General features: G+C 37.1%; 1 protein-coding gene across 1 annotated transcript; it reads right to left on the bottom strand.

Annotated features, from left to right (window-relative positions):
• Window positions 1–9,137: 9,137 nt before the first annotated feature.
• On the bottom strand, window positions 9,138–76,909 carry LOC131426636 (probable G-protein coupled receptor B0563.6). Its single transcript, XM_058589496.1, has 9 exons — window positions 75,847–76,909; window positions 44,980–45,567; window positions 44,757–44,910; window positions 16,189–16,338; window positions 15,872–16,116; window positions 15,615–15,807; window positions 15,459–15,553; window positions 15,243–15,395; window positions 9,138–10,284 (listed from the first exon to the last, which is right to left on the bottom strand). Exons 2-9 carry the CDS (start codon window positions 45,133–45,135, stop codon window positions 9,946–9,948), a joined length of 1,485 nt encoding a protein of 494 aa, XP_058445479.1. The 5' UTR covers window positions 45,136–45,567; window positions 75,847–76,909; the 3' UTR covers window positions 9,138–9,945.
• Window positions 76,910–144,179: the final 67,270 nt, after the last annotated feature.

The following is a 144,179-nucleotide window of genomic DNA, read 5'->3' on the forward strand; positions in this document are numbered from 1 at the left end:
TTTCAGAGAATGTTTCACTGTTTTTTTTTGTCGTGAATACGACTTACTTTACTATGGGGTGCCTTTTCAAAATTTACCCTCTGAGAGAGTGATAAGTTTTTGATCGTGAATATCTATTGTTGTATCTAATGAATCAACATAATTCTTGCGACATGCCATCGGAAATATGATCACAATTTTATAATAAAATTTTCAGTTCTGTGACATATTCTCAAATAGTTCAAAATTAAACTTTTCTGAAATGTTTGGTTTAAACGAGTATCAAAGAGGATAATTCATAATACGGCGCGTTTGCCTTTCTCGTATTTTTAAAGCTCATAGCTCAGTGATCTGTGGAAGGATTTATATAATCTAACTACCAATAGAATCGAAATTTTTCAATTTAAACGTGTATAGCAAAAGCATTGAAGTATTTCAATAGTACACTATTGAAAAACCTGTCTCATTTGCTCCATGTCAACACCAGCCAATCAGAACGCGTTCTAAGGAAGAGAACAAAATATCTGCTGCTGTACAACAAATCGTCCGGGAAAAATGTCCGAAAAGTGGTGAATATCGCAGTGAGTTCCTAAATTTGGTCCTTGTGAATGCTAGAAACGAATCCCTACAGCATACAGTTTCTTTCAATAAATTATGCAAATCCGAAATGAAATAATCGACAATTCTGTATGCGGCTATTTTTATAGTCGTTAGGACCGCCCATTAGTGAAAAAGCTACAAACGAAATCACATAAAAGGAAATCTCTTAACAAAAATTCAATCAGTTTGGATTGTATCGCCACTGCGAGCAGATGTGTTTTGTGTCGTCTACACAGCTAGTTTCGCTTTCGACAAGAGCGATTACGTCACAGCTGCCAGTCATTAGCATTGGAAAAAAAACAACGGTGGAGAGCATTGCACAAGATCAGCCGTTCTAATGGCTCTAAAAGATTTCTAAAGAACTATTAGGATTTGTTGTTTGCAAATCGCAGGTAAATATCCCCAGTTTACGGCAAATCAAGAACAGTTTGCTTAGATTTGTGCACTTTTCGCTGTGTGAAACTCACAGTAATCGAGATCAAGTGAAGCCTTCTTTGTTTTGCGAAAAATGTGAAAAAGGGGAATGCGTGCATAATTCATACAATTGATATTCGGAAGTGTTAAGGAACATGTCAGTTGTTTTCGTATTCACGACATCCAGTTATGTCTCTGACATTACCCACTCACCTTTTTCAACCTCATCTGTAATAAATATTTATAGTGGAAGACTGTCTAATTAAAATCAGCATCGAGTCGTGTTTCTGTTTTAGTGAATCAAAGGTGAGATAATTATATTTTCTAATACGAATAATTTGTGCAGCCTTTTACGATTGAAGGTTTTCGCTGCCACATATGTGCAACCTCATCAAGCTCATTTTCAATAAATTCACAAATTAAACACGAGTACAAATGAAGAACTGCCGTTCAAATGTTCGGAGATCCACCGTGAATAGTCTTGCGGCATCGTTCAAAGAAGCTTCCAGTGCAGAAGACTTAGAATTGCCTTAAGTTCAAGTTTCGTTCATTTCTGTTACAGTATGTAATCTATTCCTAAACGACTAATAAAAAGGTTATGTTGTTTTGAATCTACACGCATTTCTGTATAAAACGAATAATTCCTTGGGCAATTCAAATGAAACTGAGTAACATTTACTCATTCGAGCTAATTTTCCCTTTTCTAGCACTGAGTAATCTTTCCATCTTTACTCAAAAGTAAGTAAATATAACTTTACTCACTATAGAGTAGTTCCACTTCTAGCGAAAGTAAGTAAAATTCTACTCACTTTTGAGTAACATTGAGCGAGCGTGTTGGGAGTATCTGCGCCATCTCGTGGTGAAGAGCTCGCTCAAGCTAGCAAACGGTAGAGACCGCTTTGTTTGAAAGGTTTTAATCGATTTTTGTCGGTTCCTTTTCACTGGAGCGTTATTTCTATTCAGTATTTTTTTTTCTAACATTACGACCGGCATTAAACTTTTTGTATTTTAGTTTATAACGATTGCTTATGTTGTGATTTCGGAGGGGCCCTCAGATTAAATAAACAATCTTACTGGTTATTGCTTATGTATCTAATTTTCGTTGCCCCTTTGATAACTTTAGTGTTTTGGAAGCGAGAACGCAGATTTTTATGTCGTTTTCGCTTGAGAAAACTGAAACTGACCAAGGGTAATTTCATCAAACAAACACTTGTACCGAAACTGTTTTGGTTTCGCACTTAGCAATGGGGATCTGAGACAGTGTTGGACCGGAATTCAGTAACTAAAATTCAGCTACAAACTAGAATCCAGCCCCAGAGTTAAGTGCTAGATTCAGCTTCAGAAGTCTGTGTCTAACTAGAATCCTTATAGTTTCCTTATATTACATTTTGGTGGGGAAAGGGTTCCAATCAGCTTTTTACAGCCCTGTCCAAAATGTATTGCCCTCCCCGTTAATTTGTATCAGGCCGAATTAGCGCATGCGCGCCATATAAACGTTTCTTTCAATATGAGGAAATTATATTATTACCCAAAAGTTTCTATTATTTATTCATGTTGGTTTTCTTACCTTTGGTCATAGTTAATATTCTGTTTTACCTTAATTCCAGTGTTCTATTCAATTGTGTTTCGTAAATGTCTTTTGTTGTCCTTCTATTTTATTTCCATTCCGTACTTTTGCTTATGTTATTTTATTCCCTGAAATGTAAAAGTTAGTTGTATGCAATGGTCTTATTTGTCTTACCGATGTTCCATTTTGTATCTAAGATTTCCTAAGAGTGCACTATGGTTTGAAACGGGAAACCAGCGTGACAAAAACACTTTCACTATTAAATACCAGTTCCCTGTAGTTGGTGTCCTCACAAAGGTGTCTGTTACCAAATGGCGCTCCTCCTGATACGAAATATTACTAGGGTGGTCCCTATCTAGATTAAAATCTGAAATCCAACCTTCTCAATCTAGCTCAAAAATGATTTTATTGTACAGTAAAGTTGTAGGAAATTTTATTTTGAGTAACTTTGCTGAAAAAAGAACCTCTCCAGCCCCTCACTTGACCGAGCCACATCAACTGTCCCGGGTAAGAGTAGGGTGGCTCCCGAAAAATCGATTTCCCTGTTCTAACTTTCTTGTGAAACGTTCTATGGAAAAGCTGTCTTCAGTAGAGTTGCCGAAACAAATATTGCGCATAATCCTGCTGAGTAAAGCTCCTTCATATGAGCCACCAGTAAAAAGCTATGACTGTTCCTTCATCAAAAACCAGTCAACCCTCAAATATCAAAACTCACCAGATGCCAGATCGACAAAAATGTATCCCATGCAGCCACTGAAAGTTCACAACATAAGCAAACATTCAAGAGAAAATTGGGAGGGTGTCCCTCTTTTAACTCACCCAAATTAGTCCCAAAAACACCTTGAAAAATCTCAAAAACATTGCACAACTCTCAAACGCCTTAACGTATCAACACACCTCCTTCAGCAAAACAACAGTATCAAGCCAGCCCCACAAGTGTTCCATACATTGTCCATTCGAGAAATGAGACACACAAAAACTACAGACGAAAATAGATTTTTGCTGAACAATTCCAATTAATTTACTACCAAAATATCTGATTCAGTTGAGCTTAAGCAACAGAGACACTGTGTAATATGGTTATTCCGAAGTAGAGGCCATGATAAATATATCAACAGAAATTTTCATTATCTTGACAACCAAAGCTCAAACAAGCTGATGCAAGTTAGTGAAACGCAAATATTTTTATCCAAATCGTACCGAGACGCCTTTTTTCTCATCCACTTGTGTACCGAATAGCCTGTGACAACCGGAAAACCACGCACAATGAGTTTTGGTTCGAATAAATACAATCTACTCATTTTAACAAACTAATGATTTACTTGGGTTTCAGGAAGTGCTTTGTCTTACAAAAAGCTAACGGATTTAATGATTGCTGGCAGAATTAATAAGGCGATTTTACAGTATATCATTCAAGAATTGCGTATGAAAACCCCCACCAGGCGTGTTAGCAAACTGAACAAGACCGTGAAGGGAAGGGATACAAATATAAAAACTGCGTTTAGAGAACATTTGGGCCTACGTATCGGTGAGCCATTGCCATCAGGAGGTAATTCCAACGACAGAAACACGGCCCGGAAATTTTTCAAGAAGTGGATAGAAACAGCAGATATAACAGGCCTTGATGAATCACTGTTGGAAGGATTTCACGTTGTTCTCAGTGTAATCAATAGCTGATAAAATAAACGTCGGCGAATTCCAAAGTTACACTGAGAAAATACGAGCGTTGTATGTATCGTTGTATGGCTGGTATCCACTATCACCAACTGCTCATAAATTGTTGATACATGGACCCACGATAATTAGACACGCAATTTTACCTATTGGTATGCTTAGTGAAGAAGCTCAGGAGACTCGAAATAAAAGTATCCGGAACTTCAGAGAGCATTATGCTAAAAAATTCAGCAGAATCGCGAACATTGAAGATGTTTTTAAAAGGCTGCTGTTATCTTCAGACCCTATCTTGGCATTGTCGAACAAACAAAATAAGAGAAGTTCAGAAGATTTACCCGAACAAGCAAAATGTTTAGTTTTAGATAATAATTAGAATAATTCATTGCTTAATTTATTCAATACATACCAAACCATAATCAACTGTTGTCTTATGTTTTATTTTGAATGTTAGCGATACGATCATTACGATAACGGAATCAAAATCAATTGAATCAGTTATTTTGGCAATAAATTAACTACAATTGTTCAGCAAAAAATCTATTTTCGGCTGTAGTCCCTGTGTGTCTCACCTCTCGAATGGACAATGTATGGAACACTTGTAGGGCTAACCTGATACTACCATTTTGCTGAAGGAAGCATGTTGATACGTTAAGGCGTCTAAGAGTTATGCAATGTTTCTGAGTTTTCTCAAGGCATTCCCAAGACTAATCCAAATGAGTTAAAAGAAAAACACCCTCCCAACCCTCCCCTAAATGTCCACTTATACCATGAACCCTCAGCAGCTGCACAGGACACATTTCCATCGATCCGGCATCCAATGAACCTTGATACCTGAAGGTTGACCAGCTTTTGATGAAAAAACAATCACAACTCCCTACTGGCAGCTCACATGAAAAAGCCTCTCTCAGCAAAATTATGCGCAATATCCACTTCAACAACTCCTCCGAAGACAACCCTTCCATAGAACGTTTCACATAAAAGTTAGAACAAAAAAATCGATTTTTCGGGAGCCACCCTACTCTTACCCGGGACAACCGATGCAGCTCGGTCAAATGAAAAGCTAGAGAGGTTCCCTTTTAAGCAAATCATTTTTGAGCTCAATCAAGAAAGCCAGACCTCATACTTCAATCCAAACAAGGACCACCCCAGTAACACTCCACATCAAAAGGAGCGCCACCTGATAACAAACAACCCCTGTGAAGACACCAACCACAAAAAAAAACAATATTAAACAGCGAAAACATTTTTGTCACGCCAATTTCCCGTTTCAAACCACTGTGGAGTGTTAATTAAATTATTTTCCAATTTTTCAGCTCCACATTTATCACATTTGTTCCTGCTTTTCTTGAGTATCTTATTCTTTATTCCGAATTTCTTGGTTATGCTCAGTCATCCATTTCCGAAAAAAAAGGAGAGACAAAAAAGGATTAGTGTTTTTTTAATGACATCTTTGTACGGCCGGTCATGATGGTTTGACGGGAAAAAAAACTGAGAACATGCATTTTTATTTAAATTATATTGACCCTTGGGTCCCATAAGTATTGCTACAGCATGTTCACATTTAGTTGTCTTCAGTTGATCCTTGACAGTGGCAAGGCACAAATCTCCAAATATCAAGGGGAACGTGCCATTTGAGCCAATTTGTTCTGATTCCTGATTCCTGACCCACAATCGAAATGCATCACTTCCAATTTGGTACAACGCACTCAAAGGCACGGTAAAATGTATATTGTATATACACACAAAAACACATACATACACACACAGTCACACACATACACACATGCATACATACCCACATGTATTCCACACGCAAGCATTACAACATTGAGTTACTATTTCTACTCTGATAGATCCTAACTAAAACTAGTGTGCCAATAGTCATCTCATTAGTAGAGTCACCATGTTATTTTAGCGATCACTCGACTTTTAATAATTGATTTGTGATAAATACAAAGTCTTTGCATCGTCTCTAAGAAGCAATAACCCATAGCAGTAGTTCGGAAGAGGTTCAATACTGCTGTTTTAGCGAAGCAAAATGCTCCAAATTTCATGTTACTTCTGAAATTAATCTATCAAACAGAGATAACAGAGCTCACTATAACTAATGGTTCTCGTATATGAAATGACTAATGGATTTGAGATGAATGGAGGTACCGTTACCCAATTTCTATCTCTTCTAATGATCGATCGTTAGTCCTGAGCTGAAACGGTGGCCTTTATTACCATTCTTGCATGCACTTACTCTTACATTTCACTCACACATCATCTCACCCATCAGGTCCCAAACGATACATCCTCACAATACAAACTGGATGAACATCGTTTGACAGCTATCAGTGGTTAAGTCATTATTATTCCGTTCTATTTTACAATATTCTATCTTACACCACAGTAATCCATTGTACACAAACCACCAATAAACGTCAAATATGGACTCGATTCACCGTTCACCTGTTGTCATCGTGTGAAACCCAATTGGGATACGTTCACTCCACTTAACTTCTACTTCTATAACACTGGTTATAGGAACCGGTAGTATGAAAATAAAACATAAAAAGAGCTCAGTTAAGCCCTACCGGCCTCTCCAACCCCGGATGTTGGAGCGTAATGCAATCAACATTTCACTCACAATCGCAAGGTATCATAATATACGGTTTGATACAACGCATACATACATACATGTATAAATATATACAGGCACCAAGGCATACTGACGTACACACATATATACATATATATACACACATGTGTACATACATATACATATTTACAAATATGTATTTCACACACAAATATTGTAACATTGATTAAATAGTAAATTCTAATAGATAATAATTCTAATAGATAAATTCGAATAGATTTTGACTAAATTCATTGTGCCAATAGTCATTTCATTAATAGAGTCACCATATTATTCTACCGATTACTCGACTTTCAATAAATGAATTGTGATGAAATCAAATACAAAATCTTTGCTTCATCTCTGATAAGCAATACCGCATAAAAGTAGTTCAGAAAATGTACGATATCGCTGTTATAGCGACGCGAAATACTCCTAACCTCATCTCACTCTCGAAGTCAATCTATCGAACAGACACAACAGATCTCGCTCTAACCAATGGTTTTCATATATGAAATGACTAATGGATTTGAGATGAATGGAGGTGCCGTCACCCAATTTCGATCTCTTTTATTGGTCGATCGTTAGTCCTGAGCTGAAACGGTGGCCTTTATTACCGTTCTTGCATTCCACTTCACTTATACTTCACTCACATATCACCTCATCCATCAGATCCCACACGAGCACGACACAACCTCACAGAATAAACGTCAAAGATGAACTTAATTCACCATTCAACTATTCCGTTATCGTGTGAAACCAGAGTGGGGTACGTTCATTTCGCTTAATTTCCACTTCACATCGGTAATAAGGGCCGGTAGTATGAAAATGAAACATAAAAAAGAGCTCAGTTAAGCCCTACCGGCCTCTCCAACCCCGGATGTTGGAGCGTATTGCAATCAACATCTTATTCAAATCGTTTCATGCCTCACTCAATAAACTCAATAATTAAACTAAAAGTTATAACACATATTTATATTAAATTGTAACAATAATTAATCGTATCTGATGATGTTTGCAATACCGTCAAGCCCATCAACCACGGAGGGAAGTCTGTGTCTAACTAGAATCCTGATCTTAAATTCAGTTCCAAAACACAGGTTCAGTGCTCCGTTCAACAATCCAGAATTCAGTTCTGAAATTTAGTTTCTAAGTTCAGATCCAAAACTCCGTCCCAGAATATAGCATTAAATTGAGTTTCAGAATTCAGTTCTAACATTCGGCTTCAAATTTCGGTTCCAAAATTCCAGGGAAAACCCGTCCATTTCATTCGTATTTCCGTCATCCATTTATGTCTCTAATCGATGTCTGCAAACTGGGACTAGTTCATCATCGAAACTGTTGCATCATTTTTTTTTTTGCTATTGCAAACCATTGCCATTCTACTGAGGGAAAAAATAGTGAGACTTTGTTCACAATTTCAAAATTATTTATTCTTCCAAATCCTCGAAACAGTCGTTAAAGTCAGTTTCCGGAATAGCCTTCAATGCGCGAAGCGATTCACGTTTGATGTCTTCAATCGACTCAAAACGGTTGCCTCGAAGCGATCGTATGAGTTTGCTGAATAGCCTGAACAGAAGTCACACGGAGCTAAATCAAGCGATTACGGTGGTTACGGAACGATATTGGTTGAATTTTTGGCGAAATAAATCAAAGAATCAATGGAGCAATTCCAGAAATGCTTAGCAGATCATCAGACTCGACCTTCTCCGATTTGGATGAAACTTTGCACATGGCTTCTGTATGGTAAACCATATGTTTTGAACCGAAAAGAGGTCAATCCGACTCACGACTGATTTTTAACTCACTTTTCGCCGAGAGGGCTAAACTAGGGAAACGTGCCAATTGAGCCAATTATTTCTGATACGTCCGGTTTCGGAATTACAGGTTGATGAGTGAAAACACTGCAAATTCAAATATATGTCTGTATAGAAAGATGTAAAAATGATCAGATTTTTCAAAAAAAGTAAAATAATTCCTCCGGTTAACAGGTCTTGTAAGTTGAAGAGTACCCAAAAAAACCGGAACTGACTTGATTTTCTCAGAGATGGCTAAACCGATTCTCACAAATGTGGTCTCAAATGATCGAACTGTTAGAATTTATAGACTATCACCCCGATTCTGTATTTCGTTCGAATCGGATTGTTTCGGTCGAATACGAAATTAAGCATTCTGTAGCTCGATCAAGTTCGAGTTTTCTTCGGCAGTCGAACCTATATGCTGGAAAATCAACTGTTTTTTTTTTTCTTCAAATTTAGGATTCTTCGTCAATCAAACGCCTTTATCTATTTCGAGCAATATTTTTTTATTTGTGACGCTTCGAAGGACCACCAGTTAGTGATGGATTTGCGAGTTTCTTTTAGTACTTGTAAAGGCTAAACACTAGTCATTACATCATAGTAGTCTGTGAATGAAATTGGAGTTCAAAACCGGACAGATATTTACAATTGGTTATTTTCTACTTTAACGACTTTTCACCATCACCATCAATTAAGCGTTCTTCATCAAGTTTTACTCAAACAACTTCGATCCAGAATTTGATTCTCTACGTTTGGGTTTTTTTTTGTTTTCTTTCTTTTATTTGTTTTATTTTTTGCTGCGACAAAATCAAGAAATGGCACATTGAATACGCTTTTTATTTCGAGGCTAGTCCACCCATCTGCTTTGCTTCTTAGGCATGAATGTATATAAATATATGTATATGCAGAAGATAAAATTTGTCTTCTGGTTTTCTCTCTGCAACCCTCAAGCTGCTAATCATATATTTCATCGTATAACTAATACGAGCAGGTCATTCGTGTTTTCTCTGCTGGTATCGATTCCGCATCAAGTGCGAAAAATTATTTACATATCGATTATGTTTTTTTTCTGAGACTCTTAACCCGAGTTTGCTAGTCAAATCTGTCATTCGATTGTTGAAGTCACGTGCTTCAAGCTTTAAGCTTTTGACATTCCGCCTACTTGGATTGAATCAAACATCAACCGGCCGACTACCAGTGTTCCCAGCCCCAACAATGCTGGACAGACTGACGCTTCGGCTACGGTTAATTACCGACGAACTGGCCGCTGCACCGACGGCGGCGTAATATCAGATACTACTCGAGCGCCCACCGTTCGCAGTACAGAAGCCGGAAGTAATCGTAGTTGTGGTCGCCGTCGCCGTCGTCGTGGTCGTGGTCGTCATCGCGATTTGCGTCATCTGCAGATGCAGCGGTGTGGTCGATGCCGTAGTCGGGGTAACCGCCAACAGGTACTGGTGTTGCTGCTGTTGTTGGTTGTGACTGGGAGAATGATGCGGACTATTGTTGTTGGAGGTGGCCTGCAGGAGTGACCCGTTCACGGAAGTACCGTTGGCGAGTCGACGTTTACCGTGCGCATGATGGTGCCCGTTCAACATGGTGGCCGTCGAGTGATGCTTCAGAGGGAACTGATGGAAAAAGATAGCATTTTAGTGTGGTTGGTTATTATTTTTTTTCGTTCAACTGGATTGTTTATCTAATTTCTTTTTTTTATTTTACTATTTTACTTTTAATTGTTCTACTGTTCACTGTGCTATTAACTTTCTCCTTTGCTATTTTAATCTATTGCTGCTTTACTGTTTTTAACTACTTTTACTGTTTTTACTTTTTTATTCGTACTGTTTTCACTAGTTTTTCGTTTTAAATTATAGAGGTTTTAACCTAAAGGTCATTCGCCTTTTCGAGCCAGAAAAACTTCCTGACCCTAAATACCCATCACGCTATACCAGTCCCGAACTTCATAACTTTAATGTTTTACTGTTTTAACTGTTTTACTATTTTTACTGTTATCGCTGTTTTTACTGGTTGTACTGATTAAACTTACTCTTGTGTTGTTGGACTGTTTCTACTGTTTTACTATGTTTCTATTGATTTTACCGATTTTACTGTTCTTGCTGTTTACTGATTTTACTTTTAGTATTTTTACTGATTTCACTGTTCTTACTGTTTTTGCTCCATTACTGGTGTACTGATTTACTGTTTTATTATTTTACCTGCTTCAACTGTTACAAACTATATAACTGTTATAACTGATTTAACTGTTTTGTTTTTAACTGTTACAAATGTGATACTGTTAAACTAATATAAATGTTATACTGTTAATCTATTATAAATGTTATACTAGTAAACTGTTAGAAATTTTATACTGTATACTGTTATAGCTGTGACACAGTCAAAACTGTTATACTGTCATACTTGTTATACTGTCATATTTGTTATAACTGTTATATTGGTAAAATAAAATAGCTGTTATTCTGTTACAACTGTTTTACTGTAATAACTGTCATACTGGAAAATTGTTATACTGTTATACTGGTAAACTAATAGCTGTTATGGTTTTATAACTATTATACTGTCATAACTATAGTACTGTTATAATTGGTAAACTGTTACATCTGTTATACTCTTGTAACTGTTATACTGTTATAACTGATATACTGTCATGATTTCTAAATTGCTACAACTGATACATTTTTATAACTGTTACACTGTCATAACTGTTATAATGACACACTGTACTAATTGTTTTAATGATATAACTGTTATACTGCCATAACTGTTATACTGATAAACTGTTATACTATACTGTTATAACTGTTATACTGTCAGTAGTTATAATGTCATAACTATTATACTGTTATAACTGTTGCACTGGTAAACTGTATGAGTTGTTATACAGTTACAACTGTTATACTTTTATTCTGCTATAACTGTTACACTGGTTATAAGGTAAATTGTAACAGCTGTTGTACTGTCAAAACTGTTATACTGTCATGTTTGTTAAAATGTCATAACTAATATTGGTAAAATGTAATAGCTGTTATACTGTTACAACTGTTATATTGTTGCAATTGTTTCACTGGTGAATTGTTATAACTGTCATAACTGTAATAATTGTTTTAATGCTATAACTGTTATACTGTCATAACTGTTATTCTGTCATAACTGTTTTACTGATAAACTGTTATACTATGCTGTTATAGCTGTTATACTGTCAGTTGTTATAATGTCATAACTGTAATACTGTTATAACTGTTATACTAGTGAACTGTATGAGTTGTTATACTGTTACAACTGTTATACAGGGTGATTTTTTAAGAGCTTGAGAACTTTTTTAAACAATAAAACGCATAAAATTTGCAAAATCTCATCGGTTCTTTATTTTAAACGTTAGATTGGTACATGACATTTACTTTTTGAAGATAATTTCATTTAAATGTTGACCGCGGCTGCGTCTTAGGTGGTCCATTCGGAAAGTCCAATTTTGGGCAACTTTTTCGAGCATTTCGGCCGGAATAGCCCGAATTTCTTCGGAAATGTTGTCTTCCAAAGCTGGAATAGTTACTGGCTTATTTCTGTAGACTTTAGACTTGACGTAGCCCCACAAAAAATAGTCTAAAGGCGTCAAATCGCACGATCTTGGTGGCCAACTTACCGGTCCATTTCTTGAGATGAATTGTTCTCCGAAGTTTTCCCTCAAAATGGCCATAGAATCGCGAGCTGTGTGGCATGTAGCGCCATCTTGTTGAAACCACATGTCAACCAAGTTCAGTTCTTCCATTTTTGGCAACAAAAAATTTGTTAGCATCGAACGATAGCGATCGCCATTCACTGTAACGTTGCGTCCAACAGCATCTTTGAAAAAATACGGTCCAATGATTCCACCAGCGTACAAACCACACCAAACAGTGCATTTTTCGGGATGCATGGACAGTTCTTGAACGGCTTCTGGTTGCTCTTCACTCCAAATGCGGCAATTTTGCTTATTTACGTAGCCATTCAACCAGAATTATGTAGACCATAAATCGGGCGTAAAGCGCGAAACACATTTCGAACCGAACACTGATTTTGGTAATAAAATTCAATGATTTGCAAGCGTTGCTCGTTAGTAAGTCTATTCATGATGAAATGTCAGAGCATACTGAGCAAATAATAATGCATGAAAATCATAACCTCAAAAAATCTGAGCAAATACTAATGCATGAAAATCCTAACCTCAAAAAAATCACCTTTTACTTTTATTCTGCTATAACTGTTACACTGGCAAACTGTTATAACTGTTATACTGGCAAACTGTTGTAACTGTTATACGGTAAATTGTAACAGCTGTTATACTATCAAAACTGTTTTACTGTCATGTTTGTAATATTGGTAAAATGTAATAGCTGTTATACTGTTACAACTGTTATATCGTTTCACTGGTAAACTGTTATAACTGTCATACAGTTATACTGGCAAACAGTTATACTGTTATAACTGGAACAGTTGTTATATGGTTATAACTGTTATATTGTTATAAATTATTCTTCTATAACTGTTATATTGTCATAACTGTTTTACTAGTGAACTCTATAAGCTGTTATACTGGCAAAACTGTTATACTGTCACAACTTTTATACTGGTAAATTGTAATAGATGTTATACTGTTACAACTGTAATAATTCATATACTGTTATAACTGTTATTCTGCCATAACTGTTATACTGTTACAAGTGTTATACTGTTACAACTGTTATACGGTTACAGCTGTTATACTGTTACAACAGATATAACTGTTAAACTGTTACACTTTCATAACTGTTACATTGTCATAACTGTTACATTGTCATAACTGCTATACTGTCATAACTGTTAAACCTGTTATACTGGTTAACTCTAATAGCTGTTATGCTGGCTAAACTGTTATACTGTTATAACTGTTATAGTGGTAAGCTGTCATAACTGTTAAACTTTTATAACTGTTATACTGTTATAACTGTCGGACTGTTTACTGTTATAACTGTCATAACTGTTATAACTGTTTACTGATAAAATGTAATAGCTGTTATGATGTCATAACTGTTATGATGTCATAACTGTTATACTGTCATATCTGTTATACTGTTATAACTGTTATACTGTTTAAACTGTTAAATTGTTATAACTGTTGCAACTGTTATAATTGTTTTACTGGTAAACTTTTCTACTGTTAAACTAGTATAACTGTTATAAATGTTATAAATGTTAAGCTGTTATAACTGGTCTTTTAACCTGTTTCATCTTTTTACTTTACTGGCCGTTATTACCGTTCTCACTTCTACTTCCACTTACGCTTCACTTTCACTTCATAATAACAACAAGCTCATCTAGTAATTATTTTTTTCTCTGAAGCGACATCCGTGTTAAAAACCTACAATCACTTCACTCGGTTTTCACCGTGTAGTGATACCCGTAATAAGGGCCACTGTTACCTTTTTTGTGTTTGCTTTATTTGCTGTTTTTACTGTTTTATCTGTTTCACTGTTTTACCTTTTATACTGTTTTATATTTTTTATTGTTTTACCTTTTTCACTGTTTTACCTATTTTACTATTTTACCTTTTGATTGTTTTACTGTTTTTACTGGTTTACCTTTTTCAATATTTTTCCTTTTTTACTGTCTTTTTTTTAAAATGTTTTGCCTATTTTACTGTTTTACCTTTGTGTACTATTTTTTATCTTTTTTAATGTTTGAACTTTCGCACTGTTTTACTTTTTTATTACTTCACCTTATTTACTGTATTTACTGTTTTACCTTTTTACTGTTTTATATTTTTTACTGTTTCACATTTTTTATTGTGTTGCCGTTTTTGCTATTTTACATTTTTTTACTGTTTGACTTTTTTTTTATTATTTTGCTTTTTCTACTATTTTAAACTTTTTTCTGTTTTACCTATTTTAGGTTTTGCTTTTTCATTGTTTTACTAATTTGACTGTTTTACGCTTTTTTACTGCTTTACCGTTTTAACTGTTTCACTGTTTTACCTTTTCTACTACATTACCGTATTTACTGTTTCACCGTTTTTAACTGGTTGATTCTTTTTTTTAAACATTATTTGTGTTCTCCTAAATCTAAGTGCTTCAATTTTTGTATAACCCCTCTTTTTGGTGTTTTTGTGATTATTCTGATTTGTTGTTTGTTTAGTTTTTCTCCTCTGCTATCTATTCTGATTTTCAAAAAAAACTCCATTCTCCATTTTATTCCACTATATTTAACACACATACAGATACCAGTATTTCGGTGTGCTATTGGCAACATTCGTCAGTGTATCAGTTCTAAGTTTGAAGAAGTACTGGTATCTGTGTCTGTTACTTAGTCGTAGTGGTGAAATAGTAAAGATTTTTTTTAAATATGGTGTAATTAAATGGAATAATTTTTCTTTTCAAAATCGATATTCTGTTTTTGCTCTATTCTGTTGTTACTCTGCTTCTCTATTCTTCTGTTTTTCTATGCTTCGACCTTTATTTCTTTATTATCTTCTGTTCAGTTCATCGGCTGTTCTGGTCTTTCGTTCATTTCGATGTTCCGATGTTCCGTTTTGGCTCTTCTACACAATCATCAAGCTTACCTCAGTTCCTCGATTATAGAGCGGTTTTTCGAACCATGGCCACCGGATCGTGCGGAATAGAGTGTTCCGGAAATCTTCGCTGAACAGACAGTATATGTAGAAGGTGAGCGAATAATTGATCAATTCGAGCAGATTTGCTAACGCTCGAAATAGCTAAAATTGGAGATAGAAATATAATTAGCAAACATTTTCTTCGTTAGGGTTAGCTGCTAGCACCTGGAAGGAATAACTGGATAAATGTTCCGATGAAAGTGTCACGTGGAGAATCGCCATCGGAGAAACGCAGATCAGGAAAAGAAGCGAGGTGCTACCTGTTAAGCGGGGGATTAATAAATCAAACTTTGTCCGGTGCTATCAGCTATCAGCACTCACCTAGTAGCATCATAAGCCGACGTTCTTCGGCATACTTTCGCGGATCTTCGTCCTTGGTGTTGATCCGGGACAGCGTCATTCGTCGACGCTTATCACAGGTACGGCGATACACGATCATTATCCTTAAGTTAAAGCCGGCAATTAGCACCGTCGGGGCCAACTTGAAGACAATCTCTAATATCACCTTATAAATCTGCAAGAAAAAAAAAGAAAAGCTTTAAAACAAAGCCTCTATCTGCTAGCAGAGGTGTACTTACTGAATAAAATAACGAATCTAAAAATTTCATATTATCGCGCTTATGATACATTATTGTTCCATCGGATTGTAAGACACATTTAACGATCTCGCCGCGCAGAACCGACGGCAGATAGATGAGAAAGGTAAGCACCGCTATCAACCAGACGGTGATCCTCGGTGGACACATTCGTCGGATGTGGCCTGGATGGCACACGGACACATACCGTTCGATCGTCAGCACCAGCAGCATTATCACTCCGACACCTTCACATGAGCAGAGAAAATCTTAGTTGGCGTCGTCGCCGGTTATTGTTTATATCATCTAACACACGTTACCTAGGCAACCGTTGCCGAGAAACAGTTCCAGGTGAGCCGAATAGAACGCTTGGCCAAAGTTACGCCATCGGCCCGAGTCCCGGTGGATCAACATTCGCATACCGAACGGAACAGCAAAGATAATTGCTAGTAAAGCGGCCGCCGAGTAGCCTGTTGGAAAAGAAATAAAACCGAGAGAAAACGGTGTAATTGGATCATCGTTTATGTGCTCCTGGGATTGCTTTGCGGTGTGAATGCAGGCCGTATTGCAACTGCCGATTGAATGGAGGTCACATTCGAACGCCGTCATATTTATTCAACGAAGGATAATCAAATTGTCGATTTTGTTTTTGTTTTTATCTTTTTTTTTATCTAGTACATGTATTCTGCGCATTTCGACCGAAACCGATGTTGACTTTTGCATAAATCATGGATTAATGGCGAATATGATATAAAATTATTCCCCTTGCATACTAGGAGACAATGTGAGAGGCACAAACAATGATTGTTGATTCCAAAAGCGCGTTCCATTGTCGCGGCGGACGCCTCGCTAGGGGAGAGCATATTTATCAAAATAAACACCAACAAATTACCGCCAATGACATTTCATAACCATTTCATAATCTTTCGTCGTAGCAAGCCACGAAAACTATACGGCACGTATGAGCAGAGATGCCAGATAAGTTAGTTGCAAGTCATATTATTGGTTTTGAAATACAAAAAAAAGGAAAAGGCGATGAATTGGTGTAAACAATCTCATTTACGCGTCCAACAAAAAATGTTCAATCACAGAGTGGATGTGAAGAATCTTATATTACATTTAAATTTTTTTTATTCATTTATGCGGGGCACAGAAGAGTTAGTTTCTTTCAAACTATCAATTAAATATGGAAGGGTTTTGATGAACATTTCCGTTTCGAGAGATGCAATGTTATATGTGGCGTAACCGACAAATCCCAGTGTTTTTCAATGCAACAAAATTTCTCGAAGATAAAAGCATCAATTTCGGAAGACTTAGACGTTTGAAAGCTACTGTTAGGTTATTTGATAAGCTCAAGAAACACATTATCATCAATAATGAGATCTACTGTCTCTGTTCGTATGAACAATTTTCGGACTATTTTCCCTGCGATATTGCTTTTTAGAACTCGAGGTATCGATATTGTATCCGATTTTATCACAATTTGTAGATTGAAAGTCGAATGATTGACAAAATAATATTGCGACTCTACTAATGGAATGACTATTGGTACAATAGCCGTACTTGAGTTAGATTGTATAGAAGGATTTGGGGAATATTGCTTGTGATATGAAATTTTTCCCGATTTTTCCGGTGCGCGAGATAAAAATTCCCGATTTGTTTTAGAACAGGCTCCAATTGCCTAAGTTATGTACTTTTTTTTAAATATTTAACTCATTCAACCTGTAAGTAGAAATCTCAGGACCAAAAGAACAACGAGAGTATCTTGATTTAGAAATAGGATATACTTATTATGAGAATTGCCTTTCTTGCCTTTCGGAGGGCTGAGTGTCATATACCGTTCGAATCAGTTCGTCAAGATCAGAAAGTGTTGAGCACTTAATTTTCTCAGAGTTGGCTGAACCGATTTTCTTGTGGTCCCATACAAACTTCATTCGGATCCGACTTCCGGTTGTGAAGAGGTGAAGATCTGGCGAGTGAAAATATTAGCTCTGATCTTGATTAGAAACTGTTTCTTCGCTTCGAGAGCCTCCTTGTATCAATTATATGATTTTGAGTGCTGTTTTGTTAATTACGCTCCCGCAGCATTCAATATAGCATTATCAACAATACGCCGAGCCAGGATCAGGGTCTTTTCGCTGAAAGCCATTTCGCCGAAAGCCATTCCACAAAATCCGTCATTAGTCTTAATATCGTAATGGGAATTGATAAAAAAAGAGAAATAAAAAATGATTACGTTTACTCCCGTTTTGTTGACCTACAATCGTACTTCTGACATGATCCAGGGACTTGAATAATTTTTGTCGGTTTAATCATGATCCTCAGAACGGAATTCCCAAAATAACTTGTTGACATTATTAGTGTACCTATCAGCTAATTGTTTGCGGAATTTTCCGATAACTGAGTGCAGATGGAAAAAAACATCTAATGCGGCTTCCCCACATCGTTTTGTTCGTATGCTATCCGACAACTATCGCTACCGCTCGTTCGGACCTAACTGAAGCAAAGAAACCCAGCTTTGAGTAGACCGGGCAAACGAGGCGGTTAAGTGGTTGCGCCACATGTGGATATATTTTTATTTTATTTTATAGTAAACAGATTCAATAATGGTGAGTGCTTTTTGCATATATTTCTACCAATAATCATTCTCTTTTGAATAGGTTTTTCAAAGGTCTGGAATGTATGTAACTTCTTCCAGATCCCTCAAACTAGCAAATGTTCCGATAAGACGCAACTAATTTGTATTCATCGTCCAAAGAATTCGATTATTCTATTTCGATTGAGAAGAATAGAGAACTATCATTCTTCAATAAAGAACTCTCTAGTGAATTCCAATACTATTTTAGTCTAGTATAGTCCAGAGGAAAAAAGTATACCTTAGGTTACCAATGAATGAACAAGGAAGGATTAGACGGGTGAAGCTGCTGATGGTATTTCTTCTAAATCATGTCTCGATGTAGCTAGCGGTATTGCGGTATAATCTGGCATCTCGTTGTCGCTGGAAGCTTGTTGCTGTACACTTTCAACATACGCAGGTCAATCGACATGAATATAATCGACATGGGTCGCAAATTTGCATTGTAGTATTCACAATGTTAATTTCGTACTGCTTGAAAGCAAAGTGTTCAATCATACTATCTGGTACTTTACAACGCTTAGACGAACAAGGTTTTCCATTATCACGAAAAGGTCTACAACAATTATATTTTCCCATCATTAAATCACACTCACTGAATACTATAGTTTGTTGATGCTAGTTTTCACACAGACGCTTTGTATTTCAAAAATGTACTTTTATAGTTGGGTATTCGGTAATCTTTTATATAAAAGGTAAATTTTTATACCTAAAAGTAGGTATTTTTTTCAAAATGGCGATTACCCCCTCGTTGAACTTGCGATTTTTATAAATTAGCGATTTTTCGTCGATTTTGTTTTCAAAATATCTCGAAAACAGCAGCTCGCATCGTCTTGATGTCAGAGAATAATTTATTCAAAATTTCAATAATTTAACAAAATGGCGTATTCTCATGAAATTTTCTCGAATAATTCCTCGTGTATCTTGAAATGACTGCTTTTAGGAAGTAGCTTCGTATGAGCTTTTTCATTGAACGTAGCTTGGAGAATAATATTTCATTGCTCAGATACCAGATTCCTACAAAAAAATCGTTTTTCGAAAATTGTTAAAAAGTTTTTCCCAGAGAAACTTTTTTATTTATCATCTCTCCAACTTTTTAAAGCATTCATTAGTTTCCTTGTAACTTGACGTTTTTTTGTGACATAAAACTTTAAAAAAATCGTACGGTAAAATAACTGAGAATTTTGAAAAATAAATTTTATTTTCGATTTTTTCTGTGTATATTTTTTTAGAAAATTCGATTGATTACCAACAACATATTTTCTGTAGAAACTATAGATTTCTAGTTATAATTATTCAAATATATTAATTAAAATTCAGTCCTCAATAACAGGAAATCAAATACTCCTTGCAACCGGTGTGTAAGGTCAAAGTTGACAGCCTTTCTCAATTTTGTGAATCCTATTGGAATCATTACCAAGATAACAACACAAATATTGACATTACCCGGACAAATTGTGATGGAATTAGGGCTATCATTAGCCCACTTGAAAATATGAAGGCTTCTAAGAATGTTAACTGATATTACTTTAGCATGCAAACTTATCTGAAATTTACTAGAAATCCATTATCCATATTATCCTTTTTTCCATCAAGAGCAATCAATGTGCTGTTATTGATAAAAACTAAGAAAGCTAAGTCACGCTTCAGGAAGTTTTCAGAAGAAAGTTCCAGCTCAATTGAAAGCTGGCTGCAGTCGATTTTTGGTGACCTATAAAACGTTGTTGCAATACCGATTAGCAAGCCCGACAAATAAAAACAACTTTAAATCATCCAGGCCCTGCTTTCTCAGAGGGGATCACAGGTGTGGATTTGCCACATACTATATCACAAACTGATTCAATTACGCATTTAATCAATCCTGCTGACATTTCCCACAAGAGCAAAACCACTGACCGTAGAAACGCCCTAAACGAGAGAATAAGGAACGTATTCCCCTGCTTTGGCCTTGTCGTGTCATTTAACGGTGAACAACGAATTCCAGCTGCTGAACTCATTACTGTTTCATTGGGCATTTACTGGAGTCCCGTTTCCCTTAATTTTCCCTTCCCACAACAGTGGGTGGTAGATTAATCAAACAATCAAATCAACGGCACATTTCGTCAATTGGTGGTGCTGGCTACACTGGAATCGATTAGTGGCAAAGCATTCGAAATGCATCCCTCAATACGCAGTAGGCGCCGTCAATCTGGATGTCATGCAAAGAAAATTGTAGCGTAGTGAAAACGAGTTTGTTTAGTGGTACAGTTTTTTTTTGCTGTGTTTATTTCTCCATTGTTCCTTAAGTGACATTTCTCACAAAAATAAACTTACGAGAAAACAGCTGGCTGATTGATAGGTACTCCACTCAGAGGGAAGCATTTCCAAGTGAATCCCGATGGAACTGCTGTTTTCCCCCCGTAAACGACAGCATTTTTATCTCCTTCCATACCCAAGCTAACAACGCCAGTTCAGGGCCATCTTCTACGGTCTGGGGCCAGTAAAAGTTGATGGGCGGTGGAAATACCACGGGTGGCAAATACGCACCGCACATCACAAAGAAGCGTATCGCGTTAATGCTCAATTAGCGCTATTTGCTGCCTTTTGTACGCGCTTGCCGGAAGCGATCGGGACCATAATGATACAATTTATCTGTTTAAAATTCCCGGAATGGGTCTGGAAACTGGCACTAATTGTCCAACAAAATTAAGGGTGACAGAAAGCTTTTTTCCCTATGAAAGCAATAGAAACCAGCTAACATGAAGCACCTAATTCTGTCCCCACTTGGAATGGAGTTCCCCCCCCCAACAGGCGGACGCCGCACGCACTCACTCGCTCGCGAAATTAATGTAATTGCATTTCTCCAGAAACTCCATCGGGACACGATCATTGCTTCAGGACCTGAATACAGTGCCAATAACAGCTTCGGTGGCATTTACTGGATTTGCTCGTTCAGTCGTTAGGGCCACCAAATGGGAACGCATTAATTGCCAATGGAGGCAGCCTGTGTGTGTGTGTGTGTTTTTGTATGTCACATGAACTGAGCAACATCATCGTCGCCATCATCATCGCAGTTGGGCGGAAAAAGTGCGACAGAAGATAAGAAACAACAAAGCGTGCCATGGCGGTTGCTAAGCATGGCACCATTCGGCCCCTTGCGGAAAGAAGTGCGATTTGTTTTAAATTTTAATTTCTTTTGTTTGTGAATGACAAAACCAACGCACGAAGACCATTTGGAAGAATAACCGAAACGGACAACGGCAGGTTATCAGTAGTCGGTTTTTAGCTTCTGAATACTGGATCTGGATCCGGGAACTCAATTTTGGATTGGATACTGGAGCGTAATTATAAAATTGAATTCTAAATTTAGAGTCAGAATTTAGTTCCAGATTACAGATTCGACAATTAAAACTTTGACTCTGGAACTGAATTTTAATTCTGAAATATGGAACTGGTTTTTTGACTAGATTTTGGAACTGAATTTAGTCCCTCAATTTATGTTTCAGAATTCGAGTTCTGATTAGGAATTTCAACTTCAAAATTCAGGATATAATATGAATTTTAGATCTAGAATGTGGAACTAAATTTAAGATCTGAGCTCCGAGCCTGAATTTGATTCCTGGAGTCTGTTTCAAGATTGAACTCCTAAACTTAGCTTCAGAATTTAATAATAGTCATAACAGTTATAACAGTCAAAACAGTAATGACAGTTATAACAGTTTTAACAATTATTACAGTTATATCAGTTTTAACAATTATAACAGTTAAAACAGTTGTACAATTATAACAGTTAAAACAGTGAAAGCAATTAAAACAGTTTAAACAGTTATAACAATTAAAGAAACAGTTATAACAGTTATAACAGTTATAACAGTTATAATAGCTATAACAGTTAAAACAATTAAAACAGTTATAATAGTTATAACAGTTATAACAGTCAAAACAGTTATAACAGTTTTAACAATTATAACAGTTATAGCAATTTTAACAATTATAGCAGTTAAAACAGTTGTACAATTATAACAGTTAAAACAGTGAAAGCAATTAAAACAGTTTAAACAGTTATAACAATTAAAGAAACAGTTATAACAGTTAAAGCAGTTATAACTTAATTTCGTACTTGGAATTATATTTTGGAATTGGATTCAGTACCTTTGTTCAGGTTCGGGATTCAAGTTCAGAACTCAGTTCTAGAACTAAAAATGAGGATTTTAAAAATGAGTTCAGTTACAAAATTCTAGAACTGAATCCTGAACCACGTTTCTAAATACTGGTCCAGAATTTGGGCTCTGATGTATTTGGAGTACAAATTACTCCAATTCAAGAAAAAAACCTACTCAACTTTCAATCAACAAATTGTGAAAAAATCTTTAAGAAGCAATATCAGAGAAAAAGTTGAAGCATCGCAAAAACCCGAGACGAATGCTTATATTTTCATCTAACCATTAGAGTCAGTCTACCGAACAGAGAAAGCAAATCTGTGCCGTTATCCTGTTTGAAACTTCTACGAAAATCATTGAGGTTTTTGGTACCTCGTTTGTGCTAAAGTGAGCATGACTGATTTGATTGTTTTACCATAATTTGATTACAAGTAGGTTTAGAATTTTCCCTACACAAAAATCTCAGAATTGCGGAAGCAAATAATGTCTTCATGGTAATAACCAAATCATATATATATAACAGGGCTGAAAAGTCACCACTTGTGGCTGAACACCCAATTTAAAATCTTAATAATTTAATTTTAACTCATATTCCAATAAATAGTTATTTAAAAAAAAAAAAAAAAAAAAAAAAACCATAATTTGAAATTGAAATTTTTACACTAATCACCCTGTAATTCCGGAACCGCAAGTCGGATTAAAATGAAACTCAGAACTTTTGAATGGGACCGCAAGATCTTTTATTTGAATCTAAGTTCGAAAAAATCGGTTCAGGCATAATCGAGAAGAGTTGGTGCAAAAAGAAGTCCCAGTGTTATACACCATTCGACTCAGTTCGATGAGATGGGAAAACATCTGAGTGTGTGATATTTTTACCACTAAATTTCCTCAGAGAACCGATTTTAACCATTTTTAGCTCGTTTGAAAGCTACCATCGGGGCTATTGATCGAGTTCGAAGATCAAATGGCTGTCTCTCAGGGTTGCCACATTTAAATCTGCATTTCTTATATGGAGGATCAAAAACCTGTATTGAAAATCTGTTTATAAAAGTGATAAGAAATCGAAGCACAAAGGAATGAAAATGTCTTAAGTACCCAAATTTAAAGAGACCAAAACTTTTCTTGGTCTGAATTTTACGAGATGATGTTGTAGTTGGAAAAACGTTGAATGTTGTTTGTGCGTTTGAGCCTCTCGAAATGATGATTTGACGAAAAACTTTTAAAATCCAAATAGTCTGATTGTTTTCACTTTCGTTTATCAGGTATAATGCAATCTTTCTATTTGACTACCTTACGTTACGACCAAGGCCATCATCTTTCCATCTTATCAAAAGTAATCCTTGATATTCTCTTTTATGTAAGTTTTAACCATCTTTTTAGAATTGAATTAACACATAATCAGGATAATGGTTTTATTTCGAGAAAAAACAGTACCAATTAAGCTTGCTTCATTTAGAATTGGAACAAACTTTTGCTCATAATGTGGCGCTCCTGGTGGACGGATTTGGAAGTTCTTGGCACCCACGTGTCGGGAATTTTGTCCGCTTCACGTATGATTTTTGACATTCCGCAAATCGACTGTACTTTGTAAACAATCAACATGGTAGCCGAAAGAAGGGAAAATTGTGCACAGTTATTTGGAAAATCCATTGTGGTCTGCATCTAGGCTAGCTAAACAGCTGAAATTGCCCAGAAATATCGTATGGTGCGTTATCAAACGGTATAAGGAAACACTGACGACGATTCGGAAGCCTCAAGCCAATCGTCGGAGTGGAACTGTCGACCGGAAACTGTGTGGTAAGATTTTGAAGATGATTAAGAGGAATCCTAATCAGTCGGACCGTGATTTGGCCAGAAAATTCGGTGCTGCCCAAAGTACCGTGAGGAGAAGGAATCAAGTCGTATCGAACTAGCAAACAGCCAAATCGAACCATAAAACAGAATAGTGTGGTCAAAATTCATGCTCGGAAACTATATGACCAGGTGCTGACCAAGTTCGACGGGTGTCTTCTGATGGACCATGAAACCTATGTCAAGGCTGACTTTGGGCAAATCACAGGTCAAAAATTTTACTTGGCAGCGGCTCGGGGGGATGTTTCAGCTAAATTTAAATTTATTTTTGCCGACAAATTTGCAAGAAAAATTATGATTTTGCAGGGCATTTGCAGCTGTGGCAAAAAAACGAAAGTTTTCGTTACAAATAAGACAATCGCCCTTATTCTGAATAACGTCGTATTGATTTTACGTTCGTATTTCATTTGTATTCCTAATAACGCTAGCAAAACCAAAGGTTGCTAGGATTCGATCGAACCACATTCGATCGAAAAATCAATACGTCGTTATTCAGAATAAGGGTGAATGACATCGGAACTTTACCAAAAAGAGTGTCTCCAAAAACGAATTTTTCCGTTCATTCGATCCCACGACCATCCCGTAATGTTTTGGCCAGATTTGGTAAGCTGTCATTACAGCAAAGTCGTTCAAGAATGGTATGAAGAGAATGGAGTCCAGTTTGTTCCGAAAAAACTTAACCCACCCAACTGCCCCCAGTTCCGCCCCATTGAGAAAGACTGGGCAATCATGAAGAGGAGACTCAAGGCAAAGGGAAAGGTTGTCAAAGACATCAATCAGATGACGACCTGGTGGAATAAGATAACTAAAACGATGGACGAAGAAGGTGTGCGCCGCCTAATGAGCCGTGTTACAGGAAAAATTCGAGAATTCTTTCGAAACCGTGACGAATAATTTCATCCGTATTTTTTTTTTAAAGTATGAAGAAAACGCTTCATTTGTATAAAAAAAGATCTTGAATTTAATAATAAATAACTGAAATACAGGCAACCTATCATTAGGTTATTTGATAAGCTTACAATACTAATGACCGAGGATAGAATCTTACAAATCTTTTATTGAGACTATTTAAATGGCAAGAGAAAGGCATTAGCAAACCTTTAGGTGCATTGAGAAGGGGTTTTTTTTTATTTTAAGCTAAGAATGCTAAAATCAATCGAACTTCAGTTGTAAAGTTAAGGTTTATAGTCTTCCTTTTCAGTTAAATAATTTTGAATCATTTCGATCAAATAAATAGGATCTGGAAATCAGACTTTTTTGGTTATTAAATCTTTGTGCCAAACCATTTGTCGAATGCTTTTTCTATGTCTAGAAGAGCGGCTCCAAAAGATTCGTTTGCTTTTATCAGGCTCTTTACTCTAACAAGCTGATGAGTAGTTGAATGTTCGAGACGAAATCCAAGCTGCTTCGGTAAAAAAAATAAAGAATTCTCAAGATATTTTCTTCAAAAAGTTTTCTCAAAGAAGAAAGTAAGCTTAATGGTCGACAACTGGATGTTTCTGCTAGGTTTTTATCGGAATAACATTTGCGTTTTTCCATTTCTCGAAAGTCGAAGAGAATGATCGATGTCAAATTCACATGTTGTTCGTTCTAGAAGATTTCGCTAGTAAAGGATTTTAGGATCAATATAGCCTTGATAAAATATTCAAAAATAACAATTAGATATGAGAGAAGTGAAGCAAACTCAACTCGCAAATTTATCATTTCCATGAAACGTCAGATACAGTTCAACAGACAAGAATCAACGATTTCGCTTCCGGTCATCGCACGGGAATTGCTGTTGCCTATATTGGACCCGACACAAAAACAAAAAAAGTCCGAAACCGGGAATCCGAAGCCTCTGTGGCATTCATCAAACAAAGCTCCAACCAATCGCAGTATGCTGTGCCGTCTGCCGACTGATGCCGGCTCGAGTGAAGCGTCGAACGGCGGTTGCCAGTGTGATGGAACACAGAAACCAATGTAATTAATGGTTGGATACACAGTTTATCGAGTGGTAAGGAAGCGATTTGATTACACGCATTTTCCAGTGGGCCATGCATGAACCGACATGAGGTACAGTAGAATGATTGATTGCGAAAAATGAATTTTCTCAACACAAGACCGGAGCACTGGCACGACCCCTTTCGTCCGGATGCACAGATTGGTTGACCATAATGATATGATATGGTTTGAGTTTGTTGGAAATTTAGTTAAGACTGGGTTGGAGCTGCTGCGACAATCGAATTCTGAAGTGTTTACAACCAAAAAACACATGTCCAGTAATTTTATCAAGATTGCCATTATAAGTAGGGAGAAAAGTAACTCGAAAAGGTCGCCAAGAGCATATGGTTTCTTTTATTTTTATTACACCACTAAGACTGTGGCTCTGACACTGCATATTCTCGCACGGTTTCTTGGTCAAAAACTGGAGGTTGTATGCGAAGCTGTCAAAACAACTCCCAGCCATATCCAACGGGATCCGTCGTTTTGGGGTAGCGCACATTCAGCAGCCGCACACGTTCTTCCAGTTCTTTGCTACGAAAGCCTTAGAAAGGTTACACTGAAAGATAAAAACACGTCATGAACAAAAGATTTTTTTCTGCATATTTATTTCGCAAGGAAAATTTGATTTGCAATTTTCCAACATTCACTTGGAAACACCTTCGAGATAATTCATCTGCGAAACCTAGTGAGTGAAAATCAACTTGGTCTAACATTTTCAGTGTATATATGACTAGTGACAGCAGATATTGCTTTTTATTATTCGCAAATATTTACTCGTCTGTCTTCCTAACAACAAGCTGTCGTCTGGCGGGTTTGTTGTTCACTTTGGCATATTCATATTAACGATAGTGTCTTTTGATTGGAGCGTATGGACGCGCATGTTCTCGGTGTAACAAGAGAAAGGCAATTCCACCAATGGGAACGAACGATGTGGCGAGAAACAAATCCGCCCGCATCGTAGCCTACTGCGATGCGTTGGAAACTAGCACGGTTGGAATTTTAATCAGCCGGTGGCTTGGCTGTTTGCGTCCTAATTGAAATTGGTTGGCTTGGAGGCTTTCTGGGTCTTCACGTTCGTATAAACCTGCTGGTAGAAGTTTATGAATTTGGGTCACGTTTCATTTTTGTTGGCCAACTTGTTACAATTTCGCACCAATCACGAACCCCGCGTCCCCATTGAATCGTATGTAACCGATGGCAACCGCATGGTTTTCCTCCATCGAAGAAGTCGTTGACATTGTAGACGGATTATTGGCCTATGTGAGTGCCGGCGATGGTTTGCCACCTACACGAGAACACGATGAAATTGGATTCTCATTCACAATCAAGAAAAACGGGACCAGAAGCAGACGGCGGGTGGCGGAAATAGATAAATTTTCTCCGAAACCGTGCGGACATTGAGACAGACCCGGTTCACCTTAGAAATACAGTGCCGACGGGAAGAAACAAAACAATAGTCGCTTATCGAGACAGAAAACATGAATGCGGTTCGCAAAATGACAGCTGACAGGTGGCAGGCAGCGGAAGGTCCCGGTTGTTGCTTTATCATGGGTCGGATGTAAACTTTACTGACCGGGATGGTACGACAAAACGAAGCGCAACCGTGTGAACGGAGCCATCCGTTTCCATTTCTTTGTTTTGTTTGGAAAAGATTTTCCCATTTCGAAATATTTTCACGCACCGGAAGCTCTGAGAATCAACAGCTTGTTCGGTGCAAATTTCTTTCGTGGCAAAATTCCGGCTACATATTGGCAGAATAATCACCGAACAAAGGAATCGACAGTCATGTTGTTGTTGGGTAGGGTTTAAAATTCTCCGTCCTGGTAGAAGCTAGCGCTATTGAACCCGAAACAACCACACAATCAATCTTCTAAGGTATGTGAGTCTCAGTTTCAGTCTCAGACTATGGACTTGAATTGCTTGAAATCGGTTTCAGCAGTCATTAGACACAGTATTCATCACCTTCCAATAGCAGCAATCATCAATCTTCACCAAAACAAACACATAAAGAAGCCGTACAATCTTGACAGATGCCATCTCTAAACCAGAAGTACTTGGATAGCATTAAAGTATGTCATGATAACTGCTGTCGTTTCCGTTTCATGTCACACATACATATGTTCGCCCTGCTAATAACACCGATTAGCCTACTATGGGCGGTATATTCCGATCGTTGTTATCACCTTAATTGCGACCGTTCCTCGTTCCATTTTACCGCACGAACTTGACCCAACAACGGGAGGGCAGAAATGATGTTCTACACGTATGATGTTCGTTGGAAACACTAGCCTTAGTGATATACACTGAACATTGTAGTAGGTCCATATATCTCAAGCGGTCTAACCATATTGGAACAGGTCCAGTTTGACCGAGCAACTTAACCTCAAATTGGTCTATTTCTAGTGACCATTGCTCGGATAGGCTGTGGGGAGGGTGTGATAAGGAAAACCTACACAGAATTAGAGAGGAAGTCACGTCCTGTCCGTAGGTAATATTTCATTCGGATTTGCGTCGCTCGGTCACCGAATGAAAGCAACTGAAAATGAGCTGCAAGGCTGTGGCAAACTTTGAAATGCGACTATGGCAGTTAGATTAACTTTTTCTGTTGAATTGCTGACTAGGTACTATGAATATACGTATAACATTGAAGTGATTCTCTTTATTTGATTTAGTTGATCATAAAGATAATGTCAGTCCAAAATCCGTAATCCAAGATGCAGAGTCCACAGTTGAAAATTCAAAATCCAAAGATCAAAGACCAAGGATCAAAGACCAAAGTCCAAAGACTAAAGACCGAAGACCAAAGTCCAAAGTTAAAAATCCGAAACAGAAATTCCAAAGTCCATAGTTCAGAATACAAAGTCCAAAGTTTAAAATTCAAAATCCAAAGATCAAAGATCAAAGTCCAAAGACCAAAGACCAAAGACCAAAGACCAAAGACCGAAGACCAAAGTTCAAAGTCCAAAGTCCAAAGTTAAAAATCCAAAGCCCATATTCCAAAGTCCATAGTTCAGAATACAAAGTCCAAAGTTTAAAATTCAAAATCCAAAGATCAAAGTCCAAAGACCAAAGACCAAAGACCAAAGACCAAAGACCAAAGACCAAAGACCAAAGACCAAAGACCAAAAACCAAAGACCAAAGTCCAAAGACTAAAGACCGAAGACCAAAGTCCAAAGTCCAAAGTTAAAAATCCGAAGCCCAAATTCCAAAGTCCATAGTTCAAAGTCCAAAGACCAAAGACCAAAGATTAAAGACCAAAGACCAAAGACCAAAGACCAAAGACCAAAGACCAAAGATCAAAGACCAAAGTCCAAAGACCAAAGTCCAAAGACTAAAGACCGAAGACCAAAGTTCAAAGTCCAAAGTTAAAAATCCAAAGCCCATATTCCAAAGTCAGTTGTAGTTCAGAATACAAAGTCCAAAGTTTAAAATTCAAAATCCAAAGATCAAAGTCCAAAGACCAAAGACCAAAGATTAAAGACCAAAGACCAAAGACCAAAGACCAAAGACCAAAGACCAAAGACCAAAGACCAAAGACCAAAGACCAAAGACCAAAGACCAAAGACCAAAGTCCAAAGTCCAAAGTCCAAAGTCCAAAGTCCAAAGTCCAAAGTCCAAAGTCCAAAGTCCAAAATCAAAAATTCAAATTTGCGTGAAAAAAACCACAAAATCAAAGAAATTATTGCTATGCTAAATGTCTCACAAATGCATGAAACTGAAAATACTGAAAATTGACTGGAAATGTAGTGATTTTCAGAATGGACAAAAAAAATGTTTATGCCAAATGTCTTAGGAAATCATGAAACGTCGAGCTCTGGTGTAATCTAAATAAAATTTGTTCATCAGGTATACAACTTTGCTTCCGCCGTTTTTTTCCAAAATTGATAGCTTTATTGCGAAAAAGTGCTTACAGATGTATTATTCAAAGTATTGTCCGTCGCTAGCGCCAACTTTCTCCCATCTTTCCAGGCAATTTTCGGATCCCAGCTCGAAAAAAATGAGTCCTCTTTTGACGCTATCCATGAAGCAATCCATTTTTCCAACTCTTCGAAGGATTGAAAATGTTGATCTGCCAGACCGTGTGCCATCGAACGGAATAGGTGGAAGTCAGAAGGGGCGACATCGGGGGAATACGGCGGGTGGGGCAAGACTTCTCATTTCAGCGTTTCCAGGTACTTTTTGACCACTTTTGCGACGTGAGGCCGAGCATTGTCGTGTTGGAGGATGACTTTGTCATGTCGCTCTTGATATTGTGGCCGATTTTCTTTTAGCACGCGACTAAGGCGCATCAGTTGGGTTCGGTAGCGATCTCCTGTGATGGTTTCACCCGGTTTTAAGAGCTCGTAGATAATCACACCGAGCTGATCCCACCAAATACAAATCATAACCTTGGCGCCGTGAATATTCGGTTTTGCCTTCGACGAAGTAGCATGCCCGGGCTTTCCCCATGATTTTCTGCGTTTAGGATTATCGTATCGAACGTACTTTTCATCACCGGTTACGATTCGATGTAAAAAACCCTTACGATTTTGTCTTTGAAGCAGTTGCTCACATACAAATGGACGGCGCTCGATGTCCCTCGGTTTCAACTCGTACGGCACCCAGTTTCCTTCTTTCTGAATCATGCCCAGGGCCTTGAAACGTTTAAAAATTGTTCGCTGACTCACTCCCAACGATTCGGCAAACTCTTCTTGGGTTTGGCAGGAATCTTCATCAAGCAATGCTTCTAGTTGTTCATTCGTTCTTTTACTCACAGCAGCATCACCGTAAGTTTCTGAGAGCATTCGATGTGATTCAGCAGCATTTTTTTTCGAATTGTAACAGAAAAGTAAAACTTCCCGCAAATGGCGAGAATTGGGCACATAAACAGACATTTTCGAGCGTGAATAATACGAACACAAGAACAACTGTCACTGAAACGGCGATGACAATTCGTTAGGCACTGTACACACTCACTTTAAAGGCATTATGATCTATGCATTTTGACCAGCCTCAGCCGGTACAGCCATCTATCGGAAAACGGCGGAAGCAAAGTTGAACACCAGATAAAAATATTCGAAAATTATAAGTGTCAGAGAGTAGATCGGAATAACGGCATTCCATGCATTTTTAGAACAAAATAAGGAAACACGTAGAAAAAGACCTCAGTCTAAGTCCAAAATTTGAAGTCCAGAGCTCAAAATCCGAAATTCAAAGTCCAAAATCCAAAGTAGACCCAAAATTTGAAATGGAAGGTTCAAAGTTGCAAAATCAAAATCTAAAGTCCGAAGCAAACATTTAAAGCCCATAGCCCAAAGTGCAAAGTCCAAGGAGCAAAGCACAAAGTTAAAAGTCAAAAATCCGTAGTCAATTCAAAACTCGAAGTTAAAAGTCCAAAACTCCATATCCAAGGTCCAAAATTTAAAACGCAAAATGCACAATCTAAAGTAAGTCCAAAATTCGAAGCCCATAGTTCAAAGTCCAAAGCTCAAAATCCAAAGTCTAAAACTCAAAATCCAAAGTTCAAAGCATAAAGCCTAAAGTCCAATATCTAAAACCCAAAGTGCAAAGTACTAATCCCAATGTCCAAAGCTCTAAATTCACAGTCCAAAATTTAAAGTCTAAAGTCCGAAGCAAACATTCAAAGCCCATAGCCCAAAGTGCAAAATCCAAAGTCCAAAGCGCAAAGTCCAAAGAGCAAAGCCCAAAGTTCAAAGTCAAAAATCCATAGTCAGTTCAAAACTCGAAGTCTAAAGTCCAAAACTCCATAGCCATGGTCCAAATTCAAAAATGCAAAATCCAAAATCTGAAGTCCAAAATTCGAAGCCCATAGTTTAAAGTCCAAAGCTTAAAATCCAAAGTCTAAAACTCAAAATCCAAAGTCCAAAGCATAAAGCCTACTACAGTCCAAAATCTAAATCCCAAAGTGCAAAGTCCCAATCCCAATGTCCAAAGCTCAAAATTCACAGTCCAAAATTTAAAGTCTAAGTCCGAAGTAAACATTCAAAGCCCATAGCCCAAAGTGCAAAGTCCAAAGTTCAAAGTGCAAAGTCCAAAGAGCAAAACCCAAAGTTCAAAGGAACTTTTAAACGACCAGCAGCTGGATGACGCAATCGCTATCGTTGGAAGCGAAACTCACACTGCAAATGTCCAACAGCAGATATTGGTTTATAACTTTCAATCAATTAAGAATGTTATGTCAGTTTAATCCCAATTGAACTTTCTAGTTTTTATTAAAGTTTCGCAAATTCTAGTGATATTTTAAAAAATGAGAAATACAAGTAAAGCATAGTACAGGTTTTACATCATTAGTGTGGGAACTATTGACTAAAAAAATTGTTTGATTGGGTAGAAGTTTGTTGTTGATTCAGATTGATTGAATATAAGTTTAAAAATTGAGCTCTTCGTTTAGTATACAATAAGCACTCCAAATAATAGCAATGTTTTTCCAACATGAACTTAATTTCAAAGTTCAAGTGGGCAACGTAGCCAAATTCTTACTATATGAAATGGATGTTATTCGCAACTCACTCGTTTTAAAATGATTATAAACGAACGCTTAGCTTACAAGGAAATAATCTTCTGGCGTTTTTTATACTTTTCTCGTTCAGTTAAAATCTACGGAACTGGGGTAGTGACAATCTGGCAACACTGCGGTAGGTCAGGTCCGGATGTATTTTGGAAATTTCAAATTTATCGAATCAAAAGGTTGGCTTGAATACTGGACAACGCTGATATTCACTGCGAGACAATCGTCCTTGTGATGGCTTATTTTTCATCCCATCGAATAGGAAAAAACCTGTTTCAATCCACCTAGTGGTGAAATGATGCCTTTCTCATGTTACTTCTATTTTCAAAAACATCGCCAGAAGATGTTGTGAAGAATTTTTTTTCCATTCTTGAATAAAATAAGAAACTTTCTTTGCGTATAAACACCAACATAAGCTTTTCAAATTGTAAACAGTTATTTCAAGTTGATAAGAATTTTCCTTTATTCTGCATCGTCGCACTAAATGATTAAACACACTTTACCCTATAGTTCTGGAACCGGAAATCGGACCCGGATGAAATTGAACAGCAACCTATGAGACTGTAGAAACTTTAATTTGAGCCTGTTTGTGGAAATCGATCAAATCATCTCTAAGAAAATTGAGTGAGTCTCGCTTTAAACATTTTGACCACTATTTCTGGTACTTCTGGAACCAGTAAAGCCAAAGTCAGTTCGTTTAGTGAGTAACTAATATAGCCTACAAATTGAATCAGTGTTAAGACAAATCTAGAAGAATTTTACCCTTACGTACCCAGTGGCGTACCAGTTTTGCATCGTCATTTTGAATGACGATTTGAATGTTTTGACACTCATAGCCCTATAATTTCGGAATCGGAAGTCAGATAAGGATGAAATTGCACAGTATATTTAAAGACAATGAGAGCTTTAATTCGAATCATTAATCGTGAAAAACGGCCTAACCGTTGCTGAGAAATCGACTGGAGTTCCGTTTTTGGAGGTTTTCTTCACTATTATTGGTTCTTTCGCAAGCGGAAACCGGGGAGTGGTAGTCCCAAAGTAGTTTTATATATTCATTAACTAACCAGATCTGCTAGCTAGATGAATTTAGAAGTAAGTTTGATAAAACTGTGCACCTTGTTTCGCCATCGCTTGTGAAAAAAAAATGAAATTGAAAATTTTCACTAATCGCACTGTAATACCGGAACCGGAAGTCGGATCTGGATCAACTTTTTGGGGACTTTTTAAAGAATTTCAAGACCTTTTATTTGCTTCTAAGTTTGTGAAAATCGGTTAGGAAATTTCTGAGAAAATTGATTGCATATTTTTTCCTCAATTTTCACATATTTCTTTGAAATTCCGGAACCGGAAGTCGGATCCAAATAAAACTCAAGAAAATTGTATAATGTCATAAAACCTTTCATTTGAGTCTAGGTTTGTGGAAATCGGTTCAGCCATTTCTGAGAAAATTGAGTGACATTATTTGTCTCACATACACACACACATTTTGTGATGTCGACGAACTGAGTCGAATTGTATATGACATTCAGCCCTCCGGGCCTCGGTTGTAAAGTCGGTTTTCACAGCGATTGCAAAATATGAGAAAGGCAAAAGGACGTAAACAGGAAGTAGTTACTATTCGCTAGCAAGCAGCAAGTGCAAGTGATCAAACCATACATAATTTAATCATTAATTGATCGACAAAGACAAATTTATTATCCAGTAGTAAATTGAAAAATTCATAAATCAAGTTTTCTGTAGTCAAGATTTATGACAAAAGTTTACTAGCATTAATGTCAAACCCAAAACTTACGCGACATTCGCCTCGCCGCCTTGGATCAACATCCAAACCCCATCAAGTCACCCTCATAGACCAGGAAGCAGAGAAATGTCAAAAGTTCGATACAATTTCCGGTCATCAATCGTCGCCTGCTATCTTGCATCGAATTTTACACTCCGTTTCCCACGTTCGCTTTCCGATCCATCCGTCCGATCGAGCGGCTAGTTTCCACATATATTTTTTTCCCGCTGAGTGCAGCAATTTTTCACCGTTTCCCGCTCGTCAGCGTTGTCGTTTCAGCCACCACCACCAGCACCACGACAACGGCTTGATGTCGGATCGGATGACGACAAATAGCGGGTTTGTAGTGGCGAAAAAAAAAATAACATCTCTCGAAACCATCATCGGAAGCCCCTTCGCTCCGACCCGACAGCATATGTGATGAGATTGAGGGCGTGATGCAATCAGTGCCACTGCTTTCACTACTGAATCTGCGGTATATATCTTCTTTTCCGGTACTGGATTTGCTATGAAAACTATACTCCCCCTATGGGATGGGTGGCACTCCTGTGGGTGGTAAAGCTTCCAGCAGATTGCATGCACTTTTCCCGTTCCCACTACTCATTTCAGTGCAGTATCCTTGACTTGGTTTTTGCATACCTTGTGGGGTTACCCCGCACAGAATGATTCGTATTATCTGACGTGGCTCATCCATCCGATCACAGTTGGCTGGTCAGAAATGTTGTCAACGGGAACGGGAAAATTTCTTGAACATCCCCCCTCCCCACGACAACGGAAAGGGTTTCCCAATGACACCGTCCAGTCACCGCTCGCTCAGTCTTCGATGATGCAACACAAAACACACTACCATGCACTCCCGTTAAGTAAACTAGTTTTCAGTTTATCCTTCACAGTCACTTGCCGACCGAAATGGAGTTGGCAGACACAGGAACTAACTTTTTTTTTCATCACGAGTTTGGATGGTGAGAGGAAAAAAAACAAATTCCGTTTTCGAGCAAGAAAACAATCTCTGGCAGCTAAGCATGCCATGAAAGTGCATCCGTTCGGCCACTGTTTTATGGCAGGCGGGTGGTGAGATGCAAGTAAAAACTATGTTTTGCAAGTAAAAACTATGTTTTTAATGTAATTTAAATCCGATGCTACTGAAACGGAACAAAGGCGGGGGTTGGATTCTCCGACGATGGTTGCGATTTGTCACCCCAGAAAACTGCAAAGCAGAACAGCTGTCAACTCCTAATGCGGAACATTAAGATTAATTACAGCGATGGAAAGCGTTCGCCGGGATGAGTACACTGGCTACGTAGAGATCACTGATTTCAAAATAACTTGTTAGTTCTAGCGTAGATTCTACTGAAAAAATAAGAATAAGTATACTTATCAAAGTGTTAATCTTTCAGCTGACACAAAAACATGACAATCGTCTATTCCACGAATCACTGCTCCATAACAATGCGTATTTCCCACTCTAACCGAATACAAATAACGTTGATTCAATCTAATTTACCATTTATCACAGTACAAAGTCGTCCACAAATCATTCTTTTTGCTAACCAGGAAACCTGAAACCGTCGAAAATAGAGGAATAAATGTGAACATATACACGACGATATATTTGCCACTAAAAACACGGAATTTTAAAGTTGTTTTTTGAAAGACTTTTGTTTTTTGAAAGTCGAACTTAAAAGCCTATATTTTCTGAACGTTCGAATTTGGAAAATCGAACATAAGAATTAACGCACACACACATATATATTTAGAACTGGCGTACGCTTATATTCGAACCTGGGTTTACGAACTCAAGGCTTCGAACCGCTCTGAACTTGACACTTCCCTCTTCGGGCTTCGACTTTCAGCAAGTCTTATGACACGACACTCAATGTATAATGGGAATAGAATTAGGTGACTTCGAAAAATGGGATTCGAACTACGAGAAATGGATTTCGGATTCGAGATTTCATATAAGAATTTTTTGATTTGAGTTTCTTAACAAAAAAAAACTACAGATTTTATATACCAGATTTAGACCAACTCCACCGTTTTGCCTTTCTTATATAGAAAGGCTATGCAATCACTGTGAAAACCGACTTTTGAACCAAGGTTCGGAGGGTCGAATATCATACATTTGACTTTTGATTTTTGACTTTTAACTTTTGACTTTTGACTTTCAACTTTAGACTTTAGGCTTTGAACTGAGACTTTAGATTTTTGACTTTTGACTTTTTTGACTTTTAACTTTTAATTTTAGACTTTAGACTCAAGACTTTGAACTTTAGATTTTAGACTTTTGACTTTAGATTTTTGACTTTTGACTTTGAACTTTAGACTTTAGAATTTTGACTTTTAACTTTAGACTTTAGACTTTGAAGACTTTGATTTTTGACTTTTGACTTAACTTTTATCTTTTGACTTTAGACTTTTGACTTTGAACCTAAGACTTTAGACTTTTGACTTGACTTTTGACTTTAGACTTTACTTAAGACTTAAAACTTTAGACTTTAGACTTTTGACTTTTAACTTTTAACTTTTAACTTTTGACTTTTGACTTTTGACTTTTGACTTTTGACTTTTGACTTTTGACTTTTGACTTAACTTTTAACTTTTGACTTTAGACTTTGAACTTTAGACTTTTGACATTAGACTTGACTTTAGACTTTTGACTTTAGACTTTAGACTTTGAACTTATCGATTTTAGATTCTAGATTTTAGGTTTTAGATTTTAGATTTTAGATATTAGATTTCAGTTTTTAGATTTTAGATTTTAGATTTTAGATTTTAGATTTTAGATTTTAGATTTTAGATTTTAGATTTTAGATTTTAGATTTTAGATTTTAGATTTTAGATTTTAGATTTTAGATTTTAGATTTTAGATTTTAGATTTTAGATTTTAGATTTTAGATTTTAGATTTTAGATTTTAGATTTTAGATTTTAGATTTTAGATTTTAGATTTTAGATTTTAGATTTTAGATTTTAGATTTTAGATTTTAGATTTTAGATTTTTGATTTTAGATTTTAGATTTTAGATTTTAGATTTTAGATTTTAGATTTTAGATTTTAGATTTTAGATTTTAGATTTTAGATTTTAGATTTTAGATTTTAGATTTTAGATTTTAGATTTTAGATTTTAGATTTTAGATTTTAGATTTTAGATTTTAGATTTTAGATTTTAGATTTTAGATTTTAGATTTTAGATTTTAGATTTTAGATTTTAGATTTTAGATTTTAGATTTTAGATTTTAGATTTTAGATTTTAGATTTTAGATTTTAGATTTTAGATTTTAGATTTTAGATTTTAGATTTTAGATTTTAGATTTTAGATTTTAGATTTTAGATTTTAGATTTTAGATTTTAGATTTTAGATTTTAGATTTTAGATTTTAGATTTTAGATTTTAGATTTTAGATTTTAGATTTTAGATTTTAGATTTTAGATTTTAGATTTTAGATTTTAGATTTTAGATTTTAGATTTTAGATTTTAGATTTTAGATTTTAGATTTTAGATTTTAGATTTTAGATTTTAGATTTTAGATTTTAGATTTTAGATTTTAGATTTTAGATTTTAGATTTTAGATTTTAGATTTTAGATTTTAGATTTTAGATTTTAGATTTTAGATTTTAGATTTTAGATTTTAGATTTTAGATTTTAGATTTTAGATTTTAGATTTTAGATTTTAGATTTTAGATTTTAGATTTTAGATTTTAGATTTTAGATTTTAGATTTTAGATTTTAGATTTTAGATTTTAGATTTTAGATTTTAGATTTTAGATTTTAGATTTTAGATTTTAGATTTTAGATTTTAGATTTTAGATTTTAGATTTTAGATTTTAGATTTTAGATTTTAGATTTTAGATTTTAGATTTTAGATTTTAGATTTTAGATTTTAGATTTTAGATTTTAGATTTTAGATTTTAGATTTTAGATTTTAGATTTTAGATTTTAGATTTTAGATTTTAGATTTTAGATTTTAGATTTTAGATTTTAGATTTTAGATTTTAGATTTTAGATTTTAGATTTTAGATTTTAGATTTTAGATTTTAGATTTTAGATTTTAGATTTTAGATTTTAGATTTTAGATTTTAGATTTTAGATTTTAGATTTTAGATTTTAGATTTTAGATTTTAGATTTTAGATTTTAGATTTTAGATTTTAGATTTTAGATTTTAGATTTTAGATTTTAGATTTTAGATTTTAGATTTTAGATTTTAGATTTTAGATTTTAGATTTTAGATTTTAGATTTTAGATTTTAGATTTTAGATTTTAGATTTTAGATTTTAGATTTTAGATTTTAGATTTTAGATTTTAGATTTTAGATTTTAGATTTTAGATTTTAGATTTTAGATTTTAGATTTTAGATTTTAGATTTTAGATTTTAGATTTTAGATTTTAGATTTTAGATTTTAGATTTTAGATTTTAGATTTTAGATTTTAGATTTTAGATTTTAGATTTTAGATTTTAGATTTTAGATTTTAGATTTTAGATTTTAGATTTTAGATTTTAGATTTTAGATTTTAGATTTTAGATTTTAGATTTTAGATTTTAGATTTTAGATTTTAGATTTTAGATTTTAGATTTTAGATTTTAGATTTTAGATTTTAGATTTTAGATTTTAGATTTTAGATTTTAGATTTTAGATTTTAGATTTTAGATTTTAGATTTTAGATTTTAGATTTTAGATTTTAGATTTTAGATTTTAGATTTTAGATTTTAGATTTTAGATTTTAGATTTTAGATTTTAGATTTTAGATTTTAGATTTTAGATTTTAGATTTTAGATTTTAGATTTTAGATTTTAGATTTTAGATTTTAGATTTTAGATTTTAGATTTTAGATTTTAGATTTTAGATTTTAGATTTTAGATTTTAGATTTTAGATTTTAGATTTTAGATTTTAGATTTTAGATTTTAGATTTTAGATTTTAGATTTTAGATTTTAGATTTTAGATTTTAGATTTTAGATTTTAGATTTTAGATTTTAGATTTTAGATTTTAGATTTTAGATTTTAGATTTTAGATTTTAGATTTTAGATTTTAGATTTTAGATTTTAGATTTTAGATTTTAGATTTTAGATTTTAGATTTTAGATTTTAGATTTTAGATTTTAGATTTTAGATTTTAGATTTTAGATTTTAGATTTTAGATTTTAGATTTTAGATTTTAGATTTTAGATTTTAGATTTTAGATTTTAGATTTTAGATTTTAGATTTTAGATTTTAGATTTTAGATTTTAGATTTTAGATTTTAGATTTTAGATTTTAGATTTTAGATTTTAGATTTTAGATTTTAGATTTTAGATTTTAGATTTTAGATTTTAGATTTTAGATTTTAGATTTTAGATTTTAGATTTTAGATTTTAGATTTTAGATTTTAGATTTTAGATTTTAGATTTTAGATTTTAGATTTTAGATTTTAGATTTTAGATTTTTGATTTTAGATTTTAGATTTTAGATTTTAGATTTTAGATTTTAGATTTTAGATTTTAGATTTTAGATTTTAGATTTTAGATTTTAGATTTTAGATTTTAGATTTTAGATTTTAGATTTTAGATTTTAGATTTTAGATTTTAGATTTTAGATTTTAGATTTTAGATTTTAGATTTTAGATTTTAGATTTTAGATTTTAGATTTTAGATTTTAGATTTTAGATTTTAGATTTTAGATTTTAGATTTTAGATTTTAGATTTTAGATTTTAGATTTTAGATTTTAGATTTTAGATTTTAGATTTTAGATTTTAGATTTTAGATTTTAGATTTTAGATTTTAGATTTTAGATTTTAGATTTTAGATTTTAGATTTTAGATTTTAGATTTTAGATTTTAGATTTTAGATTTTAGATTTTAGATTTTAGATTTTAGATTTTAGATTTTAGATTTTAGATTTTAGATTTTAGATTTTAGATTTTAGATTTTAGATTTTAGATTTTAGATTTTAGATTTTAGATTTTAGATTTTAGATTTTAGATTTTAGATTTTAGATTTTAGATTTTAGATTTTAGATTTTAGATTTTAGATTTTAGATTTTAGATTTTAGATTTTAGATTTTAGATTTTAGATTTTAGATTTTAGATTTTAGATTTTAGATTTTAGATTTTAGATTTTAGATTTTAGATTTTAGATTTTAGATTTTAGATTTTAGATTTTAGATTTTAGATTTTAGATTTTAGATTTTAGATTTTAGATTTTAGATTTTAGATTTTAGATTTTAGATTTTAGATTTTAGATTTTAGATTTTAGATTTTAGATTTTAGATTTTAGATTTTAGATTTTAGATTTTAGATTTTAGATTTTAGATTTTAGATTTTAGATTTTAGATTTTAGATTTTAGATTTTAGATTTTAGATTTTAGATTTTAGATTTTAGATTTTAGATTTTAGATTTTAGATTTTAGATTTTAGATTTTAGATTTTAGATTTTAGATTTTAGATTTTAGATTTTAGATTTTAGATTTTAGATTTTAGATTTTAGATTTTAGATTTTAGATTTTAGATTTTAGATTTTAGATTTTAGATTTTAGATTTTAGATTTTAGATTTTAGATTTTAGATTTTAGATTTTAGATTTTAGATTTTAGATTTTAGATTTTAGATTTTAGATTTTAGATTTTAGATTTTAGATTTTAGATTTTAGATTTTAGATTTTAGATTTTAGATTTTAGATTTTAGATTTTAGATTTTAGATTTTAGATTTTAGATTTTAGATTTTAGATTTTAGATTTTAGATTTTAGATTTTAGATTTTAGATTTTAGATTTTAGATTTTAGATTTTAGATTTTAGATTTTAGATTTTAGATTTTAGATTTTAGATTTTAGATTTTAGATTTTAGATTTTAGATTTTAGATTTTAGATTTTAGATTTTAGATTTTAGATTTTAGATTTTAGATTTTAGATTTTAGATTTTAGATTTTAGATTTTAGATTTTAGATTTTAGATTTTAGATTTTAGATTTTAGATTTTAGATTTTAGATTTTAGATTTTAGATTTTAGACTTTAGACTTTAGACTTTAGACTTTAGACTTTAGACGTTAGACTTTGAACTTTTGACTTTAGGATTTAGACTTTAGGCTTGACTTTTGACCTTTAACTTTAGACTTGACTTTTGATTTTGACTTTTGACTTTTGACTTTAGATATTTGACTTTAGACTTTAGATTTTGAACTTTAGACTTTTGACTTTAGATTTTAGACTTTTGACTTTTGACTTTGGACTCTTGACTTTTGACTTTTGACTTTAGACTTTAGACTTTAGACTTTAGACTTTAGACTTTAGACTTTAGACTTTAGACGTTAGACTTTCGACTTTAGACATAAGACTTTAGACTTTAGACTTTAAACTTTAGACTTTTGACTTTAGACTTTAACTTTAGACTTTAAACTTTAAACTTTGAACTTTTGACTTTTGACTTTTGACTTTTGACTTTTGACTTTTGACTTTTGACTTTTGACTTTTGACTTTTGACTTTTGACTTTTGACTTTTGACTTTTGACTTTTGACTTTTGACTTTTGACTTTTGACTTTTGACTTTTGACTTTTGACTTTTGACTTTTGACTTTTGACTTTTGACTTTTGACTTTTGACTTTTGACTTTTGACTTTTGACTTTTGACTTTTGACTTTTGACTTTTGACTTTTGACTTTTGACTTTTGACTTTTGACTTTTGACTTTTGACTTTTGACTTTTGACTTTTGACTTTTGACTTTTGACTTTTGACTTTTGACTTTTGACTTTTGACTTTTGACTTTTGACTTTTGACTTTTGACTTTTGACTTTTGACTTTTGACTTTTGACTTTTGACTTTTGACTTTTGACTTTTGACTTTTGACTTTTGACTTTTGACTTTTGACTTTTGACTTTTGACTTTTGACTTTTGACTTTTGACTTTTGACTTTTGACTTTTGACTTTTGACTTTTGACTTTTGACTTTTGACTTTTGACTTTTGACTTTTGACTTTCGACTTTAGACTTTAACTCCTGCGTGTTCCCAGCTGCCGAAGCAGTCTTCTTGAATACCCTGTTCACGATTGCCCAGTAACGTTCGATGGGTCGAAGCTGAGGGCAATTGGGTGGATTGATATTTTTCTCAACGAAATTGGTACCCTTTTCCGCAAGCCAATTGAGAGTGATTTTGGCATAGTGACCTGACGCTAAATCCGGCCAAAACAGTGAAGGGTACTATGCTTCTTATAAAAAGGCAGCAATCTCTTCTGGAGACACTCATATCGATAGATTTCTGCATTTATAGTTCCGGTAGTGTGAGAAATGGTTGACTTCAAACCACAGAAACATATTGCTTGCCATATCAGTTACTTTCGACCGAATTTCTCCACTTGAATCGACCTGACCGCATCGCTCACATCCTCCCCAACGACGACAGTAAAGTATTGAGGACCTGGAAGGGTTTTTGAGTCCTCCTTTACATAAGTCTCATCGTCCATCAAAACGCATGAATCCGAACACTGCAAAAGATGCGAATACAATTTCCGGGCCCTTGTTGCTGCTCGCTTCTTCTGTTCTACACTCTGTTTCGAAAATTTCTGCTTCTTGCAGGTCTTCAGGTGATTTCGCCTGTTGATACGCTGGATCACGTATTGACATTGATTTGTTCTTCATGACTAGAGATACCACTTTCTGGTCCAGTTTCGGGTTGGAAGAACCGGGCGTTCTGCCTCTTCCTGGTAGCTCATCCAAAGAATAGTGGATGTGTCCAGAATAGCCATGTGTCCAGAACCTTAATTTTCACTTCATTTTCAATACGCGACATTTTGAAAACGCAGAATTTCAACCGCACAAACAAGTAAACAAACGAAAGCTGAGAGCCAAACGCACAGCATACTGTGATTTGAGCATTAAAAAAACATCACAAATCCATGCGTACAACGCAAATGTATGTGGACAGCTTATTTTCGATACACTGCTTATCAGCCAAATTAGTCCAAATGGTTCATGATCCGAGAACTTTTAATCATGGTGTATTATCATAACATGAAAATACAATTTTTTCCCCAAATCATGACTCGCTTCACTCATTTCTAGAATCTTTATTTTGTCTCTGTATCTTTTATTTATAAATACATTGAACTTTAGTAATTCGAGAGAGATTTACATTCATGGGTACAAACGTAAAGGAAAACTCACGAGAGCGTGACTTTTTAGCAACTTCTTTTCAAACCCGCTGCTGCTGCTGCTGCTACTGCTTTGGCAAAGTCAATGTCAAACCTAGCAGAAACCAGCAGTCGTACAAATCGAGTCGTCTGAATATTTTCAAGATGATAAAAACCCTAACTTCGCCTACTGCGATCCCGAAGCGAAATAAATCAAAAAATCTTAGATTTACGACATACAAATATGCGTTATTGTGTGCTTTGAACCCCCCCTCCCCCTGTCTCAATGTTTGATTTATCTCCTAGAGGTATAACGCTTAGACGACCTACGATTGAATTTTTATCAACAATCGATGGCCGAAGGATCCTTTTTTCGAATACAATAGCAAGTATTGGAGTTTCGTAGTAAAATTGTACGAGCGCTCAAAGAAAATAACACAGAAAACACCCAGCCGTCTTTGTTATTATTTACGTCACTAAGAATGGAGCTGGAGCTCTCTCATGTTTCCCGCTGTTTTGTCACTGCAAAATAACCCTTGAGTTGGCGCGGCTCCAGAGCTGCATCCATTTCCGGCTTTAAGTTTATAAGAGTGTTTGTCGAGCAGCAAAAAGTAGGAACACACAAAACCCGCAAAAATATGGAGCAGTTTACTCAGTTGGAAAGGCAAATGTGACCCCCGTTCCCATCCGGCAGGGCCCTTGATTGGTGAGTGTGTTTGCCGATCCGTGGCGGACGGTTTTCTCCGTAGGAAAAAAAACCGCCAATAAAACTCGGGGAAGAGGCAATATAAACCAGGACGAACTTGGAGAATAGGGCTCCATTAGAGCGAATTGGGTTATCCTTTAATTATGGGCCACTCCCGAATGCAATAACCAGCCAAATTTTCATCCGACTCACCCCTCATGTAGATATAGGCCGTGCCACGCATATTCCTGCGGGTTAGCACCACCAGGTTCAGCACGTTTCCCACGATGCCAAGGGCACAGATGATCGGTAGAGCGATTCCGTACGAGATCTTTCGTAAGTTTTCTATCCGAGGGTCTTCGTAGAGCTGGAATGAGCAAAGAAAACCGAAGATACAGACCATTAACTGTGTTTAAACGGAGAGCAGACAACTTACCCCACTGCGAAGCGTTCCATCGTAGCCGGTGCTGACGGCCGTCGGTGCGGTTGCTGCTGCCGAACCAGAGTTTAGTAAACTACTCGCATTGAAATCGCCCCAGTAAAATGAACAAAAATGCGGATGCTCCTCCAGTGGGTACAGGTTACTAATCATAACGCTGTTTTCGTTTGTCTATGTTTGGATTTTCGGGTGTCACTGCTTGAGATGTGCGTCGTTCGTATTAGTAATACTAGCGCCGTCGGGGCGGAGTTTTGGACAGTTTGAGCTTGGGGTTTGCGAGTAACTTTTGCAAATTTTGCAGTTTTGTGGACCAGATCACATTCATTTTCTGCCGATGGGCTGTGAATCACATTTCGTTTCACCATCAAGTCAGTGCCACTGAATATTTCAGCTCGGTATCCATTGGCCGTTCCCCGTTTATTCTGTTCTCCGGTTGAATGAAAGGATACTGACAGTTTTGTTGGTTGTTGCAAGAACCACGCACTAGTTCTGTTGCGGTGGACGACGGCAGCACATTTTCGCTCATTTTTGTGCTGGTGGACAATTTTCCGATTTTTTATTAAAACTTTCTATAGTTGATGCTCCCTGGAAGAGTGGGGGGGGGGGGGGAAGAAAACAAAAAACTATTTATTAGATTTCAAACTTCAAACTAGTTTATGGTAAAGTACACGGGCAAAATTATTAGTTGTCCGATTTATGACACACCTTTCCTCGGAACATTCGCCGAAACAAAATCCGGCTCCCACTAATTTGACCCCGCTACGTGTCTAATTTATTTCCATTATATTAAGGGAGCGGATCCAGGCAACAGCTCCCCACCCACACTGGAATTGCAACCAACGCCTCCCCCCTTGGCCAACCCGCGCCGTCGTGGATCGTTCAGTGATGGGTGTAATTATGTTCAGCCTTCAAATGTTGCTACGTTTCCCCGTTCCGTTCCATCGTAGTGTGCCGGGGGAATGGTTGGCACATACGGACACCGCATGGTAGCACGTCTTAAAACTTTACTGATCCCAGTAACCTTCGCCGTACCGAGGAAATATGATACGACACAGAGTTCAGACCTTGACGGGGCGGGTCAGAGCGAGTGTCGGTCGGTGGGTGAGGAAAAATGAGTGGACCGAAACCTTAATTACGGTCTGGTAAAACGGCAACCGTGGGTTTGATACGAATATCCAAGCAGGCCTTGCTAGTTTCCCATTTGCGAGATATGTGTCAGATAAGTTCAACTGGATGATTTCTTTCGTCCAGTTCAGTTCGAGAACGAAATGTCTTTAGCTATGAAAGTATGTGATGCTGTCGGTTCAACCGATTTAAAAAACTAATATCAACTCGTACGAATGGATCTTGAGGGAGAACCAAATGCGGCAGTCAGCCGTGAGCCAAGCTCTAGCGCTGTCATGTGAAAATGGACACAATCGTAGCAGGCTTGTGCGGTTGGGGTGAAAGAAGATAGCGGCGCTATCTTCCTACAATGAACAGACGACTTTCGTCGTTTATTGTTTCTGTTTTTTTTTTCTACTGTCTGCTTCTCCTGCTGCCTTGGCGGATCCTTATCCGATACTGATATCGTGACGTGAGAAGCTAAGCAGATAACTGGCATGACTGAGTTCAGAGATGTAAGTAGTGTGTATAAGGAAAAATGAACAGAATGGGGAAAATTTTGGAAGCTCCAGTCCATACTGCAACTATTTGCTGATACATATCACAACTAACAGACACCTGTGCCATTGAGCAAGAGTTGCCTGTAAACAAAAAAAAAATCGTAATCTCAACGTGACTCCTACGGTTTCGTGGAGCACGAAATTATTTTCCATGCCTACTTTGATGTGTGAACTATTGCATTTCAATTTAGAACTATAGTGAGGTCTTTTTTCACGCGGTTTATTTTTATGAGATTTGTTTTTTCTGTGGAACACATTTTTATTTTCTATATAGAGGTGCAAATCTGAAACTCAAGGAAAAACACACGTAGAAATGTGGTCAGGTTTTAAACACTTACAGCTCAGTATATTTTGTATCAATTATTAATATTATTTCGTTATTTGATTGGAAATATTTCTAAGATTCGATTTGAATGTATCAATCCACGTATTTTCAAACATGAATGATTGAAATTTTGATTAGTAGCGAGCAGCGTCCTAAAAATCTCCGGCATATCGGATTTCCCTGTCATAGACGACGCTTTTGAAGGAGTAAGCGATATATCAATGGGAAAAGCATAGCTCTGATTGGTCAATCGATGCAAAAGCGAAGCTGTTGGAAGCACGCGAATCTATAAGTGGAAGCGAAATTATAGCTAACGTTTCAGTCCTACGCGTAGCATGCTAGAGGTAGGTTGTTGCTAGACAAAAAAGTGCCATAAAACGATTTGAAGCTTCAATTGGTATGCTCTGATCTTGTGTCATGCAAGCTCGGATATAATTCCATGTTATGTCGTTTCGCCTAAGAAATTGACAACTACCCCAGGGTAAATTTTGAGTGCTTAAGATAAATTTCTAATTGATATAAGATGAACTCGATTGATAATGAGAAAAGAAGTATGGGTATCCGAACCGCTGTTCGAAAGTCGATTTTGCCAACAATTCTTATATGTTTCTATAGAGAAAGACGAACTGAATTAACAAAAAAGAGTTACACTGAGGTCTTTTGTTATGCGGGGAATACGTACCGTGTAAACAACGCGTAACTTCGAAAATCCGCATAAAAAAATGGCAAAACTATAGAAAATTTATTTTTGATGCCAAATGTCTTAGAAATGCATAAAACAACGAGATATGGTGTACCTCAAAAAAAAAATTTTTCGGATCGACATTTTTTTGTGTCAGAGTTTATTCTAAAAAAACTCTGAAAATCCGCGTAACATTGGAAATTCGCGTAAAAAAACACGAATCACTCAAAAACCTCGTAAAAAAAGACCTAAGTGTTTATGTTTATCATGAGATATACAAGTCAAAGTTTCAAAGTGAAAAATTTGTTTATCATCTGTTATGCATATTTTCGTTTCAAATTTGTGTTAAACTTTCTACAAAATCTGTCAGACTGGCGAAATATCGTTATGAATCTGTGACTTTTGAAAAAATCTGTGATCTGTGAAGCAAAATCTGTTTAGCAAAATAGATGAAGAATCTGTGGTTTTTGATAGAATATCTGTGAACATGGTAACCCTGATTCAAAGCGAGATCGGAGACGATATTCTGAATCGTGATGTTTTACTTGTCCTTCTTGAATATATTGTCTTTTTTCAAAATATCCCCATTAACCAATTGGCATTTCAATCGCACTTGAGACTGATTAAAGGCCGACTTTGGCCAAATATACGGCTAGATAATGCTTATTTATGGCTGGTGTGCATTCTGAAAGCTGAATTTTGATTGATTTACAACAGACGAGCTTTCAGATTGCAGATATAGAGCTATACGCATTTTTGGTGCTCATAAAAGGTTATTCTAATGCCATTATTAGTGCTTACTGGTTACCTAAGAAAATATGTTTATGTCCATGAAACTAATTCCGATCAATAACAACTCTGATTGACAACTTTATTTGAGAAAAAAATACACCAATTGTACAGGAAAGCAAGGGTGGCTTTTATCGTATCAAAGAACGCTCACCAGCAACGATTGAATCAGTGCCATCAAAGAGAGACGGATATCATCGCAACCACAAAAACCCGGCATGGCTCATTTAACATAGAATAGACACCAGTGCGAGAGCGAATTTCTCTCGATGACATTTCTGAGAATCAAATGTTAGCACGCTGCTGTGGAGATCCTCTCTGAAGCAACAAACGGTCGCTTTTTCTCGTTTTGCGATCCGATTCTGTACAGGCAGTTGATAATTGCGATAGAATCATTTTACTATTGCCGCTTATTCTGACTCTGTGCATATAACCTTTGTATAAGTTGTGTCTATGAAAATGTCTGTGAATTCTCCACACAAGAGTTTTGAAATATTGCAACCTAACAGTTCGGCTGAAAAGTTCGTATCGTTTAATAGAAACACACATTTTTTTGCCAAAATTCGTTTTTATTATTCAACATAATTGCCATCAGAGGCGATACAGCGATTATAGTGATTTTCCAACTTTTCGATACCATTTTTGTAGTACGATTTGTCCTTTGCCTCAAAATAGGCCTCAATTTCAGCGATTACCTCTTCATTGCTTCTAAATTTTTTACCAGCGAGCATTCTCTTGAGGTCTGAGAACAGGAAAAAGTCACTGGGGGCCAAATCTGGAGAATACGGTGGATGAGGGAGCAATTCGAAGCCCAATTCGTTCAATTTCAGCATGGTTTTTCGTTATTGTTTTTGATCGATTGTGAGCTCATGCGGCACCCATTTTGCACAAAGCTTTCTCATATCCAAATATTCGTGAATAATATGTTAAAAAAGGTTCCTTTGATATCTTTAGGGTGTCAGCTATCTCGATCAACTTCACTTTACGGTCATTGAAAATCATTTTGTGGATTTTTTTCACGTTTTCATCGATAACAGCCTCTTTTGGACGTCTACTGCGTTCATCGTCTTCGGTGCTCATATGACCAGTACGAAATTTTGCAAACCACTTACGAATTGTTGCTTCGCCCGGTGCAGAGTCTGGATAACACTCATCAATCGGTAATCACCAACACTGCAGGAAAGAACATGTCATGTTGCATACTACCTTGTTTATTAATGAGTTTATTATTAGAATAAATTAAATGAGCATTTTATTCAATTATAATTTTGTAGCCTATTAAAGATACAATGTATTTGTATGAAATGGTTATGAAACTGGTACCACTGAAATTATAACTATGGCTTTACCATGGTTACCGTTTTTGTTTTTGTTTATAACATTTGGGCGTCGTTGGTATGGATACGGATTTGTTGATGGTCCGTTAGTGGAAAAGTTTCGGTTCGTTCTGTAAACGATTGTTGTGAGAAGAGGTTCGCTTTTTTGTTGGAAGTTAAAGAAAATTACGTGATAGAATACGATAATGATTTGACTGATCGAATCTCTCTTTGATTCTCCGTCTAGGAAATGAGTCTCTTTTAACGTCTTTTTTTCTAATTCAATTTTCAATTTTTTTGCTCGATAACATCTTGAGTTGACATTTTATTTTAACCTTGTAGGATTGGGAAGAACATTTACACTCAAGTTGACTGCAAAAATGCTAAATCGCGGATTCGATCAAAATAGTTTGGAAACCACTGGTTTGAAACATTGCATTCTATTTTCATGTTCCGGTTTAATTTTTTTTGTCATTTCAGCATGACACTGTAACCGATTCATAAATAACCGATCACGAATAATCAATTCGAGAGCGGTTTGAAACAAAATCACTTCACGTCGACGGAAAACAACACCGGACGCATCCCCAAGCTGCCGTGGTTAATTTGAAATTGATTGTTAGATAATTTACCTGCGTCAGAACCCGATCGGTGGTTGCAGGGATGCCAGGCTCGATTCGTCAAAAACGCAAGTCTAGTTCGATGGAAATCTGCAAATGTGGCATCCTTGGCGGCTGCCAGCCAGTGTGAGTTGTTACCGACCGGAAGTAAAGCCTACAGTTTAGTGCCGCTCCGTTGCCATACCCGATCCACGTAACGTCACTGACGTGCATACGAAGGTACAAAACCCACGTCTGCCAAAACTCCTGGAATCACTTATAGTCACTTATGTGTAGCGGGGTATCGAAATCGAGAGTAACTTTGTCTCGCAGTATTCGTCGCATCATTTCCTTTCGATTAGATAACAAATTCAGCGGAGAGTGAAGCGAAGGGAAGGGTGGAACAATTTACATATGGCCTCGGTTCGGTCGGAATCGGAAGCGCCTTAAACTACCGGCTGTCGTAGTCGTCGTCGTCGTCGAGCAGTAAGCTGACACCAGGCCAACTGAGACCGGGGCTGGGGTTGAAGCGAGTTTGAAAATTTTATGATTGCCTGCCTGCTGCGATCGGAGGTCGACCCGGAGCGGAATTAAGTTGTTCCGTTCTGGAATCTACGAGCCGCAGCTCTATTTATGGATGTTCCTACTGCATTTTAAGCTGCCCTAGATGAGGTACGGATTTCATACCGCTTATGACAAATTGAGACATCCAGCCATCAATTATGGGTAGAACACCGGACAGCCTTTGATTGATGAATGTCTGTGCCAGTTAGAGTTTTGGTTTTGCTTTTGAGGGTGGGTTTTTAAATTTGATTAATGTTCAAACATGTCTGAAAACATCACAGAATTTCTGACGGGTTTGAAAGAATTTGGGTCCGGTTTCCAAGAAGCTTTTTTTTCTGTATGGAATTTCGTCAGTGTTCGTCAAAATTAGCTAATGACTTTCTTTTGCAGAACCCTCACACGTGCCGGTGTGTGTCAATGTTTCTTTAGGATTGCATTCAACTAATTTTGACGTAGGTTAACTGTTCTACCGAAGATCTGTCCTGTAAACTGCCGACGAAGCCAAACAACTTTATCCATTAGGAATCAATTGCCTCTCCAAAGAACGAAACTCAAACTCATCAAATGACATTTCACGTACAGATTAGAAATAATTTATGGACTATGTGGCGCATTAAAACTAATTCAATTTGCGAATGAATTCTCTCCAGAGCAATATACGATTACTTCACAATGGAAGATTTGGGTCATTCGTGTAAAACGAAAAAAACATTCGCAGAAGTAGCCATCGCCAGAACGGCATTACCTTGGTTTTATTGCAACCGAAGTAAGCCAGGTTTTGCCGGTTTGGATATGAACAACGAATGTCGTATCAGTTTTGGAACGTGGGACGACATCATCCAAATTCGACATAAAGTAAAGCAATAAATTTCGGACCTTCAGGAAGCTTCTGGCAAATGAATAGTATAAAATTTAACCTCGATAGCCATGAAGAAACCGGAGGGGGGCAGTACGCTAGGACCGAATAATTGATCGCATTTGACGAACTCAATTTTTCACAGTTTCGGGTTTTTCTTCCCGACATAGTCGGCGGTGTCTATGACTGTCAGTAGTTGTGATTTTTTTTCGGCAGTCTTTCCGATGTGGATGTGAGCTCGATTGATAGATTGATAGACCATTTGCCACATCATATTGGATTTTGTTTCAGTCTCGAAGATTCCGAACATTTCCTAACCCTTTTCAGAAATTTTCAACTCGCTCCCAACCACAACGCGAATGAGCTTGTTCAATGGTTTAAAGGGACTGTTTATAAACCTCGTAGACTCTCTGTGAGGGGTGTTTCATGAAAGTCTGTTTTAAAGATTTTTAGTAATTTTCGCATTTCGAAGAAGTTATCACATATAAATCAATTCAAACCCTTTCATTCTGCTACTAACGCAGAAGGCACCTTTGAATGTTAAAACCGGATAAAAACGACACTTCTAACTCTGTGTACATTATGTTTAAACGTGAAAGAAATGCAATTGCATTTATTTCGGTTAACAACGAAGTGCACAGTGTCGAGTATGACAATGTGTACATGTGTACAGTACGTGTACATGACCTTCCACCGGCAGGTCAGTGATCATTACGTTCGAGAAAACATGTTGCAGTACGGAAAAATTAGTTCCATTGAAAGGGATTTTTTTCCCGGTAGCCAGAATGATGTTACGTATGCGACTGCATAATACTATTCCATCTTATGTAATTTGTGGTCAGGGCGGAAGGCATCCTTGTAAATCGCTGGTTACCTACGAAAATCAGCTGATTACATGCCAGTTTTGTGAATGATTTGCACACTACGGTAATCTAACCCTCCAATGAAATTGCGGAAAGGACATCTTTAACCAATGACAAGGACAACAGTGACTAGTAACTTCTGCTTCAAAACGCTTTCAGTATTAAACATCAGTAGCAACTTTTACGTCAATGTACAGTAAGGCACATCTGCAGCAACTAGCGATGGGCACAAGACTGCGATAAATAGCGAGATGATAACGGAAACCACTCACAATAACTCACCTTTGACAACAACAACAACACCAACGATGCGGCCAAGGGCGATAAGACGAGCTACGAACAAAGTGCCCCTCAATCCTCGCTGGATGGAAATGGAAGATCATCGCCCCCAGTGAAAAGGGTGACAACGAGATCCAATATAACAGAATCATATGTTGATTTAAAATCGGCTCAATCGGCCACATGAAGCTGTTAGCAATAGGTCTGAATAAAAATGTCCAGGAAGAAAAATTTCATGATGGAGATTTTCGTTTGATTGAAATTTCTAGAAAGTCTTCACAATATGGGTATTTTCGGAAGGGGTTTGATGAGAAGCAGGGTTTGGTTCATTGAAATTTATTGCTTCTACCCGCATATTGTAAGGGTTTTCAAGAAATGTCAATAAATCTGAAGTCACCACCTTGAATTTCAGAACTAATTCAAATTACGTTTTCGACATCTAGTCATCGATTTCCTTTGAAAAATTCTCATATTTCAATAGGTTTCAAGGAATATCTGCTCTTCAAATCCGTTCCAAGAATACCCATATTAAAAGGGGTTTCAACAAATATCGAAAAACCGGAATCGAGTTCCGGTTCCGGAATTCGGTTCCGAAATTACAAGGTAATATGTGCAAATCTATGAGAAAATGTGCGCTTAATTTTCTCGGGAATTTCTGAACCGATTTTCATAAACTAAGATGCAAATAAAAGGTCTTAGAATTCTTCAAAAAGTCCCCGAAAATTGGATCTTGATCCAACTTTTGGTTCCGGTATTACTGCGCGATAAGTGAAAATTTTGAAATTCATGAGGTTTTCTAAAAAATGATGGTGAAACGAGGTGGAAATTTTTATAAAATTTACTGGTAGAGTGTCTAGTTGGCAGACCTTGTTTGTTAGTGGATATATAAATCTATTTTAGGACTACTAGTCCCCGGATTCCGTTTCCGAAAGCTCACTTCGAGTTCTCAGCAACGGTTGAACCGATTTTCACAAATCTTAATTCAAATTAAAACTCTTGTATTAAAAGATACAATTTCATCTAGATCCGACTTCTGGTTCCGAAATTATAGGGCGATGATTGTCAAAACATTCAAACTGTCATACAAAGTTATGCAGAACCGGTATGTGCTGGTACGGAAAAAGAAAACACCACCGCCTAGCACACAGCGTGCTTGGTTCAATTTTGTATAGCGTGCAGGGTTGCCTCATTTAAATCTATATTGACTTGACATAGCTGTTATATCCAAAGAAAAGTTTTTTGATTTTGTTCAAGTTCGAAGAAAAAAATCGTGACAGAATTTTCTAGTGATGTTTGTGAAAATATAAGTAATATGAGAAAGGCATCATGACACCACAAGGTAGATTAAAACAGGTTTTTGAATCAAAGTATCCAAAGAGATCTACAAATTAGGTATTTTAGACCATTGTATTGTCCCTTATATGACGATTTGAAGTATCAAAGATCCCTTCCGGGACCAAAAATTTGGATTCTGACCAAGTTCACGAAACCTTGGAAGGTTTCTTCAGGAAAAGAAATTTTCGTCGAATGCTGAGGTCATTGCAGAAACGGAAGCTTATTTAGAAGTCCTTGACCAATCTTTTTTTGAAGGGTATCAAAATGTTAGAGGACCTATGGGGATGGGTAAAGTGTATCGCTTTAGATAGAAAAAAAGGTTTCACGGTAAATATCGACTTTTTTCAGAATTTGTTGATGAGTCGTGGTCGTGGTTGAAGAACATATTTGTTAGAATCGTATAAACGATCTCATATTTGGAGAAAAAAGCGAATGGGTAATATCAGAGACATAACTGGATGACGTGAATACGAATAAAATGGATCGTTCAGTTTCTTTGACACTAAATATTCTGAATTCTTTAACCGGAATTCAGGAACCGAATTTTTGATCCAAATGCTAGAATGGAATTTTGAAACTCAATTTCGATGCTGATTCGGGAATTGAAGTCCGAACAGTTAAACTCATCACTGAACCTGTGTTGTGGAACTGAGTTCGAGACCAGGATGCTTTTCGGCTCTGAATTCTGAATCCTAACACTGAACTCTGGACCTGGATTCCAATCCGCAGCTGAATTTTAGTTACAGAATTCCGATCCAGAATTTCGTTTCCAAATTCGGATCCAGGATTCAGCTCCGAAGATCCAGAATTTAGTTTAAATGTCTGCCGAATCTAGTTCCTAAGTTTAGTAACATTTCTAGAATTGTAGAACTGAACTTTGTTTCACAATTCTAGCCGAATAATATTTTAACACCATTCAATTCTACTATTCTATTCTACCATTCTATACATAGTAGAATTGAATGGTGTAAAAATATTATTCCAGTGAAATTATTCTACAAAACGCTCAAGTGACAAATTTGTGACCAAATTCTAGACTTGCATTCTAGTCTAGAACTCCGAACCTGGACTCTGGAATGCAGTGTAGAGCTCAATTAATGAAATACAACTTAATTTTGGATCTGAGTTCTGTTCCTGGATTTCGAGTTGAAGATCCAGATTTTCTGATTCAGAATTCTGAAACTATATTCTAAACTCCAAATCCGGCAAGACTGAATTTCAGAACTAAACGCTTGAATTGGATTCTGATCTGGACTGAACGAGTCAACTACGTGGGCAAGAATGAATAAAGCATCAATTAGAAGGATTGATGTTGTATAACGTTCCCCATTTTGCTGCAATGCAAACGACCAGCAGCAGGATGACGCAATCGCTCTTGTTTGAAACGAAACTGATTCTGCGAATGCCCCGCAATTGATTCAACGTTGAATTCTTGATACTAGAACAGGAACTGAGTTCTTCAATTATTTGTGATTATGTCACACAACTGAAAATGTTATCGCAAATTGCTGATCATATTTCCGATGGCATGTTTCAAAAATTATGTTTGATACGTTAGGTACAACAAGAGATATTCACGATCAAAAACTTATCACTCTCTCAGAGGATAAATTTTGAAAAGGCGCCCCATAGTAAAGTAAGTCGTATTCACGACAAAATAAAACACGGACGCAGACTACAAAAAACCTTCACCAACAAAGTTTACACTAGGCATGAGCGAAGAATAGCAGTTGAGAGCGGATCTATCTTTTTTTCCCGGTCTTATTACTTATTGTCCGGGAAACAGGCCTTTCAACGCCTGCTGAGATTTCAATATTTTCCATTTTTTCTCACTTGCCCTATGCGATGTTCGGATGTTGCTGCTTGTCCATCTTGTAGCATATTCAGCAGTGCTTAGCCTACGGAAGAGATCAAAGACTTAGCCGGATTCGGTCGAAAAATCTTCTCCGGAGGATGTTTACAAAAGAAAGTTTTTCGGTGGTGGTGTTGAACCCACGTCCAGGAATCATGGATTTCGTGTCACTGTGACTCAATTACTATCGAAGGTGAGCCAGACGAGCCAATACCTGAACCGGTGTGGTTTCCGTCTCACCGGCTTGGCTCCATCACAACACGAAAGTTGAGTTTTACCACTTACAAAAAAGTCGCAAAAATTGAAGGATACATTGCGGAACGAGTATGCTGGCAAACGGACCGACCCAGTGGATAGTGGAGGTCGAGGTCGAGGTGCTTTCGCCTGCTCACCGACTCTAGGTAAAGTGATTCTTTTTTTCTTTGCTTTGATTTTGTTTACACTCTTGACCAATGTTTGAAAAAAGAAAAGTTTCACTTGAAAAGTTGTTCGAGCGGGAGATAATAAAGCAATAATTGAACAAGTTTTCTACACTTGAATGAATGGTCTCGCACTTTGCTGCAGAGAACAAATAACAGAATTTCTTCCGTGAAAAGGCGATGTTTTGCCAGTATATAGAATTTGAGTTTTTGGAATGAAAAACATCACAAAAGGAAATAGAAATTTATTCCAAATCTGTAGCCTGGGAAAATATGGGAAACGATTAACTTTGTTATAATCGCCTTTATTTTTCGGAAATCTCGATAACAGAGCCTGTTAGCTAAGTCTGAAACAAAGGCTTCCCGAGACTGTCAGCTCCATTCAAATATTGTCGCTCGTTGAGATTCACACGACACTTTAGCTACTGGCTTAATCGAAATGGCACTTCGTTCGTATGAATCGTGCTTTGGGCGGTAACAGCACGACAGCGCCTACTGTGGTTTGTGCTTTTAGAGGCACAATGGAATGAGAATTTCCTTTTCTTTTATTTTTGACGGTCATCGTAACCCAGATCCGAATTGTTGTATCACACGTAAAATTTAATATAATCTTAGATTCAGACGACCGGCAGTGTCCGGAACGTTATTCGAAAGTAATTGGTTCCGACCAGCTAATCCCATTGGGACATTTTATCGGTGGAACACAGAAGCAGAAACAAAAACAGAAATACGTCAGGTGGTTTTGTTTTGACAGGGCGGTTTTTTTGTCATGGAATTTTAAACAGTTTTTTTTATTTCAATTTCGTAACATCTGTGTCTGCGTTGTTCGAATGTCATCGAGTTTTCTGCAACATAAGCTAAGCTCCGGTGATAAAATTCGGTGACGGCTTTGTTTCGTGAGCATGGTAACGAAGAGCATGATTTCACTGTAAATAATTCACGAGTGTTAGATATTCAAATTTTATTGGATATACTGATAATATTAGACTACAACAACAAAATATTATTCTCAACATTTGCTACCTTCTTGCGAACGCTCCTTATTAAATTCCGTATAGACTTCTTGGTAACAAGTTTTGACACTTTTTTCCAATCTTTTTCGAACTGTTGAATGGTTTCGGCTGCCGAGACATGTTTCCTAAGATGTGCCTTCGTTAATGTCCAAAATTCCTCAATTGGTCGAAGTTGTGGCCAATTTGGTGGATTCATTTGGTCTTTTGGGACGAAAGTGACATTTTTGGTAGTATACCATTCTACCGTTGATTTCGAGTAGTGGCAAGAAGCAAGATCTAGCCGGAAGACAACAGGATCCTTGTGGTTTCGAATCATGGGTAGAAGTCGTTTTTGTAAACATTCCTTGATGTATATTACGCTGTTCATTGAAGCAGTGGAGATGAAGGGATTCGGAATCTTACCGCAGCTACAAATTGCTTGCCAGACCATAGCTTTCTTACCAAATTTTTCGACTTCAATCGATGTCTCGGACTGGTTTAACACTTGCCCTTCTCGCACCGTATAATATTGTGGTCCCGGCAAGGATTTGTAATCGAGTTTCACGTAGGTTTCGTCGTCCATGGTTATGCAGTTCAAATTTCCAGCAAGAACCGCATTGTACAGCTTTCGAACCATCGGCCTGATCGATGCTTCGTGTTTCGAACTACGTTTTGGTTGTTTCTGCTTCTTATAGATTCGACGATTCAAACGTTCTTTAGCACGAAGAACATTTCACTTCGAAGTGCCCACTTTTTTGCCACATCCCGAACTGAAACCTCCTTCTTTTGCTCGAACGCCTTCAGTATACGTTTATCCAACTGAGGGTTAGCAGGACCACGACCCGTTTTCGGTTTATCCTTACCGAACTTCTTGATTGCATTTCGTACGGCTTTTTCACTTACTCCTTCCATTTTCGCTATCTTTCTCAGTGACAGTCCGCGTTCTGTGCACCATTTGTACACAATTTTTCGACGTTGTTCTGCTGAAAGTCCACGCATTTCGAAACAAATGAATGAAAACGAATAAACAACTGCACAAGTGGTTAGAGAAGAGTGTAAACAACAGGACGCAGCCATAAAAATTGATAGATTCTGAACCATTGCGAAATGGCAGAGGTTTTTGGTTGCGTCCATACTTTCTGGGACAGTCTTTAGACAACTCATCGGAAGACAATTTTCCCCTAAAACTGCACACGAAAAACTAAGAATGGAAAAAAGTGACTTTTTGAGAGCCACCCTGCTTTTACTCCGAAAATTTGATGTAATTCGACCAAATGAAGAGCCCAGGAAAGTGTCCTTCCTTGTTGTTGTTGTTTCCTTGCTAAAATAAAATTTCCTGCAACCTTGCTGTATTGTGAAATATTTTTTTAAATTCAATCAAAAAAGTTAGCTTCCAAATTTAAAACCAAATTTGAACCACCCTGATAACGTCTTACATCAAAAGATGCGCCAGTTGATGACAAACAACTTTTGTCAAGACACCAACTACACGAAAAAAAACTTTGGGAAACACAGAAACAAAACACACAAACTTTGATTGATCAAAGCACCCATAGAGTGGGTTTAAGAAGAATGGACTGAATTAGTCTTCCGCCCGAATCAACGCCTACTGCTGATCAACCGCAGGACGGCCAAACTAATAATTACCATAGGTTGCATCGGAAAGAATAAGTCATCTTTTACTTTATAAAAACGATTAATCTTCGTTTTCTGTAACGAAAAACCAGACCGAAGGCCTGCCACTGTGAGCATCGGTTATAAGACAATTGGATATCGGTACGAATCCTCAGCTGCGGTAATAATGCGGTTGATTTCACTCTAATTTCATCGTTTACGCTTGCTTGATTTTCCGAACCGGAAACCGGGTATATTCCGTCCCCCCGGTTGCTGCTGCACGGTTGGCAGACAATGGACACATCGGAAAATTGAATTCAACAACGATGACAGCAGCAGCGTCGGAGGCAGGCAGGATGAGTGACTCTGGATAAAGCGTACTAACGACGGCTAGTGCCGGGCAAGCCTTTGAAGATTATCTTTCTATCCGGATCCGGAACCAGAGAGGAAATACCGCGTCAGCTAATGGGTCAAGCTTGAGCCAATTGGGAAGTTTATCTCCACAGTTGGCGTTGGCCCGTTGTCTTCTGGGAATTGCAGCGTTTGCTCGTTAAATCACGAAGAGAGGAGCTTGGGGACAAGTTCGCAGATCGAATCAACAAAGTTAGCGAATAATGGCTTGGCTTTCGGATGACTTTTCATGACTCGTTAGGAAGTAGATTGAAAAGTTTCAAAACAAACAACCATGCGTTTGCATTATGTTATCGATGAAGCAGACTAGAAGAATGTTATCAAACTAGAAACTCATGAATATTACATCCCATTAACAAATGGACAGTTCGCCTCGAACGAGTCTTATCGGCTAGAACCTGCACCTGTTTCGTCAATCAACATGTTGAAAATGTGATAACAAACAGTACGTGCCTACCGCAACATCGCTGAATTTCACCGTCCAACTACCGCCACGTCCCATTCCCGTAAGCAATCCCTTGGACCAACCTTGACACGTTCACTAAGCTTGGATTGGATAATTATATGGAAAATTTATCCCTACGCGATAACCGTCACCGTCACCGCCGAGCATAATCTATGCAACAGCTTTTATCGCTCAAGGTCACACGCAACAAACAATATGTTTGTTTTTATATGTGCCACCCCGCATCGAAACGGATCAACACATTTTCACTTACTATTAATCGCCTCTCCCAGGTGACGGACTGTCGCGATAGCACAGCGAAAAAAGAAACAAACAAACTAACAGTGCACACCATGGTAACCAACCCCCGGCAGCAGTGAACGTGTCCCAAACGGGCGGACGCCCGTGTTTCTGATTTTATTTTATTTTATTTTTTTACACCTTTCGAATGGATTACTTTTCAAACCGGGTCATAATCGTAACTATTTCATTCAATCTTTTTTTTTCACCACAAAACAACTCTCTCTCTCCTTCTGTCACGCGCACTTTGCTATATTTTTATCTGGGTAAATCATCCGGTCACCCCTCGGTCACAACCACTGTCGTCATCAAAATTTGTTTTCATTCGACAGTTCCCCGTTTGGATGCGATTCCCCACCGACCACCGACATTGAACGGTTGTAAAGTGGGATTTTCCGTGCTGTTATCATTGTTGCGGTGCAGGTACAGAGAGAGACCGGAGGAGCGGGAGGAATTTTCCACTCCCGGGCTCTCGGGCACGTTGCGCTGGCATGCCAAACATGCAGCACATCGCAGTGATTATGTAATTTTTTATTTATTGCCAATAGCTTCATTTCACCGGAGAAATCTCCCCAATGGGGATCGGTTTTATCGAAAGAAAAATCGAAGTAGGCCGACTGAACGGGGACATAAACCTGGGGCCTGCCCTGAAGAAATTTTTAAGGTAAGGACTATCGATATAAAAAAAAATCGCATCTTGCTGAGATTTCCGAACCGAACCGTAAAAAAAATGATGCAACGCCTACTTTGATAGCTGACGGAGCTTCATACCCGGAACGAGCGCAGCATACCGATTTAATGAGGCTTCGTGAATTTCCCAACACAGCACAAAACAAGAGTCAGCTTCTGTCGTCTGTTGATTTGCGTTGCATGGCGGTCGTCCTGGTTGATGAGACTGTCGGTAGCATTCCAGGGACTGCCATTCCAGGAACTGCCATTCAGAAGAAAAATAATTTATTGCCTATTGAGCTGTTACATTTCGACTGGAGTGACTGCACTCCTCCGTGGGATCCGCGCTGCCATGGTTTGACTATCGGATCACGTACGAGAACACGGTCGGATGGCTTATAATTCACGACTGTTGAGATGGGAATGCTTGAATATAAAAGAAACGGTATGAAAAAAACCTATTCCTTATCTCATTAAACCAGTCTTCTTTAAACATTTTTCTATTAGGCAAATAGTGCTGTTTGTCGGTTGAGTCATTAATACGATTATACCTTCGGAACCTGAGGTTCCAGCCGTTTGAGCTTCACGCTTGAACAACAATCCAATAGTAGCTTTCAAACGAGTCTAAAAAGAGAGCGGTTAGAAAAAAACTTGGAACGTAAAACGATCTCGTCGAGCCGAGTCGAATGGTGCAGACTAGACACTAGACACTAGGGGTTTCCGAAGCTCCGATCAAAAGTCGGTCTCTCCAGCAATTCTTTGCATTTCTATAGAGAAAGGCAAAAAGTAAAAAGGGTAAAATTCTTAAATTACACCTCAACTATAGAAAACAGAAACGTAACACATGGATCAATAAGTCCCGAGACTAAAGCAGAGATGGCGCTCGTAGTAAACCAGTAACCACGTCTTTCTAGAGTACTAACCTTTGCTTGAAACGGGTCAAAATTTTAGGTCGATTCGACCAGAAACAGCTGAGTTATCGAGGTTGGAGTAAAGTCGTTTTGCAGTTTGTTTCAAAAATGGAAAAAACCGAGTTTCGTGTTTTGATAAAACATTGTTTTTTTTTAATGGGTAAAAACACCGTGCAAGCGAAACAATGGATTGAAAAATGTTATCCGGACTCTTGTCCATCAAAAGCAACGATTTGTCGGTGGTTCGCCGAGTTTAAACGTGGTCGTACCGACACAAATGACCGGAAAATGTGAGTGAAGTGACAAAAATTATAATGAAAGATCGTAAAGTGAAGCTCCGTGAGATGACACAGATATCATATGGAAGTGTATTTACTATCCTTCATGAAAAATTGAGCATAAAAAAGGTTTTTTCCAAGAGGGTGCCGCGATTGCTTTCGATGGAACAGAAACAGCAACGAGTCACCCTGCCACAAGTCGATGAAAACAATGGCGAAATTGAACGAATTGGGCTTTGATCTGCTTCCCCACCCCCCCATACTCGCCAGATTTAGCCCTCAGTGACTACTGGCTCTTTGCTGATCTTAAAAAAATGCTCCCGGGAAAAAGATTTGGCTCAAATGAGGAGGTCATCGCTGAAACTGAAGCTTATTTTGAAGCGAAAGATAATTTTTTTTACAAACATGGTTTTGAAAAATTGGAAAAACGTTGGAAGCATTGTATCATACTAAAAGGTGATTATAAATGAATAAAAAAAATTTGCAAAAAAAATGTTGTTTCCATTGTTAGTCTCGGGCTCTATTGGTCCATGTGTTACGTCTTCTTTTTCTACATTTGAAAATAATGTAATATAAGAAATATAGACTGCAAATCTAAAAAAAAAATGAGTTCATATTTTTAGCATTGTTTTGTTTTCACATTTTGCGATCTCGACGAACTGATGCGAATGGTGTATGTTGCGTTTTGCATTGATTGTTTATCCTTTCTATATGGGAAAGGAGAAAAATTCAAGGAAAATTTATTTTTCAATCTGATTTTTGTGTTAATTTGGTCGTGTAAAAAAAAGCGGGTGGCTAATGTCAAAGACATAACTGGAGAACGTGAATATGAACAAAACTGACATCCAGAACCGAAGTCCCGACTTCGATTCCAGCATACTCATTTCTGTAAATGAATTCAGGAACTAACTTCTGAAATTGAGTTCAGAAATTAAATTCAGGTTCAGAAGTCAGAAGTTTCAAAATAAAAGTTAAAAATTTCATTCCAAATTCCAGTTCTAGAATTCATATCTTGAATGTTGTTCCAGAATTTTGAGTTTTGTTCCAGAATGAGAACTCTAAGTTAAGACACCAAGCTCAGTTCCAAAATCTAGTCAAGAAACCAGTTCCAAAAATATAATTCCTGAACCTGTAATCTGGAACTAAGTTCTGAATCTGAAAAAATACTAAATTCTAAACCTTAAATTAAGTTTAAAACTCAGATTGACCAGAATCAAGATTCTGAATACAGTTTTTAAATTTCAGTTAATGAATTCAGTTCCAGAATCCAATCAAATGAGGATTTACAAGCGAATGAGAGCCTGAACCTGAGCGTTTGAAGTTTTGTTTTTGCAGGTGGGTGGTTTCCTCGATGTTTCCAAAAGTTCAGAAATACTAAAAAAAATTGTTATTTAGGGTTATCTCACACTGTTGAAAATTTTATTGCTGATCATATTCCTGATTTTTTCACGATTAAGTTCTACCCATTCTTCCAACAGAACGCACTTTGAAAGGGCGCTCCATAGTAAAGTAAAACGTATTCACGTCAAAATAAATTTACCCTTTGAGAGAGTGATCAGTTTTTGATCGTGAACATCTCTTGTTGTATCTAACGTGACAACAATTTTTTTTCCAAATGCCATCGGAAACATGATCATCAATTTATGATAACATTTTCAGTTGTATGACATGGTCACAAATAATTCAAAATTGAATTCGTTTTCACGTCAATCCGGTTATCTCTCTGACATTACCCATCCGCCTTTTTCCATAAATGAAACCAAAAAGTATTGGTTATTTAGAAGCTTTGAGTTTTTTAACTTAGGTTTAGAATTCGCTCAAACTTCAGGAAAATGATCCGAAGGCCGAGTTTCATATACCAATCGATTCAGTTTTTGATTTTGATCAAACTAGTCGCAAATGAGTCGTCCTGAAAGCAATCGAATGTTTTTGAGATCGGATGTTCATTTTTTGAGTTATACTAAGTTTTCATCTGTAACAATTGACCTTGATAACAGAAACTGGTTTATGCAATTATTTCCTGGCACCTAAAAAAAAATGCACAGAACACTTTTTCATGACGTTTCGATTTTAGTACGGTGCGTTTTTGGCAACATAAGCACCGTGCTAAAATCGTTCGTTTTTGGCAACATATCGAACATGGCATATGTATTAGAAATAAGGCAGTATTTTCAAATTCAAAACAATTTCATATTGATATTGATTTATACTGCTTGCAGCAATAATTGCTGGAAGAACACAACTTCTTACACCATTGTACCATTCGAAGAAGTTCGCCGAGTTAAGCAAATTTGTATGTAGAAAAACTTCGTTATTTTCTCTCGGCTTAATTTATTTCTATTAACTTAGATTCATGTGAACTGTCCTATGCTCCCATATAAGAGTTCTGAATTTCATTTGGATCCGACTTCTGGTTCCGGAGCTACAGTATGATATATGTAAGGAAATCGAAATAATTTCCCTCATTTTGTTCGAAGATGGCTGAACCGATCTCGTCCGTCGAATATTCAAATGAAAGGTCTTGAGGTCCCATAAAAACTGCTTGTTTTTTAATCAGATCCGACTTCCGGTTAAGGAGACAAATGGTGATTAGTGTAACAATTTCACATAAATTTATCGAGTTTATCGGGTTCACAGATTTGGAGAGTCGACGACCCAATAAACTTTTTTCAGTTTTACCGGTATTCGATATTGGATCCCAGAGGGTACCCAAAGATTTTATGTGGCACGCAATACGATTTCTCTAAGATGGTCAAACTGATTTTCAAAAATTTCGAATCTATTGAAATGGTTAACAATCCATTAGGCGAATTTAACTGACTTCGGCTGCACCGATTTCCGAATTCCTTTTCCGAAAGTAGCGGGAATAGCGAAGCTAAAAGAAGGCCAAAACGAATTTAATAAACAAATAAATCAAATTCAAATAAACTCGTGGTCCCATACAAATCTGGTGAATTTTATCCGATTCCGACTTCGAATTTTGAAATCACAGGGTGATAAGTTTTTATAACTCAAATCGTCATAGATCTTCAAAGTTGAGCTCAAAACTATTTCAATTTATTCGTCATACTAATTCATGGACAAAAAATACGCTGTCAAATCGATACATTTCACAACAGTTTGGGTCGAAACCGGGTTGGGTTTTACTTCAAGCGAAAACGGCATACAAAAATGACGCCTACCTCGATTGGAATCAAACTCAACACGTTGTTCAGAAAATTTTCAAATTTTCATGCCCACCTAGATTGAATCATGCTGTGTTTCTTCTTTTTTCCAATACACAATCAATGCATTCGCATGTATCGATCGGATATAAAATGCATAAGTTATCATTTTAAATTGAAACTACTGCATCAGTTTCAATGTCCACAACCCCTTCTTGTTCCACCAGATGACTATTTCTTAATCAAAACGCATTGCACCTTTGTCAACTGACCAAGCGTCTCCATGGTAAAAGCATGGATTGCTACTCCACTTTACACAGTTTCATTTTCCAGCGATAAATAGCAACACAGCCAAATAATTCCCGTCCGGACGACGGACTCTTGCGGTCACATTTTGTCACCCGATGCAATCAACTTGAAACATTTTTTTTCTCTACCGGTCAATGAAGCAGAACTGAGAACTGCCAACGGCGGTCATCGTCCTACGTCCTTCATCCCTCGTCGATGGGGTGGGAAAAAATGCCGAAGAAACCAGTGGAAGTCTAAAAATAAAACTAGAAAAGATTAAACATATATCACCCGCAAAACACAAACCGAGGGGCGACAACAAACGGACCCGAATAGCAGAACAATCTAAACTGATTAATCCATCCGGATTTTCGTCTGTGTCACCCGGACAGGACCAGCTGTGGGATGGCGCGGCGGCTCATTCCATAAATCTTACTCTACTTTTTGGCCAAGCAAGTTCGCGGTTAGCCGCAGCGCAGCCGGACTCCGTTCTAGTGGACACCGTTTATTCAATCGTAGCAGGCATTGGTTTTCCGCTGTCAATAATTTATACTCGGATAACAAAAAAAGAACAGAACAGAAGTAACTACCGCGATTTGTGCGTGTTTGATTTGGAATTTTCCCGACCCATCAATCATTACGGCCGGCGTTCGAATGTGGATATAGAAATCGATCACAGCCAAGCTAATGGCTGGTGCTTTTTGCTGCCTAGATGCCAGAACGAATCCTTTGTCGGCACCCACGCAGTGTTTGCAAGAGGGTAGAAAATTGATTTAAGCTTCTGTTTTGCTTCGACAGGCAGGCAGTCGGATGACATTCCATCATATGCGTCGTGTGATTGGATGGAGGTTTGATTGAAATCGTGACCGACGCGTTTCACCCGTCCGATTTCCTCCGGTGCAGGCCGACAGTCGGTGGAATTCCGTGGAATAAAAAGAAACGTGAACTTTTTTTTTCTAAAGAATCTACAATCAATCTAAGGTGAAAACTCCAAGACAACCTATGTTACTGCTTTTCGTAGAAAGTGGTGGTAGACCGAAAAAGGAGGGTTAATTTTTACCACTTATACGGAATCAACAACCCCGGGTTGAGGCTGTCGAAATGGACGGGTAGAAAGTTTACCACCGACCGGAGGTGAGAAAATTTTTGATGAAGGTTTGAGTAATAACCGGTGAGACTGCACGCAACCGACGGGATATTTTTTCTTCACTGATGATTGTCATCCAAGCAAGCGTTGGGAGATAAATTTTTGTTAATATTTCTGTTTGGAACGTGACACGATGGGGGACTGCTAATTTGATGCAGAATTATAACGAGTTCGCTGAATCCGAGTAACGTGGGAATGATGAGTTATTATTGGTTTATTTATTATGTTTCATTTTATTTTACCCCCGGTTATTTTTAAGTTGATTTCACTTCAGATCCCTAAGGCGTACTTGTGATGGTTGGATAAAATAACGAAGCTTCACAAAACACATTTGAATTTTGAAATAATACTCAGAATAAAACTGTATTCTGTATTTTGATGACATCGAATTGGGGGCATGAGAATCCGTACCAGAAGCCTGAGTAGTTAGCTTGAAAGTATTGGGAGGTCAAATACAGCAGGTTGGAAATTGAGTACCGCACAAGTTGAAACGGGGCGATATCCGTGCAAAGAAAACCATTTTTAATCCACCTAGTGGTGTAATCTTCACTAGAAGATTCTGCCAAGATTTTTTTTTTCCAATTTGAATAAAATCAAAAACTTTCTGGCCATTATTACCGTTCTCACTTCCACTTTCACATTCACTTCACTTGATTTTCCCTATTACCAGGATCACGCATAGTGAAGTGATCACTGTAGTGGAAAAAACTCATTTTTTCAACGAAATGTTGGTGGCGTGATGCTCATAATGACATCAAGTTCATCCGAATAATTACTTTTGTTTTTGAAGCGGCTTCCGTGCTAAAGATCTAAATTCACTCCACTCGATTTTCACCGTGAAATGATACCGATAATAAGGGCCTCTTTGTGTATGAACTTCCATGACCTTTCCAATTTGTAAAAGTGGCAACCCTGAACACTATAATAATCGAACAAATCACGCTGTGTGCTAGGCGGTGGCGTTTCCTACGTCCGTATCTGCACCTACCGACGCGTACCAGTTTTGCATCGTCATTTTGAATGACAATTTGAAAGTTTTGACACATAGCCCTATAATTTCGGAACCGGAAGCCGGATCTGGATGAAATTGCACAGTATCTTTTAAGACAATGAGAGCTCTAATTTGAATCATGATCTGTGGAACTCGGTTCAACCGTTGCTGAGAAATCGAAGTTGAGTTCCGTTTTTGGAGCTTTTCTCCACTATTGCCGGTGCTTTCGGAAACGGAAATCGGGGACTAGTAGTCCCAAAGTGGATTTATATATCCACTAACTAACAAGGTCTGCCAACTAGATGAATTTAGTAGTAAGTTTCATAAATATTTGCACCTCGTCTCGCCATCACTTGTGAAAAAATTCTCATGAAAATGAAATACTGAAACCGGAAGTCGGATCTGGATCATCTTTTCGGAGACTTTTCAAACAATTTCAAGACCTTCTATTTGCATCCTAGTTTGTGGAAATCGGTTGAGAAATTTCCGAGAAAATTGAGTGCGCATTTTCTCATAGATTTGCACATATTACCTTGTAATTCCGGAATTGTGGAACATCTTGAAATTTCAAAAAGTTACTTGGGTATGGAACCGAAACACTTTTACGAGCACAAACGTTTTTCACTAAAAGAGTGATGCTAAAATCGGAAGTGTGAGAAAATATGTCCTAATATTTTTAAGTATTTTTTTATGGCAAGAAATACATTTAAAAAAAAAATTAAATAATAGTCAAATTTTTAAATAACTGGAATCCTTCCCGACAAGACCCAAAATATTTGTTTTTTTTTCAAATTATTCAATTGAACGTTTGCTTCAAAAATCAAAAAAAAATGAAAATCAGAAAAACCACCATAACTCCGTCAGTATGGCAGTTCAAGGGTTGAAATTTCGGGAAAATTGTCTCCGGTCTCTCCAGTCCAAGCACTTTCAAATGTTGTGTATAAATATGAACTCTATTTAGAGGCCGATTTCACATGCTTGTCTTTACAAAGTGATCGCAGTTTGACAGTTAATTGTCATTGATTGTCAAATGCACAGAAGTTTGATAATTGTAATTTCAGTATACATTCCATGCTGTATTTTTATCGAACTCGCTGATTACCCAGATTTACCGTTCAACTTGAAAATTATTTTGAAAAAATAATCAAAACAACTGATCAGTCGGTAAAAACTCGCATGATTTCTTTATGACATAATAATTTTTTTTCTTATAAAGGGTGATATTTTGAGAAGTCTAGATGCGGCAATTTTGCTTATTGACGTATCCATTCAACCAGAAATGAGCGTCGCTAAACACTTTGTTAACCGAGCATGTAGTTTGATAGTAAAATTCAACAATTTGCAAGTGTGACGATGATACAATACACGATTCACGCGTGATCTGTCAAAAACAGTGTTGCCAAAAGTCTACCAGCGAAATTTACTGAAAGCTTACGTCAAAAAACTACCGAACGAAATTGAATCAAAGTGTGTTAGGTAAAATATCGTTTTTCGCTTGAAAACAATTGAAACTAATTCAACTCTAACCCCAAGTGAAATCAGAACAAATTGGTTCAGGTGACACGTTCCCTTGATTATTCGGAGACTTGTGCCATCCATCTGACAGCAATTGCGCTCACAATTTTTGCTTCAAGCAAAAACGCAATAAACCTGTAAAGATAGAAATTCCAGTCTGCATTTTAAAACAAGAATTGGTTTGCTTCGATGAAAAATCAATTATTTTGAAGAATTTAGAGTGATAAATTACTTCATTTTCAATTTCTAAAACAATATTGCTATAAAACCAGTTCTTCTGTTGACACGAATTATTTCAGTACAGTTATCTACAAAATTGAAGACAAATTTGATGACTGATTTCAACAGTTCAAAGTCAAAAAAAGCACATTTATAGTAGTCCACTTTAAGCCAGTTGAAAGTAAATTATTTTGTCGTGAATACGACTTACTTTACTATGGGGCGCCTTTTCAAAATTTACCCTCTGAGAGAGTGATAAGTTTTTGATCGTGAATATCTCTTGTTGTATCTAACGAATCAACATAATTTTTGCTACATGCCATCGGAAATATGATCACAATTTTATGATCAAACTTTCAGTTGTGTGACATAATCTCAAACAATTCGAAATTAAACTTTTCTGAAATGTTTGGTATAAACGAATATCAAAGAGGATAATTCATAAAGCGCGTTTGCCTTTCTCGTATTTTGAAAGCTCATAGCTCAGTGATCTGTGAAAGGATTTATATAATCTAACTACCAATAGAATCGAAATTTTTCAACTTAAGCGTGTAAAGAAAAAGCATTGAAGTACAATAGTACACTATTGAATACAATAGAACACTATTGAAAAACCTGTCTCATTTGACCCATGTCAACACCAGCCAATCAGAACGCGTTCTGAGGAAGAGAACAAAATATCAGCTGCTGTACAACAAATCGTTCGAGAAAAATGTTCCGAACAGTGTTTAATATCGTAGTGAGTTTCACAATTTGGTCTTTTTGAAAGGCAGGAATGAATCCCGTACAGCATCCGGATAGTTTCTTTCAATGAAATGCAAATCCGAAATGAAATAATCGAAATTAAAATTCTATATGCTGCTATTTTTATAGCCGTTAGGACCGCTCATAAGTGAAACAGCTACAAACGAAATCACGTGAAAAGAAACCTCTTAACAAAAATTGGATCAGTTTGGATTTTATCGCCACTGCGTGCAGATGTATTGTGTGTCGTTTGCAAAGCTAGTTTCACTTCCGAAAAGAGCGATTACGCCACAGCTGCTAGTCGTTTGCATTGGTGAAAAAACAACGAAAAAGGGACAACGGTGGTGAGCATCACACAAAATCAGCCGTTCTAATGGCTCTAAAAGTTTTCTAAAGAAATATTAGGATTTCTTCTTCGCAAATCGAAGGTAAATATCCTCAGTTTAGTGCAAATCTAGAAAAGTTTGATTAGATTTGTGCACTTTTCGCTGTGTGAAAGTCACAGTAATCGAGATCAATTGAAGTCTTCTTTGTTTTTACGAAAAATATGGAAAAGGGGAATGCTTGCATAATTCATACAATTGATCAACTAATTGATATTCGGAAGTGTTAAGGAACATGTCACTTGTTTTCGTATCCACGGTATCCAGTTATGTCTCTGACATTACCCACCCGCCTTTTTTCAGATGAAAGCTCAGCTTTTCGTTTCGTGGCTCTTTAAAAAGTTAGAAATTTTGTAAATATCGTTGTGGGCTCTATCGATCAAAACGGATTCCGACCCCAGATCTAATGGAAGGTTTGAGGCCCAAGTAGCAATTACAACTTGCATGAATTAATTGAATTCTAAATTAATGTGATTTTTTGCAACAATATTTCAACAATTGCTCAAGTGACTTGAATCATATCTGACAGGTCGAAATATGACTGTGAAAATGTGTGTGACATGGTTACTTCACCGTTCGTTACGAGGTCCGGAGTTCCACAAGGAAGCCATCTGGGATCGTTTATATTCTTATTATACATAAATGACTTGAATTTTTCGTTGGAATGAATGAAGCTATCATTTGCCGAGAATTCAAGGATTCTGATGGCCTCAAAATGCTCCATCATCTCAGTCTCTCGCAAACAAAACATGATCACGTATGACTACACTATTTCGACAGCGGTCCTGGAACGGGTTTCATCCATCAAGGATTTAAGAGTGTTATTAGATTCTACGCTCAATTTTAAAGATCATATTGAATATACTATCTCTGAAGCTTCTCAGATGCTAGGAGTCATGTTCCACATTGTTAAAAAATTCCACCATTTTTTTTGTCGTTGTTTAGGCACCATATTATCAAACCGATTAGCTGTAAATAGAAGCAGTTCAGCGAAAATTCGTTCGTTTTGCTTTGCGTCGTCTGGCAGAGAGAGATGTAGTCTATCTTCCAAGCTACGAAAATCGTTGTAGGCTCATCAGCCTTAATTTGTTATCAGTTCGCCGAGATACTTTCAAAGCCGTTTTTATTGCGGACCTCATCCCAGGCACGTACCCAGAAGGGGGACCCAAGGGGCCCTGGTCCCTCCCGAGAACGGACACTGTTATAGATTCTTAAAAACATACTATTTATTAATTTATTTTTAATACATATTATAAAACTTATTAAAAAAGATTTTGGCCTTGTTTGGGAGGCGAAAAGGCGAAGAAAACCAAACAAAAGTTAGGATACGAAATTATGAGACTAGTGCTCCTTTGGATTGCACCGTGAAATTGTGACTGGAAAGGAAAGGTGCGCAGTCTAGCAGATGCCACAAGGATTAGTATTAGGTGTACAATTTTGCTTCAGCCGTTTTTTTCCAAAATTTAAAGCTTTGTTGCGAAAAAGTGCATACAGATGTATTATTCAAAGTATTGTCCGCCGCTAGCGACAACTTTCTCCCGTTTTTCCGGCAATTTTCGGATCCCGGGTCGAAAAAGGGGTCCTCTTTTGACGCTATCTATGAAGCAATCCATTTTTCCAACTCTTCGAAGGATTGAAAATGTTGATCTGCCAGGCCGTGTGCCATCAAACGGATTAGGTGGAAATCAGAAGGGGCGACATCTGGGGAATACGGCGGGTCGGGCAAGACTTCCCATTTCAGCGTTTCCAGGTACTTTTTGACCACTTTTGCGACGTGAGGCCGAGCATTGTCGTGTTGGAGGATGACTTTGTCATGTCGCTCTTGATATTGTGGCCGATTTTCTTGTAGTGCGCGACTAAGACGTATCAATTGCGTTCGGTAGTGATCTCCTGTGATGGTTTCATCCGGTTTTAAGAGCTCATAGTAAATTGTTATTCATCTTTGATGGTTTTTTCTCTTACACCACCATGTTTGTCTTCGACATCGAAATCACCATTTTTAAAACGTTGAAACCACGAAACACGTTCTTTTACTCAGAGCTGCATCACCGTAAGTTTCTGAAAGCATTCGATGCGCTTTAGTTGCATTTTTTTTTAATGTAAAACTTCCCGCAAATGGCGAGAATTTGGCACACAAACAGACATTTTCGAGCGGGAATAATACGAAAACAAAAACAACTGTCACTGAAACGGCGATGACAATTCGTTAGGCACTGTACACACTCACTTTAAAGGCATTATCATCTATGTATTTTGACCAGCCTCAGCCGGTACAGCCACCTTTAAGTAAGATTCTGCAGATGATATGCATACTTTGGCCTAAAAAGACGAACGCGAGCACACTTCGGAGGCATGTTTGGCTATGCTGATGCAGATTCGGTTAGACTTTTGGTGAAGGTTGATAGTTGTTGAAGAAACTTTGATCTCAAATCGGACAAGTTGCTCGTCAGTTTTCTTGGACTGTCATAGCAATCTTCTCATGAACTACCTTTAAAAAGTATTAGTGTGCATTATTGGAGCGATTGAATACCGAATATCGCTACCACAGCAACATAAAAGTAATGCTACCATCTACGATTTAGGGTTTCAATTACTTCACTATCCACGTTATTCACCTAATTTGGCATCCTCGAACTATCACGATCTACTTGTGCTTATTTGTTTCAAAATTTTAAGAAATCGATGTGTGTTTCATTTTGAAGGTTTCCGGAAGGACCGCTACTTCCGGAACCTGAAATCGGGAACCGCCGAAGTAAGTTTTTATGGCTATCAACTAATAGGGCTTATAAATTGGAGTAAGGAGTTCAAAAGACTTTCTGTTTCTCACGAGTGAAAACAAGGGAGCCACCTTGGACCACTCATTTTCATGCTATTCACGAATGATTAGTGCAGTGAATTCCAGCAAAATATCACATCATCGAAAATCCTTGAGGATTGTGGTGGTCTTCAAATGGAGAGGGTTTTACACATGCAGTTTTGGTACTCATCACATGCAAACAGTCAAAACTTTAATGATGAGTATTTTCTCTGGAATGTAAAAAAAGTCAAGAGTGTTTCGGCCTATTTGATATTCAACTACCTTGGCTGAATCACTACGTTACGAGAATCGTTGTGCTCTTATCAACCAACATGCTTTCTAAAATAGATGAATATTTCTTCAGTGGTTCTTCGGGTTAAGCAAATTCGGTCATTCTTTTCAGTCCAATTACTTTTGAATCTGCATTTACGCTTCTAAGAAACAAGAGGTACTAGAATGCGCACTAAGCAGAATTAGTAACCTAGAAAAGTTTGCCTGGATCTTCTTCAATAGCTCAACTTTACTATTCATTGTCTTCGTAAATTGCGGTTAAACTCTTCCTTCAGAACTCCTCGTGCCAAGCGCAAACTATGAATTCAAAGACTGTCCCAGAAAGTATGGACGCACTTTGATTTCGCTGTAAATAATTCACAAGTGTTAGATATTCAAATTTTTTTCGATATACTGATAACATTAAACTACAACAACAGAATATTATTCTCAACATTTGCTACTTAGCCATTGTAGACTAGCTGGCGCACCTTCTTGCGAACGTTCCTCATTAAATTCCGTGCAGACTTCTTGGCGACAAGTTTTGACTCTGTTTTTCAATCTTTTTCGAACTGTTGAATGGTTTCGGCTGCCGAGACATGTTTCCTAAGATGTGCCTTCGTTAATGCCCAAAATTCCTCAATTGGTCGAAGTTGTGGGCAATTTGGTGGATTCATGTCTTTTTTGGGACGGAAGTGGCATTTTTGGTAGTATACCATTCCACCGTTGATTTCGAGTAGTGGCAAGAAGCAAGATCTGACCAGAAGACAACAGAATCCTTGTGGCTTCGAATCATGGAAAGAAGTCGTTTTTGTACACATTCCTTGATGTATATTTCTCTGTTCATTGAAGCAGTGGTGATGAAGGATTTCGAGATCTTACCGCAGCTACGAATTGCTGGCCATACCATAGCTTTCTTACCAATTTTTTCGACTTCAATCGATGTCTCGGACTGGTTTAACACTTGCCCTTCTCGCACCGTATAATATTGTGGTCCCGGCAAGGATTTGTAGTCGAGATTCACGTAGGCTTCGTCGTCCATGATTTTGCAGTTCAAATATCCAGCAAGAATCGTATTGATGCTTCTTGTTTCGGACTACATTTTGGTTGTTTCTGCTTCTTATAGGTTCGAAGATTCAAACGTTGTTTAGCACGAAGAACATTTGACTTCCAAGTGCCCACTTTTTTGGCCACATTTCAAACTGAAACCTCCTTCTTCTGCCCAAATGCCTTCAGTATACGTCTATCCAACTGAGGGTTAGCAGGACCTTTTTTTCGACCCGTTTTCGGTTTATTCTCACCGAACTTCCTGATTGCATTTCGCACGGCTTTTTCGCTTACTCCTTCCATTTTTGCTATCTTTCTCAGTGACAGTCCACGTTCTGTGCACCATTTGTACACAATTTTTCGACGTTGTTCTGCTGAAAGTCCACGCATTTCGAAACAAACTAATGAAAACGAATAAACAACTGCACAAGTGGTTAGAGAAGAGTGTAAACAGCAGGACGGAGTCATAAAAATTGACATATTCTGAACCATTGCGAAATGGCAGCGGTTTTTGGTTGCGTCCATACTTTCTGGGACAGTCTTTAGTGTGTGTGTCGATCATTCAACACTGTAAAAAACTTATTTTTAAGATTTTTCACCAGCCAGCTTTCAGCTAAATTGAGTGTTTGTAAATTGTAGATATTTAGAGAAGATTAGTTTACGACGCTGTGTAAAATGTATCATTCGGAAAAATGTAATCTGTTGGTACAAAAGATGAGAAGGTTTTATGCATGTTGGAAAAGGAGAAATAGAATCTCAGCTCCACTCCAATTTACATCCCATAAGATGCACAATAATGGAGCGTCCTATTTCACACAAATTTATATTCAAGAACATGTAACATTGAGTGTTTTGAAACCGAATGGAATAAAAAAAACAAAAGATTGATAGCAACAGAGCGAACCTTGAACCGAGAAACATTAGATTTTCAATTAAAATCTAATCGATTGAACGCTAAGTAAACCACTAAGTTTATTCGACCTGAACACATATAAAATTTTAATACAGTTAGTGTAAATAACTGACACCTACCAATATAAAAAAAATAAAAATCCTTGATTCATTTTCTCCCTTCATCACTGTCAAAGCTCCATCGTTCCAACTCAACTATTCTAGCATAATTAAAATTTACCTACCTAGTGCATTAGTAAATCCTCTCTCTCTGCTCTCCGGCAGGCAACATTTTTCAAGGCGTTGACGTCAATCCTCAGCTCAGCTCCTTCAAAATAGAGTTGCAACCCAATCATGCACTCATTATTTCGCCAGCTTTTTCCTTCGTCGAAAATTATCCCAACCGCAAAAAAAATAAAACAATTTAATTGTCGGCGATATCCTCGCTTTCCGTGAACATTGAAACACAGATCCTTCAAAACGGTTACACTTTCTGGCATGAACTCAAAAGGCGCAAACTAATAGCCACACCACACACACAGAGGGCCCTCCTGTCGCCTGTCGACCGTGGAATGTTGTACAATTTTCAAGTTCTCTCCTTATTAACCACTCGCGCATTCACTGTTCCTTGTTTTATTTTTTTTTTGTTTGCCCGTTTTCCGATTCACCTCTAAAAAGGGCAATAAGTTTTCGTTAAACTTTGCTAGCACGATAAAAATTCATTAGTTCAAACTCTCTCTCTCTCCCTGACTGGCGAAGCACTTCTACCCCTACGAGTGCTGCAAACAGCACGACAACGAAAGGCAAATCACGCCAACCAGCTCAGCGAAATATTACCGGCGCTAAATTGTTGCTTGTTGTTTCCCAACCTCTGCTTAGTCGTCACGCTGACGGCGACAAATAATTAAACACTTTACTTAAATTAAACGCTCGTCGCATTTTACTCATCATTCGTGAAAAGCCACCACCCGCTGTCGAAGAGACGACCTTTGTCAACCCATCCTGCAGGTATCAGAACTACTAACCGCTCACGAATCCAAGGCAGGTGTCAAGGATTTCCGCACGTGTACTCTCACATTTTTTTCTACCACCAACCCCAAAGTCCTAGAATTTACGAAACAAATTCAACCACCGTGAGTCCTTGTTCGGGTTTTTTTCTCAGTCTTGCAGCACTTTCACTGACAGGCTGACTGACTGACGGTTACTGCACTGCTCCTTTGGAACTTTGGAAAACAGACAGTCTTGTCAGAAACCCCCCAAAACTATACAACCGTTGCGCTCGAAGTTCCATTGAAGACTGACACGAGTGCACAGTAGGCGCGTAACTTTGTACTTCGCCAAGCAGCAGCAAAACAGAAATGCCTTCTTGGTTCGATGGCACCTTACTTCTCTTTCTGTCTCTCTCTCTCTCCTCGGCCGCTCCGTCGTCGATGCTATGAATGGGACACACAACAATCACCAACTGATAAGCGTGCGCTGCCTCCTGATAGCAGAGGAGCAAAACGAAAGACTCTCTGCTCCGAAACTGGAAGGAGCCGGTTGCCAGTATGTATTAGAAAGCATATTGAACTTTCCAGATGAAAAAACGAAAACAGTAGGCCAAGCGGGAAAAGTCAGACAGGAGAATGGAGAAAATTTAATAACCATAATGTAATCTTCCAGAACAAAAAAAAAATCGTAGATTCGACGAAAATCCAAAGCTGAAGAACCACCCTACCATGTACAGCACCACATGCTTCCACTGGTAATCGTTGAGTATTCGTATTTTGTTTTCATCATTCACGAATGTAAACAATCTCGCATACCTTCCAGGCGCTGATAAGGCACAATTTTCCTCTCTTTCTCTCTGGAATTTTCTCCGCTCTTTTTTCCTCTCGATTCGAGCGCGAGAATGCGAATTCCCCCCCGAAGTTCATTGAAACTTTACGCTCGTCGGTTGCAACAGCAGCACCATCAGCTGGCAAAGAGCCCGAGCTCCAGCAATGCCTTGGTATAAGTGATCGAGATGGAGGGTAGCTGCTGCTGGGTGTGTGACAACGTGTGGTCTTTCACTTTTCACCACGTTTTACGCACGACCAACGGAACCAGGAGAGAGATAGAGAGACCCCCGGGTGGATGCAAAAATAAGCACTTTCCCGTTCGGATAGTAAAATCAGCCTAAATAATATGCATTCTCCTTCCGTTCGTTTCGGTGTGAATGTGTTAGTGTTTATGAGCCTACCTATTAGAAGGCAGCAGAAACAGAAATAACAGTAGCAGCAGCAGCATCAGCATCAGCAACAGCAATGTAATATTCAAATGGAATGACTGAAATTAATTTACTATTGTTTTCGTTTGCCCTTTGAGCGCTTGCCTGTGGTTGACGACCACCACAACACATTACCCCCCCCCGGCCCACGATTCCTTCGTTTGACAAATTGCACACACCCAGAGCCCCTGTCCTTAATTAAAATGGGTACATTGCATTTAATTTGGGTGGAAAGTAGGTTAGTCACCGAAGCCGAAGTCCGAATTAAATTTGCAACCGAACCCTGCGAACGTCACTGAAATTCGCAGCTAATTGGAGCATCTTGTCGAAACATTCAAACTGACACGCAATCGTAGTAAGCTGTCCGGCTCAAAATTCATAGCAGTTCCAAAACCGGCCAGCGCCTGCTGTCTGCCGTTCAAATTTCAAATAAATTTCATCGCTTTTGAGCGCCATACCAAAAGAAAAAAAAACTTTACTCATTTTAGAACGCCTTTCCGACCCCGTGTGAAATTTCCTCATCATCAGTTCCGTGAACCATACCCGAGCGCAGCTAGCTAGCTGCGGCAAAACTTTTCCACTTGAACCCAACGTCCATCATGTCGGTAGGTATCCCGAGAAAACGCATTGGCGAAATTGGCCAACCTTGCCCAATGAAATGAAGGCGCTGTTGCATCCGACGGCATAAAAAAAAATAAAAAAAGAACGACTCAACTTCGAACCTCGCACCACCATCCCATAATTCGTGAAGAAAAATGGTCCCCGAGAGCAGATTACAGCACGGAAAGATGTGAGGTCACAGTTTAACCACTTTCCAGCAGATTCGGAGCGTAACTTACAGCCTATCTTACAGCAACGGACGACAGTTGATGTGAGGTGGCACACCACAAAGTGGATAATGGGATCTTCTACCATCTATTTGACCTGAATACGTCTAACTTTTCGAAATTCGCCCTGTGGAAGAGTGGGTAGAACTTAATCGTGAATATATCGAGTTGTACTAAACCGAACAACATAATTCTTTCTCCATGTCATCAGAAATATGATCAACAATTTATGATTAAATTTGCAACAGTATAAAATAACCATAAATAACAGAAAAATTTACTTTTACCAAACCGTTGGAAACAATGAAGAAAAACTCGTTTCGCTTGCTTGCCTTTTTTCGTACCCGCAACGACGCACAGTGGTTCGAGTCAATAAAAACGTGGACATAAACCAGTAGCTGCCAAACCGTTCTCTTTAATTGCTTTTAAGAAATTATTTACAAATAAATACCGCGTAATTTGATTCTATCTCTAATTGTTCATGGCCCACTTTGACAAAAAATAGAACCATAACTTTTTTTCTTGTTTTTTTGTCGTGAATACGACTTACTTTACACTATGGGGCGCCTTTTCAAAATTTACCCTCGGAGAGAGTGATAAGTTTTTGATCGTGAATATCTCTTGTTGTATCTAACGAATCAACATAATTTTTGCTGCATGCCATCGGAAATATGATCACAATTTTATGATAAAATTTTCAGTTGTGTGACATAATCTCAAACAATTCGAAATTAAACTTTTCTGAAATGTTTGGTATAAACGAATATCAAAGAGGATAATTCGTAAAGCGCGTTTGCCTTTCTCGTATTTTTAAAGCTCATAGCTCAGTGATCTGTGAAAGGAACTATATAATCTAACTAGCAATAGAATCGAAATTTTCCAACTTAAACGTCGTGTATAGCAACAGCATTGAAGTATTTCAATAGTACACTATTGAAAAACCTGTCTCATTTGACCCATGTCAACACCAGCCAATCAGAACGCGTTCTGAGGAAGAGAACAAAATATCTGCTGCTGTACAACAAATCGTTCAAGAAAAATGTTCCGAACAGTGCTCAATATAGTTTCTTTCAATGTAATGCAAATCCGAAATGAGATAATCGAAATTAAAATTCTATATGCTGCTATTTTTATAGACCACCCATTAGTGAAAAAGCTACAAACGTAATCACGTAAAAAAAACTCTTAACAAAAATTGGATCAGTTTGGATTCTATCGCCACTGCGAGCAGATCTGTTGTGTGTCGTGTGCAAAGCTAGTTTCGCTTCCGAACAGAGCAATTACGTCACAGCTGCTAGTCGTTTGCATTGGCGAAAAAACAACGAAAAGGGGATAACGGTGGAGTGCATCACACGAAATCAGCCGTTCTAATGGCTCTTAAAAGTTTTCTAAAGAACTATTAGGATTTCTTCTGCGCAAATCGAAGGTAAATATGAAATTCACAGTAATCGAGATCAAGTGAAGCCTTCTTTGTTTATGCGAAATATGTGAAAAAGGGGCATAATTCATACAATTGATCAACTAATTGATATTCGGAAGTGTTAAGGAACATGTCAGATGTTTTCGTATCCACGACATCCGGTTATGTCTCTGACATTACCCACCCCATTTTTTCTTCAACAAAGTTTTAGAACTATAGAAAATAAATTACTTTGTCAAATATACCAAAAGTGTCCGGAGTTTCGGATATACAAAACGTTTTTATGACAACCCCCTTAAAATCAGTTTTTTATTCAGAACTTGTTTCGAGTTATTTTCTTATGCAAACTTTGTTTGGAATAACTGTAGAAAAAAAATCCCGTATAAAGACTGTCCCAGAAAGTATGGACGCAACCAAAAACCGCTGCCATTTCGCAATGGTTCAGAATCTGTTAATTTTTCTGGCTCCGTCCTGTTGTTTACACTCTTCTCTAACCACTTGTGCAGTTGTTTATTAGTTTTCATTAGTTTGTTTCGGAATGCGTGGACTTTCAGCAGAACAACGTCGAAAAATTGTATACAAATGGTGCACAAAACGCGGACTGTCACTGAGAAAGATAGCAAAAATGGAAGGGGTAAGTGAAAAAGCCGTGCGAAATGCGATCAGGAAATTCGGTGAGGCTAACACCTTTGAGGATAAACCGAAAACGGGTCGAAAAAATGGTCCTGCTAACACTCAGTTGGATAAACGTATATTGAAGGCGTTTGAGCAAATGAAGATGGTTTCAGTTCGGGATGTGGCCAAAAAAGTGGGCACTTCGAAGTCAAATGTTCTTCGTGCTAAAGAACGTTTGAATCTTCGAACCTAGAAGAAGCAGAAACAACCAAAACGTAGTCCGAAACAAGAAGCATCGATCAGACCGAGGGTTCGAAAGCTGTACTGCATAATCATGGACGACGAAACCTACGTGAAACTCGATTATAAATCCTTGCCGAGACCACAATATTATACGGTGCGAGAAGGGCAAGTGTTAAACCAGTCCGAGATATCGGTTGAAGTCGAAAAATTTGGTAAGAAAGCTAAGGTCTGGCAAACAATTTGTAGCTGCGGTAAGATTTCGAAACCCTTCATCACCACTGCTTCAATGAACAACGAAATTTACATCAAGGAATGTTTACAAAAATGACTTCTACCCATGATTCGAAGCCACAAGGATCCTGTTGTCTTCTGGTCGGATCTTGCTTCTTGCCACTACTCGAAATCAACGGCAGAATGGTATACTATCAAAAATGTCACTTTCGTCCCAAAAAAGACATGAATCCACCAAATTGTCCACAACTTCGACCAATTGAAGAATTTTCTGCATTAACGAAGGCACATCTTAGGAAACATGTCTCGGCAGCCGAAACCATTCAACAGCTCGAAAAAGATTGGAAAAAAGTGTCAAAACTTGTGGCCAAGAAGTCTGTACGGAATTTAATGAGGAACGATTCGATTTCGGAAGTCCCAAAGTCGATTAAAAAAAAATAATTTCTGAGATTACACCAGATTTGAACTTTTCATGCATTTCTAAGACATTTGGCATCAGAAAAAAATTATCAATTTCGGAAGTCCCGAAGTCGATTTTTTCAAAATAAAAATTATTTTGAGATTACACTAGATCTGGACGTTTCATGCATTTTTCTAAGACATTTGGCCTCAAACAATAATTTCGATATCGGAAGTCCCAAAGTCGATTTTTCACAAACAAAAATATTTTGAGATTAGTCCAAATCTGGAGAGTTTCAAGCATTTCTAAGCCATTTAGCATAATTTTTTTTTTTTTTCGAAGTTAGACTCATTTTTTCCATTAGTAAAGATGTATAAACGTGCGTCCTTAAGAGGTGCGTTTGACCCCCCCCCCCCCCCCCTTTCTATTTCCTAAAGTTTCGGATTTATTTTTCTTTGGTCTCAAGTTTGTTTATCTATTTTTACCTCATGGTGAAAGCTTACCCAAAGCTGTATCCTGCTTTGGATTTCATTTTTGCTACCTTCCAAAAATACATTTCCCACTCTCCAACCGCACCGAGAGCACGAGGAGGCTGTCATAAATCCAACACCGTCAATATTAGGTGGTAATAATGGACGCAAACAGCTAGTCTTTGTAGTGCTGCACCGAAGTGTATTATTCTGCGGAAAATATTCTCCAACTCCGGCGAACACGATTGAGTGAGTGAACCAATATGGAAGAAGTATGCGGTCGAAAGGCACTTGACAGCCATCACACATCCCAACAAAGCGATAGTGATCCGGGTGAGAACCGTTCAGCAGCTATTTCCAGATGCACATGCCTGAAGTCAGCAGTATCCCAGGCGATGTCTAGACATTTGTTTGAACGTCTTCTTCCTTCGTTGGTCGTCCTTGGGCGCCCGTGGAGGGGAAGGGGCCAATTTCAACACCTGCAGATGTATTCGGCTCGTGTGTGTGTGTGTGTGTGTGTGTGTGTGCTCGAACGACCTGCTTTTGTTTCTCGATGAGCACTTTTGCACGGACAACAATCGCAGCAAGCCGTTTATCACAATAACTGTCAATGGCTACTGTATTTTGCACAAAGGAGACCGACCTCCTGTCTCCGGGATGCTCTTAAAAGTTCGTTGACATCGAAGCAGGCGATGTGATGCGTGCTGCAACACAGATGTGTGTATGTTTGTGATGCGTACTGCATAGCACGCAGGGGTTGAAAGCAGGCAAACGCACATAGCAAAATGGAATGGAATCTGGAACAACTAGGCGCCAAGAGTATTTTTTCGCCTGTTCATTTTCCGTTGTTGGCATAAGCGACTGTGTGTAAATACGATTCCCCGAGAGTTTGCTGCATCAGCATGAGGGCAGCAGGGTCATCATTCACTATACCAGCACAGTGGAGCTCGCTGATGCCGCACCATTTGAAGATGTACATATAGAGTGAAGCCCGTGGCTATGGGTTTCTCTATCTCTCTTTTTTTTGTGTGCACTTTTATAGTTGCAAGTGCTGACCTCTACTCTTCCTCTCTGATAGCACAATCGAGGATAATGTCCGTATCAGCCGGAAAATCGTGTGCTCGGTTTATGCCGAGCAGTAATTTTCCGACCTTTGTTGCTACAGAGAAATAATAGATACAGATAATGCAGATATGTCAACGATTAATGAAGCTCTGCATAGGCGAGTTAGCTTGCAAATACATCGTAACAGGTGCGGAAATTTCCGGACTAATACATCCTGCTGGAAACTTTTCCGCCTGAATGAAACAGAACATAGTAACGAAACTATCATCTGTTCTACAATTTTTTTTCGAACGCTGGTCGTCTAAAACTAGCACCGACTCAACATTTCCTCGTGAGCACGACTGCGATTCACATCCAACCGCCTGCGAGATAATGCGGGGAACGGCAAATCTCATCGTGTGCAATCACGTCGTAGTCATTCTTTCGCATCGTTCATCTATTCATCGCAGCAAGCCATGATGGAAATACTTGCATGAATTGTTCGACAGCGCACTTTATTCGAGCGGTAGAGAGAGAGAGAGAGAAAGGAAAAAAATCAACCATGCCATGACTGACTCGTTCTCGTTGCTCGGTTGGAGCTTGGTTACCGAGAACGATCTTCGTTAGAATTGTTCCTGCACTGAATATATGCTAACTCCACTGTGAAATATTCATTCATAGGATTGTTTGGAACGGCACACATTCAAACCGTAAATTTGTTATTTTTTCTTGGGATGTTTTGTTGTTTTTTGTTTCATGTAGCAAAAATGGCTATTGAGTTTCACATACCTCTCAGAAGTACAATCCTTACTTGATTAATCCGGCTGAAACAAGTACAAGTTGTATACGAGACACGACCGATCATGATGACATTGAAAATGCAATTTTAAAACTCTCCTATGCCTTCGTTAATGCCCAAAATTCCTCAATTGGTCGAAGTTGTGGCCAATTTGGTGGATTCATGTCTTTTTTGGGACGAAAGTGACATTTTTGGTAGTATACCATTCTACCGTTGATTTCGAGTAGTGGCAAGAAGCAAGATCTGCCCAGAAGACAACAGGATCCTTGTGGCTTCAAATCATGGGTAGAAGTCGTTTTTGTAAACATTCCTTGATGTATATTTCGCTGTTCATTGATAATGGATGGTTTCGAAATCTTACCGCAGCTAAAAACTGCTTACCAGACCATAGCTTTCTTACCAAATTTTTCAACTTCAATCGATGTCTCGGACTGGTTTAACACTTGCTTTTCTCGCATCGTATAATATTGTGATCCCGGCAAGGATATGTAATCGAGTTTCACGTAGGTTTCGTCGTCCATGATTATGCAATTCAAATTTCCAGCAAGAATCGTATTGTACAGCTTTCGAACCCTCGGCCTGATCGATGCTTCTTGTTTCGGACTACGTTTTGGTTGTTTCTGCTTCTTACAGGTTCGAAGATTCAAACATTTGACTTCAAAGAGCCCACTTTTTTGGCCACATCCTGAACTAAAACCTCCTTCTTTTGCTCGAACGCCTTCAGTATACGTTTATCCAACTGATGGTTAGCAGGACCTTTTTTTCGACCCGTTTTCGGTTTATTCTAACCGAACTTCCTGATTGCATTTCGCACGGCTTTTTCACTTACACCTTCCATTTTTGCTATCTTTCTCAGTGACAGTCCGCGTTCTGTGCACCATTTGTACACAATTTTTCGACGTTGTTCTGCTGAAAGTCCACGCATTTCGAAACAAACGAATGAAAACGAATAAACAACTGCACAAGTGGTTAGAGAAGAGTGTAAACAACAGGACGCAGCCTTAAAAATTGACAGATTCTGAACCATTGCAAAATGGCAGCGGTTTTTGGTTGCGTCCAAATTTAGGTTCAGAATTCAAAGTGTTGTTCCAGGATACTTTTGCAAAAGTTAAAACTAAGACTCTGAATCTGAATCCTTATTTCAGATTCTGGAACTGGATTTTTGCAGCTGGTATTTTAACTAGAAACTGAATTTAGTTATCGTTAAATTATGTTCGGAATTCGTCAGAAATTTGGAACAAAACTCAAGATATGAATTCTAGATCTCGAATCTGAAACAACATTTTAAATTTGAACTCTGAACTGAAATTTTATGGTTCAGAAGTCGACCATAATTTAATTTCTGAAATCAGTTTTAGAATTTGTTTTCTTAATTCGGTTTCAATATTTAATTCTTAAATTTAGTTTTTGAATTCATTTCCATATTTCAGGTTCAGAATGGAGAAGAATCGAAATCGGAACTTGGGTTCTGAAACTATATTTTGGAAATGAATTGAATAAAATTCAGAACCTGGAAATGGTCTGAAAATGAGTTCAGTTTCAGAATTCTGGACCAGAATTCTTGATCTGGATTCTCAACCTGAATTTTGGAATTGAATTCGGAGCCAGTCCAAGGTTCTGAATTTAGTTATCTTTAGTTTAAGTTTGGAATTCGTCTGATTCAGGCATCCAACTTCAGAAATCTGGAACAAAACTCAAGCTATGAATTCAAGATCTGGGTTCTGGAATAACGTTCTGAATCTGAACTCTGAACTTGAATTTTGAAACTGGTTTCAGAATTCAATTCCAAAATTTAGTTTCAGAATTCATTTCCAGATTTCAGATTCAAAATGAAGAAGAATCGGATTCGGAACTTGGGTTCTGGAACTGGAAATGAATTCAGTTCCAGAATTCTAGACCAAAATTCATGAACTGAATTCTTGATCTGGAATCCGAACCTGAATTTTACAATTGAATTCGGAGCCAGTTCCACGGTTTGAATTTAGTGCATTAATCTTGAATTAAATTCTTGTTTCCTAGAGTCCAGAATTCAGGTTAATTGATCAATTTGTTTGGCAAAACTATCAGGTGTACAACTTTACTTCCGCCGTTTTTTTCCAAAATTCAAAGCTTTATTGTGAAAAAGTGCTTACAGATGTATTATTCAAAGTATTGTCCGTCGCTAGCAACAACTTTCTCCCATCTTTCCGGCAATTTTACGAATCGCGGCTAGAAAAAAAGAGTCCTCTTTTGACGTTATCCATGAAGCAATCCATTTTTCTAACTCTTCGAAGGATTGAAAATATTGATCTGCCAGACCGTGTACCATAGAACGGAATAGGTGGAAATCAGAAGGGGCCACATCTGGGGAATACGGCGGGTGGGACATTTCCATTTCAGCGTTTCTAGGTACTTTTTGACCACTTTTGCGACGTGAGGCCGAGCATTGTCGTGTTGGAGGATGACTTTGTCATGTCGCTCTTGATATTGTGGCCGATTTTCTTTTAGCGCGCGACTAAGGCGCATCATTTGCGTTCGGTAGTGATCTCCTGTGATGGTTTCACCGGTTTTAAGAGCTCGTAGTAAATCACACCGAGCTGATCCCACCAAATACAAATCATAACCTTGGCGCCGTGAATATTCGGTTTTGCCTTCGACGAAGTAGCATGCCCGGGCTTGCCCCATGATTTTCTGCGTTTAGGATTATCGTATCGAACCCACTTTTCATCACCGGTTACGAATCGATGTAAAAACCTCTTACGATTTTGTCTTTGAAGCAGTTGCTCACATACAAATAGACGACGCTCGATGTCCCTCGGTTTCAACTCGCACGGCACCCAGTTTCCTTCTTTCTGAATCATACCCAGGGCCTTGAGACGCTCTGAAATGGCTTTCTGACTCACTCCCAACGATTCGGCAATCTCTTCTTGGGTTTGGCACGAATCTTCATGAAGAAATGCTTCTAGTTGTTCATATTTGAAGGTTTTTTCTCTTCCACCACCATGTTTGTCTTCGACATCGAAATCACCATTTTTAAAACGTTGAAACCACTCCCGGACATGTTCTTTTACTCAGAGCAGCATCACCGTAAATTTCTGAGAGCATTCGATGCGATTCAGCAGCATTTTTTTTTCGAATTGTAACAGAAAAGTAAAACTTCCCGCAAGAATTGGGCACATAAACAGACATTTTCGAGCGTGAATAATACGAAAACAAGAACAACTGTCACTGAAACGGCGATGACAATTCGTTAGGCACTGTACACACTCACTTCAAAGGCATTATCATCTATGCATTTTGACCAGCCTCAGCCGGTACAGCCACCTATCGGAAAACGGCGGAAGCAAAGTTGTACACCTGATAATACGAACGATAATCGATATTCGGAAGTGTGGCAGAAGCATGCCAGTTTTATTCGCATTCACGTGCTCTAGTTAGGTCTGTGACATTACCCACCCGTCGTTTTACGAAGTGAAAGCAGAAGCCTAAATCGAAAAAGTTAAGCTTTGATGCATAGCTCAGTTTTCACAACGTTCGATACGGTGAAACTGAAAGCATAGCAGGCCTTGAGAAATACAGCCAATTGAATATTTCAGACATTTCAAGCTGTTCGCGATTGTGTGAAAGTGGATGAAAGAATAATTGAATCAACATTGATAATGAAAGAAACACAAACGCTGGAGCTGGATCAGTTTAGCAGAATATTTTCCACGCGGCAAGTTAGTTGCAATGCTTTAATCAGTACGGAACTTTAAATTAACTTTTTTTTCGTTTGAATCGAATTAATCTTTTTTTTCAACCAGTAGCCTATTCCGGTATCAATAAACCAGTGAAACCGGAGATATAAGAAATATAGTCGTCACAGTCTCCTGTGCGAACAACAGTCGAAAAACCTCCCCGACAAACCCATTAACTAGATTCATCACTCCCGGATTACCATTATTTCCCGCCCGTCCGGTCACAACGCTCAACGCCCACCCACCGAAATTATGCTTCCGAGCATAATATATGACAGTCCTTGAGCAAAATATCCTATAAAAAGTGAAAGCAACACTATTAATAAACAAGACAACAATAAATAACTCACTCCACTTCTTAGTGAGCTGTCAGAAATGGTCGTCCCCGCTTTCACACATAGCCATTAGGATAAGAGGCGTCCTGTGGGGGGGAGGGGAATTGGTTCCCCCCCTTCGAAATTAAACTCCCGGACTAAGAAAGGCCAAAAAAATAAACAGGAAGATTGCATTAATAGTTATGATGATAGCGAACCATCAACAGACAACAGTTGCAAAACAAATATACAATCCGGGAAAAAGGAAGAAATAAGTTGACTCCAGTGGGGGAGATGAAATTTCAACTTTTGCAATTTATTCACATAGCGAACGGAAGGACAATGAGCTAACATTTGTATTTCGACCCCCCAAAAAAGAAAAATCTAGGTCAACTTTCCCGCTCGGCACAGAGACCGCCGATCCGTACAGGAAGTTGTGAAGCATGTTTCGTATACGATTTTGTCGACAATGGTGGCGACGACGGTCGCAGCAACCCGGTCCCTGATGAGGACGGGATGGAGATTTGGCGAATGTAAATACACACTCACTTTCTGACAAACAGGAAAACGGAACGATCTGTGGTTGCTGCGATGAGGGTGCCACTCCATTCAATTGATTTAGATGCTGTCGTGGGTTACTTTGATTGCACAGCTTTTACCCCCGTTACGTCAAATGGAAACCGCCGAAACCCCGAACGGATTTTGAAGAATGTCCGACTGGTGGACAGTCATCGGTCCGGAACGGAACGGACAGCGTGCAGCTCGATGGACGACCCTCCCTGCTGACTTCTGGATTATGCAAATTGAAGTGCGAATCCTTCTGCTGAATGAATGAATAGGTCAGCCGTTCTCTCGAAAGAAACGAAGTGCATCCCCGTGGCGAGATTTCATCCACCACAAATGAATGAGTGTAAGCAACGTTTATCCAACTATAACATGCAGAGCTTTTTCGACAACGCCACGAAACGCCATGAAATCCCATGAACATTTCCATACCCATTTTCTTACCATTGAATTCATGTTAATCAAGCTCAATTAAAACGCGTCCTTGTTGTCTAGACGAGTATGGGAAACAAACTATTGTTTTCCTTTTCTTCTTCGTCCCCTTTTCCAAACCATACATGTCTGGCATGCTGCAGACGCGCCCCCGATAGAAATGTAAGCTCAACTCTGCAAACACCTGTTGCTTGCTGGCAGTATCATGTACATTTGACACAAACGCCTAGTAAGCTATCATAGTAGGCCTTGACCGAGTAAAAATTTCCTTTCTCGGTTTAACTTTTAACAATTGATGATGAAAGAGTAGGCTGGTGACCTACTTGTGGCGTTAGGTTCCGAACCAGATAGGCCTAAGTATTTGAATAATTGATGAATAGTTTTGTTGATACCAGGAATCCAATGATAGAATAACGGGGCTCGGAACGCTGTGCTAGAGACAGGATCGTATGAGGACATGGTTTTCTGTAGTTTTGTGGTTTGTGGTGTTGGAAGTGTAAATTTGTTCCAGTTTTGATAATGAACAAGACGACTGTGCTTATGCTGAGTTTAGGATTCATTGGAAAATGGCTGGTGGGTAATGTCAGAGACATAACCGGATTGACGTGAGCACGAATAACATTGGCTCGCTGGAACTAAAACTGTGCCCTTATGAAGCTTGATATCAACTCTGGCGAACGACAAATACAGACAAATATCTGATAATAGTCAACAAAACGCATTCAAACCAATACGCTAAAAAATCTAAATTAAAAAACCAGGAAAAGTATGTTTCTGATCTCGGACTCCCCCTCGGGAAACCTTTGAATCTCGTGAAATAAATAACATTTCAGTTAACTGAATACTCTCAAATCATGAAAATGGATAGAATAGAACAATTAATTCACTTCAATAATATCTATATTCATTTTCCTTCAAAATTAGATACAAGTTCCCGTTTCGATAAGTTATGTCATCGATTTAACTTTGAGCAGTGTATTCTATGTCGTTTCAGGATCATTTCTAATCATTTAATAATTTTTACATTTCTGGCAGATTTTGAAAATAATTGACTCTTCAATATGTTAAAATTGGGATGCAAAAACTCTTGTAACGCTTTTTAACACCTATAACAGGCGTTACTTTTTTGTGAGTCAACGGCGTTACGAAGCGTTACATGCGTTATTTTTTGCCTTTCTCATATACCGACTTTTGAAACGAGGCCCAGAGTGCCATATACCATTCGACTCAGTTCGTCGAGTACGCAAAATGTCTGTGTGTGTATGTGTGTATGTAACGTTTTTTTGCACGAACGTTTCTCGGAGATGGCTGAACCGCTTTTCACAAACTTAGATTCAAATGAAAGGTCTTGTGGTCCCATACAAAATTTCTGAATATTTTTTTGGATCCGACTTCCGGTTCCAGAATTAAGGGGGAAAAATGTGCAAAAAATTGCGAAAAAAAGTGCACCAACTTTTTTCGGAGATGGCTGAGCCGATTTTCACAAACTTAAAGACTGTCCCAGAAAGTATGGACGCACTTTGATTTCGCTGTAAATAATTCACAAGTGTTAGATATTCAAATTTAACTCGATATTCTGATAATATTAGACTACAACAACAGAATATTATTCTCAACATTTGCTACTTAGCCATTGTAAACTATCTGGCGCACCTTCTTGCGAACGTTCCTCATTAAATTCCGTACAGACTTCTTGGCGACAAGTTTTGACTCTGTTTTTCAATCTTTTTCGAACTGTTGAATGGTTTCGGCTGCCGAGACATGTTTCCTAAGATGTGCCTTCGTTAATGCCCAAAATTCCTCAATTGGTCGAAGTTGTGGGCAATTTGGTGGATTCATGTCTTTTTTGGGACGAAAGTGACATTTTTGGTATTATACCATTCTACCGTTGTAAACATTCCTTGATGTATATTTCGCTGTTCATTGAAGCAGTGGTGATGAAGGGTTTCGAAATCTTACCGCAGCTACAAATTGCTTGCCAGACCATAGCTTTCTTACCAAATTTTTCGACTTCAATCGATGTCTCGGACTGGTTTAACACTTTCCCTTCTCGCACCGTATAATATTGTGGTCCCGACAAGGATTTGTAATCGAGTTTCACGTAGGTTTCGTCGTCCATGATTATGCAGTTCAAATTTGCAGCAAGAATCGTATTGTACAGCTTTCGAAAACTCGGCCTGATCAATGCTTCTTGTTTCGGACTACGTTTTGGTTGTTTCTGCTTCTTATAGGTTCGAAGATTCAAAAGTTCTTTAGCACGAAGAACACCGACCCGTTTTCGGTTTATCCTCAAAGGTGTTAGCCTCACCGAATTTCCTGATCGCATTTCGCACGGCTTTTTCACTTACTCCTTCCATTTTTGCTATCTTTCTCAGTGACAGTCCGCGTTTTGTGCACCATTTGTATACAATTTTTCGACGTTGTTCTGCTGAAAGTCCACGCATTCCGAAACAAACTAATGAAAACTAATAAACAACAGCACAAGTGGTTAGAGAAGAGTGTAAACAACAGGACGCAACCATAAAAATTGACAAATTCTGAACCTTTGCGAAATGGCAGCAATTTTTTGTTGCGTCCATACTTTCTGGGACAGTCTTTAGATTCAAATGAAAGCTTTTTAGATCCCATACCAAATTCCTAAATTTCAATTTGATATGATTTCCGATTCTGGAGTTATTATTGCAAAAAAATGAAAATGTTTTCTAGATTTTCTCATAGATGGCACCACCGATTTTCACAAACTTAGGATCAAATGAAAGGTCCCAAACGGAATTCTTAAATTTCATTCGAATCCGATTTCCGGATCAGGAAATATAGGGTAAAGTGTGTTACACATTTTATACCATCACTGAAAAGGGCGAAAACCAGTAAAAAAATCTAAATCGACCTCAAATCTTCTCCAATTGATAGTTATTCTATCAAGAATAGAAGAAAATTATTTTGAAGAATACCACAGTTTTACATATGGTAGTATGATTGATATGAGAAAGGCATCATTACACCACTAGGTGGATTAAAACAGGATTTTGTATGTTATAGGCGTTACGAAGCGTTACATGCGTTACTTTTTTTTAATCATAGGCGTTACGAAGCGTTACCTGCGTTATTTTTTGTGAATCATAGACGTTACGAAGCGTTACATGCGTTACTTTATTGTGAGTCAAAGGCGTTACGAAGAGTTACATGCGTTACTTTTTTTGTGAATCATGGGCGTTACTTTTTTGTGAGTCAAAGACGTTACGAAGCGTTACATGCGTTATTTTTTTGTGAATCATAGGCGTTACGAAGCATTGTATGCGTTACTTTTTTGTGAGTCGAAGGCGTTACGAAGCGTTACTTTTTTTGTAAGTTATAGGCTTTACGAAGCGTTACATGCGTTACTTTTTTGTGAGTCAACAGCCGTACGAAGCATTACGTGCGTTACTTATTTGTAAGTTAAAGGCGTTACATGCGTTACTTTTATGTGAGTCAAAGGCGTTACGAAGCGTTACATTTTTGTGAGTCGAAGGTATTACAAAGCGTTACGTGCGTTACTTGTTTTGTAAGTAATAGGCGTTACATGCGTTACTTTTTCGTGAATCATAGGCGTTACAAGCGTTATGTTTGTAAATTACAGGCGTTACGAAACGTGACATAAGTAACTGTTTTTGTTAGTTTTACGTATTACAAAACGTTACATGTTACACATAGGGTTAGAAAGTTTTTTTTAGCCCGAAGAGGCTAATGACCTTTAGGGTAAAACTTCTACAATCGAAATCCATAGTATCTTTACTCAGGCGTTGGCTCAGATAGGCCTCAAAAAACTTCGTAACGTATATAACTTCAAAAACTACTGTTCGGAGTGGAATGCAAACACTCTTCGTATCAGCTTTATTTTTTATAACAAAATTTCTATTTTTGTACCCTTTCACGTATCCAAACTATCACTCTTTTCTCCTTCTAGAATTTCTATCCTCACCACAACTTGAACTACTAAATTACCTTTTATTCGATAAATTTCATCTTGCTTCTATCTTCAGAGTTTTAACACATTGATTATTCAACCTTACGCTTCCTTACTTCTCTTTCTTTCCGCTTTCTTCCTGTTGACGTTTACCATCCTTCTTCGGCGACGTGTTGCACAAAGCATCATTCGGTCTCCGTGGTGTTGCCCTCAACAACTACTATTTTATGTATTACTAGCTGACCCGTCGAACTTCGTCTCGCCTGAAATTATTTTTTTAAATTTATGTTTTCGGACAGCAGAGTTGTCAAACGGTAATATTTCTTTCCATTATTTTACTGATTACTTGGCTTACAATAAACGAATTACGACAAATTCATATCCAACACATTAACTTCGTCCCGAAGAAAAAATATCATCAAGAATTATTGTGGATATATTCAGTGCTTTTGTTACGCAAAAACTAAACAAATGCACCGTTTGCCATCTCATCCTTCGAGTCAGTGTATTAAACAGAAATTGTAGATCTCTCTCAAACTAAAGATTTGACATGTGGAATGATGGATTGGATTGAATCATATCTGACTGGTCGTAGTATGACCGTGAGAATTGGCGACTGCGTTACTCCATCATTCATCGTGAGCTCTGACGTTCCTCAGGGAAGCCATCTAGGACCATTCATATTTCTGCTATATCTAAATGATCTGAATTTCGCATTGCAATGCATGAAGCTATCATTCGCCGACGATTTCAAACTCTTTCATCTCATCAAATATCTGAAAGACTCAAACTTCTTGCAGTCACAGTTGGATGTATTTTCTAACTGGTGCAACGTCAACAGAATGGTTATTAACGCCTTCAAATGCTTCGTTATCTCCTTTTCTCGTAAACGAACCACGATCATGTATGATTACACTATTTCGCAAGCTGTACTAAAACGGGAGACATCAATTAAGGATCTAGGAGTGTTATTGGATTCAAAGATCACATAGAATATACCCTCTCTAAAGCATTAAAGAGGCTAGGATTCATCTTTCGCATCTCAAAAAATTTCATTAACATATACTGCCTGAAATCGTTATATTGCGCTCTAGTTCGCGAGTATGCTGCTGTTGTTTGGGCACCATATTACAAAACTGATAAGCTGCGCATTGAAACTGTTCAGCGCAAGTTTATTCGTTTTGCTTTGCGTCGCCTGCCCTGGAGAGATCCATTGAATCTCCCAAGCTACGAAAATCGATGTAGGCTCGTACACCTCGATTTGCTAACTGTCCGCCGTGATAAGCTGTTTTCGTCGCGGAACTCATTCAATCTCGAATTGATTGTTCAGATCTCCTACAACAGCTAAGTTTTGACATTTCATCAGCGTAATTTGCGGTTTAATCCCTTTCTCAGAATTTCTCGTGCTAGAACTAACTATGGCTTTAATGAACCGTTTTCGAGTATGTGTCGCGTATTCAATACTTGCTCTGATGGATTTAATTTCAATTTATCTCGTAACACCATTAAAACCCGTTTTCTCCAAATCTTTTCCCGTTAGTTTTATTAGGATAATTAGTCAATATGAATAGTTGTTAATTAGCTTTGTAGTTTAAATGAGGGTAATTAAAGATTTCGTTATGTATCATTTGGTCAAATGTTATCTGTTGATACAAAAGATGAGAATGTTTTATGCCTGCTGGAGAAGGAGAACCAAAATCTCAGCTCCAGCAGGCTTTTCCCTTGCTCCTAAATAAACAAATAAATAAATTAACAGATGGATGAAAAAGAGATGACCAAGATAAATACTTTAAATTGACCTCACAAATTTCCAAAAGCAGCCCTCGGCGATTGTTGTTTATCATTGAATATTAAGACTTTTTTGTACTGAAGACGTTTAAAATTTAATAGCAAATCCTTAGGGATTATCGAAAGTAATAAACTAATTTTGAACGGTTGTCCACAACCTACTTCACCGCTAGTGATATTACATAGTCGTGTTTGATGAATGTTCGTAGCAGGATAATGACAGGATCAATTTTCGATTAACGAATTAGCGATAAAATGAAAAATACTTGGACATTCGAAAGTTCAAATTACCCTTTTATTAAATATTGTGTCCATTAACTTTGACATGAACGCTATATTCGTTCAAGAATTGTATCAAAAGGCCTCTCATTCGTCGAGCCACCACATCGTTTTGCTTAGTATTCAGTCCTGAGAATCAATATTCTGTTCTAGCGGAGTGAACATGAGGAGTGATTATACCAGTATTTTTCTTATCGTTAAAGCCAATGTATAAAACAGCAGATCTCACAACTAATGGTTCTTACATGCCACGATTTCTCCTTCAGATATGATATTCACGATTCGCGTATGGAAATTCGTCAAGTAATCCAAAGTTCGGAAAATGAAATGATTTGGATTAAGCAGCTTACAAATGTCATGAATACCATCCGTTTTGAAGTAAACCACTCTTGAAAACTCACCCGAATCGGCTGAACAAACTTCAGCATGCTAAATGCCAGGAAAATATTTTCATCTGAACTCATTATTTCAACAGCAGAATCCTATCATTGATACGTAAAAAAATCGTTAGATAATTTGATTTGTTCAACTCACGCCCACGATGGCCAACATAATTCATCTAACTACATCTACTGGTAAATGACATTAGAACTTGTGCTTCTGTTTACTGTATAGCTAAAACAGTCATGTGCATTCCACCATAAGGTCATTTGGCAAGTAATGATTTTGATACCCACGTGTTTCCAAATGACGAATCAATCATGCATGTAAAATCTCCACCCAAATCTACTCGTTGCGCGCCAAACGATTTTCCAAAGATCTAGTATTCTTTTCTTCAACGGCGAAATACTGAGCATCTCCTTGCGCGCCAAACATCAATTGTAGATCTAGCAATCATTGGCAACGTTTTCAGTGGAAAATTCCATTGTCCATACAAAATAACTTTACTGGTTTTTCCCACTTTTCCGGTAAGTTTTCCTAATTTTTTTGATGTACGAACCCGGTGGGGGTAAAAACTGATCAAACAAAAAAAAAAGCATCTCAATCCGTCCATCCGTTCTTACGTGATGCGATTACAAAGAATGATCTCTGCATTTTTATATATATAGATTATCATTGTCATTAATTTTACCCTGGTTTCATCCTCCATTTTATGTGGTTTTGCCTCTATTCTGCTTCGTAGGCAGTGAAAATTTGGCCAACGCGTAACACGGAATTCATTTCTGGCTTTCAGGAGGGAATTTTCTCCGATGTCGAACACTGCACAGTGGTCCGAAACGGGAAATCAGCGTGATAAAAATATTCTCACTATTAAATATTAGTTTTTTGTAGTTGGTGTCTTCACAAAAGTTGTTTTTAATCGAATGGCGCTTCTTTTGATTAAAAAAGTTACCACCCTATCCTTATTTAGATTGAAATCTGAAATCAAACTTTCTTAATTTCACTCAAAAATGATTTTGTTGTACAATAAAGTTGTAGGAAATTTTATTGTGAGCAACTTTGCTGAAAAAAGCACCTCTCTAGCTCTTCATTTGATCGAGTTACATCAATTTTCCCGAGTAAAAGTAGGGTGGTTCCTGAAAAATCACTTTTTTTGTTTCAACTTTTTTGCGAAACGTTCCAGCGAAAAGTTGTCATTAGAAGAGTTGTTGAACTAATCATTGCGCACAACTTTGCTCAACCAAGCTATTTCATATGAGCTACCAGTAAACAGTTATGATTGTTTTTTCATCAAAAACAAGTCAAGTTTCAAATATCAATATTCATTGGATGTCAGATCGATGAAATGTATCCTATGCGGTTCCTGAAAGGTCATAATATAAGTAAAAATTAAAGAGAAAATTGGAAGGGTGTTACTTTTTTAACTTATTCAAATTAGTTTGAAAAATACCTTCAAAAAACTCAAAAACATTGCATAACTCTTAACGTATCAACATACTTCAGCGAAATAGTAGTATCAAATTAGTTCTACAAATGTTCCATAATCGTTTAATAGAAACACACATTTTTTTTGCCAAAATTCGTTTTTATTATTCAACATAATTGCCATCAGAGGCGATACAGCGATTATAGCGATCTTCCAACTTTTCGATACCATTTTTGTAGTACGATTTATCCTTTGCCTCAAAATAGGCCTCAGTTTCAGCGATTACCTCTTCATTGCTTCTAAATTTTTTACCAGCGAGCATTCTCTTGAGGTCTGAGAACAGGAAAAAGTCACTGGGGGCCAAATCTGGAGAATACGGTGGATGAGGGAGCAATTTGAAGCCCAATTCGTTCAATTTCAGCATGGTTTTCATCGACTTGTGACACGGTGCATTGTCTTGATGAAACAAAACTTTTTTCTTCTTCAAATGAGGCCGTTTTTGTTGAAATTTCGTTCTTCAAACGCTCTAATAACGCTATTAACAGTCACTGTTGATGGTTTTTCCCTTTTCAAGGTAGTCGATGAAAATTATACCATGCGAATCCCAAAATACAGACGCCATAACCTTACCGGCCGATTGTTGAGTCTTTCCACGCTTTGGGTTCGGTTCATCGCGTGCAGTCCACTCAGCTGACTGTCGATTGGACTCCGGAGTGAAGTGATGGAGCCATGTTTCGTCCATTGTTATATATCGACGAAAAAAATCGGTTTTATTTCGATATGACAGCTCCAAACACTGCTCAGAATCATCAATTCGTTGTTGTTTTTGATCGATTGTGAGCTCACGCGGCACCCATTTTGCACAAAGCTTTCTCATATCCAAATATTCGTGAATAATATGTCCAACACGTTCCTTTTATATCTTTTGGGTGTCAGCTTTCTCGATCAACTTCACTTTACGGTCATTGAAAATCATTTTGTGGATTTTTTTTCACGTTTTCATCGGTAACAGCCTCTTTTGAACGTCCACTGCGTTCATCGTCTTCGGTGCTCATATGACCAGTACGAAATTTTGCAAACCACTTACGAATTGTTGCTTCGCCCGGTGCAGAGTCTGGAGCCACTCACTCATCAAGCCATTTTTTGGTATCGGCGGCACTTTTTTTCATCAAAAAGTAGTGTTTCATCAACACACGAAATTCCTTTTTTTCCATTTTTTTTACAATAACAAAAGTAGCTTCACTCAAAATGCAATATCTCACAAATTAATAATCAGACAGCTGTCAAATTTATACACGTATCTTTTGAAGGTTGGTACTAACTGAAAATGGTATGGATTTAATTCTAGTGGCGCCCTCTCATAGAAACGATACGAACTTTTCAGCCGATCTGTTACATTGTCCTTTCGAGAAATGAGACACACAAAAACTACTGGCTTTATTTGCACTCGTTTGGTGCAAAGTTCGCACTGCGAACGGTGCTCTAAAATCTTCATTCTCACTTCCGATTTGCAACATTTCCACAGATAATTCTAATTCTAATGTTTTATTTTTAGACGTGTATAGTCCTTAAAGGGCTGAATGCTCAACTCTGTATCTGGCACTGAGCTCTGAACCTGAAGCTATATTCAAAAACTGAATTATTGATACTGTCTTTACCACAAAAGCAGAGTCTTGGCATTACATTCCTTTTGTGGAATTTGACATTTCTGTTTTCAACATACTTCGCAGCCGGTGCATAGCGTACAGAACCAAAAATCCTTCCGGGTCGGGGCTCGAACATACGACAATCGTTTCCTTGCTCTTTGTATTGTAATCTTCATTAGTTATGTAGACCTATTTTCCTTACATTGGCTCTCTACTGTTGTGATTTAGAACCTGGAAGGAGTAGCAACAAAAGTTCAAGCTGGCATTCACTCGGATAGACGCGAGGTTAGTGAAAGGAAACGTAGTGTCCGGTACAGTCGTTTTCATTTCAGTCAGTCAACGTAGGAGGGAGACGACTAGAATTAGCAGAACGAAACATTCCCATTAAACCATCATCAATTATTACACGTTGAAAGCATAACTAGGCATGTGTATGTTCGAGAGTTGGCGGAGAATGTACTGATCGAAAAGCGTATCACGCGAATGAGTGAAATTTCAACTCACAAATCTAACTGTTAACATTGCTCAAATACGCACACACAAAAATGGAAGCGAAATTCTACTTCGTGATTCTTCTCGTTTTCTGCATTTCGAACATATCCTTGTTCAAACCTGATTTCCATTTAGCTTATGCAAATTAAACAATAATTCCATATCTGAGATTCCTTCATAAAATTAATATTTATTACGCAACGTACTTGATTTTAATGAAAATTTATGTGCAGTCGCTAGGCATCTTCGGCCAGAGCCTGCGAGCCGATCATTACATATTGAAAACCGTTTTGCTTACGGTGCAGTAAAGCTCAGTAAGTGAGTAGTAAGTGAGCGAAGATTCCTAAACCGGAACCATCGTCGGAGTCGTCGTACGATGCACGGTTCCCTTTGACCCAGTTTCCTTTCCAGTTGAACCTCGTGGAGAAGGGAATGGCTGCTGCCATTAGATTCTTTAGGCTCTGATAGGGTAAAGTGCACACCAACCAAGTGGCGTCCGCGATGTGTTCGACGAGTGAGGATGAAGATTGTTGCATTTAATCATGGCATGCTTTGCTTTGGTGGTGCAAGCTCGGCTTGACATCGTCCGCATGACCATCATCGTCGGGGGCTGCAACTTAGCTGCACCCGGCTGATATGACGCTCGAGGCTAGACCAAGCTTGGATCGGGACGCAAGGCGGAGGGCATAAATCACAGTAGGCAGCATAACGAGAGACAATGAATAAAATCAATGCCCTATCATGATTTGAGGTTTCTTTTATACCAGCTTCGATGCAATATAGGTCACAGGGTGGTGAGCGCCAATGCCAATGCCTGCTGAGGGAAGATTTTAATAACTAGTTATTGCATTTTTCTTGTTTGGCTCCCCAGTCAGGATGGTATGAATTATTACTGCAACCCTCACCCCGGACCGACCTGCAGTAAATTTAATGATAGGTTACTTTCATCATTTTCTATTTACCCAACCGTGCGTCTCATCCCAGGGCAATGATTGAATATCCTAATCTACTAAAATGCTTCCACGTTTCCCGGCAGACTGTGCCGTTGTTCCAAGTTCCAAGCCCAGCGAACGAACGCATAGCTAATTAATAATTCCACGTCTAGACACCTCCTTCGCCTTGGATCTACTACTCCATCGGAGTGCAGCCTTCATCTCGTATGCGACCGCATCAGTGCAAAAAATACGTTGTCACTGCAGAAACACAATCGAAGAGTGTCATGGAAAAATGAGCAGCTTACCAACCAGAATATGACATTGTTTGGGGCGCTAAAGCTTGATTCATCCGTTGGACACCGCCAACTATGGTGCCAATTTATGTGTGTTTAATTAGTTTTCCAACCCCACTGCGCGCGGTGTCGGTGGCGGTGGCCATGCAGCTTGTGCACGGCCGTCGCTTGCTTGGATGCACCACTGGTGAAACGATGGTTGAAATGTTTTTTTTTTTTGTTCATCTTCATCTTGTGTGTGGTTTTTCTTTCGGATTAGTTATAAAACACAAACAGTGTGGCTTATGGTAAATTTTCAAAAAAAAAAAAGTTTTAAAGCACTTTTCGTTTGGATTTTTGTGTGCAGTACCCAGCGTCTCCATCACCTTGGGTACAATAATAGAACTAGTTGCTAAAGCAGTTTTGAATGAAGTTTGAAATTTTTCGATTGTCCAACTTCATGAAGTAGGAAAAGGGTAAGGGAGCAATGGCGGGTTCAAGGGTGCTTCGAGCTATGTTGTTGACTGGCTTCGTTCGTCTGGTTTGGGTGCTCAAACTGGATTACATAATGCACTAAATTGCGCCCAGCCAACCCGAGGGCTCCGGTTTGACCCGTTTTTTTTTTGTTATCTCGCTCGAATCGAAAGGTGAATGTCAATTTGTCACTGGTGCTACTGCTTCCACTGTTGCAACTGTTCACGATTGTACGATGGTGATGATGCCTGGTAGACGAGAAGGACGCACCGACTGTCAAAATCGATGGTTCGATGGGTTGTCGTCGGTGTCAGCATGTCTCGAAGAAGTCCAATCGCGATGGGTGCAATAAAATGGAATTTCATTTTTTTCATTTTTATTGAAAACTGAATAGATAAAAATAAGGACCTTGAAAGCGTTAGGGGTTTATGATACAGACTTGGCTTATGGCTCTAGAAACCGAGTGTATGTAACTTCTATGTCCTACATCATCCAAATGCACAAATGCATGGTTGTCCTTTTGATGGCAGACAACGAATATTTTCTCAAAGTTCCACCATAAGACCAACATTATTCTAATCCTAATGAAATTAAAAATTGAATCACGCACCGGTCGTGCAAAGTCAGAACATGTACGGAGCTCTGACGAACTGGGACGATGGCTACACTCCATTATCCCTAAGGTATCGACGAAACCTTGGTTCAAGGGGATGAACATGAGTCGTGATTTCATTCGCGTTATGTCACGGCTCATGTCAAATCACTATACATTCAACGCACATCTCCGGCGTATCGGGATCGTGGAGAACGGGCTCTGCACCTGTGGCGACGGTTATCAGGACATCGAGCATGTCGTGTGGTCGTGCGTAGAGTATCGTGACGCCAGGTCGAAGCTACTGGAATCCCTCAGGGCCCGAGGTAGACCGCCTGAGGTGCCGGTTCGGGATGTGTTGGCGAGTCGGGATAGTTCATATATGCTTCTCATATACCAGTACCTTAAACACATTGATATACAAGTGTAATGTGTTATTCCTCGCTCAGAAAATATAATCTCCACCTACAGGTTCGACACTAACATCCGCCCGATTCTCTCGATCCCCGTCCCTGTTCACCATCTTCATTGGAATTAACAAGATCTTTTTTTTTGTCACTAACTTTTTCGTTCCCCTTTCCCTGTTTTTTCACCATCTCGATGGCAACTAATTAGATCTCTGTCGTTTTCAAACATTTTGTTCCCACACCCCTTTTTTACCCCGTTTCCCACAATATTTACTTCTTTTTTTCATTCTCTTCCGTAACATCACCATCACCGGAAGACCGCTCCAGTCAATGACCAGCATGCGGGCCACCCGCCGGGCCTTCGTAGCCTGGGGGTGTTTCCCGCGGACCCTCACGGACCGAAGAATGCGGCCAACATAGAAAATTACCATCGCCATCTGGAATCATCTCATCCTAAATTCAATTCACCGGCCACTACCGATCGCCAGACACTATATTACATAATGATACTACTCTAGTTTTAAGTTAGACGATAATTAAGATTAGTAAATACCCTTGGCATCTTAGAGCTTAAGCAGTGTGCCTTAATATTATATTATATTATTGAATGTACGGAGCTCTGCTCAAATGGGTTGCCTTCTGAGTTGCACTTCATCACATTCAGAGTAGTTCAAGTGATAAAACGATTTCTCCAGGTAGGAGAAAGTTGCGAGTGGGACCTATGAGTTATTTCTTCACATTTGGGCTATTTCTTTCATCAGTCGTTTTTCAGACTTTTTATTCCTCAGAATCTGATAACAAAATTATTTGCAAATATATTGACGAATTTCACGCCAACGGAGTTAGCAACAATATTTAAGCTTTGACCGAAACTATCTGGGCATGTAGACTTTGTCACATAGTGCCATATTGCATACTTTCTTGGTTTTTCAAAATTGATCTAGACTGCCTTTTAAAAAGGGCAAAGGTTAAATATATTTTTTCCAAACAGTGGAAAGGCGACAAATCCTACTAAAAAGCTTAGTACTGATGATTTTCACAGTCAAAGTCAAGTGAAAATGCTGAAATTTTTTTTATTGAGTCTTACACTAAAAAAAATTATATAAAATTGAAAATCGATTTACATTAAAAACAGACAAAAACTACTCCTTGTCCAAACTGAATTTTTTATCCAGTGTTTTTTTTTGTCGAAAACTAAACTAAACTGAAATTCACAATCATCCCAAATTCCAGTGGAACTGAATTTGTTAGAAAAAAACACCGAATATCCCTTTTTCTAGTTGCCGATATTAGCAAAAAGTATCAGTGCTGAATAAGAAATAGTTTTTGTAAGAAAAACTTGTTTCCCTTCAGCATTATGAATATGGAAGGTTGACAGGAAAAATAATTACCTATGTTTGGACAATGTCATTCGAATTTCATTCAAACAAAAAATGCTGTTTTTTGTAATTTGTCAACAAATTATTAGGATCGATTTTGTTTTTTTTTTCAGTTCAAGGTTCGATAAGTATTTTTTTCAATATTTTCATTCGAAAACTTAACTAATTTTATTAATATCACTAGCACAACATTTTTTTTTGTAGGATTTGCCTTTTGTCGAATATATTTTTTTGCAAAAACAAATGGTAAAAACTAAATCTATCCCTTTTCAAAAGACCGTCTAGATCAATTTTGGAAAAACAAAGTGAGCAAATTGGAAACTATGAATCGAAAACTAAAAACAAGAAACAAGAAAATTAAAATTATAAACAGAAAATTGAAAATAAGAAACTGAAAATCGAAACCAGGAAAATGAAAAATTTGATATTCGAAATTGGATATTAAAAATTGAAAACTAAAAATCGGGAATTTGGTATTAGAATATAGAAAATTATCGATTTTGAATTTTTGATTTTGGAATGGAAAATTGGAAATTAAAAATCTGGAATTCAGAAATTATAAATTAGAAAACAGGAAATATTTAAATTTACAATTTGGATTTTTTTTTATTTAGGAAATCAGGAAATTAGAAACTAGACGTTATAAATAAGGAACAAGAAAATTGAAATTGGAAATTGAAAACAAGAAACTGAAAATCGGCAACAGGAAATTGAAAATTTGAAAGTGAAAATAAAAAATTGGTAACTAATCGGGAATTCGGTATTAGAAAATAGAAACAGATTTTGGAATCGGAAATTAGAAATAGAAAATCTGGAATTTGGAAAACAGAAAATATTAAATTTTGAAATATGAATTTTGGATTTCAATTTTAGATTTTGAGAGTAGGAGATTTGATATTGGATATTAGACATTAGATGAATAATGAATGATGATGACCATTGGAAATTGGAAGTTGAAAATAAAAACTTGTAAACTCAAAACGAAAATTTGAAGTTGAAAATTGAAAATTGAAAATAGAAAATAGCAAATAGCAAATAGAAAATAAAAATTAACAAAAAGAAAATGGACAATAGAAAATAGAATATACAAAGTAGAAAATAGAAGGTAGAAAATAGAAAATAAAAAAAAGAAAATAGAGAACAGAAAATAAAAAATAACAAATAGAAAATGGACAACAGAAAATAGAAAGTGGAAAATAGAGAATACAAAGTAGAAAATAGAAAGTATGTAATAGAAAATAGAAAATTGATAATTGAAAATTGAAGATTGAAAACTGAAAATTGAAATTAAGAAATAAAAATTATAAAAAAATTCAAAATTGAAAATTTGAATTTGGATATGGTCTATTATATTAGAAAACAGGAGGTTTTTGATTTTTGCTTTTCAACTTTCAAGTTTGTTTTTCAATTTTATAGAATAGAAAATAGAAAATAGAGATTAGAAAATAGAAAATAGAAAATATAAAATAGAAAATAGGAAGTTGACAATTGCAAATTGAAAATAGAAAATTGATAAACAAAAATTGAAGATTGAAAACTAAAAATTGAAGATTGAAAACTGAAAATTGAAGATTGAAAACTGAAAATAGAAATTTGAAAATTAAAAATTATGAAAAAAAAACAAAAACTGAAAATTCGAATTTGGAAATGGGCTATTATATAAGAAAACAGAAGGCTTTTGATTTACGATTTTCAACTTTCGAGTCTGATTTTCGTTTTTATAGAATAGAAAAAAATAAAATAGAAAATAGAAAACAGAAAATAGAAAATTTTATATAGAATATAGAATTTAAAAATATAAAGTAGAAAATGGAAAATGGAAAATAGAGAATTGATAATTGAAGATTGAAAACGGAAAATTGAAATTTGAAAATAAAAATTATAAAAAAATTAAAAATTGAAAATTTGAATTTGGAAATGGTCTGTTATATTAGAAAACAGGAGGTTTTTGATTTTTGATTTTCAACTTTATAGAATAGAAAATAGAAAAAAAAATAGAAAATAGAAAATTTAATATTGAAAATAGAAAACAGAAAATAGAAAATAGACAATATTGAAACTAAAATAGAGAATATAAAGTAGAAAATAGAAAATGGAAAATAGAAAATTGATAAACGAAAATAGAAAATTAAAGATTGAAAACTGAAAATTTAAATTTAAAAATAAAAATTATAAAAACAATTCGAATTTGGAAATGGTCTGTTATATTAGAAAACAGGAGGTTTTTATTTTTGATTTTCAACTTTCAAGTTTGATTTTCAATTTTATGGATAGAAAATAGAAAATTAAATATTGAAAATAGAAAACAGAAAATAGAAAATAGAAAAAAGAAAATAGAAAATTGAAAATAGAAATTAGAAAACATAAAACAGAAAATAGACAATAGAAAAAAGAAAACCTGTTTTAATCCACCTAGTGGTGTAATGATGCCTTTCTCATGTACATATAATATTGTGGTATTCTCTTCGATTTTTGAAAGAAACCAAGAGATTGTTTATGCATAACATACAGAATAAAACAGTGCTTTGATTGCGTAAGCCATCCTTAAGAAAACGAAATGGGTTCACTATTATATGCAGTTCCGGCACCGGAACCCGAGAACCGTTATAATCAAAGTCGGTTCGTACGGCCACCAACTAACATGACACACAAACTCTTCTAGTGCGCAAACTATAACTCCGGAATCGGAAGTCTGATTTCAGGAATTTCGTATAGGATCGGAAGACCTTTCATTTAAATCTAAGTTTGTGGAAATCGGTCAAACCATCGCTGAGAAAAGTGAGTGAGATCCATTTTGGTATATATGACCACTATTTCCGGTACTTCCGAAACCGGATACCGGGAACCAGGATAGCCGGAATCGGTTTGGTTAGTTGCCTACTGATAATGACTATCGATTTGTGTAGTTTTGAGACCAGTTTAGAAAATATTTTACGTCTTTTGTTTCGCCGGTTTAAGTGACGGTGTACAATATTGAACACGCTTTACCCTATAATTCCGGAACCGGAAGTCGGATCCGGATGAAATTCAGGAATTCCGTATGGGACCACGAGACCTTTCATTTGAATCCTAGTTTGTCCAAATCGGTTCAGCCATCTCCGAGAAAACCTAGTGAGATTATTTGACACACACACACAGACATTGCTCAGCTCGATGAACTGAGTCGAATGGTATATGACACTTGGCCCTCCGGGCCAATTTTCATTGGTCGGATTTTCAAGTGATTGCATAACCTTTCTATATGAGAAAGGCAAAAAGAAAATAGAATATAGAAAACAGGAATTTGACAATTCCAAATTGAAAATAGAAAATTGACAATCAAAAATTTAAAATTGAAGATTGAAAACTGAAAATAGAAATTTGAAAATTGAAAATTATGAAAAAAAATCAAAAACTGAAAATTCGAATTTGGAAATGGGCTATTATATTAGAAAATAGAAGGCTTTTGATTTACGATTTTCAACTTTCGTGTCTGATTTTCGTTTTTATAGAATAGAAAAAAAATAAAATAGAAAACAGAAAACAGAAAATAGAAAATAATATATAGAATATAGAATTTAGATTATAGAAAATTGACAATTGCGAAATGGTAGCGCGTATGCACGGAATGCATAAGAACACAGGTTCGAATCCTGTCTCTGAGCGCATCTTTTTCCAATAAATTCTTTTCTGTTAGTTTTTCATTTATTTGGTTTCTCCAATATATTTTTCCGCTCAGTCATTGCAAAAACTGAATTGCAAATTGAAAATGTAAAATTGATAATCGAAAATTGAAGATTGAACGTTGAAATCTGAAAATTGAAATATATAAATTAAAAATTATAAAAAAATCAAAATTTGAATTTTAAAATGGGTTATTATCAGTTGCGTCTCGTGAAAAAATTTACGGGTTGTGCTTAGGTAATATGGTATTGTATCAGAACCGTTTCGACGTTGCAACTGAGACAGCAATTTGTTTTCAACTGCCATAAGCATAATCCACCGAAGCGGCTCCTGAATGTGTGCATACAAGTTCTCACAGAGCCTATTTGACCAGTTGTGCAGTGCACGAGGTGCACATGAGGACGAGATGCCACTATTATTTTAGAAAACAGGAGGTTTTTGATTTTTTATTTTCAAAAAAAAAAAAAATAATAAAATAATAAATAGAAAATAGAAAATATAAAAATATAAAAAATATAAAATAGAGAATAGAAAATATTAAAAAGAAAATAGAAAAGATAAAATAAAAATAACAAATAGAAAATAGACAATATAGAAAACAGAAAATAGAAAATAGAAAATAAAAAATAGAAAATTGATAATCGAAAATTGAGGATTGAAAATTGATAACTGAAAACTGAATTTTGAAAATTAAATATTATAAAAGAATTTAAACTTGAGAATCCGAATTTGGAAATGAAATATTACATTAGAAAACAGGAGACTTTTGATTTTTGGTTTGGTTTGGTTAAATTTTGATTGAATTTCAATTAGAGGATTTTACCTAGAAAATAGAAAATAGAAAATAGAAAATATAAAAAAGAAAATAGAATATGAAAAAAAGAAAAGAAAATATAGACAATATAGATCATAGAAAATAGAAAAGAGAAAATTCATAATCGAACATTGAAAATTGATAACTGAAAACTGAATTTTGAAAATTGAATATTATAAATCAATTAAAACTTGATAATCCGAATTTGGAAATGAAATATTACATTAGAAAACAGGAGACTTTTGATTTTTGGTTTGGTTTGGTTAAATTTAGATTGAATTTCAATTAGAGGTTTTTACCTAAAAGTACCTCTTCGAACCAGAAAAACATTCTGATCCTTTCTGCGGAGTTGGGAATCGAACCCAGGCGGGATGAGTGAAAGGCATCGACTTACCCATCACACTATACCCGTCCACAAGTGTTATTTTAATTTGTGATATTTCACTATTTATGATATTTTTGACATTTGATATTTTTGATTTTTAATATTTTTGATTTTGATATTTTTAATATTTGATATTTTGATTTTCGATATTTTTGATTATTGAAATTTTTAAATATTGATTTTCGATTTTTAATTTTTGTTTTTTGATTGATTTCTGAAAATTTCCTCCACTAGAAGCTAATTGAAAAGAATATCGCTGTCAATCAAAGGCATATTTTTAGCAGCGTTCTGAACAATGATTTCCCATCTATTCAGTAATCCATCTGGATTATGTACAGGACGGTATCTTGTTGGTAATCTAGTAATAATTTATTCAACTCGTGCTTGGCAGTTGTTCGTATTCTTTTCATTTCCTTGAAATGAGTTTTACAAATAGTATTTGCCTTGCCTTACCTAAACAGAGAAAGCTTTCCTGATTTAAAAAACTGATCCTTCCTCGACTATGAAATGATCCGATAACTAAAAACCGATAAGTATACCCATAGGTCTTTATGGCACGTATCAGCACAGATAACACATCCTCTTTCAGCTCTTCCTACCGTCACCTTGCTCAACTTTTCGCGCCACAACGACATCGTCATCATCATCATCATCATCATCGTGCTATATCAAAATCATCTCGAAACGGGAAGCGTCCCTGAATTTTCCCGGGGCCTAAACCCTTGAACATAACCTGCCTAGAGAAACTTGCTTCTTCAGAGCCACCTTCGATGGGCCGATACATTTTACATCGTCGAGACCGCCCGAAATCAGTCTACTTTGATGAGATCAATACCATTTCCAACCGTGTGTAGCTCAGTTATTTGCTAAAGACAATAAAAAACTTCTTTCCCGTCAATCCATCTAAAGCACCAAACACGCGGAAGCGTACGGGAGAGTGCGTGGCATCATGTATGTTCGTCCTTGGCGACGCTGATTCTGTGACTTCCTCCGCTGACTTTTGCCGTAGGCCTACTGCCGGGTAGTCATTTTTACGACGGGAACACAGATGAGCATTGAGCAGCAGAGAGAGAGAGAGAGAGAGGGGGTGAACTACGCAGAATACACACATCTCGCCTAGTACGAGTCACGATTTCGTAGGCGAGAAACAGAGCCGAAGAAGAGTACGAGGTGGAATGTCAATTTGAGATGATGAAGGCATGAATGGGAGCCTATGCAGACCCAGGCGTGGACTTTTGCACGGGAAGTAGCACGTTCGCAAGGGATAGCAGTAGGAATTTTCCGGGTAAAAATAGGTCAGATGGGTGGTAAACATAAGGAAGTAAGTTTGTTTGAAGACAGGAGAAGGAGAAAGAAGAATGGTCAGCTGAGCCGAACAGGAGGGGTGTTTTGTAGGCACTGGAAGAACGATGTCAACGGAAGTGTTTCTTCTATTATCGGAATTCTACGTTGATTCTACGCTTATTTCGGGGATACAGCGTTTGTACCTTTTTTCCCATTAGAATTGGACAACCCATTCGCAAACAACGAGTATCTTTTTTTTTCTCGAAGTGTTCTTCCTACGAGAAACGACACGTCACGCATTTTGTTGGTGCAAGTTTGGCCCCGATGGGACAACAGCTTTCGTTTGTATGGTGAAACCCGGAAGCAAACTCTCCGAACCAATTTGATGTTAGCAGAGATCAAGTCCGCCGCCACCCAGTCAGTTTGACGTGCTTCGGAAAGTGTTTGTTCGTTTTTTACTTACTTCTATTCTTCGCATAGTAACGTGAAATAGAAATTCCCGTACAAAGCAGGCCTAGGATTGTAGGGTCATCGTCGTTCGTTCGGCAGCCTTCTCGGCCTACTGTTTCCTCTTTCTCTCTTTCTGCATACGCATGTTTGCGAAGGCACGCGGCTCCAGACACGGATCCCATGATGTTTACAATGGGTTCGGGGCGGCGGAAATAGGGCGCCAGGTTGGGGGGAATCGTCGTCTTTGCTGACGTCATTTCGTTCCCCGACCCTCTGGGTTTGATGTATAAATCCTGTTTTTGAAAGCTGGAGCCTGGCTGGAACAGAATAGGGAAAAGGCGAATATTTGGGTGTGTCAGCATGCTCTTCTTCCTGGCGCTTTCGAGGGAAATGCTGGGTGCCAAAGTTGTGCTTGCTAGCTGGTTGTCATAAATTATGGATGGAAACGGAAGAATTTCATTTCTTTGATCATCGAATAACCCGCCTCAGGGCACTGCTACTCTTACTGTCGGCTACTCTTAGTCCCGGGACTATTAAAGGCTCGAACTGATCCCGTTCGATTGCGATTTGTTTAGAAGTGACGAAGGACAACGGAATGGAACGAAACAAATAACATCCAGAAACAGCTGTCTCCAACAGGGTAATAATTTCCAATGCCTAGTTCTAGGAAAAGGGTCCAAGGGTCGACGTTTCGACGTTTGGCAATTGAAGTTAATTTGGCAATGGAAGTTAATAATCGATTACTGTTTCAATCCGGCGCCAACGAGCCGTGGCCCAGTTTTGATTTACACTGCCACGAACCTTGCAAATTTGTTTACGATTATTGCGCTATGTGTAATTTATAGTTCTGCTTCCATTTGTTTGTTATTTCATTATTATCAGCTTATGAGGCTGTTCTGCGACTGCATGACAGGACTCCATGACATCCATCCAAGATATCTGGGATTATCAAAATTAATATCGAACATGCGAAACCAATGGTGGGAAAAGGCACATCCCGGAAGTACGATAAATCATCCATTTGTTTGCGTCCCGCGGGCGAAAACCCTCCGGCCGAACTCTATTAATCTTCGGTAAGTCAGAACGAATTTTCCTGCTGCTTCTTCAAGATTTTCGGGAGAGCCATCACTTTTTTACGATTCCCTGTTTCGGACGAAATAGGCCACCAAATATGTAGTAAAGAAAGAACGGCGAAGGCAGTTTCGGTTCCAGATTGGAAATTGGAATTGTAAATTGATTTCTTTTCCGCCAGCGCAGCGCGCAGCTGATTTATTTGGTAAGGCGTTCCAAGACCGCATAAAATACATACTCTAAGGAAAATAAACATATCCTAGCATGCATCAAGCGTATCCTAAATCTGCTGGCTGTCATTATACTGAAAACAAACAGTTCGAACCGAAGCACGGTTGAGTCTCTAGCGTATTGACACTTGACAGCACTGTCGACCGTTTTGAATGAAATATCTTCGAACTGGGTCACGTTTTCGTGAATGAAGGAAGGGCGATCAAAGTAGCCCACATGCGTACCAAAATGAAAAAAAGCAAAAAAAAGCGATCCAGTTCAAGTGTCTGCCTGCTTCGTTTGTCTGACATTAACTGCCAATCTGTCCCGGGACCGATACTTTCGTGCTTCGTTCAAGGCCAACTGCATGATTCCGATCGCAACTAATCCGACTGGGCCAATAAAGTGAAACGGAATAAAAATGACAGCTGCTACAACGGATATCTATGAATTGGCACGTCTAGACTGAATGTTGTTTCAGGAAACTACACTGAAAATTTCCGACAATTATTCATAAAGAGAATGGAACATTTAATCTATTTATTCAATCATTCTAGCTCACCTTTATTCTTATAGAGAATCGATTGAAATTTCGTACAACTTTTCTTTCAGTGTACTCGATTGTCCTCTGTTGTCCCGCAATTGATGAATGGAAAATCAATTCTCGCACTTGGATGCATCACATTTAGCTCATGGCATTTTTATTTGCAATTTTCACAAGACTTTCATCGGATTTTTTCTCATTGAAATTATTTTCCTGCCTGCAGATTGAATAAAAATTCTTGTCTAAGAACTTCCGTGTGCAATAATCATACCACTTTCGCAGCCGGCATCGTATTTTCTGCACGTATAAGAAATGGCTCTGCTGACAGTAGCCGGGCGGGAAAAAGTGTCATTTATCTTGATTTATGTTTTTTAAGCTATAACACCATCTAGAACGAGCAACAGTTAGGAGTAGTGACGGGGAACAGTGAAACTTCAGGCTCGCCTGCGAGTTATGCAGCTGGCACCACCGCTGCCTCGGGATGCAGTTTTCTACGACGGAGTGATAAATCTTGATTGTGGGGATACCTATTTACGGTTTACTGATTGATTCCTTTGCCGATTGCTGCCGCATCCAGTTCGATTGCTTCCTGAGATTTGTTCAATCGAATGCTATCTAATTGGGGAGTTCAGTCTCGAAAATGCGATTAAACTGGACCTAGAAACTAGGCACTTGAAACTAGAAACTGAAAGATAGAAACTAAAAACAAGAAACTCAAAATTAAAAACTGGAAACCAGAAATTAGAAATTAGAAACTACAAGTTCGAGGTCAGAAACTAGAAATTAGAGACTAAAAATTTGAAACTAAAAATTAGAAACCAAAAATTAGAAACTAGAAATTAAAATCTAAAAATTAAAAACTGTGGACAAGAAACTAGAAACTAAAAACTAGGAACTCGAAACTAGAAACGAAAAAAATAAGAAACTAGAAACTAAGAACCAAAAACTAAAAACTAGAAACAAGGAACTAGAAACCAGTAGATAGAAACTAGAAATCAGAAACACGAAACAAGAAACTAGAAAATAGAAATTAGAAACTAGAAGCTAAAAATTAGAACTAAAAATAATAAACTAGAAATTAGAAACTAACAATTAAAACCTGGAAATTAAAAACTAGAAATTAGAAACTGGGAACAAGTAAATAGATACTAAAAACTATGAACTCGAAACTAGAAACTAAAAGAAATAAGAAAACCAAAAAGCAGTACCTAGAAATTAAAAACTAGGAACTAGAAACTAAAAGAAATAAGAAACTAAAAACAAAAAGCTAGAAAATAGAAACCAGTTGTTAGAAACTAGAAATAAACTGGAAATCAAAAACACGAAACAAGAAACTAGATACTAAAACGAGAAATTAGGATTTAGAAACTACAAATTAGGAACTAGAAACCAGAAACTAGAAACTAACAATTAGGAACTCGAAACTAGAAACTAAATATTAGAAACTAAAAACTCGAAACTAGAAATTACAAACTAAAAGCAAGGAGCTAGAAACTTGAAACATAAAGTGGGTGGGTAATGTCACAGACATAACTGGAGGACGTGAATACGAATAAAACTGGCATGTTTCATAATCATTCGTATTAGATTGTGTATATTTTGCAACTTTCATTGTTTCGCTTCCAGAATTTTAACGATGCATCTATACTACAGTACGACTAATTAACGGCAAACATATTCTACCATACAATTAAATAACACGGAACAAATACAAGATTTTTTTGAAGATTTGGATACTAGTAGAAATAAACTTTTCAAAATCCTTTGGAAATATTTTAGTGGTTCTAAGAAACCGCTTTGAGTAATTTCAAGAACTAATATAAAAATCTGGGGCACGCTCCGAATTCTGCTGCAAATTTTCGGAATCTAGATCAAAAACTCAGGTCATAAATTTACTTCTAGAAGGAACTAAAGTTATTTTTAGAATTTTCCAAATTGCGTTATAGAACTGAACTTAAATTCCAAGTCTTAATATAGGAACTGAATTCAGTTCCAGCATCTAGTTTCAGAAATCATGTTCACAATTTAGTTCCAACATGTAGGTTCTGAATTCTGGAAATGAATGCTGAAACTGAATTGATGAATTAAATTCTGAAACGTAATTCAGGAATTAAACTCTGGTTTTGAATTCAGATTTTAAATGAAGGTTCGGTGTTCAGACCCAATATTTAGTTTCAGAAGCCAGATCTAAAATGCATATCCTGAATTTTGTTCATGAATTCTTAAAAATCCTAAATTATATCTCTGGATTTGAATCCCTGAATAAGGAACTAAATTTGAAACCATTTTCAAAATCCAGAAATAGTATTCAGTTCTAGAGTCATAGTTTTAAATTCTGAACCTGTAATCTGGAACTAAATTTTGAAACAGAAGTATGACACTAAATTCGGAACTTAAAATTAACTTCAGCATTCAGGTGGACCAGAATCTAGGTTCTGAGATTAGTTCTTGAATTTAACTAAAAATTCAGTTCTCTGCTACTGCTGGTTTACTGCTAGCCACGACGTCCGAATGCGAAGAGAAGCACCTCCTGAGCATTTGTTTACCACCTCAATATTACTGATGTTGATGGAAGAACCTCAACACGACATCTAGTTCCGTCTAAGGTACTAGATAAAATGAACAATTCTCGGTCAAGATTTACCTATTACACTCAACCAGTAGAACATCAGAACTGATATGTGCCTGACTACCTCAAAACCGTCGTCCTGGTGCGAAAAAGGCAAGTAAACGTGATGAGTTTTTCTCGTTGTTTTCAAAAGTTTGAGAAAACATAGATTTTGAGTTATTTATGGTTATTTTACACTGTTGAAAATTTAATCACAAATTCCTGATTATATTTCTGATAGCATGGAGAAAAAATTATGTTGTTGTGTTAAGTATAACAAGAGATATTCACGATCAAAAACTTATCACTCTCCCAGAGGGTATATTTTGAAAAGGCGCCCCATAGTAAAGTAAGTCGTATTCACGACAAAACTAAAAAAAGGCGGGTGGGTAATGTCAGAGACATAACTGGATGTCGTGAATACGAAAACAACTGACATGTTTCTTAACACTTCCGAATATCAATTAGTTGATCAATTGTATGAATTATGCAAGCATTCTCCTTTTTCACATTTTTCCCAAAAACAAAGAAAGCTTCACTTGATCTCGATTACTGTGAATTTCACACAGCGAAAAGTGCACAAATCTAATCAAACAGTTCTAGATTTGCACTAAACTGAGAATATTTACCTTCGATTTGCGAACAACAAATCCTAATAGTTCTTTAGAAAACTTTTAGAGCCATTAGAACGGCTGATTTTGTGCAATGCTCTCCACCGTTGTTTTTTCACCAATGCAAATGACTGGCAGCTGTGACGTAATCGCTCTTGTCGAAAGCGAAACTAGCAGATGACACAAAACAGATCTGCTCGCAGTGGCGATAGAATCCAAACTGATTCAATTTTTGTTAAGAGGTTTCTTTTTATGTGGTTTCGTTTGTAGCTTTTTCACGATTGGGCGGTCCTAACGGCTATAAAAAAAGCAGCATACAGAATTTTAATGTCGATTATTTCATATCGGATTTGCATTTCATTGGAAGAAACTATCAGGATGCTGTACGGGATTTACTCCTGCCTTTCAGAAGGACCAAATTGTGGAACTCACTACGATATTAAGCACTCTTCGGAATTTTGTTCTCTTCCTCAGAACGCGTTCTGATTGGCTGGTGTTGACATGGGTCAAATGAGACAGGTTTTTCAATAGTGTACTATTGAAATACTTCAATGCTTTTGCTATACACGTTTAAGTTGAAAAACTGAGCTATGAGCTTTAAAAATACGAGAAAGGCAAACGTTCCTTATAAATTATCCTCTTTGATACTTTGATACTACCAAACATTTCAGAAAAGTTTAATTTTGAGTTATTTGAAATTATGTCACAAAACTGAAAATTTTATCATAAAATTGTGATCATATTTCCGATGGCATGTAGCAAATATTATGTTGATTCGTTAAATACAACAATAGATATTCATGATCAAAAACTTATCACTCTCTCAGAGGATAAGTTTTGAAATGGCACCCCATAGTAAAGTAAGTCGTATTCACGACAAAAACTATAAACTTGAAGCTAAAAATTAGAAACAGAAACTAGACAGTACAAACTAGAAACTCGAAACTAAAACCTAGACACTTAAAACTAAAAACAAAAACCTAGGAGCTAGAAACTACAAATTAGAAACAAGAAACCAGACACTAAAAACTAGAAACGATCAATTAGAAACACGAAACTAGAAATTAAAAGAACTAAAACTAGAGACTACCAGCTATAAACTGGATCTAGAGACTAGTACTAGAAACTTGAACTACGAACTATAAAATTGATACTAGAAACTAAAACTCGAATCAGTGTCGGCGGAAAAGTAGAAAAGGAAAGATAGACTTGTTGATCGATGTGTAAGTGTGTCTGTTGGATTTTGCTTCCGTAGAAGTAGCTCTGTAAATGATTACCGTGGTGACTAAATACAGCGAAGCATGCTTAGTTTCCTCTAATCAATTCGACTTTATCTTCATGTGTTTTCATGTGCAGGATAGTTTATTTTGCCAGTTGAGAGTTAGCTACAGGATCGAGTCGCGTCTCTGCGGTAATGTTTTCGCGGTTTTCGTTACATCATTGTGTTCACATGTCAATTTTCCAATCTGTTTTCCCCGTTAGATACCGATCATATTTAAAACTACTTCAAAACGACTCTATGTCTTAAAAAAGACTAAAACACAAATCGTTAGAAACAAGAACTAAGAACAAGGAACAAGGAACTAAAAACTAAGCACTAAGTACTAAGAACTCAGTACTAAGAACTAAGAACTTAGAACTAAAAACTTAGAACTTAGAACTAAGAACTTAGAACTAAGAACTGAGAACTGAGAACTAAGAACTAAGAACTAAGTACTTAGAACTAAGAACTAAGACTTAAGTACTAAGAACTTAGAACTAAGAACTAAGAATTGAGAACTGAGAACTAAGAACTAAGAACAAGGAACTAAGAACTTATAACTAAGAACAAGGATCTAAAAACTAAGAACTTATAACTAAGAACAAGGAACTAAAAACTAAGAACTAAGAACTAAGAACTAAGACTTAAGTACTAAGAACTAAGAACTACGAACTAAGAACACAGAACTAAGAAATAAGAAACTAAAAACCAGAAACAAGAGCCAAGAAACAAGAAACCAGAATCTTGAGAATAGAAACTAGAATTAGAAACTTGAAACTAAAAACTCGAAACTAGTAACCAGAAACTACAAACTAAATACTAAAAATAACAAACTAGGACTAGAAACTTGATCTCTAAAGTAGTGTTAGAAACTAGGAACTATAAATTAGAATCTAGAAGCTAAAAATTAAAAACAAATGGTGGGTGGGTAATGACACAGACATAACTGGTGGACGTGAATATGAATAAAACAGGCATGCTTCTTACACACCTCTGAATATAGATAATCGTTCGTATTAGTAACTTGTGTGAATTTTGCAACTTTTATTGCTTCACTTCCAGAATCGTAATGGTGCAGCCATACTAAATTATGTCTTTTTGACGACAAACATATTGTATCGTACAATTTAATAACACGAAACAAATTGTTTTTTGTAGATTTAGCATAATCATTTGAGAATATTTAAATAGTAGCCTATGTCATCATTTAATTTAATTTTGAATTTTGAAACTGGATATAAAAACTAAATTCAAAGTCTAGAACAGGTTGAAAAATTCAGTTTTGGAATCCAGATCAAGAAATCCGATCATAAATTTATTTCTAGAATTATGAAACTGAACTTAGTTTCAAAATCCAGGTTCCGAATTCTAGTACTAAACTCAGTTTCAAAATCTAACTCTAGAATCCACGTTCCAAATTTAGTTCCAGCATGCAGCTTATGAATCCTGAATAACATTCAGCTCCAGAATCAAGATCGAAAATCCTTAATCAAAATTCTTGATTCGAAGCCCGAACATGAATTAAAAAAACTAAAATCTAGTCAAGAAACCAGTTCCAGAATTAGGAATAAGGATTCAGTTCCAGAGTCATACTGTATAATTCTGATCCTCCCAGTTAACCAGTAAACACTAATAATAGCATTAAAATAGCCTTTTAGGAGTACCAAAAATGCTTATAGCTCTATATCTGCAATCTGAAACCTCGTATGTTGTAAATCAATCGGAATTCAACTTTCAGAATGCACACCAACCATAAATAAGCATTATCTATGAATAGCCGTATATTTTGCCAAAGTCGGTCTTAATTCAGTGCGATTGAAATGCCAATTGGCGATTTCTTGCTGTCATAAGGTGGCATTAGTATAGGCTTATCGGTTACCGGGGCTATTAATCTGGAACTGATTTCTGAAACTGAAATTAAGTTCAAAATTCAGGATCTGACTTCAGTTTTAAAATTCCGTTCTAGAATTTATTCAGAAGTTCAGCTCCCTGCTGGTTGAAAGCGACTGCTCGTCACGACGTCCGAAATGCGAATAAGAGCACGACCTGACGATTGATTTTCGACCATGGTTTACCTTTTATACTTGTTTACCTTAAAACCGTCGGCTAGAGTACGAGAATGTTAAGCAAGGGTGACCTCATTGCTTCCAAAAGTTTGATAAAAATTACTTCTTGAGTTATTTGAGGCACAGTTAGAAGTTAAATTGCTGATCATATTTCTGATGACATGTTGAAAGAATCATTTTGCTATGTTTAGTACAAGAGATATTCACGATTACTACCCATTTTTCCACAGCGTAAATTTTAAGAAGGTTCCCCATTGTAAAGTAAGTCGTATTCACGACAAAAACTAGAAGTAATTTATTGTTCAACTGTTATGCCACTCAACAGCCTAACATAAACCGAAGTATGTACAATGTCTGGACTAACGTGTCGAATGAAATCGCGTTTCGGTATATATTGGCCGATTCAGTTAGTAGTCAATTTTGGAGTTAACCAATTTTTGTGCAAAGAGCATGTAATTGTTTAGAAATCCTAGACGTTTCCATCTTGGACTAGTCGAAAAAATAAAAAACCTCAAATCAAAATATAATTTTTGATTTAATTTTTTGCAGCTAAATTCCTAATTCTTTTCAGGGGACTTAAGCTTTTTTGTCGTGAATACGACTTACTTTACTATGGGGTGCCTTTTTCAAAATTTACCCTGTATAAGAATGGGCAGAACTTTATCGCAAATATAAAGATATTGTGATGTACTTAACCCAACAACATAATTTTTTCTACAAGCTATCAGAAAATTGTGAATAAATTTTCAACAATGTGAGATAACCATAATAATTGAAAAACAACGTTTTGTAAAACTTTTTGAATGACGAAAATTCATCACGCTTGCTTGCCTTTTTTGCAGCCGGACGACGGTTTTGAGGTAGTCATGAACATATCAGTTCCGATTATTCACTGGACGAGTGTAAAAGGTAAACATTGATTGAAAATCAGTAAGAACAAATCAAGTATAAAGCCTGAAGCGCTCAGGTCGTGCTTTAATTTGGACTTCGATCGGATTCCGGAACTGAATTCAGTTTCGAAACTAGTTCAAAAACTAAATTGCAATTGAATTCTGAGCAGGTTCTAAGTTCTGAATTTAGTTCTTGAACTCAGGTCCAGTTCCTAATCCCTGAATTCTTCGAGTCAGTAGAATCATATTAGAAACGTATTTCCAAAGAACAATGCGAATTTATACTTTACTGTACTATATACGGTCCTTTTTTCAACCAATTGGAGTTCGTAGTTGTTGAAGGAACTTTCTATTAATTTGCTATATAAAATGCATAGCACCGACTCAGTTTAGGTGCATCGTTTCAACATAACTGGATGTCGTGAATACGAAAACAAAAGACCTGTTCCTTAACACTTTCGAATAGCAATTAGTTGATCAATTGTATGAATTATGCAGGCATTCCCCTTTTTCACATTTTTCCCAAAAACAAAGAAGGCTTCACTTGATCTCGATTACTGTGAATTTCACACAGCGAAAAGTGCACAAATCTAATCAAACTGTTCTAAATTTGCACTAAACTTCGATTTGTGAGCAAGAAATCCTAATAGTTCTTTAGAAAACTTTTAGAGCCATTAGAACGGCTGATTTTGTGTGATACTCACCACCATTGTCCCCTTTTCGTTGTTTTTTCACCAATGCAAACGACTAGCAGCTGTGGCGTAATCGCTCTTTTCGGAAGTGAAACTAGCTTTCCAAACGACACACAATACATCTGCACGCAGTGGCGATAGAATCCAAATTGATTCAATTTTTGTTAAGAGGTTTCTTTTTACGTGATTTCGTTTGTAGCTTTTTCACTAATGGTCGGTCCTAACGGCTATAAAAATAGCTGCATGTAGAGTTTTAATTTCGATTATTTCATTTCGGATTTGCATTTCATTGAAAGAAACTATCAGGATGCTGTACGGGATTCATTCCTGCCTTTCAGAAGGACCAAATTGTGGAACTCACTACGATATTAAGCACTGTTCGGAACACTTTTTTCGAACGATTTATTGTTGATATTTTGTTCTCTTCCTCAGAACGCGTTCTGATTGGCTGGTGTTGACATGGGTCAAATGAGACAGGTTTTCCAATAGTGTACTATTGAAATACTTCAATGCTTTTTCTTTACACGTTTAAGTTGAAAAATTTCGATTCTATTGATAGTTAGATTATATAAATCCTTTCACAGATCACTGAGCTATGAGCTTTAAAAATACGAAAAAGGCGAACGCGCCTTATGAATTATCCTCTTTGATACTCGTTTATACCAAACACTTCAGAAAAGCTTAATTTTGAATTATTTGAGATTATGTCACACAACTGAAAATTTTATTATAAAATTGTGATCATATTTCCGATGGCACGTAGCAAAAATTATGTGGATTCGTTAGATACAACAAGAGATATTCACGATCAAAATCTTATCACTCTCTCAGAGGGTAAATTTTGAAAAGGCACCCCATAGTAAAGTAAGTAGTATTCACGACAAAACGACCATGTCAGTCAAAATAAAATCCACAGTGTGAAATTAATATAAGTGTTCTACAACTACTACTATCATAAATAACACTAATTGGCAGTGGGACCAATCCTGCATTTCACCATGAGTTCGAATAATCAAATTATCGGAAAATGAACCTCAGTGTCGGTAAACATCTCGAGGCATCACGAGATTTTTTTTTTTTTTTTTTTTTTTTTTTTTTTTTTTTTTTTTTTTTTTTGAGAAAGTTTTTTTTTTTTGCCCACCACACTCCCCCACACCAAAAAGCTTCAATTTGAAGCCCCCTGGTAGTGGACGCAACTAGTCTCAGCGGAAAAACAAGAAACAAATAGACACTGGCAATAATAATACTAGAAATACAAATTTAATTTTGATTCAAAGTCCGCTGAGATTCTATTTATTCATGGTTTGATGTGCAATTTATTAAAGTGGAATCCCAGTGGAAAAGATTTCCTTTTAAGGGATCCACAATTTAATTACTACGCTATGTTGGAAAGAAAGTACAAATTAAATTAGGTAATTAGTTATTAATATGAAATACTGTTGACGATAAATACATTACATTATAAAACAAAAAACTAAATTAGCTAAATATCTCGTTCAGTCTGTGCTTAAAATGGTACTTTAGTCTAGCCGCAAATGTGGCACGATTGCTTATTCCTCGCATGTCAGGCGGAAGTGCATTATATTTAGTTGGACCAACAAAAAGGATCCGTCTTTGACCAAGGCTTGTAGCTGCTCGAACACGAAACAAATTGTTACTACGGCGTGTTGTTCTAGAATGGGATATAGTTGGGAACTGTAGGTTATGGTGTACTGTGGATTTATACAAATTATCATGGATGAATAGCAACGTTTGGACATCACATAAGTATGTTATTGGTAAAACATTATGGTTTCTGTCAGAGTATAACAATAGACTCGAGAATAGTAAGGGTTTATTGAAAATGATTTTTAGGCATCTGTTCTGTAGAGTTTGGAGTTTCTTCAGATGAGAACTAGCGGCTCGCCCCCACACCGATACCAAGTAGTTGAGCTGTGAATGGATATAAGCAAAATAAAAATTTAACAGCACACGCTGGGGAACAAAGGACTTGACTCTCCATAAAACACCGCAGTACGACGCCACGTGCTTGGCAACAAACTTTATGTGGTGAGCCCAGGTTAATGTGGGGTCGAAATATATGCCCAGATACTTGAAATAGTCAACTTTTTCAATAATATTGTGTCCAAGCTGGGGATGATTATGCGTTGGTATAATTTTCCTTGTGGAACGGAAAATCATATACTTAGTCTTTGTGGCATTTAATGATAATAAGTTCGCATTGAAATATTGATCAAGAGTTCTTAAATCACTTTCCATTGAGTTAATAATAGCATTGATGTCACTGTCAGGATAGAACAGAGCTGTGTCGTCGGCGAATAGTCGTGGAGTTCCTTTAAGATGTAAATTACCTATATCATTAATATATAAAAGAAACAATAGTGGACCAATATTACTTCCTTGTGGAACACCAATGTTTATTGGAGCAAGGTTGCTACTGTCACTTTCGATGGATACAAATTGTTTTCTATTAGTCAAGTAACTACGGATAATTGAATTAGCAATGCCCCTGATCCCATAGCAATCGAGTTTGTCCAAAAGTATACTATGATCTAATGTGTCAAAAGCTTTTTTAAGGTCTAAAAATAATGCACCAACTATATTTTTACTATCGATCTCGCTTATAATTTCGTCAACTAATTCAATTATAGCGGTTTGGGTGCTAGAACCTTGTCTGAAGCCATATTGGAATCTAAAGAGGATATTATGCTTACTAAGGAATTCGATAAGTCTAGTGACTAGAAGTTTTTCAAATATTTTGTTGAATACGGACAATGTAGATATAGGACGGTAATTATTACAATCACAACGGTCACCCGATTTGAACACAGGAATGACTTTAGCCACCTTGAGGCAATCAGGGTAGTAACCGGTCTGAATAATTACGTTAAAGCACTGAGAGAGTATTTTTGCGAATGCAAATGAATTTAGTTTTAGTACACTGACAGAGACGTTATCAGTGCCGTTACTCTTCTTATTATCCAATCCTTGTATTAACAGTATCACTTCATTTACAGATGAAGGACGTAGAAAAATAGAATCACAAACACAACGAACGTTACTTATTGGACAAAAAGATGAGTTTACAGGAATAGCTTTAGCTAATTCGTTACCGATATTTGAAAAGAATTTGTTGAAAATATCACAAACTTCCTTGTTGTCATTAATGTTTTTGCCCCTGTCGATCAAGCGTATCTTATCCTTTTCTTTTGTTATTCCGAACGTAGATTTAAGATTTGTCCAAAATTTCGAATGAGGTACGTTAATGAGAAGGTTTTCGTAATAATTTTTTTTATTCGCCTTTTTCATGGAGTCGACCTTTTTAGATATATGTGATAGCATTTGTTTGAGATGCTGATCGTGGGGGCTTGCCTTGATACGTTTGAGGTAATTGCTTTTTATTTTCACTAGTTTCCATAAATCAAAGCTCATCCATGGGCAATGATTACCTTTCACTGTGACTGTTTTAGTTATTATTCTTGTATGTTGTTCGAGTAGAGAGTTATATACGAAAACTATAGATTGAAGAACTGTTTCAGCGTCCTCAATGACATCAATACTATTAATAAAATTGGAAAAATCAAGATTTACCTGACGATAGTTAATTATTTTTTTCGTTAACGTCATAGGTTCTTTATCAGCCAGTATTTTGAAAGTTGTTAAGATTTGAGAGTGGTCGCTTAGTTCATTAAATATTGTGTCGTTGCGAATACGATTAACGTCGTCAAGTTTACAAATAATATGGTCAAGTATATTGTCGCTAATTGGTCTTGTACTAAAACAATTTGTACACGAAAAGTCATATGATTCTAGCAGAGCCTTATATCTTGTCTCAATATTGTTATGAATGAGATTTATAGGAACATTTATATCACCTACAATAAAACACGTATGCTTCGGTTGAATTGAACACATCAAGCTTTCTAGGTAAACGGAAAATTCGTTAAAATCAAAGCTAGGGGGACGATACACACCATGAATATTATAAAAATGTCCTTTGATACAAAGCTCGATGTTTATATGGTGAAATCCATCGGACGTGTAATTCTTAATCAGTCTATGTTCAATATCTTGTTTGACATATATTGCTAGGCCTCCACTAGAATGTTCTCTACAAGCATAAAAGGCTTTATAATGCGGTATTTTATAGAGAGCACAATTTTCATTTTTCAACCATGTTTCTCCGATTACTATAACATCTATAGGAGTTTTAAAATTGTCAATATCAATTAATATATCATCAAATTTTGAAATATCGTTAATACCTCTTACATTCCATTGCAAAATCTTAAGTGTTTTTTTGTCGTTTACTGTATAGTTGTTATTGAACTTATAAATATTTTCGTGAAAAAAATTTTTGGTAGTCGTATTATCCATTTAAAAGAGAAACAAATAACAACACATGTAACATCAATATAATAACTAAATTAAGTTCTTTTACGCTTGAGTGTTACTTGATCTGGGGAAGGAGACGTCAATTGTGTGGATCGGTAAAAATGTATAACACGATCCAGATCTATTTTGTTACGAATTTTTTCCAATTTAGAATAGTCATCCTTTTTTACTAATATAACTCCTCCACGACCTGGCCATACATACTTAATATTTAATAATTTTTGAGATTCTCGCATGTTTTTTAACAGTTCCAAAGAAGCAGTTGACAGCTCCTCACGAACTGCCACTTTCATTTCAGTTCCATTAGTCTTGAAGGATTTGTCAACAGCAGTAGCAATCAGAGGGCCGTGTTCCTGCTTCTTGTCTAGAACTGTCTCTCTAATGGCTTCGTCTTTGAAGACCACTCGTATTGGAATTGGAGCGCCGCTGTTTTTATTACCCGCATACAATCGGGATGACGAAACAACGGAATCACGGGACAAACTAACACCAAGACATTTGAATGTTTTTAGCACAAGCTCCCCAACATTTTCATTGGGGAGTGAGGGCAAGCCGAATATCATCGCGTTATTAGCTACTGTTTTTTTGTTTTCCTTAGCATAATAATTTTCAATTTTATTAACAGTAGCAGTCAGCGAAGATAGTGAAAGCTTCAATGTATCGATTTCTAGTTGTAGACGCTCATTCTCAGACTTCAAGTCCTTGAAATCCGAAACTATTGAATCGAACTTCTCAGACAAGAAATTCTGCGAAGACTCCACAGCACTAGTAATAACCCTAACTTCATCCCGAACTTGTTGCATCTGCTCAGCCACCGCGGCAGAGACAGTAGCATTAAGTTTATTGCTCATTGATGAGATAAACGATTTTTCATTTTTATGCATATCAGTGATACGTTTGTAAATGTCAGTACACTTGACTGAACAAAAATAGGGGTTTTGTTTGGCTCGTCGAGCCGCTACACCCACTATACCCCGACATTTAAGATGAACAGACGTAAAACAGTACAAACATGTCGAAAGATCATTCTTGTCGGTCTCAGGCTGATGACAAATTCCACAGGACATTTCATCAGCCATACCATCCTGATCCATTACAATGATCAGCAATCTAGACGCAAGCACACAATAAACACAGATGACGATATATTTGATTACAACAATAAAAAAAAACTGAATGAAATGCACACCAAATATGGTAAAAAAAACCCCAGGAGGGGAAAAAAACCAACTAATTAAACTAATATTTATTGTTAGAGAAAATCGCCGAACTGCAAACCAATGACCAAAGCACGGCAACCGGCACTGGCCAAATTGTCGACAAGAATAATGGAGCACACCTACCTTGATCAATCGCACAGCCAGAGGTGCGCCCAACCACCCACAACACCGCAAAAGAATCGCGCTGAACCTGTCGATCAAAAAAAACGTGAACCGGCAAGACAGCTACCAGTATATCGGCCCACTAAATCTACCTCTACCAAGCCTCACTCGTATAAAAGCACGCACTAACACGCTTACTGCCTGTTAGCAGCACGCGCCCAGCGAGAACCTTCTGCACAAAGATGCTACGAGTGTCGTTGCCGAAGAAGCAGAACCACTGCACCGGCACAATCCCAACCACTGCCACCCAGTAGAACTCAAGCTATCACTATTACTGTTGGTAGACAGCGTTAGCGAAGTGAGTCCCAGGCACGCAGTGTGTGTTGAGCGTTGGTACACCAGAAAAAAAAAACACAATGTACTAGCACCGGCAGCGTACGGATCGATATACCGAATCACTAATCCCGCACACCACTACACGATCGACACTAGGCGCATCAATTGCGGCGCCACCGGACAGGAGGGAAACAAACACAACGGCTGATTAGAGTAATCCGAATAGGGGCACTACCACTCCTCCGATCACAAGATGGTCAATCGAAAATGATTCCCAGAACAAAATCCACAGAACCAAATTCGCCCAGCACACCGATAATCAGCCACCGAATTCACAATCCTACAACTAGCTCTGAACAAAAATACACTTAATAACAAGTTAAATATAAGTTGACGTTTGAAAACTTTAAATAAACACTTTTAATTTGGTTCCAAATGTAGCTACAGAAAGCAGCAACTATTAAAGTCAACAGTGTTGCCAGATTTATCGAAGATTTCTGCTCTTCATGATTTGCATGATAATCCAAAAACCAATTTGGTTAGAAACATAAACTTCTTTCCAGCGACATTCGAGCGGACGACGGATGCAGCTCGCAATATGACGACATCGGTCGCCATCAGAATATGATTCAAAATTCAAATTCTTCCATCAAGCTGTCTGATTGCGTGGGTGTTTCCATGGTAACCGAACAATCGCATAGACCACCGTAAGCGTAACCAAACGGTTCTCATTTTTTAGTTATTGAATGGTAGAAAAAAAGATAACGTAATAAGAATCAACATCAATTGTGTCGGAATGGAAAATCTTCTCGAGCCGGAGGAGACGCATGGTCAGTCACTAACACAAAAACCCACCACGCGTCTCTCCATCGCTTCTTACAATCATCTACCATCTTTCGAAAGTCTATTTATAAAGTTATTTATAACTCGACTGAATTAGGTTGCGGGGACACAAGACAGGTTCTACAGCGTTAATAAACATTCCTACCGAATTCGGTTGCAGCTCCAGACAACTAAATTAGCCCATCAGTATGCAAATTTCGCTACGAAAACATAAATAGCAACCATCATCGATAACAAGACTGCGATTCAGGACACGTTAAAAGAGTAAGAGAAGGAGAGAAAAAAACATTGGATTAAAACCACTTCCAGAAAAATTCCGTTTCTACTCTTGCGATGATGCGCACCAAGAGCTGCAATCACGACACCAAACTGCAGTAAAGAATCATATTCTCTGAAGCCCCCACTTTCACTGTTCTTCGGCGGTCACAATCCAAGCTGGCCGAGTGAGACGAGAAGAAAGTGAAATTTTGAAACCTTTCACTTTTGCTAGTGAAAGTCGAGATTCCACCAAATCGAGCTTAGCAAAGCTACTGCACAGAAAGGATCAAAGGAATCACTGACTGTATTTTTTATTTTGTTTCTCTTCCAACGAGCTATGCCATAATGCCAAATCCACATTCCGATTCGTTCGTTATGTAACCGTCGATGTCTCCTAAGATCGGAAGGGGGGACTACGATTCTGCGGGCTTAAATTTGAACCACTTCATTCGCCTGCTGCGATGTTTCTATTAACGATGCCATCGTGTTTATCGTCACAGATTACGTCACATCGTGCGCTAAAAATGCACGGTGCTGGAATGGTAGGAATGTCTTATGTCGTCGTTTCACCCACCAGATGTCGTGAGAACCAAAAGTACGAATCTAAGTTGTGCTGCAGTCGTGTCATTGGAATTTTATTTCGCTGTTTACTGCTACTATTTTTACGGGTGGAATTTTCTGTTTTTGTCTCGTGAATTATTTGCTCTGCGTTCCACCACGGAGATAAACTACACCCAAAAGTTTCTCCGAAGAAAGCGTTTCACTCATCACATCATGAATTTATCATTTTGCCATACGACAAATATTTTAATTTCAAACAGCTGCACTATTTTTGTACCATTTAATTCCACTATTTCACTGTCACGTTATTACACTTTCACAAAGTCACTATACTTTAATGAAGCATAACAAACGTTACAATACAGATACGCGTATTTCGGAATGTTACTTACATCCTTCTTCAGTGTATCGGTTTTATAAGTTTGTTTGAAAGAATGCTGTAATGCTGCTCCTTTTATACGAAATGTCTTATTGTCAACGGGTAAAAACGGGAAGAAACAGGTAGTAACAGACGGGTAGAACGGTAGTTTGATTGTCAGCGGAGGGCAACAAACTGAAGAAGTGGGATAATAAGAGATTAAGTATTACCTAAATCTATTTGTATCTTATGTGTCGGTAATAGCTTGAATAGCCAGGAGGGCTTATTTCCTTGGTCACGATTCAATAAAGAAATGGAGTTATTTTTGAAGATTTCTAAACTTTCAGCTGTGTCTAATTTCCATGGGTTGGAAATTTGTCTTATGATTTTTATGTCGTTGGTAGTGAGTTCATGATCTTCAGAAAAGGCATGTTCAGCTACTTTTGACTTGAAATGATGTGGTAGTCCTTTCTCTAATTCTTTAGATGCTTTCGCTATTTCAGCGACGTGCTCTTTGAAACGGATGTCTAGAGTTCTTTATTTCAGTTTAATAGCATACAAGCGGTGGTCGAATAAGAATTCGATTTACGAAAAAAAAACTATCAGAATTCCAATCAACAGCTGCTACGAATATTTCATCAGTTCGTTAGCCATCGAACACTAACTAAATCCCTCAGTTCTGTTCGCATACCAACTATCATGTGAACAAATGCAACTTCAAACTGAAACCGTGGCCAACTTTATCTGCGAGGGAAAAAAGTCTGATCTCTAATCCATGGAATCAGTATGCCATGCTTTTCCCCATCTGCATTCGGTCGAGATAAAGGTGCACAACCGGGCAAGTAGGCTAAATGGCGATCAACCGCAGTGGGAACTGTGTTGCTCTATCTGGCCGCTAGCTGCCCGGCCCCGACTGGCGGAAGTAAATCTCTCGGGTTAATTGCAGGCACAGATACGACCGTTGTTCTTTCATGTGGTATTCAGGCCACACCGGGAGACAATAAATCGTTCTGGTGATACTTCCATTTGTAAAACCAGCCTGAAAGTGATGGCTCCATGGATTGCTTGGTTGAATGGTGCGTGTGACACTCTCAAGGACCCCCTTTGTTGTCATCACCGCTCTACATTAATTTAGAACGGAAGGGAACGGAAGATGCCACATTAATAGCGGCTGACTTGCGACCGAGCGGACCCCCTCACCGGGTTCGTTAGTAAGCAATCAAAGCAATATAATACTTCGTACAGCTGCTGGCAGAGGCATGATTACAAAATTTATCGACACTTTTAATGCGGTAGTAGGAATTAATGTTAGGGTCGTAAGTTCTTCCGATGACTAACCGAACGGACGTGTTATGCTCGGTGATGGTTGGATTGTCAGTGCCGTTCAAAATGTACTCCGGAAGTCGAAACGTGAAGCGATAATTGGAACAATTATTATATAGGAACTAGAACAGATAACTGGAAAATAAAAAAAATAAAAAAGGGTGGAGACTGAAAGCTGAGGACTAGAGATGGTCGGGTATAGAAATTCTTATACCCGAACCCGACCCGTACCCGAGTGATCAGCAAAAAAATTTACCCGTACCCGTCCCGTACCCGATTAAAAATTTAAAAAATTACCCGTACCCGACCCGTACCCGATCAATAATAAAAAAAAATTTCCCGTACCCGACCCGTACCCGAAAAAAAATAAAAAATTTTACCCGTGCCCGACCCGTACCCGATTAAAAATTACCTGTACCCGTACCCGACCCGAATGAGTAGTAAAAATTTTACCAAAATTCAGTATGGAAAAAATAAAGTGTTTTAGATATCGAGCCGTATCAGGCTCTAGTTGGTAAGAAAAATACATTAAAATGCTTGTTATAAATAAATACAATGTGAAGCATGAATAATGTAATGTAACTTTTTTTTAAACATGCAAACCATTTTCGTTCAGCGGAAGGATACAATTAAGTTTCTGTCAAATCAGAAGTGACATTGAGGTTACCAATGTCGAAATAACCGCTAGTTCAAAAATAAATGTTAGATGGCGGACCCTGCAGATTTTCAATGTCTTTGGTATTTTATACTCATTTACAAATGTCAACAAAAGGGAGTAATAGTAGTCAAATTTTTCGAGAAGCATATTTACCCAAAATGTCGTAATACCCGTTGTATTCAATTTTGGGTAGGTATGGTTTTTACGAAACAGTGCGACTTTTGATCCAATTCTTTAGAACCACAAGTAAGCGTGCTCATTATCTTGACACACAAATAAAAATTCACATTCGAATCACTTGAAAAATCACGTAAAATAGTTCCAAATGTCAAATTGAATATTATACGTGACGAAAATGAATGTTATGCGAACATCCCCTAAAATGAATAGTGTGTTATCAGTTCGTTTACGTGAATTGACCAAAGAATCAAACAATGTACGTGTATTCCCGGTGTGAAAAATTCAATTTTGAAAATGGTGAACAGTGAGTCCTTCAAGTGTAAGTAGTTTGAACATTCGTAGGAAATTTTTTTGGTTACAATTTTTTACTACAAAGCAAAATGAATTATGATTTTGATTTAAATTAATTTGTCAACTATGCCCGTTTTGTAAGCCTCACAAACCCACACCCACGATGTTATCGGTAGCTGGTGGTTTTTACAGCCATTGAACCGGTGGAACCCTCAACGAGTGAACACTGTGAAAATTTGAGTATTTCGCGAGAAAAGATTTTCACCCTTACTTTTGCGATTCCACGTTGTCACGCATCGAGATTTTCACTTGTTGTCCAGTGAAAAGAAACGAAAATTAACTAGCAATATAGCCCAACTTGCTGTGCCATCAATCGGTGTCATTTCAAGTGAGGTGACACCACCCAAAAGTGCAGAATAAGAAGAACTTCTATGCAGATTTTCTGAATTAAATGTTCATGTTTTTATGGTAAGAATCCTAATGATTTTTATGAAAATTTTGAAAATCTCCAACCAATATTTAAAATAACAGTTTTCTGGTATCTGAATATGATATGAGTACTACACTACATTTTATATACTGTCCATCCTTGCATATCAGTCCCATATGGGAAATCGGCATGTTGAGAAAAAGACGATCAAAAGTTTATTTCCGAATTTTTTATATATTGTGCTCCCTAATGCTGGTCCCGGGTTGGCGGTTCAATGCATAGGACGCTGGTCTTACAAGCCAGCTGTCGTATGTTCGAGCACCGACCTGGAAGGATGCTTAGTGTCAGTAGGATCCATAGTACTAGCCATGCAATGATTCTGTACACTAAGAATCGGCTGCGAAGTCTGTTGAAACAGAAAGGCCAAATTCCACGAAAGGAATGTAATGCCAAGACTTTGCTTTGCTCCCTAATGCTAAATCTTGGTATTATTACATGAAATATCGGTAATACTCCTTTGCTGTTCCAATATTGCAACAAATGAAATTATTGAAATTTTGCACTGAATGGGACTGATATGCGGGTACTTTAGCATATGGGACACAGAAATGAGTTGATATTTTTTTATATTTTAATGAACAAACCCTCAACTTTCATTGCAATTTCTGAGAGTATATTGAGGAAAGACTCCATTCCTCAAGCTAACTCAAAATTGGCGAAAATCGATATGAGACTGATATGCGAGTATGGGCAGTCTATGAATCAAATAATTTTTACTGGATTGTGCATTAAACAGCTTTAAAATAGCAGTCCATTAAAACCTACGTGAAAAGTAGATTCCGACCGCAACATCATAGAGCTAAGGCAGTGTGTCTTATTATATATGTTATAAACAAAGTAGGGCGGGAAATAACAGTTCGGCTGAAAAGTTCGTATCGTTTAATAGAAACACACATTTTTTTGCCAAAATTCGTTTTTATTATTCAACATAATTGCCATCAGAGGCGATACAGCGATTATAGCGATCTTCCAACTTTTCGATACCATTTTTGTAGTACGATTTATCCTTTGCCTCAAAATAGGCCTCAGTTTCAGCGATTACCTCTTCATTGCTTCTAAATTTTTTACCAGTGAGCATTCTATTGAGGTCTGAGAACAGGAAAAAGTCACTGGGGGCCAAATCTGGAGAATACGGTGGATGAGGGAGCAATTCGAAACCCAATTCGTTCAATTTCAGCATGGTTTTCATCGACTTGTGACACGGTGCATTGTCTTGATGAAACAAAACTTTTTTCTTCTTCAAATGAGGCCGTTTTTTTTAAATTTCGTCCTTCAAACGCTCTAATAACGCTATATAATAGTCACTGTTGATGGTTTTTCACTTTTCAAGGTAGTCGATGAAAATTATACCATGCGAATCCCAAAATACAGACGCCATAACCTTACTGGCCGATTGTTGAGTCTTTCCACGCTTTGGGTTCGGTTCATCGCGTGCAGTCCACTCAGCTGACTGTCGATTGGACTCCGGAGTGAAGTGATGGAGCCATGTTTCGTCCATTGTTATATATCGACGAAAAAAATCGGTTTTATTTCGATATAACAGCTCCAAACACTGCTCAGAATCATCAATTCGTTGTTGTTTTTGATCGATTGTGAGCTCACGCAGCACCCATTTTGCACAAAGCTTTCTCATATCCAAATATTCGTGAATAATATGTCCAACACGTTCCTTTGATATCTTTAGGGTGTCAGCTATCTCGATCAACTTCACTTTACGGTCATTGAAAATCATTTTGTGGATTTTTTTTCACGTTTTCATCGGTAACAGCCTCTTTTGGACGTCCACTGCGCTCATCGTCTTCGGTGCTCATATGACCAGTCGAAATTTTGCAAACCACTTACGAATTGTTGCTTCGCCCGGTGCAGAGTCTGGATAACACTCATCAAGCCATTTTTTGGTATCGGCGGCACTTTTTTTCATCAAAAAGTAGTGTTTCATCAACACACGAAATTCTTGTTTTCCATTTTTATCACAATAACAAAAGTAGCTTCACTCAAAATGCAATATCTCACAAACTAATAATCAGACAGCTGTCAAATTTATACACGTATCTTTTGAAGGTTGGTACTAACTGAAAATGGTATGGATTTATTTCTAGTGGCGCCCTCTCATAGAAACGATACGAACTTTTCAGCCGATCTGTTATTCACATAACTTTTCACGTAACTATGATTGATCTTTTTTTTTAAATGAAGAAAAAAAAAGTTTTTTTCTGGAAAAAGATGCCAGTTGACAGGTCTGGTCCTAGGCGCGAATGTCAAAACCCCTTGAATCAAATTGATTATTTTTCGGAAGAACTGTTTTGCAATGAAAAAATCTCGTCAACGTGTAAACGTATTTCTGTGAAGTACAAATGGTCGGGTAATCGATCCGAAAAAAAAATTTACCCGTACCCGACCCGTACCCGAGTGAGCCGTAAAATTTTTTACCCGTACCCGACCCGTACCCGATTGAAAATAAAAATTTTTACCCGTACCCGACCAAAAACCCGTCGGGTACGGGTACGGGTCGGGTTTCGGGTAAAATACCCGATACCCGACCATCTCTACCGAGGACTGCAATCAGGATACCGAAAATCTAAAGCTTCAGCTGTTAAATTCTCTATCGCTTTCTCGGAGCGATTGACGCACAAAGCAAATTGATCTTCACGCTGGTGTAACAATGAATTATCATCATATGATGCTTGACGCAAAAGAAACGCTTGATGCAATAGTGAAAAATGCACTTACCTGAGCATTCTATCCGATGACATCTTTGAATGTTCGAGTGTTTTGTTTTCCGGCAATCAGCAAAAAAAGGCATCTCCACGTGTCCTAGTGCTCCGCCTCCGTACAGCTTTTCCGATATGGTTTCTACGTTTCGTCTTCTCGAACCGGATTTTGCTTCAATGCGTGCCTCACGGTGGTCCTCTTCGGGGATTGCACTTACAAGTTTTACCTTCACTTTAGCACAAACTTTTAAGGTGCCTCCCAGGCTTCCCAAATGTACCGCCGCGCGACATTATTATTGAGGCTGTCTTGCTACTCTTTCCATGACAGCCTTGTGATAGGTTTCATCACGACAGCCCTTAGACAAATAGTTCTGTACAGCCAACGTTGCCGTCATTCCCTTCGTTCGACAGTTCGTTCCATCTCAAGACATTTTGTCATGGTCCAGGACAGCCGAAGAAGCATGAAGTTCTCGCTGATGCGACAGTAAACTTCGAGTATCAGTCACTGCGTTGTTTCTGTCGAGAGCAAAATATTACTCTCCCTTGACCAGGTCTGCGACAGTAGCCGGTGCGGTTCAAATTTGTTGCTCTTGGTTTGCTATGAAGCTTCGAGCAAGCATGTGGGTTTTAGTTTTGCCTTTGGTGGTTGCTTTGCGCAGCGGTTGATCATTGCGCATAGCAATCACCGTTGTTAAGGCATTGATAACAATATTATTGATAATTAATAATATACGAAACTACTAATACGAAACGGATTGAAGAACGGACTTTGGTTTAAATGAATAGTCAATTTTTTTTATTTTGGTCGATCTTCTATGAATCGATCGATCAATGAAATTCTATAGAAAGAAAAGTTTGTTTTCAAGAAATTATATTCATAATTAAAGAGCTGAGATAGTTCGGCGTGCTCGTTTCAGGCAGTTTACGTTCGGTTTGTGGGCTGTAACATTCATAGTGTAGGCGCGTACTGATGTGTTTGGAGCATTATTTCCATCCTCTTTATCTCTTCCTTCAGAATATCAAAGGCGCGATCGTTTCTTATACAAGAGTGTATAAGTCAATTGAATCAGATTTTAGATTTTAGATTAGGGACTATTGCATGGTCAGTGTTGCAATACTACGGACACTAAGAATCTTTCCAAGTCAGAACTGAAACATACAAAATCTGACTCGTTAAGTTCGTTATATGTACATTGACCAATCGAATAAAAACCTTGAGTGCAAAATTTGGAGTCGGAATTAGCAATGCAAAAATCATTTAGAAACTCATTTGCAGGTACCGTACAGCAAAGCTTTGAATGCAAAAACTGAATGAAAAATTGCGGTTCTTCCAAAAAACATGTTTCCAAGCGTGGAATGCAGCATGGTTGCCCGTAACAGATTCGAATGTTTATTTCGTTTTATTTAGAAAAAAGTTTTAGTTCACCAAGTTATTTAATAATGTCTTTCTTGAGTAATATGGTCTCAAGCCTTCCAGACATATCCAGTTATCTTCTATATATGAATAGTATAGTGTTTCTATTAACCTGGAATATATTCCAAAATACATATGTGCTGATAATCTGGAATTCATTTTCTTCCTGTTATGCATTGAATTATCTTATCTCTAGAAACGGCATATTAACTATTATATTATTTTGGTCATAGCTACCAGAAGTTCGCGACTTTTACACACATTAAAACTGTCACTTTACATTGTAAAATTTAAAACTCGGTTAAAGCGCATCTTTCATCAAGTAGAAGCTTGTGTTCAGTATATTTTGAATTCTTTAGCTTAATGTCGTTGTTTACCACAAAACTTGATATAAAAGTAACTGAGGCCAAAATTTATAGCTGCAGTTAAAAGGACAATTTCATGTAAACTTTGAGAAGTATCTTAATCATTTCCTCTATGTGCTTTTACGCTCAATCCAATTTTGGAAATGTAGATGTTGCAATCACGAGCGCACGCAGAAGAAGATGCGATGCCTTGAAATTTCAAACAGCACCTCCAGTTTCTATGCGCTTGTTACAATTCTCGTACACATTTTTGGTTCTCTGTTTCAGTCGGCCCTCACGCCCTCACATTTCGATGCATTATAGATTCATCGTATTGAATTTCATTGCCGGTTCTGGTTAGGAAATTTGGGGATAAGTACGATTACCTATAAAGTACACTTATATTTCCAAAAATGGTAGGTAACAAAAACTACCTAAACATGAATTCAAGCTCAATTTGGTTTTGAAGAATCTTATATCTGCCATTGGAATTATAAAAATTTCATAGTGTGTATACATAGATTTTGATTTTGTCATAAAAAAGGTTTTGAAATTACTTGCAAATTCGACTAGTGAAAGTTGACATTCGACTAGGATAAGTTAAACAATTCCTCCGTGTGTATGTATGTGTATTGTATGTGTCAAACAACGTCACTCAATTTCTCAGGCATGACTGCACCTATTTTCCCAAATCAGGCTGAAATGAAAAGGCTGCATAGGTTACTATTGAATTTAATTCGGATCCGACTTCCGCAGTTACAAGTCTAAGAATGTCGAAAATTTTCTACTCTAATTGGCTAAGTAGCTTGTGTCCGCATTAAAAAAAATCAAACGTTTGGAACTTTAAATATTGTAAATGAATAGTGAAACATTCTGAGAGCCGAGTTCATTGCATATATTTAACAGTTTTCTTTCAGGAAAGAAATTATGTTAAAAAAAATGAAAAATGATATATTGAAAAATGTAGGTGTGATTCCCCGGTGAACGACCACAATGAAGTTTGAAAGCGGGAATAAATAAATATAATAATAATAATAATAATAATAATAATAATAATAATAATAATAATAATAATAATAATAATAATAATAATAATAATAATAATAATACTCAGCACGTTGAATAGTAGCCATGTGATCATTGAGTTTGCTATGTCCAGTCAGAGCTCTGACCAGAATACTGCAATGATGCTTGGAAAAATACAGTAGACACTTTGACATTTTCAGATTTAAATCTGGTAGACATGCTTTTGTCTGAGCGCAAGTTTGCAAGCTGCGCCAGTAGCTGGCATGTTTGGATGCAGCCCAAGAACGAATCTTGTGCTTTATCCAACTAGTTGAAAGTGGTAAAGCTGGTTCAGGACCAACGAAATCATCCGTTTCACCAGCTCTAGCCAACTCATCAAATAATAATAATAATAATAATATTGTGGCTGTCATTTCCGACCCTAAAAAATTCATTGGTTTAGTTATCCTAGGAGAAACAGAAAAATCAAAACGTCGTTATTCAGAATAAGGGTGCATAGGATATTTTCGGAGTATTATCAATGAATGCTAGTGTATCTGTTTCTTTAGGAATAAGAAGGAAGCACTAAGGATGAATACTTCAGTAATTCAGATATATGAGCCGTTACACAAAACTCTGTGTTTATCTTTTAATATTCGTTAGTTATTAAAATTCATTGCCTTCGCCGACAGTATATATAAATCTAAAACAATTTCTTTATTTCACTATGGTAATGTAATGAAACCCTAAAATTTCCTGCAAAGGTAATCCCAACAACGCAATCGTATGTACTAGTACCATTTCATTGAGGCAGCCGAAATAGTGCGAGCGCACTATGAACCACAGCTCGTCTCCAGAAACAGCCGGTTTATTGCTTCAAGAGACATTGATGAGACAGCCGGCTTGCGACAGCCCTTCGTAACAGTAATTCCCTAAAAATCAAAGGATGTCTTCGATTTTCTAAGGCTGTCCCCGTAACATTTTATGCGAATGAGCGAACAGAAAGAAACAGGATACAAACAGCCCGTTCGGTTTGACTACTCTCCGGATAGAATACTCTCATCAAACTGATGAGTAGAAACTGTCTCAGTGACAGCATTCATTTAGGCATGCGAGCGCTGTTGCCATTACAGTTCGGCATATGCTTGCACACATATTGTAGACTGGGCTTTCGACTTTGCGGTCCGACAGTTCATGCTATCTCATGGCGAATGTCATTGAAAAGCAGTACTGCTGGGAAGCCTGGTGCCTCCGCAAACGGCGGCCTAAAAACTTAACTTCGCCATTCTGCTAGAGATGGGCAATTCGCTCCTGAGCTGTTCCAATGAATCGAATCATGAAAGTGAGCTGACAGCTCACAGCTCTTTTTAAAAGAACCGCAGCTCACCAGCTCACTCATTTGCTACCTAGTTCGCCGCATTGTGAAGAGGGGAATAAGCTACGAGCTGAACAGATCTTCGGCTCTTGAAGAGCGAGCTCTAAACGAGAAAAAATGTTTGCACCAAGTTTCGCTATTTCTATCATGCCTGCATCTATCCTTCTTTAACGGATTGAATGAGACATTACCAGTAAGAAATCTTACCTCGCACGAAGCAAGAACGGGTCACAAAATTAACCATCAGTTCAATCTAAATGAGCTGATGAGCTGATACATCGAATCGATTCATTTTGGTGAGCTGATCGGTTCGGAGCTGCTCACCAATATGAGCTGTTTCGCACACCTCTACATTCTGCTTGAAAAAGAAAACCAATCTGTCGATGTCAAAATCAGAGATGCCAGGCAGGGTTGCCACATTTGAATCTGCATTTTTCAAAATAAAAATCGGTACATCTGCATTGGCATATTGTCGCAATACTGAAATGTAGAGGCGCTGCTTATTTAGAGATGATACTTTCAGCAAGAGCTGTCAAATCGGTAGGAAAATTTCTAATTACTCCACCTTTTCAACGATTTCTTCTGAAAACGGGCAAATTCATTTGAAAAATCATAGTAGAAGTTGAAGAAAAAGTTATTACTCTGAGGTGGTAATGTTGATCTTAGTTCATTGTGCGAAATCTGCCGTTTATTCAAAATGAGCATTAAACTTGGTTTGATACCATTTTTCAAATGCCTGGAAATAACAAATAAAGTATCCAAAATAAATAGTACTCGATCGCTATACATTCTAGTACTCGAGAAATCAACATTACACTGGTTTCTGTTTAAAAAAAATGTTGATCCGAAAAAACCTAACCTTACCCAATTTCACACATTTCGGAAGATTTTCATGTTAAATCGTAGTTTGCACTAACAAAAGGAGTGGTAATCACTTTGAAATCAGTTTTCTTCTTCTCCGAGTGTATTTTTATTGCTGTTATCTATTTGTACTATTGAATAAACGATAAAAATGTTGCAAATCACTACTGCCAATATGAAAATTTCCGAAAGAATCCTCCTTTTCTTGGTTCTATTTTTCATTGGCAGGTGTCGCTACCGGTAAATCAGCTTTGCGACAATGTGCCAATCAGGAGATCAAAAACCTGTATTGAAAATCTGTATGTGGAATGTGGTAAGAAATCGAAGCAGAACGGAATGAAAAAGTCTTTCTTGGTTTGAATTTCTTGATGTTGTAGTTGGAAAATGGCTGGAAGTTATTTTTGAATTTGAGTCTTTCGAAATGATGAAGTGAGCATAGAAAAATCCTTATTAGCAGATAGAACATCTGTGTTTACTGTTCTTGGTGTTCTTATTTATGTAAGTTTTACCCTCTTTTAAGAATTAATACAAAATCAGGATAATGGTTTTACTTCGGGAAACAACAGTACCATGATTCAATATATTTTAACTCGATCATTATTCAATTTTTAATCCACACTCTCAAAAATCTGTAGAAATCTGCATTTTTTGCCAAAAATCTGTAATCTGTATATACAGAATCCTAGAGTGACTATAATCAGAGTGGCGACAGCTGTTCGTTTGGAATGACAGCTCCCAGTTCCAAACGAGCAAACGACCTGTCAATTCAATGTAAAGCTAATGGAATGTTTTGAATTGTTGCCAAAATTACGGATGAGATGTCGTCACTCTGGTTATAGGCACTCTACAGAATCTTGGTCACAAATTTATCTGAAAAATCTGTAAAATACAGATTAATCTGTATATGTGGCAACCCTGATGCCAGGTGAAAATTTCAAATCTCGGTTAATTTTTCAAAAGGGCGTATGAGAAAGTGACAGTTTCTCTTTAATCACTCTCTCTTTCGATTATTGTGTTGTGATTAAAAAGATTTTCTTCGATATCACTATTCTGTTTGAAAGTCGAAAGTTTCGGGTATCATTTCATGCAAAGAGTTCAGTGATAAACGTGGAAACCGCTTGGTAATTAATAGAAAGGAAAGTAAACAAAGAGAAACTGTCACTTGCTTATACGCCCTTTTGAAAAATTAACCGAGAAATATTTTCAGACAGGGTCAGAGATGCCATTTATAAAGATTAATCTGTATTATACAGAATTTTTACGTACGCATACAGTATACAGATTTGGTACAGATTTTCTAAATTTTATACGGATTTCCCAAGAAGCAAAAATAAAAGCTTTTTCGTATGAGCAATCAATAAGTATTTGAATGCAGTGACAAGAAGCAAAGTCTTGGAATTGCATTCCTTTTGTGGAATTTTACCTTCCTGTTCCAACAGATAGATGGAAAGAATTATTGCTCATTGAATATACCATTCTACAGCCATAATTTGTTGGACTAACATCTTTTAACACTGATTTCCTATGAAAAAATCTGGCATCTCTGGACAGGGTTGCAAAAGTCTGTACACGCTCTCCGCTTGTGAGGAATTCTGGCAACCGCTGGCTGCATTCCGGCTGCTGTCAAAATTGTCCAGGCGAAATTGCGCCATTATCTCGCCGTACGTGTCTTGTTTATTTCCCTCCTCTTTCTTTCTTTCTTTTTTTTATAATTCGACTTCATTTGATAATCGTCAATCCCCCATGTACGTACAAAAAATGAATCTTGAGACGAGGTAAATGAGATTTAAATATGGGTATGTTTGGTAGTGAGAAAGCAATGTTATTGGCAATAACATTTTCCATGATTAGTATATATGAAGGGCAATGACTTATTGCCTTTCATATGTATCTTCTATTGAAAAAATAAAACTAAAATGCTTCAAATGTAGAACCGATTCAAAACGGTTCTGCCAATCTTGTGTGGCAAGAATCCGACAGAAAAGAACCGTTAATAACCGCTAGGCGAAATTCTCTGCCGGAAACGGTTGTTGCTTTGTTGCCAGACTTTTGCCGAATTCCGACAAAAATGGCTGGCAGACATAGCAAGCCGTCTGGGGGGAAATCTGCCCGCCGCGTACAAATGGGAGCGAGCGTAAGAAGCTCTTCGAGATAAACTTACTTTGTTTGACAAAGTATTGGAAGTTTTATTGGGGTACTTTCTTAGACTGAAAGTATAAAAATAAATCACGCAGAATAAATTTTTACTAATGGTCTGAAATTAGAATTTTACGCAAGATTTATTTATTCAGTATCGGAAAATAACTATCGAGTTGTCAAATATAATCATGCTTTCGAGCCTTAGACAAGACCTGACATCTGGGGGGGGCTGCTTTTGTTCCAAAATGGACCAGTTTCTGATTGGCTGATTTTGATGTTGCCAGCTGCACATTGTGAAAAGAAAAAACTTTTGCAGGGTACGCGAGCAATGATGCCAAGTATAAACAAAATCAGAAAACAAATTTATTAAAATGTATAATTTAAGCTCACCAATGAAAATGAGAATTTTCGGAAAATGTTTCACTTTTTTTCAATCTCATTGGTAATAAATGTTTATAGTGGCAAGACTGTGTATTTAAAATAGACATCAAGCCGTTTTTATGTTTAGTGAATTAAAGTGTAACCAAAAAAGATTTGTTAAATTAGTGTAAACTCGAAAGTGCGTTTAGTTTTACGAGAAGAATCAACTGTTGTGTTCCACACTGTGCTCGCATTAAGCATTTTTATCCAAACCTAATTTTTTCCGGTTTGCAAAAGATCCAGTAATACGTCAACAATGGATTCAATTTTTTTCAACATAAGATATTTCGTGTTTTGTCATCAAAGCTCAATTAATTGTTTTAAGCATTAATATATAATAAAGAAATGCATTCACCAAAACATGTTTTATGTTTATTTCAAATCAAAAACCTAAAGTCTAAAAATTTAAATGTAATATTTTTTTCCTAGCATAGTTATTAAAAAAAATCTGTAAATATGGCTACACTGTAGCCGATACGTTGGTATTTATTCCACAGGGCGAAAATGACGAGAAGGATGATTCGGAAGGAAGAATAAGAAGCCAGTTGTCAGGTCTTGTCTTAGTTTCGAGCAGGGTCATTTTTGACAATGACAAAATAACTAGTCGACTGTCAAATTTTAACGAAATGTTAAAATAATTCGCGAGATGGTCCCCAGCCTTAGTCGCGGAAACCAGTCAATTTATGGGAAACGCGCGAGAGCGTAACTTCAAAATTGACAAAGGGATCATAATAATAAAATTTCAATTCCAAGGCAAGCAAGTGCGATTGATAGCCATTGATTCCAGAAGTTTGATACTACTGAAAATTTATTCATATACTGCTTATCATATTTTCGTTTTGTTTAAGTTTGTACGAGATACTCGTGATCGCAATCGCATAATTCTTCCACGTGATAAATTTTGAAAGCATTAAATAGATTTCAAAAAGCAACAACCATTCGAAACATTAAAGCAATTTCACAAGCCTCGATTTGATTGTTATTTTCGTCACGAGTTCTCTTATGGAACAGGCAAGATAAACTTTTCCAATCAAAAAAATCACCATCTACTGCAAGTCGCCGCCTGAACTTTATGCCTGATCCACTCTCGGGCGAACTAAAAACCCAACATAGTTATACCGCGCGAACGAAGCTTATTCTCAGGAAAAAAGTTATCAAACTAAGGATTAGCAGTCAGCGGTAGTCCAATATTTGACTCATTCTGCCCTCGTTGTTCCACCGAAAAAGAGTTGACCTAAATTTTGATCACATGAGTTCCTGGTGTTTTGAAAAAATGTACAAGTTGCCCAATGTCAACTTTCAATTGCAGAGCCACTATAGTTTCAAGCTTGACACCCAGTAGGCTATGAGATAGGTATCGATTCATTTCTAGTCATGCGAACTTCAATTTTCGGTGGCACTGTGCCCATACTGTAACACTGACGGCGAAATACGAAAATAAATTTTGTTTGATTGGAAAAACTTTGATTACTTTATAAGACCAACAAATTACCCTGTCGCAAAAGTAAAATAACTTTTCAATTTCTCAACGCCTGCTTATCACCTCTCCGCTCTATTCCCACTTACAACAGCAAGTCATGAATTGTGGGCTAAATCACGAGCACCGAAAACGGAAACCGAAACTTTCACAACAGTCATCATTCGGCAGTGGTTTCCTGCAGCTGATGCGTTTCGGAAAGCTTACGACAGTCAACTGCTAATATTAAATGTAAATAAACCTGATTACAGCTCGACGTGCTTGAAAATGATTAATGAACGTGGAACGACACGCGAGCTTAATTTTCGATCATGAGATTCGATTAACACTCTGTGCTCGGCTATACGAAAAAGGGTTCACTTCCAGAAAAAGGATGAAACAACAAAAAAGAGGCTGAGCGCTACAGCCTTACTCAATTTGCGGATACATTCACGTTTATGGCAATGGCTTCGCGGAGATTTGTCTATATAATCCTGATCTGAGTCCTTTGCTATTACGAGAAGCAGAGATTGTATTTCCTGTGGATAGTACGAATAACCCCAAATTATTTTCATTCCCCAAGAATGGCGTTAGACGAAAACGATCGTGACGTGAAATGGCATAATACGTGATTTTCAGTTTACACACAGTTAGTAGAGACTGTTGCGGCTTATAAACAAGCTCTTTTTGCGGTTCCCGTTTTTCCTTTCCCTTAATTTCATTGCCCACTATTTGTCTTCGTCGGTTCGGTGGCAGCCAACAGTGATTAAAGTTTTATATTACGTCCGGTTCGTATGAGAAGCCAACCCCGTCATGCTCACGCCACGTGACGAAATACGGAAGCACAGCAAGCCACGCACACGGCCGCCTATGATGGGTGGATAAATCGGGACATCATTAATTATGAGACAACCACGGCGTATCGTGACGCTTCGGTTTTGAGAAATTGTTTTAAGCATTAAAGTTTTGAGCATTCATGAAACAGTTCAAACTGATTGTGCGGTGCTTTACATCCTTTACTATTTTTATTTCGTCCATGAGTTTGTATACGAATTTAACTCACAAGCTTGACTCTAATCTGATTCTATCTCATCTATGGAAAGATTCTCAAAACATTTTCCAAAACAAAACACGTCAATGAAGTTTTATTTTTAGATGATTTACTCAAACAGTCAGAACTTGTCGTTGATCTTTTCTACTTTAGCGATGACTTTGGCAAGGATATTCTTTTCAAACTCAAAAACTCTTGTTCTTCGTTTCAAAAAAAAAATAGTGCTGTTCAAAGAAAAGAGTATTGAACCGAAGCGGGCAAGAATCTGCCTCCGGATACCACGTCATGGTCTCGAGCGAATCAACATTAAACGGTCAGAGGAAAAACGAAACGATACAGCTATGACTGCAATTGACCTACATTGTTCCAGGAGAGATGTCTGCAAAAAAAAGAGCCTCAAGATTTCTCACCAATGAAAATGTAGGCATCTTTTTTATTTTGTTGCCCTTGCATCTGTCACCGTCGTCGTTGACAAGTTGTTCACATTTGATTTTTTTCGCATAACGGACTCGGAAACACTTGTGTTCCCCGCCAGTAATAGCCTAGAGAAATTTCTAGGAAACGAACAAAGAAAAACAAATCACAGAAAAGGTGTTTATAAATATAAACACCCTCCGTATCACAGTGTGCCGTGTTGACCGAAATGGAACGAAATGTGCCAATCTAGTAGGCGGGTGTTATGATGTAAATTTTCGTGTGGATTTTCAGGGATGATAAATTGAGCCGTTGAAGACTGTTTTGAGGTTTATTTTAAGACCCGTCAGCTATAAAGATTGAGGTTGAGTTATGTTTTTTTTTTAGAATGGATCCCAGCATGCTAAAATCTGGTATGCACCGCTCAAATTTGCCTGGTGAAATCAAAGCATACTTTCGCTATTAGTATTATTCAGTTTGAAGTGTC

This window comes from Malaya genurostris, chromosome 1, assembly GCF_030247185.1.
Source record: "Malaya genurostris strain Urasoe2022 chromosome 1, Malgen_1.1, whole genome shotgun sequence".
NCBI classification, from domain to species: domain Eukaryota; kingdom Metazoa; phylum Arthropoda; class Insecta; order Diptera; family Culicidae; genus Malaya; species Malaya genurostris.

Coding starts and splice junctions, on each gene's coding strand:
- LOC131426636 (XM_058589496.1), bottom strand. CDS start 45,135: ATGATTAGTAACCTGTACCCACTGGAGGAGCATCCGCATTTTTGTTCA. Junction 16,339..44,756: donor GGCCTATATCTACATGAGGG/GTGAGTCGGATG, acceptor CTTTTCCAACAG/GCTACTCGGCGGCCGCTTTA. Junction 15,396..15,458: donor TATCCAGTTATTCCTTCCAG/GTGCTAGCAGCT, acceptor CTCCAATTTTAG/CTATTTCGAGCGTTAGCAAA.